The 130,835-nt window shown below is 37.1% G+C and overlaps 5 protein-coding genes and 1 non-coding gene across 6 annotated transcripts; 2 read left to right on the top strand and 4 right to left on the bottom strand.

Moving 5' to 3' along the window:
* Window positions 1-30,152: 30,152 nt before the first annotated feature.
* On the top strand, window positions 30,153-30,755 carry LOC121430567 (secreted acidic protein 2-like). Its single transcript, XM_041627890.1, has one exon. The coding sequence runs from the start codon at window positions 30,153-30,155 to the stop codon at window positions 30,753-30,755; it is 603 nt and encodes a 200-aa protein (XP_041483824.1).
* A 9,559-nt stretch (window positions 30,756-40,314) lies between these two features.
* Window positions 40,315-72,470, top strand: LOC121413701 (protein inturned-like). The gene is made up of 18 exons (XM_041606629.1): window positions 40,315-40,582; window positions 42,220-42,767; window positions 50,842-50,927; window positions 54,839-55,090; window positions 56,153-56,268; window positions 56,826-56,993; window positions 58,313-58,484; window positions 59,002-59,055; window positions 59,418-59,480; window positions 60,123-60,341; window positions 61,335-61,384; window positions 62,362-62,463; window positions 62,756-62,904; window positions 64,722-64,999; window positions 67,169-67,269; window positions 67,551-67,740; window positions 69,908-70,050; window positions 71,204-72,470. The coding sequence occupies exons 1-18, from the start codon at window positions 40,446-40,448 to the stop codon at window positions 71,316-71,318; spliced, it is 2,943 nt and encodes a 980-aa protein (XP_041462563.1). The 5' UTR covers window positions 40,315-40,445; the 3' UTR covers window positions 71,319-72,470.
* Window positions 46,312-48,320, bottom strand: LOC121413708 (putative nuclease HARBI1). Its single transcript, XM_041606639.1, has 2 exons — window positions 47,591-48,320; window positions 46,312-47,485 (listed from the first exon to the last, which is right to left on the bottom strand). The coding sequence occupies exons 1-2, from the start codon at window positions 48,001-48,003 to the stop codon at window positions 46,495-46,497; spliced, it is 1,404 nt and encodes a 467-aa protein (XP_041462573.1). The 5' UTR covers window positions 48,004-48,320; the 3' UTR covers window positions 46,312-46,494.
* A 6,346-nt stretch (window positions 72,471-78,816) lies between the features above and the next one.
* LOC121413720 (testis-expressed protein 26-like) lies at window positions 78,817-100,598 on the bottom strand. Its single transcript, XM_041606649.1, has 8 exons — window positions 100,198-100,598; window positions 91,102-91,300; window positions 89,760-89,856; window positions 85,498-85,666; window positions 81,586-81,733; window positions 80,465-80,641; window positions 79,690-79,842; window positions 78,817-79,200 (listed from the first exon to the last, which is right to left on the bottom strand). The coding sequence occupies exons 1-8, from the start codon at window positions 100,291-100,293 to the stop codon at window positions 79,028-79,030; spliced, it is 1,212 nt and encodes a 403-aa protein (XP_041462583.1). The 5' UTR covers window positions 100,294-100,598; the 3' UTR covers window positions 78,817-79,027.
* TRNAS-UGA lies at window positions 82,438-82,519 on the bottom strand. Its single transcript has one exon. It is a non-coding gene; the product is annotated as a tRNA-Ser (tRNA).
* Window positions 100,599-106,026: 5,428 nt separating the features above from the next.
* On the bottom strand, window positions 106,027-112,699 carry LOC121413728 (ragulator complex protein LAMTOR1-like). Its single transcript, XM_041606659.1, has 6 exons — window positions 112,334-112,699; window positions 110,438-110,508; window positions 109,749-109,835; window positions 108,239-108,316; window positions 107,490-107,619; window positions 106,027-106,904 (listed from the first exon to the last, which is right to left on the bottom strand). The coding sequence occupies exons 1-6, from the start codon at window positions 112,373-112,375 to the stop codon at window positions 106,806-106,808; spliced, it is 507 nt and encodes a 168-aa protein (XP_041462593.1). The 5' UTR covers window positions 112,376-112,699; the 3' UTR covers window positions 106,027-106,805.
* Window positions 112,700-130,835: the final 18,136 nt, after the last annotated feature.

Genomic DNA, 130,835 nt, shown 5'->3' on the forward strand with positions numbered 1-130,835 from the left:
TACTGTATGAACACAATAAATTGTCCACAGTGTAAACTTATCGCTAAATATTGTTTGAGCATTCACTTTAGTCCACTAATGTAGTGACGCAAGTGCCTAATGGATTATCTATGGCTGACCTAGAAACTACCAACCTTCATTTTATGGGTTTAATCCCTTAATTAAGATTTCTTTATTTCCGATTATAAAATCAATATTCATTGTGTGGGATTAGGCAAGGACTCCGATCGTACACATTTAGCTGAATAAAGTGGATCCTTTAAGTGATTGGTTAACATTGGTTTGACTTTTTAAAAATCTGAGCTAGAGGGTCACACTTGTCACCTGTGTCTGTGATATGTTACAAAAATGAAACCCAGAAAAACTTGCGTTCGAAAATAATTATTTAGTTCTTCAAAAATTGAAATATAAAGTGACCGGAAACACCATCTTAATTTCATCCCATACACTTGTGTGTACTATTTAGGTGTCTAGAAGATGCCTATTTACAAAATCGGGGTTTGCCTTGTAGTTTTCGATTTTCATTCTCAATAATGGTTGTTTCAGGGTTTATTAGTTCTAATACATGCACTTGTACACATGTTTCATCTTGGTTTGAGAATTTTTTAAATCGGCTGCTCACAAAGTTAAACAATACATTTAATTAACCATAGAAGGTTTCCTGTAGACCATATACAGACGCAGTTGTCCACCATGCTATATCATGCAGAAGGAGCCTAAGGACTGAAAAACTGGGGTGGAAACTGGTGCATTCAGAAAGAGAGGTGATAAACGTATTGCAAATATACGGTAATTGATTTGGCATTTGGGATTTTGTCGGTCAATTGATATTTCATATTTCAACAACGCGCAGTCACACCAACAAAACCGATTCCCAACTGATCAAAACTATTGCGTTATCGCTGATGGCATACTATCGATCGATTTGGAGTCGATATCGTGTTGTGTGACTGCGACGTTCCGGTTTCTGGAGGTGCAGTGGCCGAGTGGTCAAAGGCGCCTCGTGTTTGGAGACCCAAGGATCGGGGATTCGGCACGGTACCCATGCCCTTGCGCAAGGCATTTGATCCACATTGCTGTTTTATCGTACATCAAATAAATGAAAAAGCAATATGCATTATGAATACCAGTATGTGGACTTGTTAAAAAAATTGACACAACGGGCCATCATAACACCTTATGTTAACCCAGTTGCAACAGTACACTTTTACGACTTGTCTCGAGCTATTAACTCTTCAACTAAAGGCCTTGGGCTACGATTGAAGTTCATTTCTTTTTTAATAGTATTGACAAAAAGAGCGAATGAATTTGATTGATGACCGAGGCCATAACCCTTATGGCCAGTCAATGAATCAGGCATTTCTTGCTAGAAGCAAACTCCATATTTTCTTAATCAATAGTAGTATATAAAAAAAAATCACGAGGAAAAGGAATTTGGACGAGTCAACGATTATTATGATCGTTTGATATGGAAGGGAACGATACAGGTTGTGTGGGCAGAGGGAACTTAGAGGGGGCAAGGGGTGGAGAGGGTGGGATTTTTCCCCAAGTGCAAGATCATTTTTGTGTAATTCCTTATCCTTACTATTATTACACCTGCGGATGACAATTTCGTCGAAGATGAGGGGTTATAGGTAATTAGGGTTGCAATGGGATTTTATGTTATTAGGTTTAGTGTTAGGTTTAGGGTATGGTAGTGTTAAACCCGTGATTGAAATTGGTCATTCAGTTTTAGTGTCACGGTGGAATTTAAAGAGTAGCAATTTTCGCCGGAGCAAATGTCATGGAGCCGGATATAGATTTATAGCGATCATCATTTTGGTCCTATAACGAATCTGGATGGAGTCAAATAAATTTTAAAAACCGTCGACAAAATGGTAAATTGCCAATTCGTCCACTGCCAACTCGTCCATACACCACATGGTCTACCTTCATTTAGTCTAATGTCAGTCCGTCCATCAACATTTCGTCTAACAACCATTTGGTCCAACCATGGAGCTAACAGAGAGCTCTATGGTCCAACCATCACTTCGTCTAATCACCATCTCGTCTATTACCATTTCGTCTAATAAGCAGTTGGTCTAATACCCATTTTCTTTTCATTCATTTTCCACAATTAACACCTGAGTTTTATCAGACCAAATGGTATATAGACTAAATAGCTATTGGACCAACTGGTTATTAGACGGAATGGCATTAGACTAAATGAAAGTAGACCATGTGGTGAGTAGACGGAATGATGATAGACCAAACGAGTTGGCAATTGGACGAATTGGAACTAAACCCGAACATAATCAAACCACAATAGGTTTGTACTTTATACCTAGTTCCCAATGTCAAGATTCGCGCCACGGTTGAACCGTAGTCTGCAGGCACAGACCCTCATTGGAACTTCGATCAACAAGTGTGCCTCCATGCAAAGACTAGCACATAGAAAACTTGCTGTTCCAATACAGGAGCCTTCAGTACACAAGGCGTGAGTAGGCTGCACATTCAGACCCTTTAATTTCGAGTGAAGGGTTTGCCCAGCAGACTAGTTGAACCGTGGTCTAAATCGTGGAATAGTCTTAGTGATCGTGGCAGATCTTACCAGACCTTGAGGTCAGTCATGATCATCATCGTTGTGATTGTAGAGAAAAAAATATGGACGGCTCAAATGTTTGTCCAATCAGCTACATGAGGCAAATCGCAACAGATGCACGACAGTGGGAAGGGGACACTCATAAATCGTTGGACGTCGAGATGTAATAGGTCTAGTCACACAAACGAAACCGATTCCAGAACGATCAAAGCTATTACATTACTTTGGATAGGATATTATCGGTCGTTTTGTAGTCCGTATCATTGATGTAACTATCGTGACTGTCGCTGTATGTAGCATAGTGTTCACCATTTCCTCGTAAAACGTTTGTGCGCATGACGAATCAGTTTCAGTCAGGTAATATCAATTTCAACCCGACCAAAGTCACGCACCTCTGATAGCATTATTGATTTGTTTTCTTTGAGGGGAACTTAAACCCCTATAATACCCTTATTATCCCAGCAGAACCAATCCGTTTACCCAACACCACTGTCCGCTTCTTGATTTATTATTAGAGGTGCCAAGTTGAATACAATACACATGAAGAACCATGGAGTTAGAGGAACTGAAGGTTCAACTTTGTACCCTAAATGACTCATGGAGCGCCTGTGGGGTGGTATAGCCTTATACCCTTCGAATTGCAAAAGATGCTCCTCTTAATTTAATATGAAGTCAAAATGTTTGCACCCGGAAATGTTCCATGCGACTTTGCTCCTTCGGGGTCGAATTATATTTTCAGTTCAGAGACTTTACGGTGAACATTGGGGAATGTTTCATGAAAGGAGTTGTCAGACATTTTATACAACTTGTTGTGTTTTGACCGACAGTTACCATAGTGACAGTGCTTTTAGCCAATCAGAACCAAGGACATTTGTCAGATATGTCCACATGTCGGATGAAAGCCAATTTCTTGATTTCTATCACATCAAATATCTACGATGTAAGTTGATTCCCGACGAAATTAGGAAAAAAAAGCATGATCATCTAATCCCGTATAATGCACTGGCGTATTTTGAAGTTTGAGAAAATTCTTGATTGGGAAGAAAAATCATCATTTTGAAACATATCTATCATGCTTAATTTCGCATTGCTAGATACTGCTATTTTACCTACGGGATTTATGGCAGTGTCATATACTGGGACTCGAATTTCAAAAGTTTGAGAATGAGACTAAAATGAGTGAGCCAGTTCAGCGTTGCCTTACAACTTGTGTATGCAATTGTAATTCTGTGTCCACCCCCCCCCCTGCCTTAGCCATGATACAATTCAGAAATCTGTCAAATGGTATCGGTATTGTAATTCGTCATCTGCCATTTACATTATATTGCTGCTAACGATTATAATTATTGAGAATAAGTGCTCATTATTATTGCGCTCTCAGATTTTCATGCCGTTCTCATGGCGTATTTCCATGCGTGCCATCCTATACTATACACAAGGCTCCACATTAACTTTTTTTGGTGGTGGCCCGTTCGGGCCACCAAAACCTTCAAATATTTTTTTTTGGTGGCCCGTTAGTAAAGTTTGGTGGCCCGAAAAATATAAAGAAAAATAATTAAAAATGAATAAAACAAATTTCTGAAATATTAATTCTGCAGCCACTACCACTAAGTTACTTCCACTTTGCATCTTGTATGTAAATCGTGCTTGCAGTTATTTTACTTTGCTTATTGATTTGTGGTAATATATAAATTGTTCTATCATTGTAAATATGAAATGATTGAAAGAGAACAAAAGAATTGTATTGTTCCCAGGTATTATTATAGCAGGAGAAAATCACAGAAAAATATGCTGAAAAATTAGAACAATGCATAAAATTTTTAGAATTGTATATTGAAAAAAAGAAAACAAAAATTATAAAATAAATAAGTGAAATACAACGGAAAGAAAAAAAGAACAGGAAAAAAAAGAAAATGAAAGAAAAATGAATAAGACAAAATTAATAAAGAAAATGGGGAAAATTGTTTTTATTATTATTATTCAGTAGAAACATATTATTCAATCAGGCATATTCAATGGGAAGTGGTATAAATGGTTTAGTCACTATAAAAAAAATGAAAGAAAAAAAATAAGAAAACGGCAAAAGTTATATCTGGAAAAACAGTGAGAAAAGTCCTTCCTATATTTGACAAAATGATAGAAAACTCACATTTCATATCAATGAAATGCCTTCCCAAAATATTTACTTCCTTTAAGAGTGGTTTAAGAAGTTATTTATAAACAAAAAAGAAAGAAGCTGTCTGTTTATTTTTGGCTAGAAACGACACAGCTTCGAAAGAAACAAAATATCAACATACATACAAATGCACACGTGGGACTGTGATGTACTCACCTATGAGTTTTATGTGTATTAATGCATTTGGAAATCGGACTTTTTGAGTCAAAAGAGAGGTCATAATTCCTCTTTTTAATGCTTGCTAATAATCAGGATTTAGTAATATGGACTGTAGAAGGGCATTTCATTGGTGTTAAATGTGACTTTGACGTAGATTTTCAAAGTTCTGTGGAAGATTTCTTAGCAGTAACATTTTGTATCGCAGAGCTCTGAATAGTCTGCTAGCGCACAGCTAGCTACATGTAGCTAGCTAGCTGCAGTGGTTTCATGCATGCAAGCTCACGTACGCCAGACGGCCGGCGCAGCCGGCTGAATATATACTGTATGCTGCAGTAGTGCAGTGGTAGGCCTCCATACTGTCATGACTATGCAATCTTTGTGTGTGTGTATTTGTGTGTAGATTGACAAAAATGGCGCATGACGAATTGGCTTGCAATTTCAACTGTAGAAAGTTGATAAATGCGTGCAAAATCGGGAGAAAAATTGCGCTACTTTGAAAATTATTGGTTGCCCGATTCGGGCCACCAAAACTTAACATTTTTTCAATAATGGTTGCCCGAGGTGAATTTTTGGTGGCCCCGGGCCACCGGGCCACCGCTAATGTCGAGCCTTGCTATACACAACAAAAAAAGTAAGTCCCCCCCTAAACAAACATCAATAATTTCCGAACCAATGCGAGTTTTTGATATATTTTTACATGAGCGTGTAGGTAATTTTATAAGCTACCCTATGAGTAAATGTTGTGGATGTATCTTACGTCATGCTTCAATGAGCACCGTCAGAAGGCAAAAATGTCACTTTTCAAAAGTCACAAGCAAAATATCACGACTTTGATTCCATTGTATTGGAACTAATTCCACATTCTCATCATGAAAACTAGTCAGAAGGCTTGGAAAGGGTACTTTCTAAAAGACGATACAACTTTTTAAGCTAAATTTCACGGTTGAATAAACTCAAGTCCAAATTTGCTATAATTGGATTTCTACACATTTCTTTCAATAAAAAATGCTAGAATATGATGACAGTTATTTTGGGGAAGACTATCTCCACCAATATTCACCGTTTCACGGTTCAATGAACATTTATTGGAAACAAAAAATGCGATTTTCAAATATCGTAGGCAAGTATTGCTTCATTTTTCTAACTGAAAATGATCTTTTCTCAACTTTTTTGTTATGTTCATGAATAATTAACATGCTTCAATGATTCAAAGGTGTCAAATTAAACATTTACGCTTGAATGAACATGTGGAATGTGATTACCTCTTTTTTACGTTATTGGAAAAACTGCAATTTGTAACTATGGATATCTGTCACACAACTCCTTGCACAGTTCATTTGATTTGATTTTTATGAAAATCCCGATGTTTAATGCATCAGTGAGCACACAATATTCGAAAATTATGCAAATGAGAAGAAAGTTCAAGGCCTTGGCCCCACTCTGTACCGAATCGAATGGTTATTTTGGTGTGCGCACATTTTGGATAGTGTTACTCTGAAGCCATGTGCGAAGTTTCATGAAATAACTGTTGGCAGAAGTAACAAAAACCGTCCATGAAACAAACCCTCATTTCAAATTTGTTAAAATTTTGACTTCCTCTCTCATAGACGTGTGTACATTATGGGTGCATATGTTTAAGCATACGTAAACCCCTTATTCAATATGGTGGAACTTTTTTTCAAGACTGTCTTTAGCAATGTTGTTTGGCAGTAATGTTTATCAACCTATGGGCAGAATTCTGTGCAAAAATGAAATCGATTTGTTTGTTTATGGATGAGTGAGCACGCATCAAAGTGGGAAAATTGGTATTTTCAATGTCACAGACTCATTTTAAATGGTAATAAAGTGAATATTGGGGGCATATTTGGTTTGAAAGGTGTCTTTAATTGCTGTTGTTTTTATTATCCATCATTTCTATCACCAAATACTTTCCGAACTTTAGCCATTTCATGGTTGAGCGAGCACATTCGAAAATTAAGGAATTAATACTCTTTATACTGCATAAATGTATTCTTTTCCTAACAATTACTCAGGATCAGTTGAATGTATGGACAGATCAGTGGTGGATCCAGAATTTTGAATGGGGGAGCGGCCTATAATCGGGGGAGCCATCAACATTTTCAAATTTTAACATGATCTAACAAGTTGTAAAAGATAATACCCCCAAAACCCTATGATGACACGTCACAATACAGGGGCTGCAGAGCAGTTTTCACAGTGGGGGGGGGGCTGACCATGCCAAAAATCACAATCGTATTACATTTTTGTACTTGCTTATGGAAAAAGTGGGGGGCTGAAGCCCCCCAGCCCCCCCCCCCCCCCCTCCCCGCTTCCGCGGCCCCTGCAATACATCGTGCTCACTCAACCATGAACATACGATATAAAAATTTGGTCTGAAATGGTTAAATGATGGATAGTAAAACAGCATAACACTATAAAGTTCACCTAAAAAAAAAAATGCCCAACTTTGTATTTGCATAATCTGAAAAACGACTCTTGTGACTTTCAAAAATGGTCATTTTTAATTCAATCTTTAATTACTCATGCATGACTCAACCGATCAATCTCATTTTTCCCCAGGAGTTGCTTAATGAGTGTATAAAACAACCCATGAAATATCACATCTCAAAATAATTCGGTTCAAAAGTTACAGCAGTTTGATTTAGGGGGGACTTACTTTTTTTGTTGTGTATATAAGCAAGGATAAAGTGATGCCTCCTTACCTATATACTGGGGACACATTGGACATGGTAAAGTACTTAGGTAACCCCCTCCTTTTTCTCCCCATTAAGAGGGTATTAGCTGAAAACTTGTACGAATTCAACTTGTGCATATAACAACGGCCAGACCTTCAAAAAATTCGAAGTTGTTATACAACCCGCTCAGTCCAGCCCCCGTTTGAGCTGGGAAATAGGATGGATTCGGATTACCTCGAGATTATCTGCCAATAAGTAGAGCAAGCAATAATAACTATATGGTTTCACTTATTGTGAGGTAAAATAACCACCGGTTAAGTATTACAGCTACTGTAAATTTTGAAAGGCCAGGGAACTATTAAAAGGACGTGGTCTTTAAGTTGCCCTGGTCAATTTTTTCTATAGGTCCCACACGTCAAATTACAGAAGAATGCAAAAAGCATTAATATAATATAGCTGATTGATAAAAAAAAAATGTGTGCATAATATGAGTCGCCATTTAACATTTATTCTCGCAAGGACGTTTTAACTTCATTTTCCCAAATGGGGAAGAAATATCTCGTTAAGCTTTGGAACTACTACAGACATGACAGAGGCGTAAGAGTAGTTGGGCTCTTTCATTATTTTGGTTGATGAATGATATCTCGTCACAAGATGTTTCCATACAGTCAAGTTGATTTGTTTTTTCTCTCCGACATGAAGCAGTCGACATGAAAGCTCCTTTCTTTGACAATTTGATGGTCGAATATGAGGTGTCATAATAATATATGTTACTTATAAAGCGTCAAATCCATTTTGTAGAGTGCCGAAGGCGCATAAAGAGATAGAAGTTAAATAAAAAAAAGTTTTAGAAGATTTTTGAAAGTTTCGGCAGAGGTACATTTATTATGTCTTCACGAAGGCTATTCCACAAAGTGGGGCATGCAAAAGCAAATGATCTTCCCCCCCCCCCCAATTTTTTTTTTTACTTTTGGAATAACAAGACAGCCAGAAATGGATGAGCGCAGGGCAACATATATATACACCCCTCCCTCATCATCTATCCTTCCTTTATGTAATTTTTTTTTAAACTGCCTCATCAACAGTCATGTCTATGGGGAAATAATTACGGATGTGAACCCTACAGGGGATTTCCATCTTGTTTTAGATACGTTACCATGACGATGGGTGCAATCAACATAATAATAAGTGGCCTGTTCCACAGCAAGATGACGTCATCGTTAATGAGGTGATTTGATAGTCTTCTGAAAGCTATAATGGTGGTATTATATGATATATGTGAAACCACCTCAGATCCTTTTCTGGAATGTTTCAGCCAGCTTTACCTTACAGTGACTCCACTTCAATTCAATTCAATTCACTGACAGCGAACAGAATACAGATGAAAATCTGCAATGCCTCTATGTACATTCTGAGTAGGTCCATTGTAATATGGACTTTGTAATTGTTCCTTCCTCGACTGTTTCATGTGATTTTTCTTTTAATACACAAGTTATCATTAATTTATGAATTGTGTGATTTCACCGTCGAGGAGATTGTCTTGATTCTGTTTATTTATTTACAAACGTTTTTGAAAGGTTTCTTTGCCTTTTAACTTTCCTTCCTATATATGTCCATGCATCTTTCCTGCCCTCACTCTTCTCTCACTGTAATTTGACGTCTTAAGATCGATAGGAGTCATTTGTCACTTTATTTTTTAAATCATCACTTAGGGCATGTAGGGGCTTACTTTTTACTGCGTCATCTCAAAATTCTAGTCGATCAAAAGGAAAAGTTATGGAAGTTATAAAAGTCACATCATGGATAGGTTAACTGATTCAAGACCGACATTATCTGTTATGTTATTTCCTACGGCACACCATGCATCGGTCGGTTTGGAGTCGGTTTCGTTGGTGCTGCTGTTACATAAACATTGATAAAGGCGCTGTCACACCTTGGCGTTTTAGACAGCGTATGCCCGACGTATGAGGAATTTGGCGAATACGCTGGCGTACGTCGAATACGTTACGGGTAAGTTTTGCATACGTTAAGAGTACGCTAAAACACGCTGGTATACGTCGTCATACGGCGAGGTCGTCGAAAAATTTTGTGCAAGCACAAATTTTTTCGACGTATGCCAGCGTATGGCTCATACGTCCCGCATACGCGGGTCATAAGTTGTAGGCAAGTTACGCGATCGTTGATACACGTTGACACACGTTACTCGTAAGTTACTTATAAGTCGATGTACGTCGAGATAATGTCCAGCGTACCCTAAAACTTACTTCTAACCTATGAGTAACGTGCTTTGAACGTATGTGTAACTTAACTCCAACGTATATTGACGTATGAAGACGTGCTCGGACGACCACAAAACTTACTGAACGTGTTTATAACTTACAGCTACCGTATAATGGCGTATTGACAACGTTTATAGGAATTGGTATATAAAGGTGGAGTTCACAGGAGTTTTCTTCGGCATGGCGGTGGTGTTGATACGGTGATGTATCGTGCGGTTATGATTTGAATAGTCGAGCGGCAGCCTTTTTATAGGCTACGACACGTGTTCGTCAGCGATACGCTGCCGCGCGCTATGCGTAAGTTAGGCTATCGTAGGGCATAAGTTGTATACGCCAGCAATACGCTAAGCATTCGTTGGAATACGTTACTTATAAGTTAACGAAGCGTTCGATATAAGTTACTAATACGTTATGTATACGTCCAACTCGTTATGAATACGCTAAGTATACGCCCAGAGTTGAAAAACAACAACAAAGTTCAGCGTATGCCGACGTTTTAGAGAAATTTTGATACGTCGGGCATACGCTGTCTAAAACGCCAAGGTGTGACAGCGCCTTAAAGAGGAAGTGCCAAGAATATAGTACATGAATAGCGCAAGGCTCCACATTAACTTTTTTTGGTGGTGGCCCGTTCGGGCCACCAAAACCTTCAAATATTTTTTTTTGGTGGCCCGTTAGTAAAGTTTGGTGGCCCGAAAAATATAAAGAAAAATAATTAAAAATGAATAAAACAAATTTCTGAAATATTAATTCTGCAGCCACTACCACTAAGTTACTTCCACTTTGCATCTTGTATGTAAATCGTGCTTGCAGTTATTTTACTTTGCTTATTGATTTGTGGTAATATATAAATTGTTCTATCATTGTAAATATGAAATGATTGAAAGAGAACAAAAGAATTGTATTGTTCCCAGGTATTATTATAGCAGGAGAAAATCACAGAAAAATATGCTGAAAAATTAGAACAATGCATAAAATTTTTAGAATTGTATATTGAAAAAAAGAAAACAAAAATTATAAAATAAATAAGTGAAATACAACGGAAAGAAAAAAAGAACAGGAAAAAAAAGAAAATGAAAGAAAAATGAATAAGACAAAATTAATAAAGAAAATGGGGAAAATTGTTTTTATTATTATTATTCAGTAGAAACATATTATTCAATCAGGCATATTCAATGGGAAGTGGTATAAATGGTTTAGTCACTATAAAAAAAATGAAAGAAAAAAAATAAGAAAACGGCAAAAGTTATATCTGGAAAAACAGTGAGAAAAGTCCTTCCTATATTTGACAAAATGATAGAAAACTCACATTTCATATCAATGAAATGCCTTCCCAAAATATTTACTTCCTTTAAGAGTGGTTTAAGAAGTTATTTATAAACAAAAAAGAAAGAAGCTGTCTGTTTATTTTTGGCTAGAAAAGACACAGCTTCGAAAGAAACAAAATATCAACATACATACAAATGCACACGTGGGACTGTGATGTACTCACCTATGAGTTTTATGTGTATTAATGCATTTGGAAATCGGACTTTTTGAGTCAAAAGAGAGGTCATAATTCCTCTTTTTAATGCTTGCTAATAATCAGGATTCAGTAATATGGACTGTAGAAGGGCATTTCATTGGTGTTAAATGTGACTTTGACGTAGATTTTCAAAGTTCTGTGGAAGATTTCTTAGCAGTAACATTTTGTATCGCAGAGCTCTGAATAGTCTGCTAGCGCACAGCTAGCTACATGTAGCTAGCTAGCTGCAGTGGTTTCATGCATGCAAGCTCACGTACGCCAGACGGCCGGCGCAGCCGGCTGAATATATACTGTATGCTGCAGTAGTGCAGTGGTAGGCCTCCATACTGTCATGACTATGCAATCTTTGTGTGTGTGTATTTGTGTGTAGATTGACAAAAATGGCGCATGACGAATTGGCTTGCAATTTCAACTGTAGAAAGTTGATAAATGCGTGCAAAATCGGGAGAAAAATTGCGCTACTTTGAAAATTATTGGTTGCCCGATTCGGGCCACCAAAACTTAACATTTTTTCAATAATGGTTGCCCGAGGTGAATTTTTGGTGGCCCGGGCCACCGGGCCACCGCTAATGTCGAGCCTTGCATAGAGCGCTATAGCGCTCTATGGTACATCTACTGGTTTTCAGTATTTAGTACTGACAAAACACCGAAGGTTCCATGCATAATACTGATTTTCAACTTTCAAATTACTCAAAATTGTTCTTGTCATGCTTGTTGAGGATGGCAACTGCAGGTCTGCAAACGATGTATGATGAGGAGGATAGGCCTATTGATTGTCCTATGCTGGTATTTCTTTGATCATACTGACCTTATTATCAAAATACTGATTTTCAGCTACATGTATTGAGATACTGAAATTATCCTGTTGAGGGTGGCAGCTCTGCGTGAAGGGTGGGTGATGGGTAGACCCACCAAGCGGGTAGGCTCCCCTGGCGCGTCATCCATAGTTCCGTCGAAGCCCCCCCGAGCTCACTGGATCACAGCAGGCATATCAACATTGACAGTAAACGAAACTCCAACTATGATCTTGAAAATATCCTAGAGAAGAAATTTCATCCAGAGAGTGATCGAAGCAGCTATAGTGTTTTTGCCCTCTCTTGCTTGAATGGGACTACCCTGCACCGTACTGTAAAAACTGTGGTGTTAAAACTGCAGTTGGTGGAGGACCACAACCTGAGATGTTAAAATGTACACCCTTAAGATTGAACATAACACCAAAGAGTGTAAATGTAACCCGGGAAATGTAACAACCAAAGGTGTTGTAATAACACCTATAGGTGTTAAACCAACACTGTCAGTTTAACACCGGTGTAATAACTGTTGTGGTTCTCTATGTAGACCGGTTAACACCGCAGTTTTTGCTGTGTGCTTTTTATAAAGAAAATATGAATAAATGAATTTCAAATCCTGATTCCTGACCAGTAGTGTAGTTGGACGGTCCAGTTGAGTAAAAGAACGACTTAAAAAGGGAACGTGACCGACCCCCTCTTGGGGCCCACTTAGCAAGTTTGCTATTACCTCGTTCCCATTGTCACGGTTGTCACGGTTTGCGCCATGATTCAAACATCGTACTTAATCGTGGAGTAATCGATATGATCGTATCATATCAGTCGTGGCAATCGTATTGATGATAGAATTTTTGTGAATGGTTAGAAAATTGTCGCGATCAGTTACGAAAGGGCAATTGAATTGAATCTCAATTCAATTCAAGTATATAAACATTTTTCATAAAGTACACTCCAAAATTTGTTTACCCAATGTTGGGTAAAATGATACCAAATATTTTGTAAATTTTATGCAATGTTTCGTTGAAATTTACCCTTTAAACTTGAATTTTGCTCAATATATGGGAACAAATTACACAGCAAACATGCTTGTTCCCTTTCTACCCCATATTGCGTAAATATTTGCTCATTTTTTAGAGTGTATACAAATAAATATATATATATAAAACATCATGAATATGAAAACGAATGCTCTAGGCTTGCAACACAATAGATAATGGTGTGCATCGACATTATCATAACTGTAAAATTAACATGCGAAAGTATTCAGAAGAAAATTACATTATTCAACGATTCCAAACATTTTTCAGAAGTGAGGGTTCTGAAGAAAAAGAATTGCGAATATACTTTCCATTGAATTCCCCCAATTTGCCCATCGTTCACAACATGTAACATCGTATGTTTCTTGTCTGGTTGAGAGACTCAAAATGAAGAGGGTCACGATCTGATCCCAATTTGACAAAAACAGCAGGACAGTAATAGTCTATCCATTCTAAATATCCGAATCGGTTTAGAGTGCCAAGGGGAATGAAGACGGGGAGCTAATCATACTTCTAGGTTGTATTATAAAATAATACATTACATACTTATGTGGTAAACAAAATGATGAACAGACCTCACATGAAATGCAAGGGCATTCATTTTATTCAAACCTTTTTAGAACACCTTTTTATTTTTATCATTTCCTTTTCACATAAACAAATAATTTTAGCATGCGAACTCTCGAAGGGGATGGATTCATATGCGTTGCCATGGATACAGTGGTATATTATGATCAGCAAGTGGTGTAATCAGGAACGGACATTTGATTTGAGAATTGTTAGGCCTATTTTATTTTTTAACTAAAATGAAACATAGGAACAAAGAAAGTGAATGCAAGGGAGAATCGGGGTGGATACCATCTTGTTCCCACTACAGTACTCTTGGTGGCACCCCCGGTGGCACCAGCTTCCCCGCTATTTCTAATGTTTCTTTGGATGGCTACAATAATAACCCGTCCATCACCAACCTGTCATAAGCAAACGATACCATTTCGCGGTTGACATAACTCGGCTTCATCCGATATCTTTCTCTAGTCAGTTGGCCAGACCCTGTCAATACTTTCTTTGAAAACAGAAAGCCTCGCAGGACCAACGTAGAATAAACTGTTTCTTGAATGTAAGCCACGATTTGTAGTAATACAACTGTCAACAGGAGCCCGTTCGAAGACAGGGAATTACTTGGACGAGATCCACAGGTGCTGCATACAAATTGAGAATCGTTTCTCACACGTTACACCAAAAATACCACAAACGTTTTCCTACAGCACGAACAGACAAAAAAACAATTCTAAAGTTATCTGAGCTTTTCGTACTATACAACATATAACCATATTATTCATCAAATAATAATTATGATAAAATAGCCTTACTAGGAAACCACCATTGTGAGAGGGTGTACTTGAAGTCGGTAAGGATGAGTTTTTTCGTTGATGTGACGTAACACACTAAAAGTCACACACTTGAAGTGCGATGGTGACCGTCTTCCTTTGACCATATCGCCAATCCACCCCTGTCACACCAGCGCATACCACTCTTCAGGGACCAGAGACCAGAATTTCATGATTAGATAGTCAATACCAACATGGTCTACAAGCTGACGAAAAGTATACGTTGATACGATCTATCCTTGTGGGAGTCCTTCCGAAGACAGGTCCATCTGAAAAAAATAATATCTGCAATTATGTCAGAAGGAGTATTTCCACTTAGCATGCTAAGTAAACAGCGGTATAAAAGGACTCATGACTTTGACTGTGGATGGTCGGGGGGGGGGGGGGGGCTCGATCAGCATTGTGCTTCTTATACCTTGGCCTTGGTGACAATTAGGTAACCTCACTTTGTCCTTGGCTTCGGGGGTTTGAATTCCTTGTCTGTCCTAGGCCTTTGGTCATTTTGGCATTGTCCTCGGGCTGTCAGACATTGACCCCAGACCGTCTCATCCTTGACATTGGTTTCGGATATCTGATGTCCTTAGCGTTCCAATCGCCCCTTGTCCTTGGCGTTGCCTTTAGTCTTACGGGTGTGTCTGAAATCCTTGTCCTTGACTTCGGAGATGTGAAGCGCTAAGCCCTAGACACTTAATTGGCCTTGACCTCAAGCGACTATTATTTGACCTTCGTCTCGTAGGTCTTAGGTTCTTGGCTTGAAACTTTTAACCTTGTCTTTGGCCTCGCAGGTCTAAATTCCCTGTTCTTAGATTCAGAACCTCGGAAGTGTGAATTCTGTCTTTGGCCTCTGGCTCTTGGCCTTGACCTCATGCAGCCAGACCTCGGCCTTATTCTTGGCATTTGATAGTCTGAGCTTGCGCAAAACACTGCTGTACACGGTAGTACCTATGTACATGCACGTTATAAGCTATATGGTTGTGCAAGCATATTGGCTTATTCGGTATTTCATCCCAATGAATTTGTTTTAAAATGACTTGTGTCTAGATATTACAACACCTTTGGTTGTTACATTTACACTCTTTGGTGTTATGTTCAATCTTTAGGGTGTAATTGCAACACCTCAGGGTGTGGTCCTCAATTAACACCAATTGTTGTAAGTTTTTAACACCACAGTTTTTACAGTGTACTGTGTCTCACTCTAATCTTTCATTACCAACGGGGAAATAAACACATTTTTCCAATGAGAGACGTAAAAAGGGTGCCGAACAGCAACCCTAGCTCTCTTTGTGCTTCTGAAACCATGAATTCTCCGCCTTCCCGTCGATAAAAAGAAAAAAAAAACAGGTTCATCTATTCATTGGATTGCTCTCTTAAATCCCCTATCAATCATCGACATTGGCTTTATTGTAATCGCTACATGAAATTCAAATCCCTTTTTATTATGAGAATTGGTAATTACAGCGATTCAACCCAAGCATATAATATTCATGGGTTTCAAGGTTTACATGCTGGTGAAGGTATTATGAATTGTGATACGTAATACTTGAATGACTAATTGGAGGTTTGTCGCGCAAAATGGATTCTGTTACCGCTTTGTTGCGTTCATTTTGTGGAAGAAAATATCGATCGTTTCCTGTTTAATCTGTTATTGATAATGGATGTCTGCGCAGTTTCCTTGTAGATTGCTTCTTTTTGTCTATTAGGAGACATTTATACTATAAATGTCTCCTAATAGACAAAAAGAAGCAATCTATTAGGAGACATATATACTATAAATGTCTCCTAATAGACAAAAAGAAGCAATCTACAGGGATCATCCATCTCGTAATCTCTAACCTTAGTTAGAAACAGAATATCATTTAACAATCATTTTGTGGATTTTCTTTTTGTCACGTACATTTATTTTGTCCAAGGTGTGCGTGCAACGTCTCAGACTTCGCGGTACGACTTCACACAATTTCATTTTCCACCCGGTTAGAGCTCGTTAAGTCAAGCAAGGAAAACCAAGTTGTAGCAAAAATGAAAAGCACATGACGTGATTACGTGCCACAATTTGTGTTAGTTATTTGATCTTCAAAACACCATAATTTCTTTCTATCGTCACTTCGTCGCAGGCAAATTGCTTTCAGAATAGATTTGCTTTAAGACCATTTGAGATCCCATCTGCATATGGGCAGTGTCACTGTCCCTCTTCTGGCACAGTGTTGGAGGGGACAGTCAAAGTGAAGATGAGATAGAAAATTGAAGAAATACCTATAGCTCTCGATTTTTAACAGTCCATATGTGACTGGCATGACTGGGGTGCAGTTTATCATGTTCTGCAATCCTTGGCTAGTAAATTAATTAATTATGCAAGACGCAACGCCTGTTTTCGAAACCGAAAGTACCTTATTCAAATATTTGCCAAAGGGTACCGAGGGAATTTAATTAATTTCATTTCTCGCAGGTATTCGTAAATGAATTACAAACAACAGCCGCATTCATTTATTACTGTCGAAAATCCTTTCTATACCGGTCGAGTGTCGATAGTTTACATATGTGAACTTAGTTCAGAGTTGCTCATATTTATATCCTGTAAAGACGAATGTGTTTATGCTCTATACTTTCGATCTATTATATTATGAGCTTGCTTTATACAAAAATTATATAGACTGTCGGGGTGCAATGATTTATCCAGCAGTTTACTTCACCAATATGACGGTGGAGAGCTAGGTCTCAGTAAACGAAATAAACTTACGCAGAAAGCTAATTCCACGGACAAATACTAAAGCTGGTGACGATGCTTTTCAGACATGCGCCCCAAGACTCTGGAATGACCTTCCAACATGTCCAAGATATATGCGAGTTTCTCCTTCTTTGGAAGTATTTAAGAAACATCTCAAGACTCTGCTTTTTAATCAATAATATTTGCATGTACTAGTTATTATAAAATTTCTATTCCATCATTGTGTAAAGCGCTGTGAAACGATGATATATTGTAAAGGCGCTATAAGTGAACATATTATTATTTGATACTGAATATTTGATTACCCAGACATGCCAGAGTAAGTCCATGGCTCAATTAAAACCTAAGTTCGGACTGTATGTAGCTGTGACCTGGTAATAGACCTAATTGAAAATAAATAATATGATGCATTGAAGTATTACTCTATTCTGCCTTCCTCCGGGTTCAATATACTGTTAACAATGTGTTTGCTCTCGGCGTTAACCTTGCCCAACATAACACAATTTCAAGTTGTGCCTGTAGAGGGGCATCACAACTCCTGTATGAACAAGCGCGCAGTGTCCAGAGGTCATTGAAATAGAAACTTGAGGAAATGCATCCTTTTTGTATCGAGTCAATGCATCTTGTGTAATTTGTTACTTTCCAGTTCAGATAGTTTCGGGACATTAGCATATTATGCATATTCCCTTCAACAATATTCTGATGGTAAAACTTTTCACAATAGATCCCTAATGCTGTATTTGACTTCTATATTGTCCGTAGTCATATAGCTGTTCTGTATTGGGCATCTGTATATGCAAATCGACAGGCATTCACGAGCTAACTTTCTCCAAAGGGTTGACTTTTGTAGGATAAAACAATATTTGCATTGTCTATGTAAGACACGGTAAGCCGTCAATGTAAATACTTAAGGAGAGTGACTTCAAGGATGACATTCTATTTTACTTCTCTGTGCTGTAACACGGGATTCGTAATAAATTTATTTGGCGGTATTAAGGTATGGTAAGGTAGCAGGCATTATAGCCAATGGATCAACGTTAAAGAATCTACAATTATTCCATTTATTATTTTTTTAATTTTCTACATTATGCGAGTATTGGGTCAGCTTTATTGTATCATGTATCTGCTGATGTTGGACTGCTCCCCCCCCCCCACTCTTATTTCTCAACATCTTTTTATCAATTCAATTTTTATCGGATATCATTGAAAGGTGTGACCATGTATTTTTAATTATTGCAAGCCCCATCTGACACAATTTTAACATAATCTAATATGATATAATCTTTGAATCTGAAAAGTATAATATATAAATTGTTATCATTCGTTCGATTCGCTTGCTTGAATTATAAGTAACGCATGTTTCCAAAACCGCCTATAGACCGCCTATAGTTTGTGTACTCAAAGATACTTTTACTATTATACCTCCTCTCCATGATCTCCCATTCCGCCCCTATACTCTCATATTACCACCCCCCCCCCCCCCCCTCCTATTCCCTCTCTCATCTTCCCTCTCCCTCCTTTCTTTTTCTACCACCCTTCCTCAGCCATCATCCTCCTACCTCCACCTACTCTCTCCTTGATCTCTTCTCCTCCTCCTATTCCCTCTCTCATCTTCCTTCTCTCTCCTTTCTTTTTCTACCACCCCTCCTCAGCTATCATCCTCCCTTCCCGTCATCCTCCTACCTCTACCTACTCTCTCATTGATCTCTTCTCCTCCTCCTGTTCCCTCTCTCATCTTCCTTCTCTCTCCTTTCTTTTTCTACCACCCCTCCTCAGCTATCATCCTCCCTTCCCGTCATCCTCCTACCTCTACCTACTCTCTCCTTGATCTCTTCTCCTCCTCCTATTCCCTCTCTCATCTTCCTTCTCTCTCCATTCTTTTTCTACCACCCCTCCTCAGCCATCATCCTCCCTTCCCGTCATCCTCCTACCTCCACCTACTCTCTCCTTGATCTCTTCCCCTCCTCCTCCTATTCCCTCTCTCATCTTCCTTCTCTCTCCTTTCTTTTTCTACCACCCCTCCTCAGCCATCATCCTCCCTTCCCGTCATCCTCCTACCTCTACCTACTCTCTCCTTGATCTCTTCTCCTCCTCCTATTCCCTCTCTCATCTTCCTTCTCTCTCCTTTCTTTTTCTACCACCCCTCCTCAGCTATCATCCTCCCTTCCCGTCATCCTCCTACCTCTACCTACTCTCTCCTTGATCTCTTCTCCTCCTCCTCCGATTCCCTCTCTCATCTTCCTTCTCTCTCCTTTCTTTTTCTACCACCCCTCCTCAGCCATCATCCTCCCTTCCCGTCATCCTCCTATACCTCTACCTACTCTCTCCTTGATCTCTTCTCCCCCTCCTATTCCCTCTCTCATCTTCCTTCTCTCTCCATTCTTTTTCTACCACCCCTCCTCAGCCATCATCCTCCCTTCCCGTCATCCTCCTACCTCCACCTATACTCTCTCCTTGATCTCTTCCCCTTCTCCTCCTCCTACTCCCTCTCACATTTCCCTCTCCTTTCTCATTCTTCTTCTTCTGTTTCTTCTTCTTCTTCTCCCCCTCCTCACCCCTCCTCTATAATATTCTCTCTACACTTCTAACATCACTGCTCGATTACTCGTTTATATAACACTTCCAATAAAAAAGCTACTTCGACTCCCTCAACCACTTCTGTTACCACATCAGCTACCGTATCTTATCATACTCTCATAGCTCCATGGTCTAAGGACATCGATTATTGTGTGTATAAAAGTGTTTCCTTATTTGTGTTTTTTTTATCTTGAGTACGGTCATACTCCACATGCTCTGTAGACATTACGCCAATTTTCAAATCTTTCTGTCAACCTCTCAAATTGCGTCAAGAGACACATTATTAGCCCGGCAACACCACCAACAACACATTTAGCGTGTCGTTACTAGGATACCAAGATGATTCGGAGACTACTTCGATGAATCTCTACAGATGTGATGGTCTTTTCAAACAGACTTCGATCGAAAACCAAGTTTGATTCAACTCTCGGATCTGCATCTCGCCCATGGTCATATCCCCCCCCCCCCCGTGGTGTTGTCCTTTATTTTTATTTAAATGCCAGTTAGTATTTTGGCGGTTTAGGTGGGTTAGGCCTATTTTCGATAGATTCAATATTTCTATTTCATTTTTAATGTAATCTATGTTGGAGTATCATTTCTTTAATAGTTGCTCCTCGATTTTTTAACATTTTTTATTTATACGATTATATTTATTTACAATTATACAATCACCACCACCAACCAACGGACAAACCACGTACAGGCCTATCGGAAAGACTCTTCGATTAGACACAATTGAACCATTAGCCATCGGTCTTTAGTCATGATACCCTTGAACCAAATCGTAAGCATGATAACGATCTCTGCTAAGATAATTGAGTGGCAATTGTTTTTTTTCCTTGAGTCAGCAGCATTTCATGATTTCTTTTTCTTTAACCTATGATTATTTTTTACCAGTATTTTACCGCGAAGAGAAAGTGCTCAACACTAAAGACTATATATCAATAGCATGTCTCACATGAAGGTGCGAAAAATGTACGTCACTCTCGAGTTCACCTTTATTTGAACATGGAAAAAAAGAATCAATAACTTCGTGAGAAGAGGGTGTCTAAGGAATAGATTTGCATTTCTGTATTGCAAACATGAGTGTTACAACTAGGCCAAGGGGCGATTGTTGTAAAAAAAATGAAATGATAAAACGCATTGTTTGCGTTCCCATGTGCTCCGGCCATCTTATTATAAAAGTCGTCATCTGGGCATTGCACCCTTCAAGGGTATAGGTTTATTTATTAACGTTTTGTTTAACCTTTCGTTTTAAGAGCCTTGCTTTTAATAACTTGGCAAATTCATAAATTTATGCATGGACACAGAGTTAAAACACGGTGGTCATGGTGGTAGGGGTGCATCTTGTTTCTTGGGGTTTACCATGTGTGCATTTGCCCGACGTAGCAACTGATTGCACCATGTTGCAAAATCATCCCCCTACCCATATGCATATCTAATAAGATCCATATTACCAACTTGGAAGTCATAATATGCCTATAGTGGCCGTGGAACGTTATTTTTTTTTTTTGGGGGGGGGTAATTAGGGTAGAACATTAGGGCTAAACATGCGAGAAAAAAATCACAATTAGATGGTAATTTTTCACAATAAAAATATTTTACAACCCCCCCCCCCTACGCCCGCTCTGCGGTTCCTGCTACATGCAGGGATTGTGCCAGGGTATTCTAGTATAGGGGGAAACTACCTGAAAAATCACATGATTAGGTCGCCCCTTGTCTTTTCACCCCCCCCCCAACCCAAGCCTGGATATACATGTCTTCCGTTTCTATGGTTTCGAAAAGGCCAGACAAATCTTGAAAGCTGAGCAAACATTATGATCAACCTTACATCTCTTCCGAACTTGAAACATTACTGTATCTGAATATTTTTTTTTAAGATGGCCTTTAATTTATGATGTTTTTAGAACATGTCATGAAGGGGTAGCGTCTGGGTCAAAACACATGAAAATGGTCCCAGGTCGACTACAAAGTCGCGATATCGATTGCCTAAAAACGACAGATTTATGAGTTTGAAACATTATCTAGCTTGGGTCATGTTCTTCATGTTTTGGAGGGAAGTAGTTGGTAGGCCTAGATATGGTTTTTATAACTTTTATACAGAAGAAAATCTATTGACATATAGCAGGATTCATATCTTTTCACATTACTACAATAACATCAGTGATTTTTTGCCATTTTATATATTTTTGCCCTCCACTTATCAGGGGTCGCGGAACCTGGGAGAGGGTAGGGAAGGGGCTTCAGCCCCCTCTGCCACTTTTCTTGAAAAACAAAGTGAAATTGAAATTCTAACTGTGATTTTGGCATATTCAACCCCCCCCCCCCCCACTTTCAAGAACCGTTCTGCGGGCCCTTCTGTTCATTTTGTGTTCTGCTAGTTTCCTGTTGCCATATTTCACGTTTCTTCCCTTTCTTTTTTTTGTGTGTGTATTTTCCTCATTCTTCTTTTACGGAATTTCTTTGTAATTTTCTTATTTCTCCTTTTCTTCTTTCATTTCTAATATATTTTCCTTTCTGTATTTCCCTTCCTCTTTCTTCGCTTCTTTCCACCTCTTTCTCTTTCTATCGTTTTTTTTCTGTTGATCTATCACCCTTCTCTCCCTGTCGCCCACCTCCCCTCCCCCAATCCCCTCCTACCTCGAAGAATACACCATGCGAACAATTATTCCGATTCTAACGTTTCTACCAAAATATAAAGCACTTTCCCAAAGACCTTGAATGTCCGTGTCTGGATTTGATAATTTGTCCTTTAGGGATGGAGATTTTATATATATTCGGCAATATTTTCAATCCTTTAGAAGACATATTTTATTGATTTAGAAGTCGGCCCCCTACGGAACATGCACTTGATCTCGTTTAGCCCCCTCTGACAATTGGAGTCATTTGTAAACTTTTGCATGGGTGTTCATAAACACGATAAAGCTGTTCTCGAATTTGTGGAAGACCTGTGCTCGTAGGCTTATTGATAGTCAAGAGACTTTCAAGTTTACTTCATGGGATATATTAACAAATGTAATTTCTATTGATTTCTTTAAATCATGAATGATAGAATATTGGTTAATCATAAACATGATGTTTGATGTCCTCTTCCCTGTAACCGTATTTGATCATTACTCCGGATGGGATTAACCAGTATAGAGTGGTATATGATTCATTATCAATAAGTTCCGAAATTTCTTTCCTGCGACATCTCGAATCGATATGTGTATAACGTGTCATTTTCATCACTTCATCTTTTCTTCTTTTTTCAGTATTAAAACGTCTGCCAATTATCTTCAACTTTGACATGTTTGACATATATACACGTGTGATTCGTTTCAGAAGTATTTAGTTGAAATTTTAAACTATTCAATTCTGTCCACCGGGACAAGTGACTGATTCTCTTTCACTCCCCGAAGTTTCGTTATAAAGACCGCCAAAATTGCGTCCAACAATCGTTTAGGTTTAAGGTTCATACCTAAATCCCTTATGTCACAATCACGTCAATAAACTTATATTTACATTATTTAATTAACAAAGGGTCCTTTCGAAATGTGTGAAATGTGTACGAAGTTTAACGAAAGCTTGCCATTTTCAAATGTAATATTGCCAATTTGAGGATCACTTGAATACTGACTTTATAAGCACATTCAAAATGTTCTAAAAGGTGGCAGGGGATTTTCATCCTCAATTCCTGGTTGTAACAAACTGTTACAACAGTAATTCCCAAGCCTCTCAGAAATAAGCATGATAAAAACAGGATAGCATAAAACGCTGTTCAAAATTCTGAGCACGTTGTTTAAGCCAGTCACTCGAACAGCTTTATTTCAAAATTTTAAACAATTGTTTCGACTCTTAGAAAATGTTTAAATCTTTTTAAACGACTTGTTTAAAACTTTGAACAATAGTTGTTAGAGTAACGTATCTGAAATTTAAACAGTGTGTTTTACAGTGATATATCATTTAGATACCTCTATGGGCACTACGCGTACTATCTGACTACAACTGTTTTTGTCAAGTAATCGTAAAATGTTGTGCAAACATGCAATATTGTACAAATAGAGATGAAATGTGCGTGTTTGTGTCCTAACACATAGTGTGCCAAATGTGTTCATAAAGTGATTGAAGTTTACTCTTCAAAATTGGATATTGCCTCGTGTCAGATCAGAGTCCATGGATGGAATTCGAATTGCCGGAATGTATGGTTACTTCACACCATTATTTACCAAATGTTATAGCCAACATTACTCAATAGATATTTTCACACAGAGGTTTCAATAGAAGTTATATTTTCATATCGACGTTAATACTAATGTTTTTTTCGATAAAGAAAAAGATGTCGCGACAGTTTTTGTCCTTTTTCCCGAAATGTAACGAAAATCCTTTTGAAAATACTGCAATGGGGAAACGTAAACTTGTTCACAAGCCTTTAAACTTAAAGTATTCAACACTAAAAGTAGAAAAGCTCACGTAAACTCTTGACATCTTAAAGCACCACCTTCGCCTTACTCCTCGAGTATTCATTATTCCTGAAGCCGGTTAATAGATGACCAGGAGAGGTGCCGAGTGAGCCTCTTTGCTTCATGGCTCCAGAAAGTTTCACATTCCCCTTGAACTTTAACATGCATTGAAGGGGTCGACGTAAATCATACGGCAATGTAGACTCAATTACCTCTACCTTACGAGCTAATGATCCCGAATTGTTCGACGAAAGAAGAGTTATTTGCTAATATGATATGATATATGAATTGGATTACATCGATGTTGTATGGCAAGCTGCAAGAAAAATCCGATGTACTATAGCTATTTAGGAATGGAAGGTTTCGGGAAGAAAACATTGATTTGTGAGTTAAAATATAACCATCAATTCGTTTGTTAGTTGTTTTTGTTGTTGTTGTTGCCGTTGTTTGTTAATTAATGTTTAAGCAATGACGAGTAGAGTTGACGAGAATATTTCAGCTACAAACTTGTTTTCTTATTCGATTTTCAATATTTGCGTCATGTATCTTTGTTTACAAAGATTATTTTGATCAAAAGAATCACATTTTGTCGTGTAAAAGACAAACTTTGACATTTTATCTTCCGAAATTATAGGCCTATATACAAACTAAAAATACGAACCGGCCTTGCCCATATTCATTAACGATGTGTTTAGATTCAATAGCTTCGGTTTTTCGTAAACGATTTTCTGCTTACACGATTAAAGGTGCATGGTATAAAGATCTCTCGTTTCACAGTCATTCATGTCATTCGCAGAAGTTTGCTTCCGAAATTCGAATTATATATTCATTATCATGAAAAGTAGATTTTATTTCAGTAAAGATTCAATGTTAAAATCAGACAACATAGGGCCTACACGCTTGACGCTTTGAAAGAAACAAACAAACATGTTTTTCAAAAAAAAATCTTTTGATTGATAGCGACACAGATCATACATGATATAGGAATTCGATGGCTTATCAGATAAACCATAGGCAGTTTATATGGAAAAAGTGGTAAATATCTCCTTTGACATGTTTGAAGAGGACTTGAGCCCCTTCTCTCACGCAAAATATCGACAACGTCGGGTTTCATATACATTGGCGGCGGAAGGCAAAAAAGTTTGGGGGTCCATCTGAAAGTTGGGATGGAGACAGGTAAAAAATTTGACTACAAAAAAAATAGTTATCAACCAAATTTTTATGATGGACCACCAACATTTTTTGACAAGCAAAAAAAATATATATTGTATATGTATTGTAAAAAATCAATGTTTGTTAGGTTTTCACCCATTTTTTGTAGGGTGCTTTGTTTAGATGGGGACAGTACCCAACGTTATCCCTTTCCGCTGAACATGCTGCATAAACTAAAAAGGGGGAAAATAGACCCAGCAATTTTTTTTTCTTTTTTATTAAGGTTATTTTGCGTATAACGGGCCGGATGGAGGGAGGTAACGAAGCTAGTCTGGCTTTCTTTCTCTTTTTCATTTCGAGGCCTCCATCAATTTCAAGCTCTAAGCTGCAGTAAAGATGGCGGTCTCCCACATTTCAAACTGTATTGTTTCGATATAATTTTCCTCTTTTTTTTTGCTATATCTTTCAGTAATTGAAAAAGATAAAAATATAATCATATTTTTATAAGAATAATGTTATGTATGTGTATGTTATTCATTTTGTTATTTGCTTATTGTTATGTTATGCTGAAAAAAATAATTTTACTTGTTTATAATTTTGATATTTGAATCTGAAAATAACATAAAATAAAATGAATTCAATTCCAAACTGTGTTCACCATTGAGATTGCGGGGATATATTGGAACGGGCATGGTCAATTTATCTAGATACTCTAAGTCATGTTTAGTTTCCTTCCATTTTAATAGATTTTTCAATAATGATTCATTCAAAATCATTTTTTTTCATGAAAGAATATAGATATTTATGGGAATCACTTTTACAAATGTGTTAATCAATGAAAGCATTAACTTGTGCTGAATAGTGAGAGAAAAACATCCAAATCGCTGCCGTTGACCCTATTTTCCCTGTCTTAATTCTTTTTCTGCAAACGGTGCTCAGATGATTAATTTGCCCCAAATGTTAGCAGCCCTGACATTGTTTAACCCCACGCATCGCGTACGAGCACTGGAAATACTATCCAATTTTTTTTTCAATGATTTTTAAAGGAACTCCGGTTTGTTGCCGTTTATTGCTTCAGAGTTTCCCCTTGTTTGATTTTAATGGAGTACACGGATGTCGATAAGTTGTGGAAGGCATCATGACACTTTGCTGCTTGGGTTTGCTTCTTTAACTTTAACCTTTCTCTCGGGACTTTCGCCATCTGTTATTTCTCAGTCATACCAATGAAACTGGCTCCAAACCGATCGATGGTATGTCATTGGCAATAACGTAATAGATTTGGTCGGTCTGAGGTCGGTTCCACAAGTGTGGCTGTAAACGGTTGTATCAAAATCCTGTGGTCGTTACTCCTTGAATTCCCCGCATACTAATTCCGAAGCTTCGTTATTCCGAAGGTTCGGATATTCCGAAGGTTCGTTAGTCCGAAAACGAAATGAGGTTCGTAATTCCGAAGGTTCGTTAATCCGAAAACGAAATGAGGTTCGTAATTCCGAAGGTTCGTTAATCCGAAAAAGAAAAGAGGTCCGTAATTCCGAAGGTTCGTTAGTCCGAAGACAGAATGATTAACCTTATTTCGTTTTCAGACTAACGAACACTCGGAACAACGAACCTTATTTCGTTTTCGGATTAACGAACCTTCGGAACAACGAACCTTATTTCGGTTTTTGGGGTATCGATGGGCGTAGTGGATATGATGTTGGTGACGATGATGATAATGATTTTGGTAGTGATGGGCATATTGGATGTGATGATGGTGACGATGATGATGATTTTGGTAGTGATGGGCATATTGGATGTGATGTTGGTGACGATGATGATGATTTTGGTAGTGATGGGCATATTGGATGTGATGTTGATGACGATGATTTTGGTAGTGATGGGCGTATTGGATGTGATGTTGGTGACGATGATGATGATTTCAGTAGTGATGGGCATATTTAGTTTAGTTTAGTTTACTCCAACGATGTTGTAGGACGAAGCCTGTTCATCGATCAAAGTAGAAATGTCTATTGTTGCTCTCCTTCAGACAAAATTAGATGCGCTACTTATGTTGGCATGGAGGGGTGGCAGGGGTATCGTAGACAGTGAAAAATCCCATGGAAACACACAAGAAACGAAAATTACTCAAAGTCATAGGCAATCTTCTCCCAATGCTTATCCAGTCTATTCTTAAAAGCAATCACTGAACAAGCAGTAACTACATCTTCTGGGAGACTGTTCCACACATCTATCACTCGGTTAGCAAAGAAAAACTTACGCACATCAAGACGCGAATATCTTTTCTCTAGCTTTAAGGAATGACCTCGCGTTTTACCACCTTGTCTCAGATAGAAAATTTCAGAACTTGAATCATAGTAACCATGCAGATATTTGTACACATCAATCATGTCACCTCTTTTACGTCGATGACTGAGTGATGGCAATTTCAGGAGGCGAAGACGTTCAGAGTATGATAAGTGCTTAATACCTGGGATCAATTTAGTAGCTCTACGTTGGACACTTTCTAACCGCCTCTGCTCACCCAGCTTATACGGTGACCACGCAGCCTGGCCATACTCTAAGATAGGGCGAATAATACCCTTAAACAAAAGCTTAATAGAGGTCTTATCCAAATGTACAAAAGTTCTTCTAATAATACCAAGCAGTCTATTAGACTTTGACACCACTTTAGAAATGTGCTCCTTGAAAGAAAGACGTGAGTCTACCTGAACTCCTAAATCTCTCTCACTCTCACATTCACGTAGAACAACCGATTGTGAACCTTTGGTCATATGATACTCAGAGTCAGAACTACTTCTTCCAATCTTCAACACAGTACATTTATCTGGGTGAAAACGTAGCTGCCACTTCTCAGCCCAGGCCTCAAGCTCAGTCAAATCATCCTGCAATTTACCGGTGGCCCCTGGAACATCAGAACGAACATACAACTTAGTATCGTCAGCAAACAGTTTGGCTGAAGTCTGCACTATATCTGGGAGATCATTAACATACATTAAAAACAAAATGGGGCCGAGAACACTGCCCTGGGGTATTCCACTGCAAACTTCTGACCAGTGGGAATGTTGACCACTGACAACGACCCTTTGACGTCTACCAAGCAGGAAATCACTTATCCATGCATGCATTTTCCCTTTGACTCCAAGAGCTTGTAGTTTACTAAGAAGTCGGTGATGGGGGACAGTGTCAAAGGCTTTCATAAAATCCATGAACACTACATCTATACTACCGCCATCATCCAAAATGCGGGTCCACTCATCCAAAACTTCTAAAAACTGTGTAGTACAAGAACGTCCAGCAATAAAACCATGCTGATGAACAGAGAGCAGCTCATTCTCCTGGAGATGACGAATAAGTTGTGTCCTTATCAAGCTTTCAAGTAACTTACAAATAACACATGTCAGACTTACAGGCCTGTAGTTCCTACCTTCTGATTTGCTACCCTTTTTGAATACAGGGGTCACATTAGCACTCTTCCAATCTTCAGGCAAAACTCCTTGTCCTACACTTTTCTGAAACAGAATGGAAATAGGAAAGCAAAGTACATCAGCTAATTCCTTGAGTACACGTGGGTGGATTTGGTCAGGCCCAGGAGCTTTACTTGGTCGCAGTTTACACAGAAGATTGAATACATCATTGGAAGATATCTCTATGTCATCAAACGGAGCAATAAAAACACCCACAGGGGGAGCTGGCATGTCATTCATATTCTCCTGAGTAAAAACTGATGTGAAAACATCCTGCAAAACTTCAGCCTTTTCCTTGTTTGAAGTAGTGGTACTCCCATCAGGTTTGACAATGTTGGCAACTGACTCCCGGACAGTGGTCTTGGATTTTACATAGGACCAAAAAGCTTTAGGGCATTGTTTAGATCCAGATGCAATACGTCCCTCAAAATTATGAACAGCTTTTCTACATGCCCATCTGGCCTGATTACTTGAACGGGCGTAACATTGGCGTTGTTCATCAATATCCCTTCCACTGTATCTTGTACGATTAACATCCTTTAGCATATCACGCAGTTTCCTATACTGTCTGTGCTTCTCCTGCACAAGGCCAAGGGTCTTTGCATCCATCCAAGGTTTCTTTTGTTGATGCCTCTTTGAGTCAATCTTTGGGGTATATCTATCGACAGCATCATGTAACTTCTGCTTGAAAAAGAGCCAAGATTCCTCAACAGACTTATCTGCAAACTCAGCTTCCCAATGTACATCATGTAGCTTATCACTCATAGTTGCAAAGTCTGCCTTGTTAAACAGGTACTTGCTGTCTCTAATGGAAGAGATAAATCCCTTAATCTTCATATCAAAAATGAGAGTGCAATGATCACTTTTCCCTATGCCTGCAGTCGTATTAATTTCAGAAATGTCATCCTCACTGCAAGTAAAAACCAAGTCTAAGATGTTAGAGCGCTGGCCTTGTCTGTGTCTAGTTGGTTCTTGTTGATGCTGTACAAAGAAAGCATCCCTCGTGCTTTCAAGAAATTTAAAGGCTGAGTGTTCTACACCAGGAATACATGTTTCAGACTTCCAATCAATCTCGGGATAATTAAAATCACCAAAAATCAAAACATCTTTAAAACCACCTGATCCAATCCCACGTAAAGTAGTAAAGTAGTAGTATATTGGATGTGATGTTGGTGAATGATGATGATTTTGGTAGTGATGGGCGTATTGGATGTGATGTTGGTGACGATGATGATGATTTTGGTAGTGATGGGCGTATTGGATGTGATGTTGGTGACGATGATGATGATTTTGGTAGTGATGGGCATATTGGATGTGATGTTGGTGACGATGATGATGATTTTGGTAGTGATGGGCATATTGGATGTGATGTTGGTGACGATGATGATGATTTTGGTAGTGATGGGCGTATTGGATGTGATGTTGGTGACGGTGATGATGATTTTGGTAGTGATGGGCATATTGGATGTGATGCTGGTGACGATGATGATGATTTTGGTAGTGATGGGCATATTGGATGTGATGTTGGTGACGATGATGATGATTTTGGTAGTGATGGGCATATTGGATGTGATGTTGGTGACGATGATGATGATTTTGGTAGTGATGGGCGTGGTGGAGATGATGATGGTGACGATGGTGATAAATTTCGGTGGGTGATGTCGATAAACATGGTAGTGATGTGCATAATGATGATGACGACGATGGAGATTGTTGGTAGTAATGGGTATATTGGATTAGATGATGATGATTTTTTTTTGTTAAACTGATGTGCATGATGGAAGTGATGATGGTGACGAAACTGACGATGATGATGATGATTTTGGTAGTGATGGGCATATTGGGTTTGATGAGGATGACGATAATGAAGATGATGAATTTGGAGTAGAAATTGACCTAATGCATGTGATGTTGGTGACTATGGTGATGATTTTAAGATGGGGTGCCGCTACAATAGTTTGGCTACTGATTTCCGTGTTATTAGTATTTCATATACAAAAAAGATGGGGGTTAATAATCATTCTAATTTGCATCCAATCAGGAAAGTAACAAAGTGTAAAGGTAAATTCCAATCATGCTTCGCTACTGTTCGAACACGATCATTCATGTATAATGTTGAACCTCCTTGTATTGTAGCTTAAGAACTTTGTCGAACTTGGTAAAATATCGTTCTGATCATAATTGTATAATGCACACATACACAATTCTTTCTTTCTGCATTGATATCGTGCTTCCCCGTACTGACGTCATGTATTCAATATTATTTGAATCTGCTGGTATGAGCCTCGAAAATGATATATGTGAGGTTGAATCTATATGCTTCCATGTTTGAATCATGGTAAGAACAGACTTGTTATTAGCTACCGAAATCATTGCATCTGATTGGCTCAGCGCAGTAGTCAGTGAAAATCATTTGACGATGTTCCGTGAAACCCTCGCCAGTTTTACCATTATGTATACCATATATTCATAAACCGATGGATGCTCACATAATGCTGGGATTTATATAAAAAATACGAAAACAAGTAGCGAGTGATTTCCTCTTTTCATTGAGCCAAGTCCAAACCCTAAAAATCTTCGATCTGACGCATACTCCGAACGAGGAATCTAAACAGAGTCTCAACGCGGATCAAGTTGGGTCGTCATCTTCTATTACTTCATGTAAGGGTAAAGAAAAGGGGGAAGATGCAAACTATGGCACGTCACACCTGTCATAAGGTCAAAGGTCAATCACGAAGTACACATGCATGAATGTGATGACATGTCAGTATGGGAATAAACAAGAGAGCGCATTGAAAGCCTGGTGGGGTTTGCTCCTCTTGGTTTGGATACGACGTTTATCCCATTCCTTCATTTTTTCATTTTTGTTTAAGATTAACTAAGTTGTAAGGTCTAAAACCTCCATTCTTTGATAGAAATGACTGAATTGAACTTCCTTTCTTTGAAATTACACTTTTACACTTTTCGCTGTTTAGTACTTTAGTTTTTAGATTCTAATTTTTAAGAAATACAAGGGATCTTAGTCAGTAGGTGACTTCAGATGAATTTTATTTGTAATCTGAATCATTGGCGGCGGTGAGGGGCACGCCCCCAATAAAATAATGATTTCTGATATAGCAACAAAATGGAAGAGGGTCGATCGCCTCATCCCCTTCCCCTCCGGTCGCGACGGTCTAAAAATTCTGCCCCCCCCCCTTCATCCATCGGAGTCCCTGTATTACAAAGAAACAATTAGGCCTATTGATAAAACGAAACAGTTGAAACATGTTATTAAATATTATATTCCTGCTTGTAAATTACGTAAGCCTACCAAAGACAATACTTAAGTTAAGACAAAAAAAAAACGTTTTATTTGAACACGAATTGCGGGAAAATAAATGATAATCTCAGCTACATTGAATCATTGCCATTGGTCACACGGGCTATATATTCTAGGAACTAATCAGAATAAAATCATATTTTCGATTGAATTTATGATTACCACCATTGAAGTTGTTCAAAAGTCAGAGTATAGCTGCTTGCTAGCACAGTTGGGGAAAACCAAATCCATTATCTGGATAATTGGTTTACTATCTCAACTTATCGTATTTTGTGCTATAGATAACGTGATCTGTAGCTAAATATTGGCCATAATCCAAGAACAAAGACGGCTCAAAGTTTACATTTTGACTTAATATCGTTTTATTCAAATACAAGCTTTTTGGTTTCGATCATAGCATTCTATACATGATGAATTGCTAATGCTTTACAGTGCGTCCCGCACACACACACACAAAGGAAACCGTTTTCAGAGATAGATTTCACAATTATTAAATATGTTTTTACTTTGAATTTGATTATGGTTAGAGTGGAATCTCATCTTTAATTTGGAACCAACAGCTTAGCAAATCATTCACGCACGGCAGATTATAAACAATGAAAATTTAGGCATAGTCACAGAAACGAATTGCACTGAAACTCAAGTGTGAATCTAAATCTACTCCCAGTTCAGGGATCAGTGAGAGAGAAAATTAATGCTAAAGGCCTGGTCACACCGCCCGAGCGTTGTTGGAGCGGTCGTGGAGCGGAGTGAAAAGATATCATCACCGCTCGCTACCGTTCACAATTTTCGATTTCGATTGTTTTTTTTTTTTCGATTTTTCCCCAAATTTTGAGAGCGAAATTCGACCCTCTCTCCCTACCGCTCCAACAACGCTCGGGCGGTGTGACTAGGCCTTAATGAGTAAATCGTCGATTACGCAGGGTTGTCGTACCACAAACCAATTTTGTCCAATGTTTCTGAGCAACCATATTTTATCATTAAAATTTCAATCTCGTCTTGCTCATTAATGCGTGAAGCGTTCGTCACATATTAGGTATCAAAATGTAGAAGAATTAATTATATGATGATGTAAGTGAAATATCATAATTAATTTTCCTTTGAAGAAAAAAAGATGTAGGAATCCCGGTTTCCTTTTTTCTGGGACGCGCTGTAGGCTATAGCATTGGTTATTGATATATATATATTTTTTTATAATGATGAAAATTACGTATTTTTACCTATTTGTTGTCGAACCAAAATGTTCTTATCAAAGTCTCGTTACCATGGTTACCGATGAGCCAACGGGTGAACAACGAATCATATTCAAAGTGTGTATATGATTATTTTTGTTTGATACCTCGTCACAAAATGTATGCCCTCTTGATTTGAAATGTAACTCCATGGTTAAACCTCATAACATGCATTTAAGGACTATGTGACGAGTACTAGGTCTAAGTTTTTGTCGAAGGGACAGTTGCCAATTATCGCTCTGCATATATATTAGTTCAGTGGTAAGAGATTTCATGATCCCGACCTTATGGTGGCTCTGGGGTACGTTTGATCACGCACGACTTCAGTCGTAAAGTTCGCGATTTTTTTTTAACTATAAAGGTCAAGAGCACACTGAGAAAAAGCCGTCAAATTCAGCTCCTTAAGAAGAAAAAACTATTAAAAAAAAACTGAATGAAGAGATTGACATTGAACATGTTGAACTTATTAGGCAACGCGGAAGACGCTACACATTGCCCGACCTTGCATCAACCGCTCGCATTTCTTGATGTTGCTGCCCTCGAGTGACGATTTAGTATTCCAGATAAAGTCATGTTGCCAATGCATACCTCATGGAAGACCGGAACCCTGTTTGACTCCACAGATTTTCAATAATATTCATGCATCTCTTTATTTCCATGATGCAAAACGAAAAAATGCAAATAGGGATAGAATGATCAGATAAGCCCCAGTATTACGATCATTCATCTTAGCTCCCGGCTATATAGTCAGCAAACGTGACAAAATGCTCGACCAAAGCCCTTTCCATGTAATACATACCCTTTTCATGTTTATATGGATATGTTACAAATGTTCCATAGAGATAGGGTAATAAATCATTCTGGATTACGCTTCGACGTTCACATACTCCCCGTTTTTCAGAGCTCTGGGGTATCACGTTAAACTGAAAAAAATGATCCCTTACCCCCGGTGACGAATATGTGACTCGTTCGTTTGAAATTTGATGTTAATTCGTGAAAGATCTTCAAGGGCAGGACATAAATCACGTATAATCTTATCATTCGTGCATCACTGAAATTCGGGTAGTTTTTTTTAACTCGTGCACATATTGGTACCAACAACGCCATCAACATTTCGATTTATGCTGTTATGGCAGAGGCTGTTTGGGGGCATTTCAATTGAGGATATCAAGAAGCCAGAAGATTTTTGTGATGCAATATGTCGATGACCAGGTTATAAAAGATGTAGGCTTTGCTTGGATACCAAATTTACGGATATTTATTTCCTTCTTATATCAACTTTATTGCAGGATAAAAGAGCATTGTCTTGATTGTTGATGTAGTGATTAATCACAGGCATACGTTATGATGCCGGGGATCGAACCCCGGACTTTCATGTGCCTTGTCAAGCGCCATATACCACTGAGCCACGTCATTCACCTCGTACGGCTGGATGATATTCATGATGCTTTTACATGAGGAAGGATATATCAAATACACAAACCTTGGCGTAGTCGTTAACTCGGTGTATGGTGGAGGTCGCTATCGACAAGCTGGTAGAGGTGTGTAAACAAATTTTCGGCATTACTCCTATATGAATATCAGAAGTCAGAAAAAGAATGTTACCAGTGGGACTCGAACCTGCCATCTGCTGCTTTCCGGGCAGCGACTTAACAGGCTATTCTGGTTCACGGCTAAATCACGATGAACTGAAATTCAAATACCCTCTATCCTTGTTAGAGGTGTTTTTTTTATATCCTTCATTTTCAAATAGCGTTTAATTCTTTCTTGCCCTAAAATAGAGACTGAATACCCTAACTTGATGAACAATAGTGGGCCCGAACCAGCATTCAATCCACTAGAGTGTTTCATCAGCATTTTGTCCAACAGGTTGTCAGATCTGACAACTTTCCTTGATGTTGATTGGCTAAGAAGCGGTGTTACTATGGTAAATGTCGGATAAAATGGGAATTGTCTGATAAAACGTATAGGGGTATTTCAGCATCAGCAGAAGCAGCATCTCTCGAAGGGTCCTGTATCAGGGCCTAAGGTCGCAAAGGTCCCAAACAAAAGATTGTTAGAACAAGGGCATTGGGATAGGGAAGGCTTGGCTGGGAGACGGTAAGACGATCACGTGACGACAGATTAATAGATCCATCAAAAACATCTTCTTTCCGAGCTAATACTGCGATCAATGCCGAACTTCAAAGATTATCCCAGAACCTGCCGATTTTCTATTTCGAGCCCGTCTTCGATCACTTCTGAGAGGGCCAAGCAGGGCGTAACGAGCCAAATATTTTGAGGGGGCAAACATGGCGTATGAGATAAACTTTCTACAAAGCTGAAAGCTGCGAGGGAGCAAAGCGAGGGAGAAAAAATATCTTTTTGTTACAAAAATTGAATTTTCTGATATATTTCGACATAATTATTGTTCATAAAAATAAACTATTTTGCAATTTTACATTTTCTTTATTTTCCCTTTTCCACTCCTTTTTCTTGATCGTGAAACTTCGAGACCCCCTCCCCCTCATTTGTAACCACAATAACCACAGGCTGGATCGCTAGTCATGATTTCATTTCATCATGCATTATGAAAAGACAATTATTGTTTGCGTTTTCATTCTTGTATTAAAATAAAATCGCAGTTTAAACATTGCAGCATACAATCTTGCAAGTATGAACAAATTCGGATAATGGTGTGATTTTTTTAAAGACCAATTATTTATCAGGTTTTTTTTCTTCCTTGATCGAATTCTTGTTTCCTTCTTAAATCAATGTTAAATCAATTTTGAGAGGTTGGAGGAGTGACAACATTTTCCAAATGTTACATCCAACCTTGCACAAAGCGGAATCCAATATATTAAGTCTGTGTTAGGTCCAACCAGAGGCGCCGGAACATCAGGCTCGGACAAAGAAAATGGAGGGGGAAATTAAGGGTTGTTACTATGGTCATGATGTGAGGAACGATTTGTATAAAGAAGAGTTAAAAGGGAATTTATGATATTGAAAATATGAAAGGTGATTTGCGTTTACCAGAAGGAATGAAAGTCTTATTTTGAAAAGAAAAACAACAACTTCATTTCAGTCCCACCCAGGCGAGCTGAGCTTTTCAGGAATTTTTAATGTCAGTAGAAATCATGTTCAGGCATTCATCATCAACTCTAATCGCCTGGAAACTTCTCCATTTGATTATGGAAACAACCATTTTCTCCTTGCAACAGGTTTGATGTCGGTTCAGATTACAAATATCAGGTTTTCTTTTTTTCGATTTTCGAGCTGGCAAACACATACATGGGCATTAAAGAGAGAATGTAGGCCTATATCATATATAATTGTGGACAAGTTAAAAACAAAATAAAACATGTCTCTAATTTGAATTTACTATCTGAAAATAACTCGTTGTAGTTGGTATTGATACGTCGAATCGACAAGCTTATAATTATTTACTCTAGTTGACATAGTTACGTTTATTCACTATTGAATTAGGTTTCGGTTCCATGGCACATGAATACCCACGATATTTAGTCATGCAAGTTTGTGTTTTGATTTGTTACCAACATGATTTCATAATGGTCTTTAAGTTCATGAATGTTATTCCGAAGGATTCAGAAGAGTATGTAATTAGTGTTATCGCAAGGGCGGCGGACTCGTATTGTCGTGGGGGGGGCGCAAAGTCAAAACGGGCATCAAAATGGGCATTTTAGTGCAAACGGATTATTTTTTCACCATGAGATTATCATCTGCGTGAAGAAGACGTGTGATTTGTAGTAATTAACAATGATTAAGTGGAGGAAAGCCATTTTGAAGTGACTTCTGATTGTCAAGATATGAAATAAGGCTCATCCGCGAGCGAGCGGTTTGGATAAATTCAAAGCTGAGGTTATAAAACTCGGTTTGCATATCATAGCGCTAATATCTGTTTAAAGGGTATCCTTGCGAGATGTTGTATAATGACCAGAAAAGTAACCTGTTAAGGACGGAATTTAGTGACTCATGAAAAGGATACATATCTCACCAATCAAATAATGCGAAGTGCGAGCTTGAGAGTTGTGATATTCCGACCTGAAAACTGCACATTCTAAGTATTTTTAGAAACCAGGCGCAGAATGAGTACCCTACTAAACAATTATTGATGCGAAGCGCGATCCCAATATTTTGTGATTTTCTTATTTAGTATGTATTGTGTTTTTTTGTAATGGTATTTCATAATGAATAAGGGCACATTTCATTTTGAAAAAGGGCCTTTTCCATTTTAAGCATATTTTTTTTTCAAATTAGGAGCAGAATGAGTACCCTACTAAACAATAATTGATGCGAGCACGAAACGCGAGCCCAACATTTTCCAACTTGAACACTGGACATGGTTACAATGCTTGTAACCATGAACAGGATGAGTACCTTTCTAAAAATTAATTGATGCGAGCGCGAAGCGGGAACCAAAAATTTTGTGATTTTCTAACCTAAAATGTATCCGTTTTACTTAAAAAAGGAGTATTTTATTTTTTAAAAAGGGCATATTTCATTTTGGAAAGGGGCATTTTTCATTTTGAAAGGGCACTTTTTTTTAGGGAGGCTAGTTGGTTGATAACCCTTTTTTTTTTGCTTGTCAAACTTTCCATTTTCCAACCCCTTGCCCCTCCCCCTACCTTTTGGGAGAGATTTCCGCCCCTGATTGGATGGCAAGGTTATCATTAATATGCTATGAAACTCATCATGCATGCATGTCTCCTTGGTGTGCCAGATAAAAAGTCCTCGAACTTCAAGGGAAAAAAAACTTCCATTAGTTTTCAAGATTTATACATCTGGTTGCCATGGAGATTGGACAACAAGACCGTAGCATACTCGTAAGCACTGCTAGACAAAGTGTGAAAGGCCATCTGCTATAGTTCAATGTCGTCGTGTCCTCGCTGCATTCAAGACATAATCTTTTCACGTTATCTGGAGCAGAAATCGATTTACCTATTATAGCATAAACCACTTTTTTATTTGAAGTATTCGCCGACTGCGCTGCCCATGTTGAACTTCTGGTTTGAATCGGTTTCTTTCTACCGTGGCCTGCAGTCACACCAACGAAAGTGACTCCAAACCGATCGATGGTCTACCATTGGTAATAACATAGTAGCATTGATCGGTCTGTAGCAGATTTCCTTGGTGTAACTATAGCATCAGAGCTCGATGAGAAACAAACTTGTGAGCAGGTGTTTATTCGCCATCGACCTTCTTCTTCCAGGGTTTTTTTTATTATTTTTTTCATCGATCCGTCTGCTCAGGATCTCCACCCGTTTCACAGGGGCAAAGGAAGGGGGCAGGAACGCCAAGATGTGATATTTTAAAGAAGCATTATGTTGCTGCATAAAAGCCCCCCCCCCCCCCCCCCCCATCTGATCCCCTCATGATTTTTTTTTTCATATACGCGACTGTGTTTTTTTGATCATTTTTTTCATCGATCCGTCTGCTCAGGATCTCCACCCGTTTCACAGGGGCAAAGGAAGGGGGCAGGAACGCCAAGATGTGATATTTTATAGAAGCATTATGTTGCTGCATAAAAGCCCCCCCCCCCACCTGCTCCCCTCCTGATTTTTTTTTCATATACGCGACTGTGTGCAAGCCAGTAAAGCCCCAAAAGCAAAACGCTAAGTAAAATATGATTTTTTTTTTGATAAGGTAAATAACAGAAAATAATCAAAATAGGATAATATGTTGATCAAAAACCAATTGGATAAGCCTGACTATGTAAGTAATACCCTCACATCGTTGGTATATAAATTCTTTACTTCCACAAATGATAAAATTCATCAAAAATTCAGTTAAAATACAAGGGTCGCAAAACGGTTATTAAAGGGGGATGACCCTGTCCAAAATCACAATAAAAATGGTCATCCCCAGACTTCCCGGTTCCACTGCCTCTGAAATACATCAAAATGTATACGTAAATAGCTAATACAAAATGTTTTGTGTGAGGAGTGGGAGTGGGGGGGGGGGGTAACAATGGCCATATGACCTAACCAGGTCAATCCCGAACGATAGTGGCCTACACCCAGTCACAGTTAGGCCTATTACATCAAAAAAGTGGGACATTCTAGTCTGGTTTTACCACGCACTATTTTTTACAGTAATTTGTTCTTTCATACCAACATTTTTAAATGATAGAGCAAGAAGTCATTTAATGGCAAAATGGGTGTTCACTCGAATGAAATATCTAGATACTCATTTCCATCTAATGTTGAAATATGACGGCAATCTTTACGGGAGAGGGCCTTCCAAAGCAAAATTTACTGGTTTGTTGCTACATTCATCATGATAATTAGCTGTTGACTTTTGCTTATTTTGCCAAAGGAGATAGACAGATTTACTTTAGTGATCACGATTTACTTTAGTTGATCACTAAGTTACTTTAGTTGGTCATATGTTAAGGGGGGCGTTTCATTAAAAGATTCATCGGATGTTTTATCTGACAAGTCCTGTTTTATCCGACAGTTACCATAGTAACGGTGCTTTTCAGCAAATAAGAATCGAGTTGTCAACTTGGACGAAAATATTTGCAAAATGCTCCTGAGTTTTGATTAACACTTAAAAAGTGTATTTAAAAAGTCCACACCAAGTTTCCAAAAATGCATAATGCATTTCCATTTATTTAGATGCAGGGTAAAAGGGCATTGTCGTTCAAATGCCTTGCTCACGGACATTGGTCATGTTGGTATGATGGCTGGGGTTCGAACCTCGGGCGTTCAAAACAGTCAGGCGCTTGAGACCACCGGTCCGACCACGGCGCCTCAACTCCGCCCAATCATCAAAGTAGTATGCCGCCATCTATTGATGGCTCCCACACAGGTATTTGTAAACAAGATGGCGATGCAGTGGGTGAAAATAGTCGACAACAATCATTTCGTAAGCTAGATTAGAGACGATCTAGAACAGTGTCATCAACAATGGACGGCTCCAGAAGAAGAGCAAATGTTCGCGTGAAGTATTCAGGAGAATCTGTATCAAAGCCCAAATTACCAACTCCAGAAATAGTTGTTGATCATGACACCGCTTCGGATGTGGAATACAGCGACGATAATGAGTAGGTCAACAGACAACAGGGCCGGGTAGCGCTAGCTAGGAGCTAGGCGCGGCGGTTGGGCACGGCACACGCCAACGGGAAAGATTGGGGCTGCGCGGTACGCTTGCCGCGCCGCTGGCTTCTCTAGACTAGATCCAGTAGATGTGATGAAGAATGAAGTGTAGACTGTAGTTTTGGGTCACCGTCATGTCAATGGCTTAATTTAATGTTGAAGGGGCATTAACATGATTAAGCTGAAGAATCGGGGGGCATTTGCGAAAATGAATGTGAAAATGATAAGGATCTGGCCAACTGAGCTGAGCAACTCTCTTCCCGTGATCGTGTGTGTCGTGAGCTATGACTGTGTTCACGTGACAATGGGAGTCACCAGCACTGACTAAATAAATGGTAGTGAATAGACTGGTGACTTAATTTTTTTAAACCAGGATAATGTTGATATCTGGGACCTGTAGCATATATAACTTTATCTGAGAGTGAGAAAACTCTCTGGTAAAAACTGAAAACTAAGGACGCGTCGTTAGTCTGATTTCTGCCATTGAATTTACATGGCAAAAACTACGGTAAAAACAACCTGAGTTTTCTCAGGTAAAAAGTTTTATGCAACGGGCCCTTGATTGATGTGACTGTGAATTTATGACTGATGGAATGGATGATGATGAAGTTGTAACTTAAGCTTTGTGTATCTGGCTGGGAAAGATGGACAGACACTGACATATTGGGGACCATTCTTGTTGGGGGGGGGCTGGTGGTTGAGGTCAGCTTGGCATTATCCTGGTTGAGTCGCCGGTCCATTCACCACCATTTATTTCCTTAGCGCTGGTGACTTCTTTCCACTTTCATTGACTTTGTAAATGAGTGCACTCACACAAGGAATTTGTGACAAATTTCACAATAAGGCCGTCAGCTTTTAAGAAAGAAGATGTTTGATTTAATTGAGATTGGGAAGTGGGAGGATGATGAGGTGGAGGGGTCAATTGTATGTCAATTCAATTGTCTTGATTGTCTGCTTTTTATGGGGGTGCATACAAAGGGAGAAATGTGTGCCAGCCCCCAATCATAAGAGTACATGAACAATTCCTTTGTAGAACCCAAAACCCTATATAACAATTTCCTATGTAAAACCAAACACTTTTTAGTATGAAAAAGAAAGGCATTGCTATGTGTTAAAAATTCCCATAGAAGACAATCTATTTTATGTGTGCTAATTCTTAATTGGCAACCCCCCCCCCCCACAAAAAAAAATGTCCATGCAATTTCTTCACAGTACACAGCTACAGTTTTATTGCAGGAAATGGACACCATCCTTTACTACAGTGATTGGGGAAAAAAAATACATATTTTGGGGAGATTCATGTTTAATTCTGCAATATTGGATTTAAGCTATACACGTGGCAATAAATCAAAATTTTCCAGGGCTCTTTTAGTTTCCTGTGCTTTTTTTTTGCATTTTGGGGGCACAATCACCCCTAGCTGGCTAGCCCCCATGTAATTTTTTCCCGTGGCTCTAATAATCGCAAACTAATGACATGCATGTAAACATCTACATGTAGCATCCCCCATTGGGATATATTACACCAAGGAAGTGTTCCCTATTAGTAACTGGCTACATTCTCTTTTTTTTTTATTTGCTGGTATAGTGGATTGGAACCAGCCTGGAGTAGCTCAGTTCACAAGGACTCTGGAGAACTGTTCTACCTTGAGGCAGGAAAGCCGGTGACATCACCTCTAGAGCATGTAAACCCTGCCACACCAAAGGACACAACTGGAAAAACCAACCGGAAAGGCATCGCTCAACTACAGAAGGTTCTCAAAGTTTCAAGGAGCAGAGACTCCACCCCTCAGTCCTCGCCCAACGGCAGCCGGTTCTTCTCAAGGACTCCACCTGGCAGCAACCACAAGCTGCGGAGGTCATCTCCAGGGTCGCAGTCCAGCGAGGGCACACCCATCAAGGAAGTGATTCTGAAGATCGGGACGTCACCTCCAAGAAGCCCAAATGACACGCTGAGTATCAGACTCCAAGGGTGGTTAGGGATTGTCCCTGGTAGAGGAGGGACGGACTCAAGTAGTGTCATGGGGAACGGACGAGAGCACAAGAATGGAGGGCCTATGCACGTGGATGATAGGTTGATGGTGAGGGGATTGCTGCCTCAAGGTGCTGCCATGAAATCAGCTCAAATTGAGATTGGTAAGTTTGCAAAATGAATTCCAAAGATTTGTTTTGTTAATGTTTTTGTTTTACTTTTATCTGTTTCATTCTCGCAATTCCTTTGGTCATGTATGCACACATGTACAGAACAGTGATGATTTGAGATGCCTTTTAGAGGATGATGAGCTCAAAGATCATGCACATGTAGGTCATTATACTCGAAGATTTCACATTCTGACGGTAACAAAAAAATTGTTTACTAAGATTACTTGGTGAAGGTCGAAGGTCATTTGAAGATTGGAACCGATTTTGAAATCGGCTCCTGATTTTATCCGATTTTACCACAATCTGCGATCACCTTCCGATCTTCGATCATGCCCCTCGAAGGAAAAATCGGACGCCGCTGTTAATTTTTAAAGGTCGTATTACCGACGGAAATCATTGCGTTTCTCTCTTACCTCCTTTTTGATGATAGACTTCTCTTCTCTTCAACCTCAATTTATAAATTTGTCTTTGCAACTTCGTCGGGAGATGCTTCTTTTATATTTCTTCTTGAATATTAACATTTAATTTCTCAAGATTATAATAAATTGATAAAAAACGTCCAGCTCCTCAAAACATTTTGATAACATGTTCCGAAACATCCCCCGTGCTTGCGACTTTTACTGCATTTTAATCGCACTTTGGCTTTAAAATTATGTATCGTTCATTAACCTGTGATCTATAAGAATTATTTTCATTTTATTTTCCTTTGCGACTTTGCTCGGAAGATGCATCATTCGTTTATCTTTCTAATAAAAATCACTTGGTCTATTTTAAAGCAGTAACACCTAAAAACCCTTGTAAAACATGTTCCAAACGATTGCGCATGTTTGCGACTTCCATTCCAATGCGACTTTGTCAGGAAGATGCGCGCGACCGCAAACAAAATTTTAATGTAATCCTTTGTTTTTAAACATCGCCGATTCGATTTTTGAAATGATTTTGATGTTAGAAGCTTAACTGGCGATCTGATTTTTTATCCGATTTACAACATTAATTTGAGGTCAATAAACTTTGCCCATGTTGAGGTATCAACATCAGAAACTCAACCATATGTATTTGAACTTTAAAGATAGTGTTGAAATTCTGTGAAACTTCAATTTATTGGAAGTCATGTCATCGGTTTCACCAGTCTTCGATAGACTTCTATTCATGTGATTCTGATGGACACCCATGGTGATTACATCGTTCATTAACAGGGGATTCCCCTTATCATGGGTATTCCCCTTTCTATTGATGATGTGTCATTCAATGGATAACTTCCAAGATCAATAATGGGTCTCTCTGATTCAGCAGCGAAATCTTGTTGGCTGAATTCGTTCTACCCAGACAATCAGACATGTATTCCAAGATTGAGTTTTCATATTATGTCATGAAAATTAATAGAAGAAAATGTTTTTGTCTCATTATGGATGATACGTGTAGCCTACAATCACACATTGATTCTAAGCGTTCCTATGTTTTAGAAAGTTAGTATCTACATGTATATCATGAAGAAACTACCTCTTTGTGAAACACAAATAAAATAGAATTTTGAGGTATCTGCTCTTGTCCCATATTTGTCTTCTTGCCTGTCTAGCAGAAGAGAGTTATCATAACTTTTAAACTGAATCTTGGACAAATTAGTAATCAAGTGTCACTGAGCATTCAGCGGAAATTTCAGGTTATATCATCAAGGTCAAAGGTCATCTGGGGTTAACAAACTGTGTCCATGCTTCCATTTTAGGTTTCAACATCAAACTTAGTCAGAGCTAAAGATTAAGAATCTTACACATTTTTGAATTATGTAAAATTAGAATATGGTATCAGCAAATTTGAGCAAAACAATGCTATGTCACTGGAACAGGTCAAAGGTCATTTAAGATCAATAAAGCTTTGATTAGAAAATGATAATTTGATCAGTACATTGTAAATCAAAGTACTGAATATCATTAAGTGACTCAAATTTTGATATAAATAAAGTCAAGTTCAAAAGTCATTTGAACATTTGAAGTGAACAACTTACAATTTTGTTTGAATTCTTATCATACACTGTACATATACCTGCATTTGTAGTGCAGATTTATTGTACATTAGTATTGTGCATTTTATTATGAAAAACAAGGGTTTTGGGGAAATACATTTTGGGGGATCACAGAATAAAAAATTCATTCCGAAAAATTGGTAGGTCTGGGCCCGTTGCAAAAATATTTGCAATCAAACGCAACCGTGCAACCAGTGAAGCACGTGTACATGTATGACGACCTGAGTTTAGAAGCAACTTTTTCTGAAACTGGCCCCAGTAACTGATGCTCGAGACACACGGTAATCCAACAGTTGGGTCCAGGCATCCAAAAATGATCAATTTTATAAACACAGATAACTAGGATGAGATCTGGCGACCAATAACCAATTTATGTACATGTACAGGGCCCTGGAACCGAGGGGGCTTGGTGGGCTTCATCCCCCCCCCCACTTTCAGAATCATTTCGCTGCCCCTGATTCTGTAAAAATACCCTTCTCAGCTCAGCAAAGTCATGACGACTCGCTTGCAGCTGTTTCACCGACATAATGTCAAAATGTCTTACCTTGGATTTGTTTTGATCTGATTTTGGTGAATTTCTGTGTTATAATGTGAAGTCTGAATTCAACATTTTACTCTCTATATTTGATTCATATTGGTTTACACTTACAGTAATGCCTAGGTCACATAGCCCGGCCGATGAGGTTCCGATGAGCCAGCGATGCGATTTTAGCCGGACACCGGCCGGACTCCCGTGGTCACCGGCCGGCGTTTGGGGCTAAAAACCGCATCGGTGGCAGCTCGGCGAAATTTAACTTCGGAGTTAAAAATTCGACGGGCTCTCACCGAGCTCCCTCATCGCAGCCCCATCCTTACCACATCGGAATACGCATCGGCCGGTGTACGACCGAGTATCGGCCGGTGTCCCGTGCCAGTTTATGTTTATTGCCATATTTATTGTGTATGTGGTAACATCCAAGGTATGAAAACTAAAGTTCTGTCGTTGTCTTTATTGTTTTTATCTTTTTAACATCTTAGAGCAATAAACTGAGAACTCAAAAGGTAAAACAAAGTTAATTTAGAAGGAAAGAAAATGTCATTTAGAAGGTTTTATAGAACACACCATAAAAATTGGTTAATTTTAACAAAGTTGCATAGATCAAAAGTTAAACAGTACTCAAGTAAAAATTAATATTTCGTAAGACTTTATCTGATATGTAAACAATGGAGATCCTTCCTCATTATGAAAAAACACATACTTTTTAAAAGGTGAAAACATATTAATGGGCAATCATTTGAAGCCTATTACAAAATTACAAAGCTAATCATATTGGTTGATACAAGTGTTTTTCTTTATGAAAGGTTAGTTTTTAAAGGTGAAAGAAAAGATACAATGACGATTATTCTTTGATTAAAAATAATTCAATCACTATGAATGTGTTGCTGTTGTATTATTTACACACATCTCATCTTATTCATACTGGTGTATTTTAATATTGATTTATTCTTTCAAACAGGTTTGATTTCTTTTGGCATTTATTACTAGTGTTCAAATTAAAAAGAGCAAAGGCAATGTTTTAAGATTACCCAATAACAGATTTATTTGCAAACAACATACTGAATAATGGAAAGTATAACACATCAAAAATGCGTTAAGTCCTGAGAAGAATAATGGAATGTCTGTGGCTGCATCCGGTATACTGTAACAATATTAGACACAAGTTACTGCTGGTTTATTGCCACATCTTGCCATGGCACACTCCCGGCAGGACTGCAAAAGTAATTCTTGAGGTATGCGCACAGTTCTTTGCCTGGTCGGGTCAATCTTGGCCCGTGCCCTGCTGCTTGCACATCTTCGAGCACGGCTTGGTCTCGCCATGCACCCGCGATGATCTGACCCTGCTCATCTTCCCGGTCGAGGTCAGCATTCTGAAGGTTGGGGTAACGAGTCCTCATGAGGTTGTGAAGGGTCATGCAGGCCTTGACGATCTTGGTAACTTTCGACGGTCTCAATCCCAGGGTTGTTAGCAGACATCTGAAGCGATTGGCGAATATACCAAACGCGTTTTCAACCACACGGCGTGCCCTGGAACACCGGTAGTTGTAGATCCGCTCGTCCCGTTTCAGGTGCCGATGAGGGTAAGGCTTCATCATGTATGGCCGTAGGGGGAAGGCGTCGTCTCCGACCATGTAGTAGGGTGTGTCCTGGTCGTCATTTGGTAGGGGATCCGGCTGGGGTAGTCCGATCGTTCCCTCACGCAGACCTGGCTCCAGTCGCGACCGGTTAAAGATGCCGGCGTCGGAATACGACCCTGGTGACCCCACATCCGCCCAGATGAACTTGTAGTCAGAGTTTACCACTGCAAGCATGACGATGGAAAAGAAGCCTTTGTAGTTGTAGTAAAGTGAGCCGCTCTTGGGGGGCTTCTTGATGGCGACATGTTTCCCATCGATCGCGCCACAACAGTGGGGAAAGTTCCATCTGTCTCCGAATCCCTCGGCTACCGGGCGCCACTCATCTTCTGTCTGGGGAGTGGCCCACATCTCGTCCTCGTATTCGTCGTAGATGGCCTGACAGACCTCGGGGACGAACAGAGAGATGGTGTTGTGTGGGACACGAAACGCGAACGCCAGATCATGATAGCTGCTTCCGGTCGCCAAGAACCTCAAGGTGATCGCCAGCTTCAGCCCAGGATCCAAGGGGGTTCGATGCCTGCAACAGAAGAGGGTGAAATATGAATAAAATCAAACTAGAATAAATATGGATGGAAGACATTTCAGCACAATTTGACAGTAGGTTCATAAAGTGTAAACTTACGTTGTGGTCTTGGCAATGCGGGGGCCAACTCGGTCAAGCAACTCATAGAACATCTGTGGCACCATGCGGAGGTAGGATTTGAAGTCGGCAGCGTGCTCGGCCTCGAGTTCCCTCATGAGCGTCTCATACTGGCCGAAACGAGGTCTGCGTAGGATCCACTCGCGCACCCACCAACGTCTTATTCTTCTGCCGGCCCTCTGTCGCTCCCTCTCGGCTTCTTCGAGCAGTGCTGCCAGGACCAAGTTGTACTGGAACCTCGCCTGAGCTAGCTCGTGTTCTAACAACGCCATTCGTAGTCTTCTCGGTGCAGCCATAGTGATGAACTGACCATTCCAGGTAGGGTGGACATATATATACAGGTATGGAATAGCTGACCATCGGCCCCCCAAGTCCGAGGTACACCGGCCGAACATCGGCCGGGCAGTGTTCGAAGCCCGTTAACAACCCGGCCGGTGATCGCACGGTGTCCTTTAACCTGCTCGGGTACCGGCCGTATACCCCCCGATGTCCGGCCGGACATCGGCCGGTAGTTGCTGCCACATCGGCCGAAAAAAATCTCCACTTTTGAGACAGACTCCGGACGGTCATCGGCCGGTGTTTGGTCGGTCGCCTGTAGATTTCCGGACGGAGCCCGGTCACGTCACCGAGCTATGCCACCGATGAGGGGAGCTCGGCGACACCTCAAAAATCCACCGAGCTCCACCGATGCCGGACAACGGCCGGGCTATGTGACCTAGGCTTAAAGCTGGGGTACCCCTTTGTCCTGTGTGGTTCTGCCAACCATGAAATAATGGCAATAGAAGTGAGACTGCAATAAAATACAGTACTAGTTCCATTGATTATCATCATTCTTTGTAGCTTTTAAATTTTTTTTCGATTGCAATAAACTTTCAATAGCAGAGCTCTTCATAATGTAGGTAGCAATGATTTGAGGGTACATGGTGTTTCAAATTTATGTCATTACTCAAGATTCTGTCATTGTTTTTCTATTTGTTTTTTTTTTTGCTTGAATTTTATCTATTCACTGGGGGCTTTTTCACATTTTATTTTGGTTTCATTTTCATCCAATGTCATATTTTATTTTTATTGTTTCTTTTTTTTCATTCGTTACCATTTACCTTCCATTTCCATTTATGCTCTACATTATACTGTTGTTGTTTTTTACGAAGTAAGAATGCCCTTCTGTAAAATTGTATTTGATTTGTATTGTTTTATATTACATGTACTTTGTATTACGGTATGTTTTGAATGGAAATGAAATAAAAGAATTGAATTGAATTGAATTGAAAATTGAACCTGTAGTGTTTTCTATATGTACTAACACAAATAATGTACTGTAAGACATCTTGACTGTACATTTGGTATACTTTGTAACTGCTCATCTTAAAACCAAACAACTTTCACAACAAAAGTTTAGTCTCATCTCAGCAAGCCTCTGTACATGTAATGTACATGACACTGTTCCGTTCATAAACAGGACTGTACAGTACACATACACCCAACATGTACATTTGCATGGCCCTACACAATTGTGAAATCGGTACAATAAGGAGTTAGACAGGGACTCCTTTATAACTTATAAAGGCTGTCATGGTTGAGTTTGTTTTTTGGATAGGGATTCTTCAGTCTGTTTGAATTTCAGCTTTACAGATGGAAGTAAATCTTTCTGAGCCAAACCCATTACCAAAAATAAACTCATCCTGTGCTGTAGGCGTACATGTTCATATATATTTGTGTATTGTATGCAAGTATCCTACTATATGTGATGGAAAATCAATGTCCCGAGAGGGTTTTTGTCTCGCCTGCATAGCAGAGCGAGACTACACATGTAGGTGCCGCTTTTCCAACGGCGGCGGTGTCATCGTCAACAATGAAATCTTAATGAAGGTTAAGTTTTTGAAAGTATATGAACCTAGTTCATGAATCTTGGACATGTAAGGGTAATCAAGGGTAGTTACTGAACATCCTGACTGACTTTCAGTTCACATAACCAAGGTCAAAGTTCACTTAGGGTCAACGAACTTTGACCATGTTAGGGGTATTTTTGGAATTGTCATCATAACTTAGACATAATATGGATCTAGTTCATGAAACTTTAATAGACATAAGAGCAATTAAGTATTCCTGAAGAGTGAAGATCCTGTGCGAGTTTCAGGTGACATGACACAGGTCAAAGGTCATTTAGGGTCAATGAACTTAAATGTTGGGGGTATTTGTGGAATCGTCATTATAACTTTCAAGTTTATCGATATGTAGTTCATGAAACTTGGGACATATTAAGAGCAACCATGTATCCCTGAATATATTGTGCTTGTTTTTGGTCACATGACCAAAATCAAAGGTCATTTAGGGTCAATGAACTTTGGCTGTGTTGGGGGTATTTGTTGAATTTGCATCATAATTTTGAAAGTTTATGGATCTTGTTCATGAAACATACATGTAGACATATTAAGGGTAATCAAATATGTATTAGTGTTTTGACCTGTCTTAGGTTACATAATATGGTCAAAGGTCATGTTGGGTCAGTCGACATACATGTCATTATCATTATGAGTGTTTTCTTTTGTGAATAATTATATAGCTGTTTTCAAAGTCAGCACTGCTGCTATATATCGAATCGCGTAATGCGGGCGAGACTGCCAGAGGCGTTTTTGTATTTAAGTTTTTGTATTTTGTTTTTGTATTTGAGTTTTTATTGAAATAAATCATAAAAAAATCACATTATTTACAAAAGATATTTTTTGCAAGATTAGAACTTGTCTGCCCAGTGGAGACTTCACCCATTCTGTAGGCCTACATGTACATGTATGGTACTTACAAGTGGGTCTACTCTATAGATACAGAATGAAAGTACAAGTGAGATATGGTACATGTAGTAATAATCATCCATTTGTTTATTAATCCTTGGTTATTTGGATGACTGTAAATTATCAGTATTTTATTTTAATTTGTACAAAATAACTGAAAGAAAATGCAAATGTAGGCCTGTATGGGAGACAGTGCTTATCCATTCATTTCCTTGTATAATGTTTATTGTCTTGGGGGATATCGTGATGTACATGTATTTTAGGGGCAATTTTGGCAGTCATGAGGGTGAAATCGTGTGTTGCCCTTATGTATTTCTTATGCTGATCGTATAGTGTCATGTAGACAGCACTGGTCTACACATGACCCTATAGCAGCTCTCAACTATAAACTAAAATCCTACATGTAGTATTACAGTTTGTGATCTGTGTCTTCTTCCATTGCAGGTGATGTAATCTCTGCTATCAATGGCGTACCTGTATCCTACTCCTCAGCTGAAGCTGTACTCAACTCTATGGAACCTGTCAAACAGGTAAGTAAGGTCTACAGACACTCTGTCTATTACCACTTAGTCTGGTATCGATCCATCACAACATGTGCAATCTTAAAGGCCCTGTCACATCGCTCTGTGCAAGGTTTGTAGGTGAGTTGCGGGCAATCACCTGCAAATCTGGGGCCCGTTTCATAAAGGACTTTCAACCGTTGTAACAGTGGTAACCTTGATTATGATTGGCTGATGGGACCTGTTACCATGGTAGTTGCCATAATGGCAAAGTTACAACAGTTGCAAGTCCATTATGAAACGGGCCCCAGACCTGTGTGCACTTCTGCTGGCAACTACGAGTGAGATACTGTCAATGCGAGAATCCTGTGGGTTGTCAAACGTCACCCGTAAGTCACGCGCAAGGCTTGCACTGAACAATGTGACAGAGCCCTTAGGATCTTTCCCATTCCGAAATTATCAAATTTTATTTCATATAATGTGCATGTAGGGTTCAGTAGCCATATTCAGACCATCTTCGTCACCAAGAATACTCTTCAATGAATTGTAAAGAGAGCCCGTTCAGGTCTTAAAATGCCTAATTAATTATTATTCTGTGCATTCAGAGTGAGTCCGACCTGAGGTAGACCCTGTCGGTGTAACTTCTTGAATGCACATTGTGGTCTGATTAGAGGGGGCAGTCAGGCACTTGCACTCGCTATCAAGATCAAACTGCATACTGTAGCGTAGGTTCACGTACACAGTTCAATTTTGTAGATTGCATCATGGGCGAAGTGCGAGTTGATTTTCATCACGATCAACGCTGATGTTAGAGAGGACCCTTCAGCCTTTAAAGGTCTGTGACTGATGAAAGACCTCTTTTCAAACCTACATGTATCCAGTGTGCATAATAGAAATACTGTATGCAGATTCCTGAAACACAGAACAACTGTTATTAATTGAGCGAGAGAGATAGGCTACCTGTATGTACTCTACATGACAATGCCAGTATTTACCAATACCGCAAATTAAAGGTGTGCTGTGCGCCCGAAAGAATGTCAATTATCTGTTTAAAGTCTGTTGATCCTCTCATTGTGTTTTGTGTACTTTGTAATTACCATTAAGAACTTTGGCCAAGTGAACTGCTTATTATTTGTATCCCTTTATTTGGTCAGAAAATTAAGCTCATGTCAACTTTAATACATTATTTATTAGTGCACACTGACCTGAAAGTAAATTGTAAAATCAGTGTCAAATTATCTGCCTTGATATAATTGCAATATCTGCTGTTATTTCAATATCTTATTTTAAGATTAAATTTCTTGGTATAAATGTACATAGAGAAGATTTGTTTTATACCACTTGTGGTTTTATAAGTGGCTGCAGTTTATTTATACTGAGTATTACATGTGGCTGTGTTGAGAGCAAAAGAGAGATAGTGAGATATTAGGGTGTATTACTGTGTAGGGGAGGATCGGGGGGGGGGGGGGGGATTGGTTATGATTTTGTGGGTGTGTGCGTTATTCATTTTATTTTTATTAATTTTTGTTTCTTGGTCACCAAGAAAAGAGGCCTTTACTACAGCCTTTACTACAGCCTTACTACAGACTTTAACCAATAACAGGTCTAGAGTAAAGACTAGATGCCAAAGGCTATGGTCTGTAGATCCAGCCATAGTACTAGTGAATCTAGTCTCACTACTTTAGACTGCATTATGCCCTATGCGAATTGTGAAAACCAAGGTTCTGTGCCTATCGACACATGAATCCATGTGGAATACAGCAGGGGAATCCGACCCGAATGAAAACTTGTTTTTAGAGGAATATCTTATTTTAAGATTAAATTTCTTGGTATAAATGTACATAGAGAAGATTTGTTTTATACCACTTGTGGTTTTATAAGTGGCTGCAGTTTATTTATACTGAGTATTACATGTGGCTGTGTTGAGAGCAAAAGAGAGATAGTGAGATATTAGGGTGTATTACTGTGTAGGGGAGGATCGGGGGGGGGGGGGGGGGATTGGTTATGATTCTGTGGGTGTGTGCGTTATTCATTTTATTTTTATTAATTTTTGTTTCTTGGTCACCAAGAAAAGAGGCCTTTACTACAGCCTTTACTACAGCCTTACTACAGACTTTAACCAATAACAGGTCTAGAGTAAAGACTAGATGCCAAAGGCTATGGTCTGTAGATCCAGCCATAGTACTAGTGAATCTAGTCTCACTACTTTAGACTGCATTATGCCCTATGCGAATTGTGAAAACCAAGGTTCTGTGCCTATCGACACATGAATCCATGTGGAATACAGCAGGGGAATCCGACCCGAATGAAAACTTGTTTTTTATAAGAAAAATCAGACAAGTTAAATGGTGAAAGTTTGAGCAATATAGGACAAACAATAAGAAAGTTATGAATTTTAAAAAATTGTTAGAATTGATCATCACTGTACCCACGAAAACTTCAAATTGGCTGTATATGTGATCAAGGCAAGGAATACTCTTCGATGTACATAAAATGGCTAAAATGTCATTTTCTTCAAAAGTTTTACTTCAAATTATATTTTTCTTTCATAAGGACATAAAACTATACACTACCTGGGTTATATTCAGATTACTGCCCCAGGGAATGGGTACTTACATGTACATGTAGAAGAAAAACCACAAATCCGTTATAATTTTAAAAAGTACATGGCCTATGCAATGGGAAAGCTGTCCTTGTCCCTTATCAAAATTCACTTACCCAGTTGCTAATTTGAAATCTACATGTAGTATTAGTGATCTAAATTTTAAAGCAGCTACATGTATAACTTTCTAATTGCTTGTCCGATTTCTTTCAAACTTTCACCATTCTGTTTAATTTATTTTTCTCCTTTCCAACCCAACATTTTATGACCAAGCCAGGCTGGATTTCCCTTTAAATGAAAAAACAGTGTCTTTTAAGTGTCTTCTGTGGTTTGGAAGAGAAGATGGAGAGAGCAAGAGAGAGAAAGAGGGGAGCCGTTGTGCAGTGGTAAATAACAATTGACGGTGCAATGAAACCTTGTAGATGTAGAGTCTTCATGTACTCATTGCCTTATGTTGTGTATTTTTGCATAAATCAATCAAGAAAAAATTGATTGATTCACACAAAAATACACAACATGAAGGCCTAAGTGCAAATTTCAAAAAAGACAATGAGTACATTAAGACACTATCACTTTTGCATTAGTTCCATTGTTTTGAGTATATTATGATGCATCATATTTCAAATACATATACTACTACAGCACATGACTGCACTATCATATACATGTACATGTAAAACATCATTATTGTCCATTGACTCCTGGCGAATAATCCTTCCATCATCGGCTTAGTGCAATTCATTCCCTCTTTGCGTAATGATTGTATTTGTGGATTCTTCTGTAAAGGTCACTGGAGTGTTTATAATGAAATTTCTATTTACAGCCACAGAGCAATGCATTTTTCCATTCAGTCGTGAAGTGGGAGAGAATGATTTCACTCTAATCTGCACGTACATGTATCAGTCATACATTATGACAAACGTAGGCCTTTTTATTATAATGAAATAGTTTCAGCTGATACATTCATCTCATGTGATCAAATTAAACTTTGAATGTGTCATTAAGTAATTGAAAGGTGTTTCTGAGCAATCAAAAAGCAATTCAATGTTCTTATAATGGTTAATTGTCATAATGACCCTATTGCAAATATAATTACTGGTATAAGTGAAACCAATTTAGTGTGCAGTTGTTTCAACCAGTGATGCTTTATAAGCTCAATAAATTGCAGCTCCTTTGTTTGTTCATGATGTATTAAATGCTTTTATTATATGCAATCTTCATTTTGACATTGTGGCATGCATGTATAATTACTGTAAATAGATAAGTGAAATTTTAAATGAATATTAATAAACAAATAGATGAATAAATTGATAAATGAATAAGTATTCTTAATCTCCAGGTAAGGTTATCAGTAGAGAGAGCGCCCTCGTGGAACAATGGACAGAGCCCCTCCCCCATGATATGCCGACCTCCCAATGGAACCCTGGTGAAGATGCTCAACAACATTGCTGAAACAGCAAGTAAACAGCAGGAAGAGAGCAAGGGGAGTCCCCAGGAGGGAAATCCCCTGGAGGGGAATCCCCAGGATGATGTACCATGTGCTATTATGTACCTTACTCTGGTTAGGGATTCGGATAATGATGATGCGCAGGTAAATAAAGCATGTTGGTGTGTATACATGTATGCTTGTGCTTACGTTGTTGGATATGTAGTGGAACATAGAACATAACACTCTTCAATATTGTGTGGAATATACAAGAGGAGGAAAGTGGGACTAAGAGAAAAGAGATCGAGGGTAGGGAGGATAAGAGAGGGGAACAGGGGAGGGGAGGGGGTTTTGCAGGCATGATATTCTCCATTAAATTTAAAATCGGAATACCGTTTTTTTTTTTTTTTAGATTCATTCATTTTTATTTTTACGTGAAATCCTTTACCTTAGAACATTCTCATACCTTTTTTACTGTTTTTTAAAGTCAATTGATAACGTTATCATGCAGACTCACCTTGAAAAATCACTTTCGATTTCTTTGCAAGAGCTTGTATCCCCGAACGGGGCGCCTCGGACTTGGGCGGACTCTAGCAACCCTTGGCTATTTTTTTTTTTTTTAATTCAGTGGGGAATATCATGCCTTAGTTAAGAATGATAAAGCAAAGTACATGTAGGAGCAGGTTAAGAAATTGCATCATTTTTTTTTTCAGTTCTATTTTTGTATTCAAATTCAAACAAATGCTTTAATTTTGTGGCTCTTATTTCATTTCAAGGCCACTTTTTTCCAACAAACAATTATAAGATCATATCCAAATATGATTATTCTGTCATTGTTAAAATATGGATTTCTAATCATTCTTGCATATAGTTTGTGGCAGTTTTGGGGGCAACTTCAGAAAAGATAGTCACCTCTGAGCATTCTGCTTGAGGACGTAAGATGTAATTTGGGCTGTCATGTTGCCCTCAAGGATGTATTCCCTATGCTGAATGGGAGGTATGAAGGAGAGATAGACAGAGAAAAACAGAGAAGACGGGATATAAATGAGTCACCTGATATAAGGCTACTGTTTGAGGGGTTTTTTACAGAAGAGGATATTGTGTGAGAATGAAGGGGAAATCCAACTGCGATAGCTTTTATTCTTTGACTTGTTCTTGCTTGTTTATTTATATTGTTTCCTCTTTTGAATACCTATTTCTTGTTTTCACCCATAATTCTTTTAATAGGAGGTTTTGTACAAATACCCATCTTCCAAAGCATCAACCAAATTCAAGGACATCAACGGTCTCTTCATTACTCTAGGTGATATGCTCATGAACATCACCGGAAGCAAAATAACATGGTAATAATTCATCCTTAAAGCTAAAATAGTCTTGTTGCAGCAAACAATAATTTAAATGAGGAAGTCTTTAATATCTTAGATTTGGGTGTACTTGTTAAAAAAGTTTGAATGCTGCCTACATCCAAGGTATATCCAAGGTTTTAAATCTAACTTTAAGAAATCTTGAAATCTGATCACCAGACAGATATGGTCATGTGGGACAGTACTGAATTCATTTAAAGTTCTTTGAGATATGTAATCTGTTGCTCGGAGTCAATATGCATGTTGTTTCAAGATACAAAAGTGACTCTGATAGTCCAATATTTTGCACTATATATCAGCAACATGAATAGCTCCCGCTTTATTTTCTTTGTCGCCCATCTTCGCTGTGAGAGGGGCATCTGTACACAAGTCATTAGCAGGGACCTTAGGCTGCATATTCAGACCATTTTCCTTGAGTGAAGGGTTTGAACACCAAACTAGGGACCACCCATCTGTGATTTTTTTCTTGTCTCACTTGGCAGTTTCTTGATACAAGGTTCACTGTATTTCTTCTCTTGTATGTTGTGTATTCACAGTACATCTCTTGAAGTCGGTGGTGAGTTGGTCCATGTAGGCTACCATAAATGTGGTTCGGAGTTGCTGGTCCTCGCCCTGCCGGCTCGGTGTGCCTCCAAACACACAGTGCAATGTATGGTCCAGCAACTAGCAAGGCTTCTCAACTTCATGTTCCTCTCACTCAACAGGTAAAAGGAGGTTTCTGTTTCAATTATTTCTATCATTGGACAGAAATTGTTGATTTATAATAATCTAAAACACTGGCTTCCCCTAGAACAACAAATTAAATATAAGATAATGCTCCTACCTACCATTTACTTCATAACCTTACCCCCTTTTATATTTCCTTTTTCCTTAATCCTTATTCGACAATACATATCGGTCTATGGTCATGTAATTCCATCAAATTAAAAGAACTCGGACCAAAAGGACTTGGGGTGAGAGAGCATTCTTTGCTGCTGCACCCCGTCTCTGAAATCAATATTTGCACTTGAGAAATGTAGATATGAATGATGAAGATGATAGTAGCTGAATTTACGTACATGTAACACCTACTGTACAGGATGTACAGAGTTCAAGTATTATTACACCAGCTTAAGTTTTTTTTTTTTAATTATGTGTTTTATTGGTATTCAAAATCACATATAATCACAATATTTACAGGTAATTGGAAATGATTTGAAACAGTTCAAAAGCAGTAAAATCACAAAAGAGAGATAAAATAAAAAATAAATGAAAAAAAAAATTAAAAAGGGTGACATAAATCAAAATAAGACATTGGACGATACAGGTTACTCTATACGGAATACACACCAGCTTAAGTTGGTGTTGAGTAAGTGGTTATAAGATGAAATACAGAGAAATTTAATAAAAAGGTATTTAGGCTAAATGTCATTTAGACAAATCAGTTAAGAGATGGACTGGTAGCAGGCGAACTAGAGTTACACCATGTGGGATGAGACCAAATGGAAAAAAGACAAATATGCTTTTCACACTGCATTTCCTTAACCCCATACTATCCTTAACCCCATACTATCTTTTTTTTTATTCACACTGTCTTTCTTAACCCCATACTATCTGCTCAACCGTGGTTAATGCCTTAACCCCGGACTATCCCTCAGCTCATGAATATTGATGATTTTACCATCCAGAGCGTGATTAACGTGCAATTCGACTTCTGTGATTGGCTAATGCTTAGCACCACATTTCCTTAGCCCTGTTTTGTTTTCACACTGCATCTCTTAGCACCGCAATTGTGGTGAGCCGGCTTACCCTGCTTTTTTGCAGGGCCAGATAGTACCATACTATTTACCGTGCTAGCCCACTATGCTAAAACGTAGTGTGAAAACGAAGTGGGCTAAGCTTAACCCCGGGAAATTGGTGGGGCTAAGATCCCCCCTTAGGCCCACCAATTTAGGACAAAAAGTGCAGTGTGAAAAGCATAAAAGTGGATGTAGTCCAAATGGCATTTTACCCTGCGATGTTTGTTTTTCTATAATCTATAAAGGGCGTTTTCAGAGACCAGGAATCACTCCAGACTAGACCACCTGTTAGCCCTTCTCTTTCATCAAGCTCTGGTAGATAGGAGTCAGTTAGAACCGAGGAGGAAAAGGAAAGAAGACATCTTCATTCAGATGCTTCCTGGAGTTAGGTGGCTTAATCTACCAGATCAAGATAAGGTATGATATGGATGGGAGAGTGGATGGATGGATGGACGGACGGACGGACAGTCAAGCGATCAATAAATGGATAGATTGATTGATAAATGTATAGCTAGATGGATTAATAATCAATATATTGACAGATGGATGAATCTATCAATAGTTGGATCAGTGGAGGGATAGCTCAATATATGGATAAATAGTTTTTATCAAAAGATGGATTGATTTATCATTAAATGGATTCTGGATAACTGGATCAATAGATAATAGAGTGATTGATGAATAGATAGCTACATGTAGATAGATAGATAGATAGATAGATAGATTTTATACATACATGTAGGTGAAAAGGCCCAACCGATTTATAGATCACAGGAAATAATCCATAATAATAATCATATTTTTTTTATTTATCCGTTTTAAGTCATCTAATCACCTATTCAATGATTTGATTAAAAAAACATATATAAAGCTGATATAACATACATGTATTACTGAATGACGGTGTTTTGTTTAATCTTGTAACATTTTTCAGCTCAATGTTGATTGCAGTCTTAGTGAATTAGAAGCAGCCGATTTTGCAGACTTGGTAAGCATAATTCAATTGAATCAACATAAGAGCTGTATTCATCCATTATACAACTAAAAAAAAATCTTGTACTTATTTTTCAGTCCTTTTGTGCACCAAGAAAATAAATAAACAGCGGTGCATCTACATCTAGCCAGGCTGTGGAAGTTCACAAACTTGTCTGACAACAGCATCTGCTGATTATAAACAATGATCAAATAAAGGAAATGCTTTACAGCTATCTCATTCATGCTTCGAATTTTTATTCTGGAAACTTACTGAACTATGCTCAGAGAGTTGTAATCTAAGTTTCTATTTATTCTATTTTTCATGAAAACTAAATTGGAAAATGATGAATGTTTGTTTGTTTTTCTTTTATTCAGTGTGACAGACATTTTGACTACAGGAGACCATATGTGATATTGGGATCTTGCTTGTTTTATAAGGTAAGCTAACTAGCGAACAGTTGAGACTTTTGATTATCAATCCTAATATTTTCATTTAGAGATTGATGTATTGGGAACCCTCAGAATCCAATATTCATCAAAGTTTTTTCATTTCAGTATGTATTTAAATCGCATCTTAGGTTTGTTTCACAAAAAAAATATAGTCCTTTAGAAATTCCCTGTTGCTTTTTGCTACATCATACTGATTGAATCCAATGTCTGGAATTATAATAAATCAGCAAGCACTTTAATAGATAGGTACGATGTGGAGTGTTGTGGCCCAGATGATTAGTGTTCTGACTTTGAAACAGAGGGTCATGGGTTTGAATCCCATCCATGGCGTCATTTTCCTCAGCAAGAAAATTACCCATATTGTGCTGCCACTCAACCCAGGTGAGGTAAATGGATACCTGGCATGAATTTAGGTAGGTAGCTTAGCTTAGCTGGGGTAATAATAATAGCAGATCCCGCTGGGAGAACAGTTTTCGGAACTGAAGTGGCTACTCTGGGTAAATATACCATTATTATTATTATTACTGGTAATCAATCTTGCTCTATTCTGGGTGATTTATATCCAAATGGTGTCAAATTTCTCATAAAAACACACCATAATCATTGTCATCATTGTTATATTCAATGCAGGGCTACCTCCTTGCCAATCACTTGCCAGTGGATGACCTTTTGGACATCCACCTCTATGTCCAGTACTACAGCCTCAGCTCACTGTCCACTCAACGGTCAGTCGGCCAGCTGGTCATCTGGAGAGAAGTCTTCCCCACACGTCGGGTTCAACCCATTGAAGCGCCCCACCTTGGCTACACCGAGCCCCAGGGGAGATGGTTTCTATTAATCGTTGGCTTGGTGAGTTTATTATTGATTTTGTCTTTTAAGGCCACCGCACACCTTACGACCCGACTGGTCGCCGAAATGCTTGCGACTGGGTGAGGGGAGATGTGACGTCAAAGCTCTTGTCAGCTTGAGCTGTCAGACCGGTCAGAGACAAGTCGCAAGGAAAATAGAAAGGATTTGATATGTCGAATCCTTATGACTGGATCTCAAGTTCAATCCAACCTCCAGCCAATCAGACAGCAGAGTTGCATAACACGAATTATGATAAACAATGCGCATACGCAGTATTAAGCGCAATTTCTCAGATGCTATGTCAAAAAGCACATGCGTGAGTCCTAGATCGGATCGCAAGGTGTGCGGTGTCGAGGCTTATGACTGCCTTGCGATTCATCTCCCCTCACTCAGTCACAAGCCAGTTGCCGACCAGTCGGATCGTAAGGTGTGCGGTGGCCTTAAAACCCCATCATGCTGGGTTCAACCCATCAAAGTGCCCCACCCGATTACACATAACCCCAGGGGAGGGGGTTTCTATTAATCGTTGGCTTGGTGAGTTTATAACTGATTTTGTCTGTTAAACCCCAACATGTTGGGTTCAACCCATCTCAGCACCCCACCCTGGTTACACCAAATCCCTGGGGTTGTTTATATTGTTGGCTTGGTGAGATAATTTAAAATTGCCCCCCCCCCCTCAAAAAAAAAAATAATAATAAAAATGTATGATGTGTAACAAAAGAAAGCAGTTTGCTCGGGAGTGGGATTTCACAAAACTGTGATTTCAAACAAATTGTAACTGTTTTATAGCAATGTATTAGGTAGTCCCTTGAGTGTTAAATTTAATTTATTTGCTATTGTAAAAAAATGTGATATATTGGTGTGGTGATGGTTGGATGTCTCTTTTTGTGGTTGTAGTTGAATTATCTATATTCCATTGTGTATAATGTAAAAAATGAATATTCTGATGATAGAAATTTCCTTTTTCTTGTTTGGTTCAATTTTCCTTGACAGAAACACTCCGTACTGTGTGTTATGCTAGAGGCAGGGGGCTGTGCATCACCGTAAGTAAACCAGGGTTCCCAGCCCATCGGGGAAAATTATTTTACTTTTTTCTAGTCAGGGAAAAATCAGGGAATTTGATTTTAAAAATACCTCAAATCAGGGAAAATCATTTTGATTGGCCCAAAAGTCGAAAGCACAGTAGTCAGTCAGACTGTTATATTTTGTTATCAAAACAGCCATTGAATGACTGGTTTTGGTGTTTTTTGTATTTTGTAAATGTAATTCACTGCAACAACTTAAAAAACATAGTGAAACTGGAAATGGTTTTAATAATGATAATAATGAGACTTGTAAAGCGCCAAATCCACTCTGTAGAGTGCTCAGGGCGCATAAAGAGTTAAGAGTTAAATAGCAAAGTTTTTAGAAGATTTTTTTAAAGTTTCAACAGAGGTGTTTACAATAATTATCAGGGAATTTTTAAAATTCATCAGGGAAAATCAGGGAATTTTGTTTTCTTGAAAAGCTGGGAACCTTGTAAACTTCTTATTCATATCCCCTACATCAAGAAATAATTTTACTTCTTAAATTAGATTAGCAGTTTTGGCTGTAGGGGTAATATCTCAACAAAGTTTTAAATACATGTATCGTCCTATGAAAAGTCAATGCATCACAAAGGATACAAATAAAATCGGGAAGACAATGTCAAGACTTTGAGTTTTTATCAACTACTGTCAGAAGATACTGAGATATTCCTAATCGAAAGATTCTCAGATGGATAAGATGGATAAATGGATGCACGGAGAGACAATCATATGTGGCAATGTATAGTAAGGGCAGAAACATTAACACAACTCCTTTGCCGAATTCTAATATCAGTGTTCATTAAAAAACAAGCTGTTTCATTACTAATTATCTTTACCTTCTACAGTTTCTGTCAATTTAGATTGTGGGTATTTTTCCAGTATTTTCCTCCTATCATATACTTGTTATTTCGCCAATTTAGTGTTTCCTCTTAATTTCATTTTGTTTGCTGTAGAGCTGAAGGTGTTGTATACCCCGATGAATTCTATGTGGATCAAAGCAGAGCAACTCTTCTTCATCTTGAAACCTTGGATGTGCCGTCAGCTTGTGAAGAAAGGTAAACACATCTACATTCATTCCAAAAGTAATAACATCAGGCTCTGAATAATGATAATTTGCTTCATCATCAACCCCTTAATTCCAGCCCTTACTTGGTTTGATTGCAGCACAATGTCGATAAATTTCTTGCTAAAGGGAAACGTGCCCTTGATGAGATTTGAACACACATCCCTCTATTTGCAAGATGAGTATCAGAACCACTAAACCATAAAAAATCATGTACCATGAACCAAAATCACAACCTTATACCTCTTATGTATTTATTATTTTGTTTATCTTCTTGATTTCAGATTAAAAGTGCCACCCATCCCAGCCCTGTCTTGTGCCGACTGGTTGTTCCCCAGCCCGAGGAGGGGTAGCTTTGATAGCAGTGTGCCTCCCAGGCCCCATCCAGACTCACCAATGCTGAGTAAATTACACAGCCAAACACCTATTAAAGGTAAGGCAGGGAAAAAAATCAATTATATTTTTTCGGGGGGTCCATTTTCAATTTTTTGTAAAATTTTGGGGGCTCCATTTCTACCTTTCGGGGCTACCTTTACTATTTAGGGGGCCCTTTTCAAATGCTAATCTTTTTGTAGAAATACCTGTTCTCTTTATATTTTTGATATTGTTTGAGTTTTGTAAAATTATTTCTTGAGATATTTTTTTTTTCATGCTTAGAATCTTGGATGTGGGTGTGTGTTATTGTGTGGGTGTGATTGTGAGTTGGACTTGGATATACATGTAAGTTAAATGAATTCAATATATACATGTAATTTCTACTCTGCTAATTCCAGTACAATAACCTGTAGTCTGCCATGCAGTAAATAATATGTACTGTAGGCCCTCATGCCCTGACTTTTCCTGAACTTTCTTTGAAAACACAGATCTCCATGAAAATTGTATTTCTCTATGGGGAGTCTATATTTGGTGAGAATGTATTCATTAATAACTTAGATATACAACACAATGAAGAAGTCATCCAACTTTATTGGCAGTTTTGAATAATAGGTGTTCATAAATCTGTTGGTAAGAGCGACTGGTGAACCCTTCTTACGTGCTAAATCACCAATAAACATTTAATGGTGAATATCATTTACCGCAAGAAAGGATTACCAGTCGTTCTTAAAGTCGCTTTTAACTTACGAAACAGCTTTATGAAACAGCTCACTGAAATGTAAACTCTATCTGAATTCTGGCAGAGAGACAGAGCTCAGACTGGCTAGCTAGTACAAGTGCCAATGAGTGTGTGCATGCATGATCCTCCTGCAGGCCTTGTAAAATAGATGGAGCTTTGTTTGATGATTTAATGTCTGATATTTACCTCATCCCCTTGAAAAATAATTATTGAATTATAAGTTACAAATAAGGTAAGTTATTTTGGATGTCAATAGGCTCTGTTTTGACAAGCAAAGCTGATTAACTACTAGACTCTGGGATGTATCTTCTGTGTACTGTAGTTCGAATTATTTTATCACAGAATTGTGATATCTGTAGGGGAAATATGTGCATTAGATATTGCAAATGATGGTAGTCATAATGGACCCCCATACGTGCAACTGTTTCCCGACCTTTGCATTGATTTTTTTTTTCCATACCATGTGTATGGAAAAACATGGTGCAGAAAAAAAGACGCAACTTGGGAATTTGAAACTGTGCTCCTCGCTATCTTCAAGGCTTGTTCATGATTTTGAGTTAGGGGTTTGGATGATTTTTAAATGGCAAGCGGAGCTCAAGCATATGGCGTTAGGGGGCTGCTGAGTTGTTATTGCGTGGAAATAATTTCTGGGGCGACTTCCAGACTTTTTTATGTCGCCCCCTAAAGCGTTATTTTGGGTGATTTCGAGGGCGAATTTAGGCATTTCCAGGGCAAATTCGCCCGCCGCCCCTGTGTATTCACAATAAACCCCACAGATAGGATGTTAGGTAAAGGTCATCACTGTCCTATGCTGACCGGTTGTTCCCCAGCCCCGAGAGGGGTAGCTTTGATAGCAGCATGCCTCCCAATATTACATGGCAAAAATTGATAGACACCAGATACACATGGGCCTATGATAAAGGTGAAGTAGATATGTACTTTTGATTACATCTGAGTCCTTTTACTGGAAATGAAGCCACAGAGGAATGAATGAATGAATGTGCATGACACCATATGATACATTGATATACTCATTCATTAATAGCAGGCATTATTATTTCAACGTTATCAATCTAGCCAGTATTTAAATTTCCCTGCTGTCATTACACCCGTACACCTCCCCTTTGGTGTAATAGGACCTGGAGGTAAGAAAGCAGAGAGTCCACACCTGGTCACCAAGCGATCCAGCTCCCCCACCCCACCGATCTCCTTCCTTTCGGTCAGCCCGAACCCGTCACGGAAACACGCCTCGACGTCCAGCCGGACCGAGTCCGACAACGAGAGCGATTCGACCAGCCCCCATAACTCGCGAACAAACAGCACCCAGTCTTCCCCATCCACCAGCAGACGGAGCGAGTCCCGCAAGGAGTCCGATGCTTCCATTGGTTCCGCTGGCAGCAGTGAAATATACAGGGTGAGATAAAACAAATAATGCACAAGTTTCATAAGATACGGCACTGACGTTTGACAAGGTGCCGTGGTGTATGAACATTATGTGACATAGTACAGGGTGCTTGCAACGAGTGCTTTTGCATTACATTTTGCAAATCTACGATGCCTTGTTGCATAGCTTTTTTATTCCCCAAGTTGCCTCTATGAAGGGGGTGTATCATCCCTGAGTCTTACTCTGTAGCCTCTTATCAGATGCAACCTTATATGACCAATATTCTCAAAGCAGATTCAGTTGTACCATGGATGAAGCAGACTTTTTGTATTGTACAACACCTACTTCGCTTGTTGTACGCGATCAAATGGGAGGCTGAATGTCAAACATTCGTACCGTTGCACAAATGACGTACCATCCAAATATACCGTTGCACGGCTTTAGGAGGTGACGTCACAATACGATTTTATTCATTGTGCTCAGTAAAAATGAAGGTGCCATATGCATATAAGCCTGCTGGCTAAATGCGCAATGCTGCCCAAGGTCTTGTGCGCTTGTGGGAATTTGCTTTCCGCTTTCAGTATTTTGCTCTCTTTTCATAGATTACTACAGGGATAAACCCTTGTTTTTTCATATTTTCGCTAAATTTTGAGGCGTTGTACAACACAAATAGCGAATATTCTTATTCGTGCAATGGTGCAAGATTTCGCATTCGGTGAAAGACGCTCTATTCAACTCAGCTAATGCCTCATTGAATAGAGTATCTTTCTTTCACCTCATGCGAGATCTCACACCATCGCACTCATGCCTATTCGCTATTTGTATATTATCACGCTTCAATTAGGCACTCTTTGCCAAAAGCGTGCATTTGTAATTGGTCTGTTCTTCGTATATACAATGAAATAAGTGTAATTTTGTCCACAAATCTGCATAGTCCATTTTTTAGTACCATGGTACAATTGAAACCTCTTTTGAGAATATGGGCCATTGATTTTGTCTTTGAGTGAAGACAGTACCGTGTATCATATCTGACACAACTATCACATTGTTTGAGGCCGTGTTTATGCTTCCACATTTCAGGCCAGAATGAGCGTTTTCATATGAGATTGGTCCAAAACATGGTTGCGTCCATGCTTACTTTCATTTAAACGATGTTTCAGAACGCTGATTGTAAACTTACAAAAAGGTTACAAAAAACGTTTCTAAACGTTGTTGGACCAGAATCAGGCTTTCTTGGGAAGTATAACAGGACCATGATCGTAAACTTATTTAAATGACGTAATTTTGTACATGCTTTCGGTGAGATGAAATTCCAAGGGCAAATACAGTCACATGGTTCTAACAGGAACTTACCTCCACGGAATTACCCCTCATCTCTCTCTGATTCTATTAATGACCAATGTACATTTCATGTATGATTATTAAGTTAAGTACTATCACTATTAACTATTCCTCTAATGTAAAATTATTACCAAAAAAACGGAACATGAGTTATGATGAGGAGACATAGCTGAGCCAAAAGTCCCAGTAGCATAAACAAATAGATGTCTTATTATATTCGTATGTATACTTTAATATTCTTTATTTCATCTTACTATTATCCTCACCATGGTGAAAATTCTATAGCTATGTCAAGGAGCTCCATGCAATTACTTAAAGATTGAAAATTGTTCAAAGTTAAAATAATAGGAGACCATGCAACACTCAGAAAAAAACCTTTAGAAAAAGGGCGCACCCAATTTGACCTCGATTTCCTGCTCAACGAAAATTCTGATACAAAGCTAGCTGCAGATCGCGATTTCGCCTCTGAAAAATTAAGCATAAACAGCACCTCCAGAACCACGTTTGCGATCGGCATTCTGAAACAACGTTTGAAAACGCTGATTCTGTCTACGCAGTGGACGCATAAACACACCCTAAGATGATCCTTGATTTGACCTCTGTTGACTGCTGTCTTGTATAGAATGGTCCCTTAATACTTATTGATGTTCTATGCTCACTGTATTATTATTATTATTATTTGTTTGGCGTCCCCTGTATAGGATGATCCCTTAATACTTGATATTAACCTGCTATGATATTAATTGATATCCTTTGCTTACTGTAGGCTGTATGCAGAGGGTATTTCCCTGATCCTTGCTTTATCACTTTTTATATGATGATCCGTTAATACTAATTGATATTATCTGTTGATTTTAGGCTGTGCGTAGAGGGCGCATCATCCCTGATCCTTACTCTATGGGTGTGATGCAAAAGGCTCTAGAAGAGACTGCTTCCCCGGATTACTTCACAGCAACCAAGTAAGTCAGAGTTCAAAGGTCATACATGTTAACCCTTTTGTTAGATGAACAGACAGATTGATTTGAAGTGTGTTTTATTGCATATTTGTGGAGATGGTGTTATTATTGTTTCCAGATTCTTGAGTGGGCGGGATAAACAGCCTGTTATGAATAATGTTATTGTTGTTTATTGTTTACATTGTTGTTATTGTTGTTTATCGATTACAATGTTGTTATTGTTGTTTATTGTTTATAATGTTGTTATTGTTGTTTGTTTACAATGTTGTTATTGTTATTTACAGACTAACAAGTGGGCGCGATAATAGCCTGTTCCACTACGTTCACCTGGATCCATCGACGGGAATCCTCGTCACGCCTACCAGATCAGATCTAGCCTTCCTAGGAGGGCTCACTCATAGTCAACTGGTAGATAACTTTCAACAATGCTGTAAGGTCATCAGGCAACAACTCACGTTACATGCTCGTCTTAGGGTAAGCGTTTACTTTTTCTATCTCTTTTAAAGGTCAAGTCCACCTCAGAAAAATTTTTGAATCAATAGAGAAAAATCAGACAAGCACAATGCTGAAAATTTCATCAAAATCGGATGTAAAATAAGAAAGTTATGACATTTCAAAGTTTCGCTTATTTTCAACAAAATAGTTATATTAACGAGCCAGTTACATCCAAATGAGAGAGTCGATGATGTCACTCACTCACTATTTCTTTTGTTTTTTATTGTTTGAATTGTATTTATTGTACAATATTTCAATTTTTACGAATTTGACGATTAGGACCTCCTTGCCTGAAGCACAAAATGTTAAAATAATGGAATTCCACGTGTTCAGGGAGGAATGAAACTTCATTTCACATGACAATGACGAGAAAATCAAAATATTTCATATTTCATATAATAAAATACAAAAGAAATAGTGAGTGAGTGACATCATCAGTTCCCTCATTTGCATACTGACCAAGATGTGCATATAACTGTTTTGTGAAATGAAGCGAAACTTTAAAATGTCATATTTTCATATTTTACATCCGATTTTGATGAAATTTTCAGTGTTATGCTTGTTGAATTTTTCTCTTTTTATTCAAATCAAGTTTTTGTTGGGGTGGACTTGTCCTTTAACCCTAAATAGACTGGGCTATTTCGACGCCTAAGAAGACTGGGGGGGGCTGATTCAGCCCCCCCTTATGATCTCGGCCGTCGATGGCGCGATCGCGACGAAAATTGGCACACGCGTTACCCATGGCATTATCTACAAACTATAACATCAAATTCTGCAAAAAATCCCATGTCTCATTAATTATGCTAATTTATGCGTAAAATCATAAGTTTGCTCTAATTAATAAAATGATACCCCTGAAGTGCTAACTTTTGTTTCACATACTCTAGATAGGCATCTGATCAAATTTATTTAAAAAAAATTCAACATCACATTTATTTTCTTATGTATTCTATTGTTTTCTAAATTTCTTATGTATTTCTTTGTTTTTCGACTTTTTGTTTTTTATTGTTTTTTCAATGGAAATTGTCGGGGACTTTATTTTGACCATAAAAAAAATAAAATTAATTGATTTTAAGCAGTAAAAGGAAAAATAATGATACATTTATGAATTTTGGCTAAAAACACTATTTGCATTGGATTTGTACACAAATTCACGTTTTTGAGTAATTTTGGGTCTGCATGCACTTACGAAATGTTGCGTAATTTCGGAACCGCGTACCCGGGGGTCACAATTTTGGTCTCAAAAGTTGCGTGATACTTGAAAGTAAAAAGTCAGCGAGCGATGTGGTCAAAAAAATTTGCGTGGCGGATTTATTGCGAAAAATGTCGAGGGGGGGCTGAATCAGCCCCCCCCCCAGTCTTTTTAGGGTTAAAATAAGATAAGTCTCATTTGTATTTGGGCGATTTCCTTGAGTATGTTTGTCTGACCCCCTATATGTGGGACAATCCTTACAATGATTTGCCTCTATTTTGTGGTACATATGAAAGATTAACCTGCTCTCAAATCATAATCAATTTAGAGGTTTATATGAGCTGACGGGGTGGATATATATAACGTTTAATATTTCCAACTAATTTTCCTTTTGAAATACTGAATGCTTACTTCTGGTTGAAGAAAAATTAAATTGCACTCAAATGCAAATTTTGTAAAAACCTAAACTTGAAAAGGAATGAACATTATCATGCCGCTGTCCATGGTTTCTGTCCATCTGTCTGTTCCATTCACCTGAAATAACACCTTTTGATAACTGAAGATCCATTTGAAAGACCAATTTAAAACTGGGTTCACATATTCATATCTAAGTGAGGATGATCTGACATTGAGATCACAAGGTCAAAGTTCACTGCAGTCATTTGAAAATTTTAGGAGTTGGCTCAAAGGTCATCTAGGGGTCAAAAGGTCAAGTTTTTGTTCAAATTGCTTTCATTTCTTCATTTCTGCATCCATTGTGTTTACACTTGGAACAAAGAACCATTGGGCAATAGGTCTGTTCATGACCATAAGGTCAATAGATCATAATTGCATATTTTTTTATCAATTGCAGTATCAGGCGAGACTCATGGTTTGTGAACCACATTGTGCTTGTATTATGTTGATTGAAACATCTGGTAAAATTATTTTTAAAAATTATGTTCCCACTGACAGCCTAAAGATCAGCTGAGTGGCAAAACTATTACAAGATGCGATGCGCTGACCATTCTAAGAGAGTTTGGAATCTCATTCAGATGTCATCCTGATAATTGGCCAGAGAAGAAACAACCACCTTCCATTAAATACTGGGTTGTTGGGTAAGAAACTTCTATCATAAGCTTTTCACACTCAGAAATTTTCCTGAACCCCAGGAAATAGCTGGGGGGGCGGCGCTTAACCCCAATTTCCCGGGGTTAAGCTTAGCCCACTTCAGTTTCACACTATGTTTTAGCAAAGTGGGCTAGCACAATGAATAGTACGGTACTATCTGGCCCTGCTGAAAAGCAGTGTTAGCAGGCTTATTTCGGTGCTAATAACTGCAGACTGAAACCAAACAAGGGTAAGAAAAGTGGGGCATTAGACAGTCACAGAAGTCAAAATTGCACGCTATCACGCGGTGTGTGGCAAAATCATTAATATTCATGAGCTGTGTGATAGTCTGGTGTTTATGCAATAACGACAGTCTGAAACCCTCCCAAAAAATGCTAGTATGGAGATAAGTATGGTCCCGGGTTAAGGAAATGCAGTGTGAAAAATATGTTAGTCAGTCAGACAGTTAGAAGTCTATCGTTTTAAATTCATTGCTGTCCCCTTTGAACATTGATGACTGGATTCAACTCACCATCACAGCACTCAACATACCCTCTCCCTCCTCATGCAGGGTTTCCTCCATCTTCAACCCAACCCTCCTACTCTTCTCCACCAGCTTCTTCAATGTCTTCTCTTTTTTGGGGGGGGGGCTAACCCCTCTTTAAACAGTTCTATGACATTTGCTCTGGCGACAATTGCTCCGCTCTGAATTCCACACCCTCATGGAATGACCAATTTCAACCCTTGGTTTAACATTACACCCTACCCTAAACCCAACGATACATCTTGGACAAAATTAAGCCCGGAGCAATTGTCGCAGGAGCAAATGTCGCGTCACCCCTCAAAACTCCAACCTCAAAATTAAAAAGTGAAATGTATTCTTTGCTTTGTTAATGAAGTTCAATGGGGTTCAAGGATTGAGTTCAATACGGGTCAAGAATTGAGTTCAATATGATTCAAGGTTTGAGTTCAATACGGTTCAAGGATTGAGTTCAATACAGTTTAAGGATTGAGTTCAATGCGGTTCAAGGATTGAGTTCAATGTGGTTCAAGGATTGAGTTCAATACAGTTCAAGGATTGAGTTCAATACGGTTCAAGAATTGACCTGCTATGATTGCTTGTAGATATAATTTTCTGTTTTCTTTTTTTTTATAATACAGGAGACTCATTAAAGGTCCAAGAGGCACTAAAGAGTGCTATGTATGTTACCATGATAGCACAACACAGAACACCTTGGAGCTGGCTTTCAAACTGGTGTTTGGTGTTGGACCTTGATGCGTGATACCTGAATAGTAAGACATAGAACACCTTGGAGCTGGCTTTCAAACTGGTGTTTTGTGTTATACCATGATGCATGCTGTCACTACAGCACAACACAGATCACCCTGGAGCTGGCTTTCAAACTGGTGTTTGGTGTTATACCATGATGTATGCTACCACTATAGCACAACACAAGACACCTTGATGCTAGCTTTTAAACTGGTGTTTGGTGTAGAACCATGATGAAGCTCCTTTTAAGTCCTCTTCTCTCCATTGATGGTGCCCTGGTGGTGTCTGTAGGTGTTAAGTCTTCAAAATGCTTTGAGCGTCAACTGAAATACTCATTCTGCCGTGATACTATACTGTCCTGATGATACATGTACATGTACTATGCCGAAAAGGAAAGAAGGAGTACAAAACTGTGATTTTGTATGAGCAGTGTAGTTCGGTTTTGCTGCTACCGTTGTAGTCCTTAATCACTTCTGGGATCTGTTTCATAAAACTTGTTATAGTAACAAATTTATAGTAGCCGTTAAAAGCTACTGAGATCCTTCAATCCGATTGGCTGATAGTAAATTTGTTATGGAACTTGTGCATTTGTTATTATCTTATTGTCTTTATGAAATTGGATGCCAGTGCTTCCTCCTAATGCTTGAATGATTCTATAGCCAATCTAATTTGCTTACTCTTTGATACACCATAATAATTTAATAATACACCATAATAATTTGGTAGGTTTAAAACACCGTATAAACTTTGACAAAGATAGATAGAATCTAGAGAGACAACCAAATATGCTGAAAATTGCCAACACAAAGATGCATATGTGGTTAGCATTTTGACGTTTGACATTTTAATTATTATCATGGCTCAAAATTTAAATTGTATTCAGTGCTTTGTAAATGCAGTGTTCAAAAATTACTGTGGGTTTTTTTTCCACATCACAGAGTAACAGCAATGCATGTACTTATTGTTTTTCAACTTAAATGTTGAAGTGCAGATTTGAGAATTAACTCCAAAACTCCAGTACATAGTTCTATTTGATATGGCAAGTTAAAGGGTTCCACTTATTCCCCTTATCACAGTTACAGTGGGTGCGTCGTGGTCTAGTGGTTCTGACTCTCGCCTTTCAAATAGAGGGTCGTGGGTTTGAATCCTAGCCATGGCCTGTTTTCCTTCAGCAAGAAATTTATCCACACTGCTGCACGCGACCTAGGTGAGGTGAATGGGTACCCGGCAGGATTAACTCCTTGAATGCACCAAGCGCCTTTAGCAGCTGGAGCTACAGCCAAGGTAATATATTGTGCGCCACTGAATAGGCAACTAGATAGATTGGCGCCTCATAAATGCTATATATCATTATTATTATTACATGTTGGCTCCTGCCTGACTTTTTCGCAGCAGATAATCACAAAACCCAAATGTTAGGCAATAGAAAAAGTAAAACAGTTGTATTTTAGATTGACATTACTACTAATTTGAGTCAGTACACAATCATTTTGAGAGACAGGCATCAACATCATGGTTAGTTGTTAGCAGATACTTGAATAAAGATTTTTTTTTTACAAATGAAGTAGTATGTTTTGACATACATTCATAAACTGAAAGCTGTAAAATGATAGAATCTAGAGAGACAACCGAGTATGCTGAAAGTTACCAACCCAAAATGCATATGTGGGCACATGTACTTTTATTCATTGGAAAAAGATCAGTCACCAAAAAACGAATTCCAAGCCTGCTTTGCTCAGTAATTATTCATTTCTACCAGAATTATTTTGTAAACATATTAATTTGTGAATTCATACAAGCATGGGTAGTTATAGATCACTTTGAATATTTACCATTTGAATGGGGCTTGATAAGTTGATGGATGGTATGGGGGGTATTTTAATTCATATGGTTTTAGAAAGTAGTGAATTTTAATATTTTCATGTGATCCATGATGTATGAAAACAAAGAGAAAAGTGAAGATTTTGATCGGTACAGAAACAAACATGAGGTTGTTTTTGTGCAAAAACTTTACAACATGGTGCTTTGGGATGTGCTTAAGACGACTATTAATTGTGAAGTGACAAAGGTATAAAGTTATTGAGGTATTAATCTGAATATTCATAGGCCAATTGCAGTAAGAAAATACATTTTCATATAATAATATTTCAGCATTTACCCAAGAATATCGCACTACATTCACTATGTTTAGAAAAAATCCAATGAAGCATATGCCTAACATACTTTATTCTTGCACCGTCAAACATATATTCAATGGGCTTCAAACGGATTGGGTTTTATTATACCCCATCTGTTGAAAGCTCCCTTGTTATCAGAAATGAATTGTATTGTGCAAGAAACTCTTTTACTGCTTTGAAAGCTGTACTCAACTTCAAGGTTGACGTTAAGAAAACAGATGATTGTCGAGATAGCCCAGTGTTTTTATTACATTCTAACAATGCAATTAGTTGTCGCATGCAAGGTTATGTTGTTACCATCATCCTCAGTCTAGTTCTCATACGCTTTATATTTATAAAAAAATCATTTGAAACCTCAAAGATATTTGTTTAAGTAATGGGAGATATTTATGCTATTTAATTTGATATTTGAATACTTTCTCAGCTAGAATGAATATGAATTTATATCAATGTTAGATCATGAATTACAAACTCAAATACTTAGGCATACTACATTGGCTTTCGCATCCTCCCGTGTTCCCACCTACCACCACTACCTGGATGGAGAGTGGCAAAGTGCATAAGATCTTGCCAAAGTTAAGGATGTTAGTGTTCTTAGAATATTTTATTTAGGTCTTTTTCTGAGAGTATAATAAAGCATGGTGTGCATTAGTTACACAATTTGTTGGTAATGGCATTTGATATGAGTATTCTAGCCTGTAAAATCTTAAAGGTCAAACACCTGAATAGTGATGTGAATACTGAATTCAAAATTCAGGTCTTTTGTGAGCCTCCCTGTAGGAATAACAGTGAATTCAATTCTGAATTATAGTAACGTTGTAGCAGCCATGCCACCAGCTACAATTAGAAGCCAATTTGAAATTTACACCAACCAAAATTCTGATTGTGGTGTTCCTAACATTACTCAGAACTTCAAATGAGACAGTTTTACTTCCGGGCGCGCCATGGTGTAGTGGTTCTGACTCTCGCCTTTCATACAGGGTCGTGGATTCAAATCCTAGCCATGGTGTGTTCTCCTTCAGCAGGATTATTTCCTTGAATGCACTGAGTGCCGGTGATGGTAGCTCGAGCTAAAGCCGGGATAATAATAGCAGCGCTTTGTATCCTCAGGCAAAAAACGCTTTATAAATCATTATTATCATTATTATTCTTTGAACTTTCATGTTTATAATGCAATTTTTTTTTTCAAATTGTGTCGCATCAGTTCATTTAGTGTGTGACAGGCTTATTAAAAAAGAGTTTGGATACTAATATAATGGTGGCATGACATTTGCTCTGGTCCTGGAGGCATATGGTTAGGGTGAGGATTGTGATAGTGTAAAGATTAGGATTAGGGTTTATTTAGTGTTGGAGGTTTGGTTTTATGTTTGGCTTAGCATGCAGACTTTCCATCGGAGCAATTGTCGCCAGAGCAAATGTCATGGAACAAAAAATTGGCTGTTTGATAGAACAATGTGTGTGCTGTCAACAAAGTCCTGTACAGGATACACACAGTAAATGAGAATGGAACTCTTCAAACCAGTTTTATTGGGTATTAAAGAAAAAGAGAAATCAAAGAATTAGATCAATGACAGTTTGAGAACAATTGGACTAACAATAAGAAAGTTGGGAGCATTTGTATATTGAGATCACTAATGCTATGAAGATCTTTCCTTTGGTCATAATACCTCGGTCACATTTTCTCTACAGCGGCCGTACGGTGAGTCGAAAACAACTGTTTTAACACCGTACGGCGAGTCGAAAACAGCCGTTTTAATATTTTTTGTAGCAGCTACATACAGATGGTTTGAATAAGAGTTAATAGAACGGTTGTTTTCGACTCACTGTAGAGAAAATGTGACCGAGGTGTAATGCATGCAAGATGTATGATGTCACACATGAACTGTCCTATTTTTTTTTAACATATTTCAGTGAACATTTTCTTTCAAGTCTTTTCAAAGATTAGTTATAAGAGGACATGTAAAACAGTTTTGTAAAGACGTCATAGTTTTTCCCTTTATTTTAATAGTGTAAAAAAGAATTTAAGGGTAAATTTTCAGTGTCCAAACGGTAAAGTTGCTAATGTGTGACATTACACCTTTTGGTCACATAGCCATTGGGAGGATTTTCATAGCATATTAGCCTTCTCAATATTCACATGCTCATAACTTCCTTATTGCTTGTCCAATTTTTGATAATGATAATAATAGTTAGTTCTAAGAGATGCTTACGACTATATAAATTGTCTCTCTATGTGTGGAAGGTTTGTTTTAATTTTACATTGGGCTAATATAAAATCTTAAAGGTTTGTTGACCTTATTCTCGGATTTTTCTGTTTTCACACAAGCTAACTTGATCCAAGGGTTTCGTTCTCATTTTAAGAAGTGACTACACAGTAATTATACTTGGGATTTATTATTACCTTGCTACTGCGGCATTTTGCACTTATACACTTGAATTTGCATTGATTACTTGGTTCTATTGTTATTCAGTACAGATTTATTTATATGCACATACAATTTATAACATATTTTTATATATTATATTACCGTACCCTACTATGTCATCTCATAATGTGATAGGAGGTATTGAATAAAATTGCCTCTAACTGAAAACAGCTTAGCTTATGATTTTTTTATTTCTTTTATGTCATGGTATTCATACGATATATAGGACCCATTCATATTTTTTTTTTTGGATGAGAGGAAGGTGTAAAGAGAGATAGAATGAGAACAGGAAAAAAAACGAGATGAATAGAGGTGCAAACTTGTGATTAGAAATTCCAGATATGCATTAATTTGATATGTTACAGTCATTGTGTTGTAATGGGTGCAAAACTTGTTTCTCTCTGAGTGAAATTAAGTGACTGGTTGCTGATTTATTGAGCATGTCTTGTGTTTTACTTACTTTAAAGCGCATCTGCATATGCAGCTCCCAAATTATGGAACATACTTTCATGCCCTATAAGGGAATCAGCCATAGTAAAACACATCTTTAAGACTTATCTTTTCAGTAATACCTATACTATGTATCATTTATTAATAATATACTATTATAATAGCTGCGCAATATAAATTCTCTATTATTGTTAGGATTATTCATCATTATCATTTTTGGTAATTTATATTATCATCACTTTGTTATTATTACTTTTATCATAATAATTATTATTAATATTATCAGTAGTAGTAGTAGTAGTAGTAGTAATCCTCTATCAAGTCCATATTTTATCTTAAATTATTTGCTCTAACAAAAAGCACCAAGTAATGTCAAGTGCTACTAAGAATAATTATTATCATTATTATTATTATCAATACCATCATTATGTAAATGTGAACATTACTCTCCTTTTGCATACTTATAATTTTCCTTTGAAATAATTTAAATTTTATTGCTTATGGTTTCTTCATGTCAGCAGATGAAAATGAATCTAACTTTGAATCAATCAATATGCTTTATAGCACAATATCAATTTGCAAGCATTGCACTCTGCGAATGTCCAGAATAGCATATAAATATGATGCTCTCAAATACTTCTCTTGTTTCAAAACACTGTTTTTTGTAAGAAGGGAAAATACTTGCTTCTCATAATGTATAAGATTGACACAAAATAAACAAGTTGTCCATCACAATCAATGAAGTTTAAGAAAGAATCTTTAATAGTTCATATTTTGATCAAATATTGATACATCTCGATCACAAGCTCACATCAAAATCACATGCACGTTGCTTTCTAGCACAATATCAATTTGCAAGCATTGCACTCTGCGAATGTCCAAAATATATAAATATGATGCACTACAGTTACAGGTTGCTTAAGTCCTTGAAGTTTATATTTGTTAACTATATATCATTCTTTGTTGATCTAGGGAAAAAAATATTTGTAAAAAGTCTTAAAATCTATAGTTGTTCATGGAATGAATATCTTATTTGAAGATTATCTCACATCAATAATATTACAATTAAATTTATGTAAAACATGTAAGTGATAAAAACCAATACAGAATTATTTTTAAATTGATAACAATAACTTGACACCTTACAATCTTTATCAATGAAAAGAAATATTTATTCTTTCACTGAAATATTGTAGAATTTATTGTTATAAGGAATTCAGAGTTTTGTTTAGTTTATTTCCTGGATTGCTACAGGTTTTTTGTTTTTTTTGTATGATAGAGTGGTGACAGTCATCATCAGGCATTCATTCTTAAAAAGTTTTCATTGTATATCTACAATAATTCATAAAAATGTTCACTCTTGCTTTTAACATCAAAATTTGTTAATGTATAGGCTGAAAGTCCTTTTTTTAATTGCACACCAATCATTAATTAGTAGTCTTTCGATTGCAATTAAAAGACTCGTACTATACATAATCATTTTTTTTTCACAATGATTTGCAATTTATTCACTACATTGAAAGACCTAAGATGAGTTGACAATAGACAAAAAAATACACCTAATTTTTAAAATGGATTGATTAAATTAGTTTCACACACACAATAAAATACCGTCTCATTTATGCAGCCTCTATTTTCATAGTAGTAGGTATGCGTCAGCAAGACTAGATTCAAATTAAACAATATCTAAGGCACATAATACAGAAACATTTTGTTATAGACTTTAATGGAATATACCTGCTATCACTGTTCTTTTTATAAGTATTCTAGCTCAAACTCCGTCTTCTCACCCCGCTACATTTAAAATTTGTATAATATATTATCAATGAAAGAAATTACATTTTCGATCTACAATAAAAGATTGAGACAGTTAAATAAGATCCAAATGTTACTAATGAAAATGTATTTAAATGAAAATACGATTTTCATTCTTTTTCATTTCATAATTTCATTTGTCGTAAAAATCTCCTTCAGCTTCAAGTGAAGGCCTACATTCTTTACAAATTCTAATGAATGTATTATAACTCTGCTTTTCCTCAGTCAAAAATATATATTTTTTTTTTTATTAATTTTAAGTTGCTCCTCCTTTACTACCTTGTAAGTGTACATAAATGAAACTGAATGTATATATTGTAATATTTAGGACTCCTTGAAAATGGACCACCAATCTTGTTTGGTTTTTCTCATGCCAATGATCATTTACTCATCCCGAAGTATTTATCTTTTCATGTTTATAATTATATTAGACATGAATTCTTACAATTGCCCATATAACTAAAATCATTACAATTTGCAACAATATTCCTTCAAGAGGAAATAGAAGGATATGAATTGGTTTCATAAAACTGATAATGGGGTGTTTGGGAAATGAAGATTGCAGTGATCAAAGACGCATGCGTGCATGCACACTGGGTCCCCAGGAAACGTTTCATGGAAGGACTTGTTGGATATCGTATCCTACTTAGTATGTTTTCTCTGACAGTTACCATAGGAACTGTGCTCCTCAGCCAATCAAAATTATGGAAAGTTGTCAAATATGGCATCTTTCCTAGTTGACAGCGGAAAATAGTAAATGTTGATGAAACGCTCACTCGGCCTTTGATCAGTCTTCGTTACCCAAACTGTTAACACACAACTAATGAGGGGAACCGCTCATGTGAATTTACAGGGGCCCGGTCCAGGACGACCGCCAACTAAATCTCGGTATAGGTTTTGCAGTTACTGGCCTGTTCGGTGACAGACCGGATAGGCGGAGATCCTCGGCGTCTTGTGATTCCTTTGTCGGTTCGGGTTGTTTCTTGAGCTTCCGAACAATTGATTGCACAGCATCACGATCTGAAATCACAATTGGAAGACTTGTCGAAATAAAATAGGTCAATTATTGCTGGAATTGTTCAACAAAATTGATAGAACATTAGATTTTTTAATTAGTGATAAAAAACATTTTCTTTACTTTAAATAACATGAAAGCATATCATAGTTTTTACTGTATTAATGATAATGATAATAAAAAAAAAATAAGTGATGGAAATAAAAATAAGTAATCATAGGAAAAAAAAAATAGCAGTGGCTACCTGTACTTATACGGCGCTCAGTTCCACATTATTTCCTTGCTTATGACATTATGGTGCTTCACGGAAGCCAATATTGAAATACAATGTAGAATAGAAGTAGACAAGAAATTCTAAACATATTGCACTATTAAATCGGTATTCATATTGTTATTGTTTTGTTCTGTTTGTTTTAACTTTTCTCTGAAAATAAATTACTTTTGAACTGGATTAATTGATGGAAGCATGACTAACGGGGTACAAGTTTACTTACCCTTTTCATCAGCAAGTCGTAGGAACTCGTCAAGTTTTCCTTTAGCTAATGCTTTACTGAGTTGTTCTGTTCCGGGTTTGAATGGTTTATTGTAGAAATGATCGTAGCTTGTTGCTTTACGGAGATGCATCTCATGACGAGTGGTATTCGGAACTGATGGAGATAACAAACATAATTGATATTATTATTATATTGATTAATATACTTATGATCATCATAACGGCAATTAAAAGAAAACTGTGATCTTGGCACAACAAATTGAACCCTACCCCTATTTTTCTTGTATACTAGTATCACTCATCATCATGGTTTTATTTTCTCACATAATAATTTTCCTAAGATACTAATTATTTTATTTATAATCATACTTATTAATGAACGTTAGTTGTGAACTTGACAAAATAAAAATATTTTTTATGTACAATTGGATCACTCCCCTTTTTCTTGTATAAATAATGATAAATAATGATTGTCATACATTAATTTATTCTCACATAATTTGTATGATAATAAATTGATTTTTAATGACTATATACCGAAAACAATCCTTAGTAACAATTGTGATCTTGGTAGAATAAATATTTTGTAAAAATTAGGGGAGTATGACCCCTATTCAATCTTTTTAATATAACATTTTGTTTGTTACTATATAGAAACCTTTTCACTCCTGTAAACATTTTTAGATCCAAAATTTGTGCACTCATATAAGAGCTTTTTACATATGATTTTTTTTTCTTTAAAAAAGGATGAACATGGACATGATTATTATTTTTACCTATTCCTGTTGATGGTCTATTGATATTTCTATTGCAGCCAAATCGGGAGGTATTATTAGTTAGATCTTTATGCTGCTTCGGTGCCTGGTATATTGCTCTGGTGGTAGATTCATGACTATAAGGGACTTTCTCTCTCCAGTCGACATAGTCCTCCATAGCAGTTCGCACCTGATAACCTGAATAACATAATGATTATGTTAATGTTTATTTAATTTCCAGGAACACATAACATAATAACATAACAAATTCTCATATGAAACTTAACAATATACATAATAACATAAACAACAACCAATGCCTGGGGATTACCTAAAAGAAATAATAATTTCTGTATAAAGGCTCTCCTCATTGGTTGTTGTCATAAAATTCATACAAACACAATGGTCAGCATGTACGCGAAAAGAGTGTAATAAAAAGAAAGGAAAATATAAAAGGACAAGCCTAAGGCATTCGCCTGGAGACCATTATAGATTATAACTGAAATCTTCAATATGCATTAATAATTGGGGGCATATCAAACAAAATATTACGTAAAGCATTTAAAAATGGCCAAACAGAAACATCAAGACATGATTATAGTCATTTATTATTCATGATCATGATAATAATTATTGTTATTATTCAATTAATTATAGTTCAAGGTCATTCATTTCCCCTCAAGAGATTAACAGATCAAAAATACACAGAGTTAAAAACGATCATTTTGTTACAATGTACATAAATGAATTAAAGACACATTAAACAAAATCAAAGAAATATTAAGTGAAGTTTTTTCGAAGGAGGCCAACTATAAAAAAAAAACAGGGTAGAAAGATAATCATTAAATGAAAATATCAAATAGTTTCGATTTTCATATAACAACTAAGAATGGGAGCATGACATCACCCACCTACTACTAGTTTGTATATTCATGACGGCATGCATGTATGCATTTTTTCACCAAACTTTTCCAAACTTTAAAACTCAACAACCTCATTAGTTTTCATTGGATTTTGAAGAAAGTATCGTTTTGGTCGTTTTATATTAATTGTACTCGAATTATTTAGAAATTATTTTCAGCATGGAGTGCCCCTTTTAAGAAAACTGCAGTATAATACTGATAAAAGAAAATGCGTCTTACCCTGAGGTATACCAAGATAATCTGTCTGATAAGTAGAGAGGCACTTATCTCTCATTATCTCTTCCATCATCTGATCTGTCAGGGGATGGGGATAAAGCTGCTCATGGTCGCTGAGGGCGTCCTTTGGCAACTTCCAAACCATGAAAGACTGTAAATATAACATTCAAAGATGCATGCACAATAATAATGCTTAATATAGGCCGCTATTGAAAGCATGCAGCGGCACAAAAATTCACTCTAAACAAGAACATAAACACACTTATACGAATACCTAATTTTTTTCCCTTCAAACCCGAACCCGGCCCCTCCCCCCAAAAAAAAAAAAAATCATCCTCTGGCTCCCTCTTAAAAGATGAATTCAATATATTTGTTTAAATAAATTAACTGTGTTTTGGTTACCCAAGGGGGAATTCAATCCTGACAATTAAGTACATTAATGGAAAAGATGCATGTCAATTCCACTCATATTTTAGTTTAAAACCGAATTACCTATTTGAATCTCCATAATATTTTAATCATTCATTCATCAATTCTTTCATTCACTTATTTATTTTATTATTTCAATACAGGATGAAAAAATAAGATCGGTGCTGCAGCAGCTGTTTGACATCATGGTTCTGATATGGGCATATAAAAAAAACATTAAAATGTGTAATATGACAATATAAATACAAATTGTACAGCCATGACTATACATACAAGTGTACTATCATATTTATTCCTCAGTCAATTTCTTTATAACTGCCACTATTCTGTTAGAATACCCATGATTTAATATTTCTTCTTATTCCTTGGTTGGAATAGCTTTGAAAAACTATTCGAATATTCTATATATAAAAAAAAAAAAAATCACGCTGCGAGCAGGGTTCGAACCTGCGCGGGAAGATCCCATTGGATTTCAAGTCCAACGCCTTAACCACTCGGCCATCACAGCTCCCGCCGCCATGTTTGGTGCTCGCATTGTATAGATCCGCCACTTCGCTGAGTCAATAGAAGCGAGTGGGACGGTACACAATGCAATGCAATGCAACGCATTGATGGTGCAGCGTGATCCCACTGACCTCTACATACACTGCATAGAGTGCAATTCAACGAGGTCTTGCGTTCCACGCACAGTAACACTACTTGTGTTAGTCTATACCTTCAGGCACCAATCAAGGAGTTTGAAATTTGACAATTGAGACTCCACCCCGGGACTCCACCCTTTGTTTGTTTGTTTGTTAATCAATATACAATGAAATTATTACATCACGAAATAAATGGCTAAGGAGAATAATGATAATTGCATGTACTGTACGGTGTACGGTACTGCGCTTAAGCATTTAAGCATTTAAGAAAAGAAATAAATGCTACTGGGTAAAAGAGAAAAGGTGCATATGGGTCATTTCAGACTATAGCCTATACTTCTCGGCCGCGGACTACTTCTGACTTTCTTAAGTGCCCCCAACCAAACAGAGCAGTGCCCCCAACAGAATTTCGGTGTACACTTTTTGGTCATTGTTTCTGTTTTACTTTCGAAATATTGTACATAACTAGAATATAGAGGCCAATCTTGCATGACCAAAATATACATAAGAGTCTAAGCATGCAGACTAAAAAGTTCCTAAAGTTTTTATTCTTTCAAAGATTTGTATTGTAAGCTCTGTGGCATCACCCGCGCCGCCTGCCTTGAGTTTAGTCTTCATGGTGAGGCATTTTTGCATAATTTCGACATTCCAAATGATATCATCTTTTATGGATGGATTTAAATAGTTATATACTATATGAATAAATGATTCTAATTCAGAAATATTTTTTTTTTAAAATATGAAAAATCAGTTTAGGCCCTTTCTGATATTTTTGTGGATATTTATAGGCCTATACCTGACCGTGATGAAAGTTATCCTCTCACCAATCAGTGAACACATATAAGGCAGTTTCAGTCGAGTTGATTTTTTTAATCTAAAGTGCTTTTTCACAAAAGAAAAATCCGAAGATAATTGTTTAAAACGGAATCCAGTTCTGTGTGTAATATCGGAAAGAATACTTAATAGTAAAATTGGTATGATGCTTCAATGCTCCCCTTTTTTATGAAGGGTATAATGATATATATTCATCGCTTGCCAGCAAATATTTTGCTTCAGAAAAAGTTATCGGGTTTTGAAAATAGCAGCTTTGGGGTTAAAAAACCTAAACCTTATTTGGTTTACCCGTTTTCCTTTTTCCCCAATAATTCCCATACCCCCCCCCTTCTATCCATTTTGGGGCTGTAAAATTGACAACATTGATAGTACAACATGTCTTTATAAAACATTATCGTCAAAACTATTGAGAAGATGCAATTTTAATCAGCTCTTTTTGTGCATTGGGGCAAATGATTTTTTCTTCTCTTAACCAGCATCACAAAAGCATATTAATTCATATTACCAATTTGAAATCCCCATGTAAAGTGATTACACATTTTCAAAAAGTAATAATTCTCATAACTTTGTCCGCTTTTGTTCAAAATTTTAACGACTTAATTCTTTGTTGTTGTTTTTTTCAAAACAACGTTTGTGTTTGGGTTATAGATTTACATTTAAAGGACATAATGAACCCACAGCCCTATAATAGCGCCACCTTGAAGACCTCAACACGTCTGGTCAGGTTCATTGCCCATAATACAATATTCTGGGAATTGGTCTTGTAATACAGGCCAACTTGATTTGTAACTCATTGATTCACCACATTCAAAACGCAATAATTATGTTACCAAACAGCAAAACGAGTACTTCTCTAAAAAAAAAAAAAAAAAAAAAAAAAAAAAACATTCAGTGTCTCTACACGATTAGAATTATAGGCTAACATGAGAATATTATAGCCTATAATTTTGAAAAATCGTTTTACCAAAATGTAAAATGTTTTTCAAATACTTATATCTTATACTAATACGTTTTACTAATAAAAAGAGTATAATTCACACGCAGTCAATCAGACAACACACACTGTTAGAAAATTTATCCTTAAAGGGGAATCCAACCAAAATAAAAACTTGTTTTTATAAGAAAAAGAAAAATCAGACAAGTTGATAGGTGAACGTTTGAACAATATTGGACAAACAACAAGAAAGTTATGAATTTTTAAAAGTTGTAAATATTGGTGATCACTTTACCCATGGAGACTTCAAATTGGCCGCATATGTGATGTCATAGTGATGTAAGGCAAGGACTACTCTTCCATGGACTCCAATACATATTATGGCTAAAATGTCATTTTTCCCAAAAGTTTTATTTCAAATTATATTTTTCTTTCATGAGGACATAAAACAATATACTACCTGGGTTATATTTAGATTACTGCCCCGGGGGAATGGGTACTTAGGAGAAAACCACAAATCCCTGATAATAAAGTACATGGCCTATGGGAAAGTTGTCCTTGCCCCTTGTCACAATTTTATTACCCAGTTGCCAATTTGGAATCTACATAGTATTAGTGATTTCAATTTTAAAGTAGCTATAACTTTCTTACTGCTTGGCCGATTTCTTTCAAACTTTCACCATTCTGTTTAATTTATTTTTCTCCTTCCCAACACAACTGTTTAAGGCCAAGGCTGGATTCCCCTTTAAACTAAAAGAAGTTCCTGCAGCAGAGTCTCGAGAACACCTGTAATCTTACCAGATTGCGTAATCTTACAGGAAATTGGTATTTGGTGTGTGTAATCTTACAAATTTCCTTAAATAAAACACTCTTTTCCCCTTTTTCTAACAGACCTGTTCTGTTAAATTGCAGAAAAATTCCTGTTTCATGAATTTAAAGAATGATTCTGGTATTGCTTTCTGCAAAATCTTCTTTTATTTTTCTGTAAAATCAGGTTTTTTTTAACAGTGCAGAGTGTATGTAAGTGAATAAAGCCAGTTTAAAAACAAAAAAATACAGTTTTTAAAATTATCTTACCTCGAAAGGGTGTGGGTTATTCTTCCTTGCTCCAGATGACGATCCCGTCCTGAGGTATGGTTCTGCTTTATTGTACCCCTTGGCGTTGTGGACATCATTGTAATGGGTCATTCCTAGTGGTCCTCGGGGGTCAAACGATGTCCGGTAGGCGGTGTCTGTCGTGCCCGGTCTACCACAAAATAATGACAATATAAATTATGATCATGATAATAGGCGCATTGTTCATATCATTATTATCCCTGCTTTGGTTCGAGCTGCCTTCCAGCGCTCATTGCATTCAAGGAATCAATCATCTCACCTGTGTTGAGTGCCACACAATGTGGGTGAAAGAAGCACGTCATGGCTGGGATTCGAACTCATGTCCTTCTGATTGAAAGACGAGAATCGTAACCACTAGACCACGACGCCCCGACCATAATTTTTATTTACAAACCTGTCTACTCGACCTACCTTAAAGTACTCCATCCCAATAAAAAAGTTTCTTATAATAAAAAGAAAAAAATCAGCAACTGCAAAGCTGAAAATTTCTTTGAAATCTGATGTAACATAAAAAAAAAGTTACGAGATTTTAAAATTTAACTTTTTTCTTCATGTGCGCTTTACAGTGATAATAGGAGACTCAATGATATCACCCATTCATTATTTCCTTGTGTGTTTTTCAAATTATACAATATTTCATTTTTTGCAGATTTGACAGGCATATTCAGGATATAGGAGTTAGGAAGACTCTTTACTAATCACACCAATGGTGATATACATGTTCATGACATACGAGAGAAATCAAACATTGTTCCAAAATTTATATTGAGGAAAAATATTTTTTTTCATATTTCCTTTAATGAAATAAACCAAAGACATAGAGACTGGGTGGCGTAATCGGTTCCTTTATTTGCATACCGATTATAGGACGTACATTATCATAACTGTTACTGAAAATAAGCAATTTTTTTTAATGTCATACAACTTTTGAATTTCACATCCGGTATTGTTGAAAATTTTCGGCGTTATGCTTCTTTGATGATTTCCTTTCTACTCGAATCAACTTTTGTTAGGTTGGAACTTGAATACTCGACCACACTTCAAGAGAAACAATGCAAATACATGTAAGTTTGATTGTTTAATTGTGCCGGCTATTTGCATTTTTTGTTATCGTTGAAGGATTGTTTGTCATTAAAAAAAAACACACAAGATCTCTGACAAATTAAGATAGCACATGGTTAGAATCCCAAGTGACCACTGGGGGGGGGGCAAAGCAAGCCCGTGCCCCCCCCCTTGAGAGACACAATTATAATTTTTAATGTAAAAATGCCGTTAAAACAGAATTGTCCCCCCCCCCTTGGAAAATCCTGGATCCGCCCCTGCTAGTGACGACCTTGTTTTACCTCTGGCCCCCGTCAGTGCTTTGTAAATTATGTAGATTATAATACACCGTTCTGTAATAAGATTGATAGCGTGTTGTCGATATATGGTATAGTCAATAATGGATTAAGGAAAATACCAAATGATTTGCTAAATGATCTGACGAGGACAGTGAAAAGTGAAATTATTCTGTCGTAGATGGATATGACATTAATACTAAATTTTATGAAATTCCGAGAGAGAAAAAAATTATAGCGTCAATAATATGTAAAAATAATAATAGTGAAAAATACAAAATGATAACCATAAAGAGAATGCAATCATGCTATCCTTAAGGTTACTAGATATTTCACTCTCTTTATTTGAAAAGAAATCGTTTCAATGCCTTACTTGAAAGCAGTGCCGTAATGCGCCCAAAAATTTGAGGGGGCTCGTCATGACGTATCACGTAAAATTTATTACAAAAGTTGCAAGCAAGCGAGCAAAAATTTCGAAATTTTTATTACGAAAATCAAATTTCTTGATAGATTTTAAAATACTATCCATATTTCATCCTTCTTGCTTTCCATTTTTTCCCCTTTTCTCTTTTAATTGTTTTTCTTGGTCATGAAAACGCCCCTATCTGTACGCCAGTGCTTGAAAGTTTCAAAAGACAAAATAAGGTAGTAATAATGCAACAAAAATAAAATCAGCTCAGCAAGTATCGTCATTTGATCTTGCTATGACTACACGCACTACACGTCCTTATTTCATAAACAATAAATAAAACATTCAGCTCAGTTGCTTCCCCCCCCCCCCCGCCACACACGCTTTCCCTCTTGTATTTGACGTCGGTATCTGATATGAATAATTAATCCTTAAATAGGGATCTAATCAGCCTTCAATATCGTTGTTCCAAAGAACTTTCAATATAATGCCAGGCATTGACAACAGCTGTTGCCAGGCAACGGTTTGTATCGATTCATTTTAAATGCACTACATCGGATTCATGCTACAACCTTCACTTTGCTAAACCACCACAAACATTAAACCAGACAAATAGAAGAAGTTAAATTATTTTTTACGTATCATCGTGACGACGTCCGAAGCATATTGCTCTATATGTTTCATTTCATCTGATGCCTAGGTACTTAAAGGTCAAGTCCAGCCGAAAAAAATGTTGATTTGAATATATAGAGAACAATCAAACAAGCATAACGCTGAATATTTCATCCAAATCGGATGTAAAATAAGAAAGTTATGACATTTTGATGTTTGGTATTTTTCACAAAACAGTGATGTGCACAATTCACAATTCAGTGACATGAAAATGAGACAGTCAATGATGTCCTTCACTCACTATTTCTTCTGGTTTGTTTTATTGCTTGAATTATCATATTTCATTTTTACATATTTGACAAGAAGGACCAACTTGGCTGATCGATATACTCATTAAACAATGCTAATTTCACATGTCGAGGAGGAATTAATCGTTTTTTTACTTGACAATGATAAGAAAATTAAAATATTTCATATAATAAAATACAAAAGAAATAGTGAGTAAATTACGTCATCAGTCTCCTCATTCGCAAAGCAACCAGGATGTGCATAACTGTTTTGTGGAATCAAGCAAAACTTTAAAATGCAATAACTGTCTAATTTTGCATCCGATTTTGATCAAATATTCAGTGTTTTGCTTGTTGGATTTTCTCTTTTTACTCAAATCAATCTGTTTTTGGGGTGGACTTGTCCTTTAAAGTCATAATCGTGATACTTTCCAATAATTGTAGAAATAACACAAAAAATATCATTGTCTTAATTATTCTGTTTTCAACCAATTTTCAAACATAATTTGAGTTACACAAGTTGAAATTATTATCGAGCATCTGATGGTTGGCTCTATACAGTGCGTATCAAAAAAAAGTTTACACTTTGAAAAAGACCTGGGAATTAAAAAATATACAACATGTGGGTATTTTTTTCACATATAATCTTAGATTTGGGTCTCATCTATCCAATGAAAGTAAAAGTTTTGACAGAATGTTACACTTGAGTGAGCACTGTCCATTTTTGTAAAGCTCGCAGAAATCTGTTTGCGCAGAAATGCTCGTTTTCACGCTGTGTCAAGTGGAAAGGGCGAAATCAAACTTACCCTGCAACACATTTCTCATACATTTCCCTTGCACTTTTAGTCAATTGAAATAAAACGGATACATTCAAGCATCTTGTAACAATTTTACCGCCCAAATTGACATTTCAACACTTAGTAAGCATAACCTTTAACCTTTTTGTGCCAGCTGGATCTTAGGACATAACTGAATCTGAACAAAAGTTTATTTCAGACATCTCTAGCATTTTTTCACTAAGTTTTTATCATTAAAAGTGGGTTTACATTTCATTTTTCATTTAATACTTGTTTCTCCACACTTTTCCCAAGCTTGACAATGATTTTCAAAATGAAAATTAAGCTTTAGCCATTTCATGTAAATTACAGCTCAGTGTAAAGCAAATACCGTCACGATGGCCTCGGTGTGTGGGGAAGTGGGATGGGGCGCAATGCACTCTTCGAAGTGTTTTTGGCAAGGAAACAAGTTTAAAAAGGTAAAAGATATCTTCAAATCAATTTTCCTAGCTAAATTCCACATGTTCTTCATGATTAAGGTCTACTTTTATCCGCATAACTATTTCAAAGTTCTGCGCAAATCATTTTTCACTAACTTTCCAAAAGTGAGTGGTGCTCACTCAAGCGGAATTTTTTCGACAGTTATATCGTCATTTGCTCAAATGGATCTGTACCAATGTTAAAGTGTGGGAAAATCTTCAGGAAATTACAAATGTATGATTTTACAGGATTTTTTCAAAGTGTAAACTTTTTTTGATACGCACTGTAGATTAAAATAAAACTATTAAAGAGTGATAATCACCTTGCATTTGGATGATGAGTAAAAGGTTTCGCTGGATAATCTCTTCTGTATGACGTCATCGTCTTTTTCACCCTTGCTCCCGGTGTCCCAGGCCGCCCTGTTAAAAAAAAATAAAATGGGAAAGATGAAGAAAAAAAGTTGAGAAGCGCGAAAGGTATATAATGTTTTTTCTCCATAAAAAATAAAAAAAAACAATTTTGCCAAATTGTGTGTGTAGTTATGTGGCCTAAATAAACTTTTAAATTGTGCCGAAAAGGCAGAATTCGACAAACATGCATAGGCAGATACGAATCTTGTTCGCGATATCATATATATATATATATATATATATATTAGCTTGCACTTCGCGCTCACGTTGAGATAGTAATATGTGTCTTATTCATAATTTTCTACATATCCAACAGGGCTTGAAAGTTCCCTTTTTAGGTAAGTTTAGAAAATAAATCAATCAATGACTGATGTACATTTCCTGTTTCTGATTACAGAAAGTGCTTAGTACATGAAATTTCTTTTAAAGGACAAGTCCACCCAAACAAAAAGTTGATTTGAATAAAAAGAGACAAATCAAACAAGCATAAAACTGAAAATTTCATCAAAATCGGATGTAGAGTAAGAAAGTTATGACATTTTAAAGTTTCGCTTAATTTCACAAAACAGTTATATGCATATCCCGGTCGTTATGCAAATGAGGAGACTGATGACGTCATCCACTCACTATTTTTTGGTATTTTATTATATATGAAATATTCTAGTGTTCTCCTTAGTGTCAAGTGAAATACGATTAATTCCTCCCTAAACATGTGGAATAGGTATTGTTTAATAATATATGGTCAAGTCAAGTTGGTCCTTATTGTCAAATCTTGAAAACAATGAAATATTGCATAATTCAAACAAAAAAAACAAAAGAAATAGTGAGTGAAGGACATCAGCGACTGTCTAGTTTGCATGTCACTGATTTGTGCATATAACCGTTTTGTGAAAAATAAGCGAAACTTTTAAATGCCAATAACTTTCTTATTTTACATCCGATTTTTATGAAATTTTCAGCGTTACGCTTGATTATTATTTTTTTACTTATTTAAGTCAACATTTTCTGGGGTGGACTTGACCTTTCAAAAGTCAGCTAGCGCGTCATGCTCACACTACTATTCAGGTCTTAAGAGTACTTGAAGTTATTAATAGAAAAAAAAGCTACCTTAGTAGAAAATAAAGCCCCCCCCCCCCTCCTAGTGGAGCGGGGGGTTACAAAAGGTCACAAAACCTCCATGAAAATGACAAAACTGGCGCTAAAAGTTTCTCCTAGGCAGACGACAGACAACATTGATAAATGCGATCGACTTACCGTACGATCCGATAGCTGTTTTCGGTCTCTGAAGTATCTTCTTCTTTTCGGTTTCCCTGGCAACGCGGTGTGTCATTCGATCAGTGATGGTCATGGATGCCAGGAGCTCCAGACACCGTTGCTTGTCGCTGTCGCTGGCGTGAGGGTAGAACTGAGCCAAGTCGGAGACGAAGTCACTGTTAGGCATCTGCTCATTGATCTGTAATGATAAGCAATCAATCGTGGTTGTTAAGTTACAAGATATTTGACCTCCCAAACAATACCTTTCATTGTCAGGTTTGACTGCTAATGAGATTGTGGTATCAAGCGAGGAGAATTAGTGTGACCGTGAATCGATTGGTTTGTAACAGCGATGATTAATGACAATTCTGTTTAAAACGAATATGAATAATTATAAAAAGCAATTAGATGAATTGCTTTTATGCACTTTATTATATTAATATTTAAAACTTTCAATAGTAAGCGCTATCTAGATGCAAATCCATTATCATTTTCCCCATAAAAATAAGTAAATACTAGGATGAAATGTTTGTCTTCGAGCCATGGTTGTGATGAGATGATTAATACTAATAAAGAAAATTTACCCCCAAATAAAAAAAGGAGGAGAGGTGTGGATGATTTTTATGCGAGTTTGAAAGAGCCCAGAATTTCAACAAAGATTGACTGAAAGGAAAAAAGAAACAGAATGATAATATACGACCGAAAAATGGGGGAACAATAAAAAAAACATTGAATAGGCCTGACCAGTTAAGGCCTGGTCACACCGCCCGAGCGTTGTTGGAGCGGTCGTGGAGCGGTAGGGAGAGGGGGTCGAATTTCGCTCACAAAATTGGGGGGGGGGGGGAATCGAAAACAAAATAAAAACAATCGAAATCGAAAATGGTGGACGGTAGCGAGCGGTGATGATTTTTCTCTCCGCTCCACGAACGCCCTAACAACGCTCGGGCGGTGTGACCAGGCCTTTAAAAGGGGTGAAAAGAAAGTAGGCATTTTGTGAAGTAAGAAGAAGATGGTCAAAGAGGGCTCAATAGGAGATAATTATTATATAAAAATGATAAAAGAGTGAGTAATGCTATGTTTTCTAGAGGAATGAACAAAATATGCCACGGGACTTGTTGGGGAGCTGTTTGGGAGCGGACTTGCAATAATTGGTTTATTTACCTTAGCAACAAGATCAATCTACAAAATTGAGCATGAGATCTGATAGAGCGGTTGTCAGACTAAAGTGATTATTGATGAGATGAGAGGTACCGTCTTGCAAACAGTTTTGCGGTTGATTAATTGCATTTTAAACATTAAGTATGGGATCCAGACTGCAATTAATTACTGGACAATATTTACAAAGCAGAAGTCAATGTTTGCCCACAGAGTAATTACAGCTTTTGTTCTAATGAGCTTAGCGATTGGATTGGTAAAAGATTGGTGAAGCCGTCTCTCATCCTACACAGTAAAAACTGTGGTGTTAAAACTAACACCTATTGATGTTAAAACTAGCACCTATTGGTGTTAATAGAGGACCACACCTTGATGTGTTAAAATTACACCCTAGAGATTGAACATAACACCAAAGAGTGTTAATGTAACAACAAAAGATGTTGTAACACCTATATAGATGTTAAACTAACACTGTCAATTTAACACCGGTGTAAAATAACTGATGTGGTCCTCTATGTACACCAGTGTACAGACCATTACACCAAAGTAACAGACTCTTGCCCGATCAAAAATACTTGGTTATTTTCAATGACGTGCCACCGATCAGTTATCATCCAGTTTCGTTGGTGAGACTTTAACAAACTATTTTGCTGAACCGACTCCGGACCAGAAGAAAAAAAAAGCAATGACTCTATATATATACGGTTTGAAAATAGTGGCCGAAATGTATCGAAGCTATCTTGTGATACATTTCTATGAACGGATTCAACATCATTGATGACCATACGTACGTCAAACTGTTTTGAATTATTTTGACAAGATATTTTTCTTCTTTGTATATGAATCTAAAATTCAGTGATGGGTTATTTTTAATATGTTATTACGTTTTACTTTTCTCTTTCCAGTCTATTAATTGCCGTATTAGCGGTAAAAAAAGTGAAAATTTAAAGGCGATGCAATTTTCTGTTCTTGAAATGAAAAAAAAATGTCAATAATATTAATCGCCGTATTTTCTTAAACTTAAAAGACTGACTCAAGAATATTATTGTTCAAATTTCTGTATTTTGATAGGCAAATAGGATCGAACTCGAGAGAATAACAGTTGTGATTCAAAAGTTCAAATTAATAAAAACAAAAACATACAAACACACGGGTTCAGCGGCGCCTTTATCTTGAAAATCAATCAAAGATTGAAAGTTACATCTCAACCTTGAGGTAATCAATATTGATTGAAACCAATGAAGAATGTCAAAAACATTGATTTATGTGATGCTCATTGTTTGTTATCATAAAGGATTACACGAAAATGGCGTGAATTTTCTTTGTGAACTTAACAAAAAGAAGTTGATTGCCGCTTTCGAAAGGGTTCAGGGAAAGGGGTGGGGTAACGCGGAAGCCACATCAGTAATAGTGACCCTGGGTCGACCGATGGTACCCCTTAAAAATAATGTAGTTTTATCTGTCGGTATCGGTTTCGAATGTGTAACTGCCGGTGTAGCGGCGGATCCGATGCAAGGCAGATACGGTTCTACATTAACACTATCTCCCGGCGGATCGTGTTCAAACTCCGGCGGATTCAGAAACAATTTCTCTTCAGCGGATATCGTTCTTGCGATCGTTTCTTGATCTGCATGCACACAGTACACGTTAAACTTTCTTCAAAATTATATAGGACCTATACTACTTTTATTTGTCTATTATAATGGGAAAGTAATAAGAAAATCCGACTGCGTCACCCCGGCAGATAATCATGCATGGTTCCGAGTAAAGAACGATTCTTAAGAACAATACCTGCCGGCGGATACCGTATCCGCCGGTGGAACCGGATCTTCGCTACACCCGCTAAGATTATTAGCAAGATTTTTGTAATATTTCCAACGGGGATATATTCTACAACATAGCAAATCTATTGAAAATGCCTCTCAAGTCACAGGGAACAGCAAATGGGTCTTTGTCGAAAATTGGTGAACCAGGAGAGCAAGTTGTCCTAAGTTCCAGGGCTGACGAAAAATCGCAAATAATTTTATGTCGTTTATCCAGAGTCAAGTGCGAACTGATTTTCGACAACAACTGCTTTGTATCGATGGACTTTTGACAATAGATCCTTTATGAAAGCTCTTTCGAGTGCAAAATTTGTTAATCTGTTTTGTTCTGAAAAACCATCAACAGTTTAAAATCTCCTTGGGTCTGAGGATCAGACTAATTGTATTTGATCTGCTTGTTCTGTGGGTAATGTGCTTGGGTGAGCACACACACACACATCTTTGTATATATAATATTGTACATAGTGCACACAGTGCATGTTTAATACATGTGATATGTATGCCTTGCCTGAGGTTTCTAATGTCAGCGCCATCTCTTGGTCAACTAAGGTGATCGAGGTGATAAAATGGAATCAGTGCTGGAGAATGTGTTTTGGGAGTAAAATCTACATCAATCCGAAGCATCCTAAACGGGATTGCTTTTTATTAGAATTGAAGATTTTTGGAGGCAAAGAAGTGAGTTAAAATATTGATTTATATGTATTTAAGAGTTATGAATGTATATTGCAAGAAATACTGATTTAATTTGGTTTGCATACTGACATGGCATAAGTAAGCTTAATGCATTAATGTGAAAGTATGTCAGTTTACACAGAAAGCATGTGTGTCAATAAGCCAGTTCACTGTTAGCTGATGATAATTTTTCTCAAATGACCTTTGCGATTTTTCATTAGGATGAGCACTAACATTTTCAAATGAAGATGTTGCTTAAGTTTTCCCGGCAAAGCATTCAAATTCTAAGAATGAAAGGCATTGTACATGAATAGAGCAGGTGAGGGGTAAAGATTTTTTTAATCTGTTTGTTTTGTTGTCTGGTCCTGGAACATTTTTACTATAGTTTGGGCTACTGTTAAATACCAGTGATTAAGAAGACTTTGTTACTCTTCAGCTTGGATGTGATGAAAAGAATATTTTAAAAGGAATATCTGAATAATCATCAAATCAGAAATGCCTTATGTCAGTGAATTTGAAAACCCAACTTCATGGTTTATCTCAAATGACCTTTTACTGTATGTGCGCAGTTTACAACCGTGAGCAGGCTTATTAATGTATATCACTTGAAAGGTAAACACCTTATAATGCTATATAGAGTAATTCTAAATGATGATAAGATATGCATTTTATGAGCAACTTGTGTGTTGGTTTGAAATACATGAATACCACATAATTATGTAACTTAGATTGAATGTCAATGGTCAAGGTTATTACGCTGTATATGCATTTTGGTGACAAATATCCTTTCATCGCTAAATAGGTCTATATGCAATTTGAGCTGGATTGTGATGATTTGCATTCAGAGTCAACATAGTTATTGTATCACAATGGTTAAAGTCATAGATGATGTAAAGGATTTATGTTGCTCTTAATTGTACGTACGACTTTCTTGTACTCTGTTTCAACCCACAGTTTTCACGGAATTTACTTGTTCTCATGGAATTAAAGGCATGGAATGGTTTCATGGATTTAAACGATTTATTGAAATGTTTCAAGGAATGTCTCTAGCATTCAAGGATTTAAAAAGTCAAAGAATGAGGAATATATAAATGACACGAAACTTTGAATTCCCGTCGAGACCTTTGTTTTATTTGAACTCTCTAGTATGCAGCTACACCGTTGAAAAAAACCCTGATTTTACAGAAAAAGGAAATATTTTTTTTTGTAAATTACAGAAAAAGGAAAGAATCATTCTGTAAATTCATAAAACATGATTTTTTTCTGCAATTCAACAGAACAGTTCTGTTTAAAAGGGGGAAAAGGGTGTTTTATTAAAGGAAATTTGTAAGGTTCCATTCACCAAATACCAATTTCCTGTAAGATTACGCAATCTATAAGATTACAGGTGTTCTCGAGACTCTGCTGCAGGAACTTCTTTTATTTTAAGGATAAATTTTCTATATAACAGTGTACACTCAACGTTCCAAAAAGCGTCTGTGTAGTGGTTGTGAAAACTCCCTGTTTAAAAATGTTGCCAACTGATCGCCTCTTAATGGACGCAAGGTTTGGGCATACTATTCATAGGCGCCGGAAGCGGGGGGGCAGGGGGGCACTTGCCCCCCCCCCCCCCCAATAAAATTTTTGGGGGGCAAAACGAGATTTTGCCCCCCCCCCAATGTGCCCCCTAAAAGTAGAAAAATCATAAATTATTCAAGGACAAAAGTAAACGATGGAGGCACTTTTCTGCCTAAAAAGTGTCATTTCCATTGTAAGAAATGAAAGAATTTCGCCCCTGACGGGGCAATTACATATCATAGTAAGCCTCGCGTCTTTTGACGAACATGTCCCTCTGTGAAACATACCTTTGATCAGCCCCTTTATCATCTTATTACAGTGTTATAACGTTTAACCTTTTAATGAATACATTTCAGACTAAAACTGAATGGCAAATTGAAAGTGAACCGTCAACCACATCCGCTTTTGGAATGTTTTTTTTTTTTAAATAATGTTACATTATGAACTGCGGTAGTTTGTCAATCAGTTCATGATTATTTACAAATGAAATTTCCTGGAATTTGATATTCATCATTTCCTGGTTATGGTCACATTTTCCCAGAAAAGAGAAAAGAAGATTTTGAAGTCATCCAAAAGTGCTTCCCAGCCATACAAAACATGCAAAAGGAAACACATAAATCGAGTAATGTATCAAACTTTAATGATTTTCAGAAAAGTTTTTAATTGTTAGATTTCTTTTTCCTCCAGTTACAAAATATGAAACGTATTGCCCATGCATGGATAATCAGGGACTATCTCCAATGCTGATGTCAGAAATGATTTGTAAGAATGGGGAATTAAGTGCTTATCGACTTCTGCCACGTCAGAACAGTATAACATTTTAAATTTGAAAATACATTCATTAGAATTTCTTTTGTTTCTGTTGTTACGCTTCTTCTGCTTAATACACTCCTTGTTTTGACAGGAATTTCTTGAAACTTATGATGATTGTGCTCTCTCGCGTCGTCCGTGTATGTAAATGTACATAAATAAATGTTTCTGAAAGGATATTGCATGAAAAATTTAATTTCTGGTATTTTGAGTCAAAGCGTACTACGTAATTTAAAGGGATGGTCCGGGCTAAAAATATTTCTGTATTAATACATAAAGTAGAATTCACTGAGCAAAATGCTGAAATCTCATCAAAATCGGATAACAAATAACAAAGTTATTGAATTTCAAACTTTAGCAATATTTTGTGAAAACAGTCGTCATGAATATTCATTAGGTTGGCTGATGATGTCACATCTCCACTTGTTCTTTTGTATTTTATCATATGAAATTAGGTTTATTCAAATTTTTTCCTCCAAGAACTAGAAAAATTGGATTGACAACTGATTTAGTGCATTAGATATTTATTGCTGCAACTTATTTCATTATAAGGGGGACATATTATTCACACAAGTATGAAATAATGAAAAAAAATTGATTTCATGTAATAACATAAGAAAACGGGAAGTGGAGATGTGACATCATCAGCCCACCTAATGAATAATCATGACGACTGTTTTCACAAAATATTGCTAAACTTTAAACTTCAATAACTTTATTATTTGTTGTCCGATTTTGATGAAATTTTCGGCATTTTGCTCAGTGAATTCTACTCTATGTATTAAGATATAAATATTTTCAGCCCGGACCATCCCTTTAATTGATCAGACATGAAAACCACATTCCGGTTCGCCCGTTTTGCGCGTAGATTTCATAGGTTCTCATAAATTATGAGTAAAGTTTTCGTAGTGAATTCTATGTTCAATTCTCAAGAAATTTTACTTTTGAATGATCTTATAAACGCAACTTTTATACTCCATTTTTACACAAAGTCCTTACCGGGGGGGCGCCACACCCTCTCCCGCTCGATCGCTTCGGTAACTCACGCTGTCAAAAATATTGTGCCCCCCTTCGGGATTTTGCCCCCAAAAAACTGAAAGTGTTCCGGCGCGCCTGATACTATTCTTCCTTGATTTTATTTATCTACCGATTATTACCGATATTCCTCATGGCTCGTGGTTTTGGGAGATAATTTTTCCAAAGCATATTCTGTCCTGTTGTCGGAATGGAATGAAGACAATTATTTTGAATTCTATATTTACTTGAAATTGGTTATTTGTAATGAATCTCTAAATAAATAAAATGTTAGTGGCGTTAAAAAAAGAATAGAAGGAAGGAAGAAAGTGAACAATAAGAAGAGCAAGAATGAATAAGGAGAATAGAAAGAAAAGAAGAAGATGAAAAGTAAGAGGAGATTTGTTAATTGAAGAAATACAGGAGGGAAGAACTGACAAATAGCTAAGCTTTCTTTGATTTAGAAAATTGGAAACTGCCAAATATGGAGTGAAATGATCATGTTTGCCACGACTCTGTTATGCTATAAGAATAAGTCGCTACACTCAATACTGCTGATTTAAAAAAATAATGTATTAGATCGTATTTTCGGTATACAGTTTGTTTATTGAAAATAAAGAAAAACGTTTTGCGTAGTCGCTACACTCTCTCGCTATGTTGGGGTTGTGTCGGATAACACAAATCAATCCTCTTCCAAGGTTGACGGACCCCCCCCCCCCCGTAGTGGTGAGAAATCGCAGACAAAAAAGAAGCACATAATAATTTTTTCAACATTAACATAAATAAAACCCTATAACATTAAGTTTGTGTAATTATTTTCACTTCGAAACAAGAACTCCAAATAAACGAAAAGTATATGTATATGTTTTTAATTATTCGTTTTGAAGTTAACTGTCGAATGTCTATAATCTGAAAGTCTTTATTAGGACATGCAGTTTAATCCAAAATTAAATGCATTTGACAAGACAGTTACCTGCTTGTTTTATATATATATTTTCATTTTCTACCTTTTATTTTTTTTAAGTTCAGGGATGATTGCATATTGCATATTTCAATTTAAGGGTGAAAGAAAATAAATAGTGGAAAGGGATAAGGGTGAAATATGATATAATTTTCCAAATATTATATCAAAATTTATCACAAACTTTGATTTTTGTAACAAAAATGTCGAAATTTTTGCTCGCTCACTCGCAACTTTTTTTTACAATTTACGCGATACGCCATATCGTGCCCCTCAATTTTTTTGGCTCGTTACGCCACTGATAGTGGATAATGATGTAACCTTAGAAATATTTTTAAAAAAATATATAGTGTCTCGTATACTGTGTAGTAGTAGTAGTAGTAGTTAGTAGAAGTAGTAGAAGTAGTAATTGCAGTAGAGGTGGTGGCGGTCTACTATTCTAGTAAACTGTCAGGTATAATATTATTATTTATTTATTTCATTATTATTATCATTATTAGTAGTAGTATTATTATTATTATTATTAGTAGTAGTAGTAGTAGTAGTAGTAGTAGTAGTAGTAGTAGTAGTAGTATTGCTTTTATCATTATCATCATCGTCGTCGTCGTCATCATCATTTTTATTATCATTATTACCATTATAATGATAATATTCTCATCAGTCATCATCGTCATAATCATCATTGTTATCGCTTTTTCATAATCATCATATACTGCAGTATATGTGAAGGTATGGTTTTAACGTGTCCGAACATAACTCAAACATTCGCTCATGCATTCACGTGTATACTTGAAGATAATTTACTCAAAGTCCAAGTGGGACTATATCAATGACACATTTCATAATGTTCACATCAAAGGGAATAACAGTACGTCAACATGCATGCAGAAACACGATCCAAGTTTTCTACTTTTGTATTTTAGTGGTTTAGTATATTTTAAGTTTCAATGTCATCATCGACCTTTAAACCATATATATACTCGCGACGACTAGCCTGCACACATACATGTACTAGTAGGTCCATGACTATATCAATGAGTCCAGCTACATGTTAATACGATGTATGAATACTTTTATGATACTACTATATGATAATTATATTACCTCTGTTACATATTCTCTGGTAGGTGTCACGCTATCAGGTCTTGTAGCTGTAGGCTGCCAACTCCCATTGAACGATCTTGATAAATCATTCGCCATGATAAATGCTGATACTCCGATCAACTTTCCTAGATAATTAATCTGCAGTCGCCAAAGACAATCATCAAAATGATAACTCTTGATACCTCAGTATTGCAACTGATACCCGTTCTCCTCACTTTAGATGTGAAATTCAGCTTAGGCCATTTAGGTGGAATTACCTAGCTTTTTACAAGATTACATCTAATCTTGCGAGCTATATTGTGGTAAATCGAGTGCAGAAAGCCTTAATCCTCGTGTGTTCCAAACACGGCACGATTTTCGCTCCATGGGACAGATACAGTCTTTATTGTCGCTGTTGTATACCTTTTCACGGTTCGCCCGCTCGATCGACCCGTTGCTAACAGAAGCCGGTGCCGTTGCTAGCCACTTAATCTCCCATAAAAGTGGTTCACAATGTAAAGGGTTGTTGACATAGATGGCGCTAGAGTGTTTGCCCTCGAAAATGCACAGTGAGTACCTTGGATGAAGAGATTCCCTAGCTGAAACCATGGGTGGTTTTCAAATTCACCAAAATGTCCTGAATACTGTATTCATAAGATTTTTTTTAATGTTATTGATTATCGGGGTCACACATGGGGGGATTTTTTAGGCTACCCACGATAGGCCATTTACATTGAATTTAATAAAGAAAGCAACTTCAAAGTTTTCTCAAGCTCGCTCCTCCAACAATTTCTTTCTAACCACGTATATTTGCATCACGTACATTTCAATTAGTCAAAAATATCATTTTTCTGGGGGGAGGGTCGATATACTTGCCTCCATTATTTTCATTGGGGACGATTACTCCCCTACCCCTCACCCCGATCAACATCTCTGCCAACTCAGCTTTATGTATCAATGACGGATCCAGGGGGGCAAAGCCGGCCCGTGCCCCCCCCCCCACGTCCCTTTTGAGAGGCACGATTAAATGTTTTAATGTGAAAATGCCGCTAAAACAGAAGTCTTCCCCCACCCTTTTGAAAGTGAAGACCTATTTTTTTTTTGCTTGTCAATTTTTTTTCTCTCATTTTTTTTTCCTTTTTGAAAATCCTGGATCCGCCCCTGATATATATATATATATATATATATATATCACCTCCTCGCCAATGGCATGCTCACATTTTTTTTACATTCAAGCTCCTTTGTCATTGAAAACTCGTTATAATGTAAACATTCATGGAGATATGAGAATTTCCTCTCAAAATTCAATGGAAGTTCAAAGAGCAGCAGGTGGGTCTAGGGTAGTCTGCAGGCACAGACCCTGATTGGAATTTTGATCAACAAGTGTGCCTCCACGCAAAGACTAGCACATACAAAACTTGCTGTTCCTTCGCGAGAGAGCCTTCAGTACACAAGGCATAAGTATGCTACACATTCAGACCCTTAATTCGAACGAAGGGTTTGCCCAGCAGAATGGGTCTAGGCACTGATCTCTCCCCTATCAGTGGGTCTAGGGAGCCAGGGGAAGTTGTCAAGAATAGGATGTGTGCGCTTCACAAATAATGAAAGCCGGCTTAAAATGAATCATTTACTGTCACAAAGTCAAGGTCAAAGGTCATTTGAGGTCAATGAATTAAGGTTTTTTTCATGGTATGAAACTGCTATGTGTCCAAAACATTAATGTACTTTTCAGGTTCCATCAGGTTTGAGAGTATCAAATATCAACAATATCTTTATCAAAATTTCAGGTCACTGAATCAAGGCCAAAGGCCATTAAAGGTAGAAAACTTTGGATAAAATTGGACACCTTAATTATCATATACTAGTATATTCATTATATTCCTTGAAACTTGTATATGTATATGCATGATGAAAACATGTCATTAGTTATAACAAAATAAGCTTCTAATATAAGTTTCATAAAAATCAGATAACCTGCTTTTTTAGAACAATGAAATTATAAATTTTATAAAATGACCTGAAATGATATTTAACATTGACCTTGGCCCAGACACATAGTTGCTGACACTTTATTATAACTATATCTAAGTTTCATAGAATAACAACTAATTATTTCAAAATATATTGAAGATTCAAAATACTAACCTATACATGTAAGTTGATACCACATTGTCACAGTTCATTAACCTCAATGACTTTTGACCATGACCCAATGACCTGCACTGACCGCACAGAAACGTTGTTAGCCTAACAGAATGTTAACAGTAAGCCCAGTCACATCTTTCGGATTGTGAAGTCAAACACATTTACTTCAATATGTAAGTAATGCATTGTTGTTACATTGGGCATCGTTGCCACATTACCTGTTGGTAACAGGGCCTAATGTTAGCGCAAGCAACGTTTCTGTGCGGCCTGTCGTGATTGATAAGCATTATATACAAGTTCCAAAATGGCAGAAAACAAAAAAAAGATAACGCACATTCTCATTTATATTTTAATGCAAATTTTTATTTACATCATTTTTTAATCTCCTCGAGATTAAATATGTATAATCGAAGTCAATATATATAATGGAATATATATGTATTTAGTTTCATAATGCATAAACTACATTGATTTTACAACTACATGTCAATTTTTTTGCCTCGTTCACTGCCAGATCTTAAGTATACTGCTCATCAAATATTTAATATATTCCATAATCTAATTATCTCTGTCATATGTATGTATTCACATATAAACATGATGAAAAAAACTCTATGTTTAAAAACTCAAACCCTGATACTACTTTCAAAACTTCTTGACACCTATTAAGGAAGAGGCCAGCCTATTCGGATAGGTGTTTCATAAAGCTGTTAGCAAGTTAAGAGTTACTTTAAGAACGACTGGTGAACCTTTCTTACTCGCTAAATAATCACCAATGAACATTTAATGGTGGATATCATTTACCACAAGAAAGGATCGTTAGTCTTTCTTAAAGTCACTCTTAACTTGTAACACCTTTTATGAAACGGCCACCAGATATAGAAAAAAAATACATGCATGAGGCGGTGTTTCCTAATCGGCAGGCACAAGAATGAACCAGAGAAACACATTAGAACAGGGATCAGGGCAAATTTACCCCAATAAAACCCCAAAACTTTCTAAGGAGCCCATGAAATTCCATAGGGTCAAATGTAAAATGCAATAGAGTGTAGCACAATTGAGCTAGTGAGCTAAAATAGTGGCCAAGGAAAAAAAATATACCGTATATCAATATTTTCCCTGGAATGTACCATTTTCATGTACATAATGACCTTGCTGACCTGTAAGCCCACTACTTGAAAATCTAATGAAATTCTTATAAATCATGCATACATGAGACACATTTGAAATTAACACATAGAAAGATTCTTAAGTTGTTGCAAGGACTAAAGATGATATCAAATGACCCCAAAACATGACGCCTCTTCGGACAGAGGGCAGATCCATAAAAGGGTTGCCAAGTCAACTCTGTTCAAATTTTCATTTGATAAATCTTAATGGATACAAAGAAGAACTGATAATCATGAGGAGAACTAGGAGAAATGCCTGTAGTACCATCCTCTTAACACTTCAAAAATGTCATCTTTCACCTTTAAATCTTTTCAATATCTGTAATCAATTTCAATGATTTATTTCATCCTTTGAGCCCACAGGTAATAATCAAGCTTACTAATATTATGAAATGACTTCTGTCTAAACATGTTTTCCAACTATCACAAGTAAATAACACATTTTGTTCATTATTTTTAACATTTGCTATTTATTAGAGATCAATTTAAAAAAAATACACATTTTTATTTCACATTGGATAGAAAATGCTCTCTAAGTTGCACCATTGGGCCATATCAACAAAACAAAACAAGCAAACCAAAACACTTTTGCTACCATTTTTATCTATTTTTAGAAATGAAAAAAAAAAGTTACTGCGAGCAAAAGGCTCAGAGCCTTGTTTTTTTTTTTTTTATCACATTCCTCCTACACATTTTCCTGGAAATCAATTGGAAAGATTTGACCATGTACACAAAGACTTGCTGGATATAGAAATGCATAAATGCCAAAAAAAAATCTTAAACAACTTATTTCATTTTTATCATTTTTTTGCAACCTCCTCGGGTCAGATTGTCATGTTGGTTAAAAAATGAAAATCCATTTTGTTTCTTTCGTAGGGTCCAACAAAATGTGTGGTGGCAAAAAATACAAGATGGCTACCAACAGACATGGTTTCCATTTTCATATCCTAAATAGACAATATCGCAAGCCATGATAACTTACATTATTGGAAAGCTATGAAAAAGCAGATTACAGCAATGCAAGTTTCATGCATTTTCACTGCTTACCAGCTTGGATCTTGCTTTAAAAGCAAACATAGTGATTTAAGAAAATGAGCTTCATTGTGCATCTAAACTGCCTCAGGCCTAAGACATAATCTCATGTGAACGAAATTTAGATTACACTGTTCGTATGTAATATATATGTATAGAATATACATAATGATTATATATTCTTGTTTTCAATTGTGAATTAGAAATGTAAAAATAAAAAGCATTTCTTGCTTAAATTAAATTGATTGACACCACAGCTCTAGAATTTGCTTTTGGCAAGATTTTATTTCAGTTTAGTTCACCCCCCCCCCCCCTCGAACAATAGATTTGCTGCTTGAATTTACGACATTGTCATATACAATGTTCATGAGTTTGAATGTTTCTAGAACAAGTCAAGTACCCAGTTAGAAATCTGTGAAAATGCATGAAACTGGCATTGTATTTTGATGCCCATCAGCTTTCCATTAGAACAAGTCAAGTACCCAGTTAGAAATCTGTGAAAATGCATGAAACTGGCATTGTATTTTGATGCCCATCAGCTTTCCATTAGTGTAGGATTTTCAATTCAAAATTTCGCCTCCAAAAGGGTCTTTGACTAAGCTTGATTCTCTAATTCATTACCATGACAATGCTATTTTAAACCCTTAAAGGTTTTCTTGTTTTTACCTGTGACCTTGTTGCACCGAGAATGGCCTTCATCATGACACTTTGAATTGCTTGAGTCAGTAAACCCAAATTACATAAAGAGTGCATTCAATAACAGAAACGAGCAACAAACTGGTAAATATAGGAAAAATGATCTTGGTAGTTTTTTTCTAAATTATAGAAGATACTCAAAAAACCAAATTACTATAATTTTGAAGGCAAAGTTGACCCCATCCTGGAAATGAGCCATTTTGCATTTTGGGAAACCTAAGGTATAGATCTCAGGCTAAGAGAAAGTTGAATGCAACTGGCAGTTTGAGCATTACTTGTATATCACAGCTATAACACTAGGTAGCTTAAACTCTGAAAGAAAATGCTAATTTTATTGATACAGCCCAATGTTAAAACCAAGATCAAAATGGTGGGCATTATCCCTCAGCTTCAAAAGCTCCCAAGTAAATCAGCCATTAAATGGCTTAGGACATCACAATAAATTCATTTCAAAAATCAATTTCACCTGAAATGACTACTCTAACTACCTTTTACTTATATAACGTAAACTTACAAGTTTATAGTAGGCTTTATTATACTACACTATGTATATCAGATATCTGCCTACAGAATATGAAAGTCAATACACGATAGTCGATCTCATTGGTTACACACAGATAATGGAGACCTTACGCTACAGTCACACGAGTGAGACCGACTCCAGACCAACAGAGGCTTATTACATTGCAACCAGGGAGCGATCATGGGTTGGCCTGGGCTCTGTAACACAACGACTTGCAATCAATCACTAAATGCCAATGACCAATCAAGATCATTGATGTATGAGCTCTTTGCTCAAAACTCTTCCAGAATCCAGATTTGCAATTCATCGCAAACCTTCATGTTGCGGGGCCTCAGACCTAAAAAAGCTATTACGTTAATGACCTATCATTGGACGGTCTGGGTTTGGTAACATAGAGATTTGCAATCAATCAGTAAATGCAAATGACCAATGGAGACCATCATTGCATGAGCACTTGACTCAAACTACTGACCAGGGTCCCGTAACAAAAATGTTAGCGACTGATCATATGTATGCTTGATTTTCATGACTGATTGTACATTGTAGTCATGAAATCAATCGTAGAAAAATATTCTACGATCATTGCTAAGCTTTGTGTTAGGGGCACCAGGTGGGTGTCTCATAAAGTTGTTTGTTATTTACGAGCAAATTTATGAACAACTGGTGACCCTATCTTAGTCGTTCGTAACTTACAAACAGCTTTACGAGTACCCATCTGATACCAAATGGAATGGTTTTATTCATTTTTGCAAATCTTTATATTGCCGTACCCAGGAGCTAGTTTCAATGGTGTGACTGAAACCTTATGGCGAATAATAATGATGTTTCTTTAACAGATAAATGGCGTGATACAAATGTTCATCATCATCATGTACGTGTAACCAATCAGTAGACTATGAAGAGGCAAGCCGTAGAAGATAAGGATCTCTGGTGTGCGAGTATTTCATCATTATATCCATCTCATTTTGCAGTTTGAACATCACCAGCAATCATCACTCGTAGCTCAATGTTCTTTAATATCAATGATTTGTATAAGAGTCTTTTGAATGATGAGAAGAGCCGCCTCAGTTCTGTGGCAAACCAAACTGGACAACCAAGTTCTCTTTATGCTTCACCTGTATGTCCTGCGATGCCTTCCACGCATTGGCTGCTGTTTTGGTAATCTGGAAGTCAACAGGATATTGAAAATATTTTTATTGTTGAAATGCGCAAAAACTGTGTTCTATATACAAATCAAATGCAATTCTGTTTGCTAGCTAAAAGCCATAACTTCTGCATTAACTTTAGCTTACTTTAACTGATTAAAATCGATTCATTTCATGCTGTTTATGATTGGATAAGTATTGCTGGCAATTTCCATAGAAAAAAAATAATAAAAAGTTGAAAACAATGAAATATGTCAGCTTTTTTTTCAAAGCAATAAAATAGATAACAATTTTTGATACGCTCTTTATTCTATGTACACTTGATTAGATCTCTAAAGAGAGTTTAGCGCCATGAGTGTCTGTGGATGGTGTGTGCGCTTAATATTAAGACATCACTATTATTATTTATTATATACAGATTTACATCCAAATTCTAATTTCATGTATAAATTCGCAGAACAGATTCATAAAGAAGTAAAATGAATAAGACAGTGAAAGTCAGCAACGCTGTAGATTAAATCATTTTGTAGAGTCACACAAATTTTAGTTTTTCATATAGATTTGGAGCCCCTCCTAATTTAATTGAAATGATATGCAGCTTACCAGATTGATGTCATCAACTGAGACCGGTTCCTCAGAAAGCACAGAGTATGGCATGGATACCCCCATGGGTAGTCTCAAAAAGCTTGATAGCGGTTTCTTGGGACCTGTCACCACCACTGCAACTCTTGAACTATGGGAAACAAATTTTAATAGATTTGATTTGATTTGTTTATTTCCATATTCCAATAACAAAAGTATATACAAGTGTAATCATTTTTTCTCAGCATAACATAAGCAAATGACATAAAGAATGACATACACGTATGCATACATACATTCTAACAATCTAATTGAAATATATTTATACCTGATAAATGTCTTTTCTTTTTAAATTATTAAAATAACAGAAAAAAATATATAGGCATATATCGACAAAATACATTTTTGAAATGTGGGAGACCTCCATCTTACACTTAGAGACTGAAATTGATAAAGGCCTCGAAAGGTAAGGGGAAGGAAAACCAGACAAACAGTAAAATAAAAGGGCATGGCATATAACAAGGCATGGCGGAGAATTGTATAAATGATTTCTAGGTTTGCCAGATGAATTCTACTACTGAAACACGGACACCGAACCATTGCTATGTAAAATATTACGTATGACATGTTTGACTACCTTGTTATTGATTTATGTATATATGTATGTTTTTGTGTCTTTTATCATAAATTGTGATTATTGTTTATCGTATACATTGAATGAGAGCACTAAGGAATAGGGATTTTAATCAAGATAAAAATGTAAGTCATACCTGTATGTCCTTGCTCTATCCATGTATTCATGTTGCTCTAAAGCTTGAGAATCTATTGCAGATACATCTATGACATTTCTACAAAGAAAAAAAACAGGAAAAAAAATAGCATAGGTTAGTATCCAAAGGAAATCTTGAATATTGGAGTCTCTCAATCTCACCAAATGAAACAACTTAATTTGTGGTAGTAACAAATATTGATTTAATTTTACAGAAATAATTTGTGATTTTTTCTAAATTGTATTCAGTGAAAAAAAAATCAATTTTTCAAGCAGTGTTAAAGCAGATACGAACCAATTAGGACCATCTCAAGTTCTCAACTACTCAAACATTTGTAACTGGCCAGTTTCCTGACCCATAATGCTAGTGTAGTCTAGTAATATAGACCCACTTGAATGATAACATGTTAATTAACTACTCTATATATTCTACATGTATATATTTATACCGCAATAATTATGTTAATATGTAGAAAATCATATTTCCTTTTCCTCTCAAAACATTTTAGTTTCTCTATAAAAATACAATTTCAGGTCAATTCATTCTTTGTATTATTAGTAGATATCTGAAAACGTATATTTTAAAGCTTGTGTATAGTTTTGGTAAATCCACCAAAATGCACCTATCACTATTCCAATTCATTGCTAGCTAATATGACTGGATATGCCCTATAACAGTTATGATGTGGAGGATATGAAATGAAACTGTGTTTTACAGGATAAATTTTGCGATTTTACATGGAAATTTAACTTGATCGGGTCACCCGATCAAATTAAAATATCTGTGTGTTTTTGTCATTCAATTAAATCCTATTCAAAATCATGGAATGGGCTGAAACTTTCAAGATATGTTCTTTGTCTGTAACTTTTGGATATCTAATCACTAAATTTATAAGATAAGTGCTTGAATGCCCATTTTTTAAATTTAAATCAAGCATCGACGAGAGAGGGCGCTATATATCCAAGATTTGAATATTTGAAATTTTCTCAGAGAAGTGCAGTTGGAAAAATATCTAACGGTCTCTACGCTTCAGTAAGACTGTCATATTAGGTTATATTCAATTATCAATCACATTATTGACCCTTTACCAAAGCTATACACAGGCTTTAAGACTATGTATTTATAACACACAGTCAATGAGAGACCACACACAGTTAACTCCCCCTTTAATACTTCTCACAGACTTCAATAATGTGCACACAAATGATAATGTGCGCTTGCTACACAGACTGATTACCATTTATGGCTTTTCCAGTATTGCACCAGCAACTGAAACAACTCAGCACTCATTCCTTGACATGATTATTTTGCTTAGAAATAAATAATAAATTCTTATGTAGCATTATTCATGGAATCGTTTATTAATATCAAATTTTGATTGGTACTTTTTCTAAACATGTACTTTCATACCCCCGAATCATCATTCTCTCATTTCAAATGCACCCCATCACCTGGCAATCATAACATTTATTTGTGTATTATACATACAATGAACAAATGATGAACTTACGTGACAGCTCTTTGTAGCACCTTATTGAGTTCTGATTGTTGATCGCCTGCTCTTACCCCATTAGGGCTCCGACCATCAAACTGATCACTGAAAAATAATAAAATTAACAAACATATTCAGAGTGAGTTGAACAAAAACATAACATGAATTCTTCATATTAATATTTCTGTGATGGTTTCAAAGTTTTAAATTGAGCAAAGATGCGCAAGGGACACATAGAATGTAACCATTATATTTTTGCACTGATTTTTTTTTATAACCCCTTTCCTGTACTGAAGAGCTTTACTTTTATAACGAATTACAAATGCAATGACTCAGTTATCAAAGCAATGTTTTGACAGGTAGCTGCCTAAATTGGCATTTATGTGCTATTTTTACAACAAACAAAATAAACAATGCACGCCCCCTTTCGACATCCCCCCACCCCATGTGTACTCTGCAGATAAAGACCGTTATTGAAACATTGATCGACAATTGGTCTTCACACAAGAATATCACAAATAAAATATATCTTGGTGTAAAATATTCACATCTGAATGGTACCCAAACAAACAACGAAAACAACAAGTCAATGCCAGGGACCTGAGGCTACATAATTCTGACCACTTTCCTCAATTGGAGGGTTTACAGAGGAAACTACCCCATGTGTACAGTATGTCTCTATAAATGAAATTAAGTCATTGACTAACCTGTTCACAGGCCTACTGGGTGTATTCCTTGCTGGGTCTAATAAGCGAGTTGTTTCACCAGGGTGGTTTTCCTTTAAAAAAAAATGATTACGATGTTAAATCAATTATCATAATATGAGAACTCTATTATCATATTGACTTGAACAAAGAAAAAAAAAGAAAACAAAATGCTGCATCAACCAAAACTTGATCAAACATTATATCAAAGAATTCTAGAATTGTTTTTCTGAAAAGTGAGAGAAATGCATCAATATGGTCATAAAAGTTCACTAAATGCTACTTTTGTATTCCTATGAATTCACACTACGTAATTTCTTGGTCCAGTAAATATAATCATGAATTGACACCTCATTTACCTTCAATGAAGGGCAGCAAGGGTTTAGAGTCAATAATTATTTTAGATCAATTACACAGGACATCTAAGAAAGCCAAAAGATTGAATTGGATTTATGTGTGTGTGCCTCTGGTGCAGTGTTATATAGCTAGAGTGGTTGGCAGTGGGTGGACCAAACCGGCAAGACAGATTTCTGATCACCATTAATTTCAAATGTGCTTCCGACGCAACTACTTGCAAAGAAGAATTTTTTCAATTTCAATTCATTTCATTTTCAACAGAACAAAGTAAAGTGGTCAAAATAGTTACAATGAACTTTATACAGACAATATAAATTGAGGCATGTACAATATATGATATTTATACATAAAACAAAACAAGAATGTAAGTTTGCAATAATTTTCGTCTTTTATCTTGTTTTATAAATATACGAATTGACTTTTTTAATTTGATTTTTTTTTCAACGATTTGACAACGTCAGACAGTTCTTACATGGTTTTAATTCACTTTTGGCTTTAAGACAACTAACTTCAAAGACTAAAAAAGCATCTTCACTCTCTGCGCCATTAACATCTGCGCACTTCCTGCCCAGTTGGCTCCCACTGTGGGGCGTTGGGCAGTATAGCTAAAGAAGAAGAACTTGGCCTGAAAAAACTTTGTATGGCCATGTAGGGCACTGCTCTTGATGCATGATTTCTTTTTTTACATGAAGGGTCAAAGGTGAAATTTCTTTGCTCGTCCTCTGATCTAAAAATTCTTAATCACATGCGCGAAAGTTCAAGCTCAGACCCTCACGCAAGCGCATGCGATGTTTTGAAATTGGCAGGGAATTACAAATGTATTAATACGTGTGAGGAACTCCATGTTGGCTCTAAATCAACAATTTTGAGACTGATAAAAGCATGGAAAAGAAGTGAAACGTAGTGTAAAGTAAGAATTATTAATCGTTTTTAGATCGTGATGTTGCATGAATTTTATATTTTCCACCCATAAAATCCCACCTTTGTCACCCGGAATATCAGAGCGAGTTCACGGGCTCGATATTCGGGTAGGTGGAGCGTAGTGTAACGGTAGTGGAGTGGAGCCTGCACGAACATTTCTTGAGGTAGGACCCCAACGTTACAACTAATCAAACTTTTTGCCTTTCACTTCTGCTCACACATGTCAGTGTCATAAATGCAGATCCAAGTTTTATTTGATTATATTTATAGGCTGCAGCCTTCAGAGCCCTTTGAATATGTTCAACATCATTAAGAAGTAGAAATTAGAATGACATGCAGTGGCCATGGCGGACCGTGACCCGGAGGAGACAATTGATTAGAGGGGCACTGCACTAGATTGTTTGTGAACAATGCTGTGCCCCTCCAATGCTTTGTCTCCTCCGGTCACGGTCCGCCACTGATGACATGTAAAGAATGTCCATCCCCCCCCCCCCCCCGTAACCCAAGGCCAAGACTTGTGATAGAAATAAAAAATTTGTCTTAAGACTTTTAAGTTTAGATCTTCTCTTGACTTTAGACTTTTTTAGATACAGGTATAGGGTCTACTTAGACGGCACTCACTTGCAGTTTGCTATCATCATCTTTTCCAAAGCAGCAACCCATTTTGTTTGATTTTATCCGAGATCAGGGTCGTCTTACTCTTAATTCTTCTGGAGTTCTGATTCTGTCTGTGTTGCAGGAGCAATTCAAATTTATTTGAATATTTGGCCCCACTTCGTCCTTCTTCAACTTTAAGAGTTTTGCTGTCCTTGAACTTTGAAGTTGAGGCGGCGTATGAGAAACTCAGTCATCAAATTAATAATTTCAATTCCTTCAAAGGTCCACTTTTAAGTCATTTTGATCAGAACGTTGTACTTCTTCCGAGCTTCTTGTTGTGATGCCTGCTCTCGCACTGATGACTAATGCACCGCAACTGCACTGCTAAACTTACCGTACCTGTAGCTAGAGAATTAGCTCTTGTGCAATTCGAATTACGATATCACATTATTATGAAATCTGGGTTGGACAAGAGTGCACAAGAATCGCATGCGTCTAGTATAGCAATAGCCTCATGCACGTACGCAGTGACTTGTTGCAGTCATATGATTTCCCAGCAATAGTCTGTTTAGTGTCTTTGCAAGTAATTGTTTGTGTTCAGTGTTAAGTGATTTTCGATATGTATTGTGTATGAATAATCAATAATTGCATATACATGCAAACGTATTTTTTCAATGCGGCAAATCAATCAATTACTGACCCGAATGATATTTTTCTTGAGGAAAACCAATCCCTTATTTTATTCATGGAATTCATTTATCTATCACAATGTCTTGAACAAGAACTATGAACAAAAATCTTAGAAAAACATAGATCGATGGAAAAAGGAGTGGGAGCTTTGGGAAATAATAGGGAAAAGAAATATAGAAGAAAAGGCGGATAAACAAAAAGAAACGAAGAAGAAGGGCGAAATTCAAAGGAAACAGATGAAGGGAGAAAAGGAAAATAAGGAGAAAAACAATTATACAAAGATTAAAGGAAAAGAAATGTAAAATACGGTAAAAATGAAAAGAGGAAATATCAGACAATGTAATGAAAACAGAAAAGAAAAGGGGAAAATAAATAGAACGAGAAAAAACGCCAATACAAAGAATAATGGGAAATAAAGAATTTGAAAATATGGCAAAATTTAAAAATGAAAAAAAGTAAAGTGATAAAAATATATACGGATCCAGGGGACAAAGCCCCCCCCCCTCCGGCCCCCCCCCCCCCTGCTGGCGGAACATGAAAAAGGGGGGAGAAAGAAAAAAAAAAAGAAGAGGAAAGAAAACCTGAGGGAAAACAAGAAGAGCAAAACAAGAGGAGGGAGACAAGTGAAAAAAATTACGTCATGGGAAGACTTGGAAAGTGATTTTAAAATACATATTTCATGTCACTTTATTAAATTTTCGCTCGTGCTTCGCGCTCGCATAGCCTGTTCGCATTGGCGTAGCTACGGGGGGCTTGGGGGGCACATGCCCCCCCAAAAAAAAAAATTTGGTGTGCCCCCCCCCCCCTGAAAAAATTGGCTGAGCAAAAAAAGAGAGAAAGAAGAAAAGAAAAAGGGAAAAGAAGAAGAAAGACAGAAGAACAAAAAAAGAGGAAAATAAGAGAGACGAGTGAAAGAAATAATGTGAGGGGAAGACTTACAAAAAAACTTTCATGTTACTATTTAAAATTTTTGCTTGCGCTTCGCGCCAGAATTGCCTGTTCGATGAGATTCATATTTTGCTTAATAGGCTGATATGGAGCAAGTTTTGAAGTCAAAATACAAAACATTAGCTCGAACATCGATCTTTCATTATTTTTTTTTTCATTTACAAATTTAAGTGCTCTGTAAAATGTCCGTTTTGTGGTCTGCATATCAGCTTTTTAAGCTTACGCTGCGTGGTCACATTGTTTGATTTGCCAAGTTCCTATTGTCTACGTGTATTCCATAATGTTCCATTAAAGAAATATATTCAGATTGCCAAGATTCTAGGTTTAAATCTAAAACATGCGCGATAGCCTGCATGCTCTTTTATAGTGTACTTAAATTATCGAATTTCACATCAATCGGATATCGGATCCGCCCTTGTAACACATACACACACACCGGAAAAAATGGTGCCCCCCTGAAAAAGCAAGGACCCCCCAGTGCCCCCCAAGAAAAAAAATCATAGCTATACGCCACTGCCTTTTCGATGCCGATACATATATTGCTCATATAGGCTGAAAATATTATGTTTGAAATATCAAGTTTTGAAGTCAATACAAAACATATTTCAGCTCGGACATCGAGCTTTCATTATTTTGTTTGATTTACAAATTGATTTTTTAAAGTGCTCTGTAAAACTGTAATCCAGTTTGCGCCCACATTAAGTTTAGAACTCCCTTTTTTATGATTTACAAAACATGAGTGTCTCATTTTTACTAAGTCTGAAATCTCTTTTTTTCCGCATCAATTGTTGTTTTATACCTATACCGTTAAATTTTTAGGTCGGAATGTCACAAATTTTCAGCTCGCGCTTCGCGCTTCGCGCTCGTATTATCTAAAGTCAGTGGCGTAACTACGGGGGGCATGGGGGGCACGTGCCCCCCCCCCCCATCGGCTGGCCAAAAAAAACGGGGAAAAGGAGAAAAAGAGGGGAAAAGAAAGAAATCATTGAAAGAAATAATGCTATATTGTATTATGTTATATTACATAATAAGCATTTTTTTCATAACTTTATGAAATATTATTTGCTTCATTGTGTCTTCATTGTGTTCCTGGTGCTCGCATAGACTGTTTAACGAGATATATAATTATGTTGTACTAAAACCTCCCGTTTTCAAATCAATATACAACAAATATATTTCCTCGCAATTCGAGTTATTAGTGTTTTTTGTAGTGACATATTCTTCTTTTTCATGACTACTTAAAGTGATTTCCTTTTTTAAGGTCTTAATATAAAACATTTCCTATCCCTGATAACGTTCGCATTAGTGGATTGGTGGGATTTCTGCTCTTCATGAACTCCTAAAATCGGTCCCTAAAATGTCAATTTTTCTGATCTGAATATCAAAAATTTTCAGCTCGCACTTCGCGCTCGCATCATTTGGTTAGTGAAATACGTAGGGTCTTCGTGAATTCCTACAAACAAACCTTAGAATGCCCCTCTTCAGGTCTGAATTTCCTAAATTTTCAGCTCGCGCTTCGCGCTCGCAGCATTTGATTGGTGAGATGCGTATGATAATCATGATTACAATGACTTCAAAAATTGCTTCATGTGTTTAGATGTAATTCTAACAAAATCAGCAAGCGCTTGGAACTAGAATTAGATGACTATGGTGGGATATTTATACACTTAATGGATTCTAAAATATAGTCCTTAAATTTCCCTGTTTAGGTTCAATATATACAAAAATTTTAGCTCGCGCTTCGCGCTCGCATTGTTTGTTTAGCGAGACAGTTACGTATCATGATTACAAAACATTTGCTTATACAGTGCGTATCAAAAAAAAGTTTACACTTAGAAAAAATCCTGTAAAATTATACATTTGTAACATTCTGAAGATTTTTCCTTATTTTAACATTGGTACAGATCCATTTAAGCAAATAACAATATAACTTTCAAAACATATTTCCGCTTCAGTGAGCACCACTTACTTTGGAAAAGTTAGTGAAAAATTATTTCCGCAGAACTTTGAAATAGTTATGCGAATAAAAGTAGACCTTAATCATGAAGAACAAGTAAAATTTAGCTAGTAAAATTGATTTGAAGATATCTAGCTTTAACCTTTTAATTTGTTTCCTTTCCCAAAACAAAACACTTCGAAGAGTGCATTGCGCCCCACCCCACTCCCTACTCTTTAGGCCATCATGACGATATTTGCTTTACACTGAACTCTGATTTACATGAAATGGCTTAGGCTTGATTTTCATTTTGTTAATCATTGTCAAGCTTAGAAAAAGTGTGGAGAAACAAGTATTAAATGAAAAATGAAATGTAAACCCACTCTAAATGATAAAAACTTAGTGAAAAAATGCTGGAGATGTCTGATATAAACTTTTGTTCACATTCAGTTATGTCCACAGATCCAGCTGGCACAAAAAGGGTAAAGGTTGCTTACTAAGTGTAGACATTTCAATTTCGGTGGCAAAATTGTTACAAAATGCATTAATGTATCCGTTTTATTTCAATCGACTAAAAGTGCAAGAAAAATGTATGAGAAATGTTTCGCAGGGTAGGTTTGATTTTGCCTTTTCCCTTTGACACACCGTGAAAAAGAGCATTTCTGCGCAAACAGATTTCTACGAGCCTTACAGAAATGGACAGTGCTCACTCAAGTGTAACATTCTGTCAAAACTTTTACTTTCATTGGATAGATGAGACCCAACCCAAGATTATAGGTGAAAAAAATTACTCACATGTTGTATATTTATTAATTCCGGTGGCTTTTTCAAAGTGTAAACTTTTTTTTTGATATGCACTGTAATGTCCCTTTTTAGCTCTAAATATATAAATTTTTCAGCTCGCGCTTCGCATTATTTTATCAGTGAGATACATATCCGTTTAATGGCACTGCATGTCCTTAAAATATCTCTATTAGGTCAGTATACCTGACAATTGAGCGCGCTTCGCGCGCTCCCTAAGTGACTCGAAATTTTTGCTGGTGCCCCCCCCCCCATGCCGTGACCCACGGTACGCCACTGTCTAAAGTTGTAATATTTATCGTCTTAATGGCTAACTGCAAATCGTCCTTAACAGGTCCACTTTCAATCAAGCCATAACCCATAAAAAAATATGTTCGCGCTTCGCGCGCTCGCAGTATAGCTGATGATTGACTTTTCTCAAATGACCTTTGCAATTTTTCATTAGGATGAGCACTAACATTTTCAAATGAAGAGTTTTCCTGGCAAAGCATTCAAATTCTAAGAATGAAAGGCATTGTATAGAGCAGGTTACTAGAATAGTACATCAGCTAGGGGTAACGTTTTTGAAATCTGTTTGTTTTATGTTGTCTGGTCCTGGAACATTTTGACTATAGTCTGGGCTACTGTCAAATACCAGTGATTAAGAAGACTTTGTTACCCTTCATTTTGGATGTGATGAAAAGAATATATTAAAAGGAATAGCTGAATAATCATCAAATCACAAATGCCTATGTCAGTGAACAAGGGCGCCGGAAGCGGGGGGCAGGGGGGGCACTTGCCCCCCCAAAGAAAATTTTTGGGGGGCAAAACGAGATTTTGCCCCCCAATTTTCCCCCTAAAAGTAGAAAAATGATATTATTTAAGGACAAAAGTAAACGATGAAGGCACTTTTCTGCCTAAGAATTGTCATTTCTTTTGTCAAAAATGAAAAAAAATTCGCCCCTGACGGGGCAATTACACATCATAGTAAGCCTTGCGTCTTTTGACGAACATGTCCCTCTGTGAAACATACCTTTGATAAGCCCCTTTTCCATCTTATTACAGTGTGATAAACAAGACCGCTGAAAGACCTTTGAAAGACCATGAATTTTGGTTGATCTTTCAGAGGTCTCTCAATGAACCTACAATGGTCTTTGAGGTCTTACGCGAGTCCTGACCAATCTTTCAGTGGTCTTCGTGGTCTTCATGGGCTCCAAAACTTCTTGAAACGGTTCAAAACAGTCTTACAACGGTCTTACAGGAAAATTGTCTTTCAGTGGTCTTTCAGCAGTCTCTCAAGATTTTTGCGGAGATCACTGTAAGACTCATGAGAGATCATTGAAAGACCATTGAAAGACCAGGCAAAGTCCATGGAAAGAATTCTGAAAGATCACTTATTGCATAAAAAATCTCTGAAAGACCATTGAAAGATCTCGAGAGGACTAGTCTAAGACCAGTACGACAAGAAATATCTAACTAGTCTTTCAGAGTTCTTTGAGGGGTCTTTCTGAGCCATTCCACAGAGTCGACAAATTTCATTGATCTTGAAGACCGCTGTAAGACCTCACCAATCTTTCAATGGTCTCCGTTCTGTGGAATGGGGGCCTATTATAGTATTAATGAATACATTTCAGACTAAAACCGAATGGCAAATTTGCATGCTGTGTCGGCTAACAAACGCGCGGTCGCCCAGAAACGCTCAGACCGGGGTAGTGTTTCATAAATATTTTCGTCCGACAAGTTGTAAGATCTGACAACTTTCCTGTATTCTGATTGGTTGAGAAGCATTGTTACCATAGTAACTGTCGGATAAAACGTCCTACAAGTCCTTTCATGAAACGCTCCCGGACCTGGGGAGTGTTTCATCCGACAAGTTGTCAGATCTGACATCTTTCTCTGATGTTGATTGGCTGAGAGGTACTGTTACTATGGTAACTGTCGGATGAAATGGGACTTTTCGGATAAAACGTCCGACAAGTCCTTTCATGAAACGCCCCCCCCCCCCCCCCGATATCACCAACGCGCGTGAACGCTAGTTACTCGAGCAACACATGGAATCTGAAAATAGCTGTAAAACCGAAAAGTTTAAAGAGTTATAGAGGATTGAGTAGTTGCTTATTGGATAAATGAGAAGATGCTATGATTCGGCGAATGGAGTGCAGAGCAGGAGTACTCATCTATCAACTAATCAAGCCTCTTCTTCAACCTTTTCTGGTTTACTGTCTTTATCAGGACTACGCTCATTTGAACAAAACATTACTCGACTTTCACTGTCTACTTCCTCCTATCAATTTCAATTCTTCCTCTATCCACTTTTTCTCTTTTTTCGAAAACTCCACATGGTGTACCGTCAACCACATCCGCTGTTGGAATGTAATTGTTTTCTTCTATAATGTACATTATGAACTGCCGTAGTTTGTTAGTTCATGATTATTTACCAATGAATATTTCCAGGAATTCGATATTCATCATTTCCTAGTTATGGTCACATTTTCCCCAGAAAATATGTAAAGAAAAAAGAAGATTTTGAAGGGGTCATCCAAAAGTGCTTCCCAGCCATACGAAACATGTCAAAGGAAACACATAAATCGAGTAATGTTTTAAATTTTCAGAAAAGTTTTAAATTGTTAGACAATAATTAAGCAGGTCATATTTCTTTTTCCTCCAGTTACAAAATATGAAACGTTTTGCCTATGTATGTATAATCAGGGACTCTCTCCAATGCTGAGGTCAGAAATGATTTAAATAGAATGGGTATTTAAGCGCTTATCGTCGTCTGCCACGTCAGAACACCCGCCATTTTGAATTTAAAAAGACATTCATTGGAATGTATTTTGTTTCTGTTGTTACGCTTCTTCTGCTTCTTCTTCTTCTCGCGTCGTCCGTGTATGTAAATGTACATAAATAAATATTTCTGAAAGGATATTGCATGAAAAATGTAATTTCTGGTATTTTGAGTCAATATAAGCGTATTACGTAATTTAATTGATCAGACACGAAAACCACATTCCGAATTAAGCGATCGTTTTGCGCGTAGATTTCATAGGTTCTCATAAACTCTGAGTAGGCCTATAGTCTTTCGTAGTGAATTCTATGTTTAATTCTCAAGAAATTTATTTTTGAATTCTCTTAGAAACGTAACTTTTAAACTCCATTTTTACACAAAGTCCTTACCGTGGGGGGTCCCACGCCCTCTACCGCTCGATCGCTTCGGTATCTCACGCTGTCAAAAATATTGTGCCCCCTTCGGGATTTTGCCCCCCAAAACTGAAAGTGTTCCGGCGCGCCTGTCAGTGAATTTGAAAACCAACTTCATGGTTTATCTCAAATGACCTTATACTGTTTGTGCGCAGTTTACAACCGTGAACAGGCTTATTATCTAGTTACACATGCAGTAATTATCTTGTTTCTTATAGCATCTTGTTCAGGTTCGCAAACATTGCCCAAAATATTCGATTTTCAGTAAAAAATACATGAAATTCCAAAGATTTTCAGCTCGCGCGCACTATTCAAATAGGGCTTATGAAATCATTACAGTTTTTATGTTGTTTTATAGAATAAAGCTAAGAAATGACTGTTGGGACATCGGCGTTTTGCCCCCCCCCCCCCGCCAATTTTTCACGACCAAGAAAATGGGGAGAAAAGGAAAGAGATAAGCGTGAAATATAGGCCTATAATTTTTCAAATGTCATGTCAACATCTATCACAAACTTTTTTTATATCACAAACGATTTTTGTAATTAAAATGTCAAACAACTTCATATAAATTTTCATTCATATCAAGTCCCACCCCCATTTTTAGCTCAGACAAATCCCTTCCGAAAGAAACAAACAAAAATCAATATGGGTGAAAAAAAATCTCCCCCCCCCATAGGCGGGTTTTCACCCCAAAATGAAGGTCAAGCATTTCGTCCACGAAAAAAAAATGATGATAGTAGTTATAATGATGGTAATGATAATAATAATAATTATTATTATATTTATGATAATATTTATGGTTATCTGATGTGCATGGAATGTTACTGCAACGATATTGACGCAGGCAATCACCACGAATCCACTGACGAAAGCGACGAATGTCGTCCATTTCAGTTGCTGATGTTGAAATGCATTGGGGCGAAACAAATACGAGCGCACAATCATCATGATCATGACAATGGCGGGAAATTTTAATTTGAATAGCTGATCATGGCCGGAGCAGGCGTGAGTGAATGTATTTTGCCAACAAGATCGGGTTACAACTAAAGCCGTAAATAAGTAAATGCTTGTAGATCTAATAAAGATGTCCGGCCAGAATTTAAACAGCAGATCTCAAATAAGAGGACAGCCGACAGATTTCATTTTCCTGATATTACTGAGGGATGGAATTCGTTTGGTGATAACCAGGTAAGTAAATCGGTGTTAAAACTTAAGAAACCTTGTTTAAAATGACCCAAAGAAATAGACGTTTGCCAGCGCAAGTTTTCATTGTTGATCTATTTAATCAAAACACTATATGATAAAGGTGTTGGTTTTGCCGCGCCAAAATTAATTTGAAGGTTACAATTATGTCGCATATTATATCTTATGGAAATCTCACAAAATTTGTGAGACGTTCCATGCAGGGTTGTTCTCAGGGCCGTAGCTAGAGGGGGGGGGGGTTATGGTGGTGTGATACCCCCAACATTCATGGCAGTCGGCAAAATCATGTACCAGTTGGCAAAATGGAGGATAGGGGAAAAAAACAAAGAGGGAAAGAAAGGAAGAGGAAAAAGAAAGGAAGAGAGAGGGGGAGAGAAAGAAAGAAAGAAAGAGAGAGAGAGAAAGAAAGAAAGAAAGAAAGAAAGGAAGGAAGGAAGGAAGGAAGGAAGGATAGAAAAATAAGGGTCCTAACGAAGAAGGTTACGACTTATAGAGTAAAGACAACCAGTTGGCAAATCCAGGTCTATTTAGCCAGGCATATAGAGCCCTACTAGTCATCAAAATACAAAGGACAAAATCAGATGGAGCTATAATACACAAAGTAAGCCCCCGGTCCTCTCCCAATATAAACAAGCATGTGAGTTTGCAAATTATACCACAATTATTGACGATTTAACAAACACATTAGTTATGTAAAATTAGAGACAAGACTAGGTAAATAAATATGGGGTGGGATGAATTTCAAAGCCAAAGTATAGTTGGCAAATCATAAAGTGGGCCTTTTTAAAGTGACAGAACACTATACGCTCTACCAGTCAGCGAAGTGATTCATAAGTACTGCCCCGTTTCAGAAAAGAACAGAACACAAAACTCTGCAGTTGGCAAATTTATGAAGACAAGTCTACAACTTGTAGACTTGTCTACAAGTTTGCACTTGGCAAAAAAACACAAAAATGTTCCAAGTTATTTTTACTATATCCTGTCGCCGAAGATTTTTTTTTTAATTTATGGTGTCAGAATGTGCTTGGGGTGGGGATGGGTGGGAGTGGGGGCAGGTTGGTCCGGGTTGCAGTCAATACTGCAATTCAAGGAGAAAATGCAGCCAACACTTGACAAAGTGAAGCCAATGTCACGTTTGCTCTTGCCTCTAACGCCAGCAACTCCAACTATGGCACATGTTGTTGACTTTTGTAATTAACTCTTTCCAAAAGAAGAAGATCACGAGGCATTGAAAGTGGATCTTGAATGCTTCAATGACATGGCAGTAGTGGCAAGAGATCTGCAAAGTGTTGCTGACGCAACCACTTTGGCATTTGACAAGAAGTCTATTTTTCCTCTCAATTGGAATGCTTACAAGCTAGTGATGCAAAGGATATAAACGCACCTTCAGCCATATGAAGTTTATTAAGAACTTTTATAGATCAACCATGGGAGACCGGCGGCTGGACAACCTGCTACTCCTGAACTGTGAAAAGGACCTGTCATATACTGCCGACTTAAATCGCTTGCTTTAACTAAATATGGTATAGAATAACATACAAGATATATGTAACTTCAATAATTTATGTAACATTTTTAATGGCTGGCCATGGGGGCACGTGCCCCCCCCCCCTCGGCTGGCAAAAAAAAACGGGGGAAAGGAGAAAAAAGAGAAACTTAATGGGGAAGAAGAAATTATTGTATGTTATATTATGTTATATTATTGTATGTTATATTATATATATATCATATTACATAAGAAATATTTTTTCCATAACTTTATGAAACATAATTTGCTTAGGACCTATATAGGTCCTATGTGTTCATCATTCCTGGTGCTCGCATTGTCTGACTAATGAGATATATAGTCCTGTTGTATTTTAAGTCCTTAAAGATTATGCACCAAATTATCTCCTCGCACTTCATGTTATTATTGTTTTATGTAGTGACATATGCTTTTTTCATGACTATATACTTAAAGTGATTGCCCCCTTTCAAGGCCTTAATATAAAAACATTTCCAGTCTGTGCTTACGTTCGCATTGTTGTGGACCGATATAGATACCGGGCTGGTGTTAAATCAACACCAGCGTTTTTGCAGTGCACGAATTCCTAAAGCTTCTAGACAGTCCTTAAAATGTCCCCGTTTTATAAAAAAAAAATTATTTTCCCCTAATTATAACAAATTTTCTGCTCGCGCTCGCATCACTTGATTAGTGAAATAGTAAATTCCTACAAACTAGCCATAAAATGCCCCTCTTCAGATCTGAATTTCAAATATTGTCAGCTCGCGCTTATATTTTCATTAGTGAAATACGTATCATGTTCATGATTACGATGACCACAAAAAGTGCTTCATGTGCTTAGGTGTAATTCTAACAATATCAGCAAGCGCTTGGCGCTCGCATTAGAAGAGATACGTAAGCACTTCATGAATTACAAAAGATAGTCCTTAAAATGTCCCTTTTTAGGGTCAAGTTATACAAAAAATTTCAGCTCGCGCGTCGCGCTCGCATTGTTTGTTTTGTGAGACAGGCACGTATCATGATTACAAAACTTTGTTTACAATGTCCCTTTTTAGGACTGAATATCAAACATTTTCAGCTCGCGCTTCGCGCTCGCATTATTTGATCACTAAGATACATATGCGTTTAATGGCACAGCCTATGTCTCTATTACGTCAGTATACCTGGCGATTGAGCACGCTTCGCGCGCCCACTTAATGACTCAAATTTTGCTGCCCCCCCCCCCCTATGCCGTGACCCACGGTATGCCACTGTTAGCAGTAGCACTCTTGAAATTTTAATTGAGACATCTTGCACAGAAGGTCAATTAAAAATTAACAAATCTTTGATTTTGATATTATTAATGCATAGGGTATATCATTATACTGCAAGTTAGCAACTACAGCACACTTGCCTTTCTATTTTGATCCAAAATGTTTTTTTTCTTACATTGCAAATATCTTTGTATATCTTTGTATAATTTTCACCAAATGCCACTAATTCAATTCTAAAAATTCAAAATCTTTTAGCATGTGATTATTGTAGGGGGCACATCCCCCACCAGGCTCCCCCTGTGCTCACGTTGGCGCTGTCACGCCAAATTTAGTTGGCAAAATTAGCTGGTACACCCCCCCCCCACACACACACACACACACACACAAAATGCTTCTGGCTACGGCCCTGGCTGTTCTTAAGAGAAAATTTGAAAGACGGGGCAATTAAAAGAGTTAAGTATAGCTGAGGAAATTATTTTCGGCAGTGAAAGTGCCTCTTTTTGTGAATGATTGCTTGTTTATTTTTTACATAAAATTTGCCATGGGTTTGCGATTATTATAGCTTTATCATTATTAAAACTGCGGGAAATCTCGATTATGATTTGGCTGCGCGCTGAGCCCTCTTACCATGTCAGTTGCCATGAGTGATTGCAAAATGATTATTCAGGTAATGTGAAAAGGGGATAGGGGAGAAAATGGAATAGATGAGGAAAAAAGTCAGATGAGTATAAAATATAGAGGTCTGAGGTTTTCAATGACCCATTTTCAAAAGAAAAAAAATGACGTGAGATTGAGCTCGTCCTCCTCCCAATGAAAATACAAAGGTGCCCACACCCCCCCCCCCCCCGGTCAAGCACTATTAGCAGAAAAGTGCGTCTTCCATGAATTAGTATGCATCGAAATACCGTATGGAAGCTAAGTCATGTAACACTGGCTGTATTAAACACGTTGTTTAAGTCCGTCACTCTGTATTACAACTACTGTTTAAAGTTTTTAAACAACTGTTTGATAGTTTTAAACAAGTTGTTTAAAAAGTTTTAACAATTACAAACAATTGCACGGACAAAAAATGGTAGACTATCAAAGGAGGAGTTCGCCTTGACAAAAGGTTTTGTAAAAATAGCAGAAAAGTAATAAAAAATATTGGTGAAGGTTTGAGAAAAACCCATCAGAGAATAAATAAAATTATTATAATTTTTTGATTTGTGATGTCATATGCGAGCAGCTTTCCTACATATCGAATGGTAAAAAAAAAATTTAAAAAATATGAATGAAATGTCATTTTCTCAGAAAATTGACATTGCTTTTTTTTTACCTTCCGTATTACAATAGACAAAACATTTCGCATCTCTTTCTATAAAGAAAACAAAAATAAGTCTTCATGAACCAATAAAAAAATCAGATTTATGCATTTCATATCACATAACGTATGGGGCAGCTGCTCATTTATGACGTCACATATATCCCAAACTTAAAATTCTAATTACTTTCTCAATATTCAGTGAATTTTCCTCAAACCTTCACCATTGTTTTTTGTATTATTTTTCTTCTATTTTTATTTAAAAAAAATCTTCAGGCTGAACTTCCCCTTTAAGGGCAAAGGCTGGTTGTGGTACGATAATGTGACACGTCAAGGACGTTGAAAATGTATGTTTAGGGAGTTTTCACAACTACTAGCTACGCAGACACTTTCTGGAACGTAGAGAATATATTGCCAAAAGCCCTTCCTGGCAAAGCAGTCTTTGCAGAAAAATCGGTGAATCAAAACAGCGGTGTCGTTCAGTGACTCTGGATAAACGACAAATTTGCATTTTTGGTCACTGATCTCAGAATTTTGCGACGACCAGCTGTCCCCGTTTACCAGTTTTTGACTAAGACCTTCCAGCTTTTTCATTGTGATTTGACGAACATCCAATGAAACATTGGTGGTGGGGGGGCAAAATTGATATGTCTGCCCCCCCCCCCTCCGAGATAACATGCAGGAGAAATGGACCGTATATTTTTAAGACTGTTTCATTTATTTATTTTCTTTTATGTTTTTTCCGTCAGCGCAAGAATTTACCTGATGTGGACCAAGACTAGCTTCTACCCCTATGGAATAAGATCGATATTACTACCTGATGTCATGCCTGAGCCTCCATTAGAAGTAGAATGATTGGAATCAACGAGGCCTGGTGAGCAAGGAGTGTTGCAGCTAGGGTTTCATCGGATAAAGATAGCGGGTCAGGTGGATAGAAGATTGTTGCTTGGAAGGCATCAGCATGTGGTTATCTTACGGTGAGATGAGATTTGACGTCATTGTTGACCGGCCAATTTGATTTCCCCACTAATGAGTACCCGGTTTTGCCATGAGAATATGTTGAAGGTGGACTCTAATTTTTGACTAGTATGCCAATACCATGGTTGGAAATTTCACCTGATGCAGTCTCACCGAGTGGTGAATTAGGAGTGATAAAGCTTCCAGGATCCAGTTGGTCTTCCGCCGGCTCAAACCGTAGAGAAGGAGAAGGTGTTGACGTGGGAGGACTCCGGTCGACGAATATGCCGAGATTGCCGATACCTCTCACTTTGGTGAGGAAGATATTGCGAGCTTCGAGGATCCAGTTGGTCTTTGATCCACTTGCCCGAACCTCGTTTTATCACGAGTTGATAGTACTAATGGACTAATGGTCGACGAATGTGCCGATACCTCGGAAAGTTGTCCCGATGCAGTCTTATCATGGTGAAGGATGATCAATGGACTTCCAGTTCCAGGATATCCAGTTGATCTTCCATGGGTTCGAACCCGAGGAGGCGCAGAAAATGCAGAAGAGAAAGGAAATTAGGATGAAAAACCAAGAATTTTTAATTTCTCTATAGGTTAAATAGTAAACATTTGCTGAAAGATTAGGCCTTAATTATTTCTCTTTTTTATTCTACTCCCAATGAAAATATAAAGATCCCCCCATAAAATTTTATAATAATAATCTTATCTATCTAATTTCATTGTATTTTTTGTTACATGGGCAATTTAAAATGAAATAAGGTCTGAATTTTCAAATAAGCTCCAAAACAAGGGACCAAAGCGACCAAGCTTCAATATGAAAAAGAAACGTCAATGCCAACTAAAGATCGCGGCAAAAATTCTTTTATGGTTCCGTTCATGCGTCTCATCTCGACCTTCTTTTTTTGAGGGGGGGGGGTGGTATTTTGGCCCCCCTTTCGGCTCCCATGCTTCACATACAGTGAATGAACATCATTCATTGAATTGAATTAAATCGAATTTATTTCCGTGAAAGACAAATAACAATACATATAAAATGATACATGTGAAATTCACGGGATGATGGCCCTATACTCACTGTAGTTATACTGTATCAATCATGTCAATCATGGTGCTGCTGGTCTAACGAGGGATTCTCTTATAAAACTTACAAGAAAATTACACAAATATAAATAACATACCCAAACAATAAGAAAGCAAACTAATCCGTCATAACACCCGTGCAGCCCCCCCCCCCTACGTTAACACAACCTACACTTCAATGTTATAGTAATTAAAAAAAACAGATAATAATGTACAGTCAGACCCAATTTAAGATGTGGTTATTAACTACGTTATGAAATTCAGGCATTTTGATATTCATCCGAAACTATAATTTCTCATCTTGTGACATTTTGATCTATACTTTGCATATTTTTTTTTACCGTTGTAGTACGACTAGATACGCCCCGTGGCATTATCAAAATGACTATCTATCTTATTTTGGATGCCAAGGTGTACGTGGCAACGTTTCAAGAACATCACACGCCCTACCTCTGATTTGTTTAGAATTATTACTCACAATAATTGTGCATTATTATGCATTCTAAAAAAAATCTCTTTATTCATATATATAGCAACCATGACAGGTTTAATTACGGAGACATGATGGATGATCGCATAAATAGCACAGATAAATTCAAATACTCCCCCCCCCCCCCTCTTTCGGATTTTATTTGTATTTATATTATTGTCACTGGTGCACAGATGGGGGCATGAACACCCCCCCCCCCACGACCAACGAGAAAGGACCCCTCAAAATGTTTGGCTCATTACGCGCCATTGAATGTTGCTTTTATTGGTTAAGTTTGTCATCTGCTGAACGAATAAATGAATGAATAGAATAAGTAGATCGATGAAAGAGTATTACAAAGTGTATAGATAAATACATTAATGGATGAAGGGTTGATTAAATAAATAAAGAACTGAATAAACAACTAAATGGATAAATGAGAAAGTAAATAAAACTGCTATCTCTTTTTTTTTATCTGTAATGTCCAGCGCTGGTTGTTTCGATGTCGATCTTTACGGGGGGGGGGGCTGATGGTTGGTGCAAAAGTTGAGTGCAGAAGTACTAAACTCGGCCATACTATTCATCTTTAATTATGGCCCGTACCCTTTCCTCTCACTGGTGCAAATATATATTACAGATAAATGAAAAATCTGTGATAAAAAACAAAGATTAAACCTATAAGGTTATTAAATGTTAGGTGGGTTGTACATTTATTGATATTCTTTTCAAGGAAGTAAGTAACGAAGTATATCTCTTAATTTATCGAGTTCAATATTATACTTGAAATCCAGAGGCCTAGATTTAGTGTTCAATTTTATGGTAATTATCATCTGATAAATTTTAAGGTCGCCCAAAACGGAAGCTTTATTTTTGTATTAATGCATAACTAATTTGAACAGTGAAAATTTATAATTGTATTCTTACAATTGCTGGCATCTAGTCCGAAATCCTAGGTTAAAATTTATAATGGTAGGCCTATATATATATATATATATATATATATTCAGTTGTTGTGTGTCCGGACGATCAATTTTAGAAAGTCATTTGGAAAAAATTACAAGGGAAGTTTTATCTCAGTACAAAATGTCCGGAAATATTATAGAGAACAAATAGAAGATTATTTCAAGTATTGAATTCATATTTTTAGCGTAATCCAAAGACAAAAAAGAAGGCTTCAAAAATATAAAGTGTCCGGACATCCGACCTCCTTTCCTATACATGAAGTGCATTTGGAAAAATCGAAAAATATGTCCCTTAGCAAATGCCTTTTTATTGCTGAATTATATATATATTTATTTACTTATTTATATAAATAGCTTTGATTACTGTGGCACAGTCACGGCGTACGGCGAGTCTAAAACGGCCGCTTTAAAGGGGTACTCTGGTCTGAAAATAATATCTAAGTAAATAGAATTAGATCCCGGGGGGCCACTTACATTGACGAGTGGATACCATGCGCGACCAAAAAACACGTAAAAAGGATGTCCTTTTCACGATAGGGCACGTTACGTACGTAACGTGATAAGGGTGTCAAAAACACAAAAATGATGAAAAAAGGGTATCTATTTCGCTAGGAAAATTACGTGTTTAGGGTCGAATTTGCGGGGATAATAAAACATAATTAGAATGCTTTATGAATTTATAATTTATAACTGAATGATGATAAATCAGAATTCTTAATACTTGGATCGAAGTTTATGCTTAGAAAAATTGACTTTCAGTCATGTCATGTCCATCTTGGTAGCTCAGTATCACTCCGTCTAAAACAGCCCGTAATCTTGGGGTTATATTTGATCAGGAAATGACTTTTCGCAACCATATCACTCAAGTCCAACAAAATGTCAGATATCAACTACGTAATTTGAGTTTCATCAGAAAGTCACTGTCTAAACCTGCAGCCGAGATACTTATCCATGCTTTAATTTCCTCCCGTTATGGTTTTTTCAAACTCACTGTTCTCTAACCTCCCACAAAAAGACTTGACAAAACTTCAACGTCTACAAAACTCTGCTGCCCGTCTCCTAACTTACACTAAAAAGTATGACTCCATCTCACCAATCCTCCAGTCCCTACATTGGCTGCCTGTTGGTAAAAGAATCACCTTCAAAATTCTTTTACTAATACATCATTCAATTTATTCTCTCTTCCCCACATATCTCAGCAGCTCTATCTCAAAATATCAGCCTTCACGTAGTCTTCGCTCATCATCTGATGCCCTATTGCTCCAGACACCCAGAACAAAACACAAATGGGGGGACCATGCATTCTCTGTTATAGGACCAAAGCTATGGAATCAACTGCCTATCCAATTACGTCAAATTTCATCTACAGAAACATTCAAATCCCAGCTAAACACTTATTTAATCTCCCATTAACAGTTTAGTATTGTGTTTTTTTCAGGAAAATTGAAATTCTATTCTTGTTTGTTTTCTATTACTGTTGTGTTTTCTGTTTATTTTCCTTGAAGCGCCATGAGCACCGAAAGGTGGACATGTGCGCTATATAAGTAGCCACCATTATTTATTATGAAGGATGTCCTTTTTGCCCCAACACTACGTGTTTAGAGTCCTATTTGCGTGAGGTGTAGAAGGTTGGGTCGTACTAAACCAAATAAGGTAAAGCCGACGACCGAAGGACCCGTATATAGCAATAAAACATTCCTGTACTTGTTTAGGGGTTCATTTCAGGGAATATTTGCCAAGAGTATCAATTTGTTTCCAATACTTGTTAAGGGTAGGGTTTCACACGCCAATACTTGTTAAGGGGTGCATTTTCAGAATATGGAAATTACGTGTTTAGGGTGCTTTTCGAGACCCCATGGTCGCGCATGGTATCCACTTGTGAATGGAAGTGCCCCCCCCCCCGGGTCTAATTTCTCTTTTTTATATTCTTTTCTGTCTACCCTCATGCTTTTGCGTTCCATTCTCCATCTCTTCTATTCACTCTTCCTTTCTAACTCTCTCAACCTCTCTCTTTCATTCTCTCATTCTACCCCTCCTCTTCCTTTTTCTTTCTTTCTCCCTGTGTTTCCATCCCTCCCTCCCTCTCTTCTTTTTTATTAATCACACAGATGTTTGCCATTCAAGTATTTCATGTGAAGTCATCACATATCAAAATACCCTGGCGCCGCACGCACTCCCCCCCCCCTCCGTGGATACTACTTCTTGAATGCAGTACACTCAATGATACACATTTCAGG

This window comes from Lytechinus variegatus, chromosome 1 (genome assembly GCF_018143015.1).
Source record: "Lytechinus variegatus isolate NC3 chromosome 1, Lvar_3.0, whole genome shotgun sequence".
Classification (NCBI taxonomy): domain Eukaryota; kingdom Metazoa; phylum Echinodermata; class Echinoidea; order Temnopleuroida; family Toxopneustidae; genus Lytechinus; species Lytechinus variegatus.

Coding starts and splice junctions, on each gene's coding strand:
- LOC121413701 (XM_041606629.1), top strand. CDS start 40,446: ATGGACGGCTCCAGAAGAAGAGCAAATGTTCGCGTGAAGTATTCAGGA. Junction 58,485..59,001: donor ATCTACCAGATCAAGATAAG/GTATGATATGGA, acceptor AACATTTTTCAG/CTCAATGTTGATTGCAGTCT. Junction 65,000..67,168: donor GCAGCAGTGAAATATACAGG/GTGAGATAAAAC, acceptor TGTTGATTTTAG/GCTGTGCGTAGAGGGCGCAT.
- LOC121413720 (XM_041606649.1), bottom strand. CDS start 100,293: ATGGCGAATGATTTATCAAGATCGTTCAATGGGAGTTGGCAGCCTACA. Junction 81,734..85,497: donor ATAACCCACACCCTTTCGAG/GTAAGATAATTT, acceptor TTATATTTACAG/TCTTTCATGGTTTGGAAGTT. Junction 80,642..81,585: donor TTATCTTGGTATACCTCAGG/GTAAGACGCATT, acceptor TATGTTATTCAG/GTTATCAGGTGCGAACTGCT.
- LOC121430567 (XM_041627890.1), top strand. CDS start 30,153: ATGTTGGTGAATGATGATGATTTTGGTAGTGATGGGCGTATTGGATGT.
- LOC121413728 (XM_041606659.1), bottom strand. CDS start 112,375: ATGGGTTGCTGCTTTGGAAAAGATGATGATAGCAAACTGCAA. Junction 108,317..109,748: donor GTGCTACAAAGAGCTGTCAC/GTAAGTTCATCA, acceptor TTTTCTTTGTAG/AAATGTCATAGATGTATCTG. Junction 107,620..108,238: donor GATAGAGCAAGGACATACAG/GTATGACTTACA, acceptor TGTTTCCCATAG/TTCAAGAGTTGCAGTGGTGG.
- LOC121413708 (XM_041606639.1), bottom strand. CDS start 48,003: ATGTTCGGCCGGTGTACCTCGGACTTGGGGGGCCGATGGTCAGCTATT. Junction 47,486..47,590: donor CGCATTGCCAAGACCACAAC/GTAAGTTTACAC, acceptor CTTCTGTTGCAG/GCATCGAACCCCCTTGGATC.